The sequence below is a fragment of the Misgurnus anguillicaudatus genome, chromosome 9, assembly GCF_027580225.2.
Source record: "Misgurnus anguillicaudatus chromosome 9, ASM2758022v2, whole genome shotgun sequence".
Classification (NCBI taxonomy): Eukaryota; Metazoa; Chordata; class Actinopteri; order Cypriniformes; family Cobitidae; genus Misgurnus; species Misgurnus anguillicaudatus.
In genome coordinates, this window is record NC_073345.2 from 9,281,830 (window position 1) to 9,425,703 (window position 143,874).

Sequence of the window (143,874 nt, forward strand, 5' to 3'; positions counted from 1 at the left end):
AACTGCAGTCTTTTTTCTTGCAAAAAATGATTAAATTACATTTTCATTTTAAAATTCCGTTTCATCAAATGTTTGAAAACCAATCCGACCAACTTGAGTTGTTCAAAGTAAAACCTTTTTAACAATTTGAACAATAAAAATTAAATTAAATCTGTATTAGCAGCGGGACAAAAGTAACATGTTACTTTCATCCCGACAGGAACTCCTAGCATTATTTTACTTTTTATTTTGAAAAACTCTGAGAAGTCAAACTTCAGGATGTGTTAAAGCACTAAATAACCTGTAGATTGATCAGTATTGTAACACATGAAACTAGAAACTAAACACGTTTTCAAAAAAATGACCACTTTAGGAATTTACTTATCATGGTTGAAAATTTTGGCTATCATGGCTTTCTGGACCTACACGTGCAAAACACAAAATAACGTGATATTTGTCAGCTCTATCAAGGGTTGCATGCAAAAGATGCTGTCATAGTTTGGAATGCAGATGTAATCAGATGCTCGGAGAAAATCACTTTGTTACTTTCGTCCTGCGTTACTTTCGCCCCGGTTCTCCCACTACCTTATGTTTTTAAATGTCACATTACTACAGTAATGTAAGGGTTCTGTCTTTTCTTGGCATGTTCATGTCTTTTATTTTAAAGTTCTATGTTTCACGTTCATGTCTTTTATTTTAAAAATGTTTACTGTCATGTTTCGTGTCTTGTTCTGATTGGCTCCTTTGTATTATGTGTCATGTTCCCACTGGTCCCCCCTCATGCTGCAGATAAAAAGCATTTTAGGCCCCCCTGCTGCCTTGGAGGAGGGTGCCCTACATTGGGACTGGATTTGGGTGGGTTAACAAAAACAAATGCCCAGTTTCATCAGATAAGGCCGCTTGGACAACTGACAGACATCTTTTATGCCTGACCTCAGTGGTCCTTTATGGTATTCAAATGAGATCCTCACATTCAATAAGGGTGGGCCACATTCTGTGTGCTCCTTTTGACATCCACATCCAACTACGGTTCTGCGTCAGAAAAGCACCAAACTCCTCCTTATCTGAAAAGTTATATATTTTTTTACAAACCCCATGTTCTGAGCCATAGCCTGCGTGCTAGATATTGCACTTCCTACACCTTCACTTCAAGGGACCTTCATCTGCGTGTTTCAGATTGTTAAGGACCTTTTGCACCGGCTCCAGGACCGCATCTGCACGTTCCAGATTGCTAGGAACTTCTCGGTGCTCCAGGAGATGACCTGTGGCAAACGGGCCATTACCGAACTGCTCATTTGATTGCAGAGAACATTAATATTACTTGCCAAACCTCTCTCTATAGAGACCTTGGCATTGGTGTATTTTGTCAGTAACCGTTTACCATAGATACTTCTCACTATTGCATAACTGATTTTCAATTGTTTAACAGAAAATTCTCAGTCACTTATATTTTCAATTCTTTGCACTTTTTAGTTTCCCTTTTTTATTCTTTTGTTGATTCATGATTCAGTTATCATGTAGAAGTGTTTTTTGTTCCTAATTCTTTTGTTAATTTTGTGTGTGGCATACTACCAGTTGGTGCCCATGTCAAAATCACTAAATTGCCATTGTCTGTTATTGAATGCATTTGCTGTCTTCATGTCATGCCACAGTGACTCTAGTTCATGTTTCTGTTTCCGTCATTGTCTTTCATGCCATGAATTATGTTTATTGGATCACATTAAACTTCACTATCTGCACATATCACTATCTCTGGCATACAGTTTGTAAAAGTGTAGGTAAAGTCTTTTCTTTTCCAGTAAATTAACGCACCTATGCATAATGAGGTTCCGGTCTCATCTTATGTTATGTCGTCAATATTTGACGACACTTGACCATTCGTCGGTGTGTGGCGCGGAGGGTATACCTTTCGCGTCGTTTTTTGACGAACTGGGGACTTCGGTGCTGTTGCGTCCGTTGCATTCTCTTCTCCTATTTTCTTGCCATTTTCGCGTCGGTTTAGGGTTAGATTTACATAATTACATCCCTACCCAAACCTAACTCTAACCCCAACGCCAGGTGACAACTGTTTCTAACCCCAACGCCAGGTGACAACTGTTTAATTTCGCGTACACTGTTTAATTTCGCGTACACTGTTTAATTTTGCGTAATCTAACCCTAAACCGACGCGAAAATGGTAAGAAAATAGGAGAAGGGAATGCAACGGACGTAATAGTATTGAAGTCCCCAGTTCGTCAAAAAATGACGCGAAAGGTATACCCTCCGCGTCACATATTGACGAATGGTCAAGTGTCGTCAAATATTGACGACATGGGGTGAGACTGTGTTAGTTTGGACAGACATGTTAAATGTAATCAATAATGTAACTTCTGTCTGAATTATGTGAACTTACAAATATCCTCTCATAATCTCGCATCACAGGGACATTGTGCTCAGAGTTTCACAGGTCATGGTTATGTATGGCTTTGTTCATCTATTTGATGCCATTTCGGTAAGACCATTCATTCGTTTACCACATAGAAGTCACAAATTGAATTTTTTTCTGTAAATTTGAGAGTTTCTAAAACCATTCAGTTTTTTTCCCTTTGCCTTTTTAATATTTGTTAATGTGTTTTGTCTGTAGGTTATAACAAGTGGAATTGTCAGAGGTGCTGGAAAGCAACTGATTGGTGCTCTGTGTAACATTGTTGGATATTATTTGATTGGATTACCAATAGGAGTCACCCTTATGTTTGGTGTCAACATGGGAATTATTGGTAAGACTGTGGCTTTCTAGTCATTTATTTCAACACAATACTGAAAGCTCAGTTACTGAGAGACATGCAGATCACCATTAATCCCTGCTTCATGAATTCTCTTATTCATTAGGTTTGTGGGTTGGGCTTTTTGTATGTGCTTTCCTGCAATCTTTGTTCTTCATCATCCTCATTTGGAAAATGGACTGGAAGAAAGCAACTCAAGAGGTGCACAATACTTCCTCATCCACATTATGATTTTGTCTTCGTAAAATAAATGTTGATACAAGTTTGTCTTGTAATTCTCAGGCTTTGGTCAGAGCAGGTGTACAAGATCCTGAAACCAAAAATGAATGTTACGCAATGAAAAGCAGGGGCTTCACAGAAGGTATCACCTGTCTGTTGCATATGATGACCCTGAGCTTATCTGAATTGTTTTTAAGTAAAAATAAGTTTGCAATTTATCTCTTTACAGAAGTATCACGGGTGCCACAGCCAACTGAAGGACATCAAGCGGATGCAAACACAGATCTGGAAGCTGTTAGTAAAGAAAGCGGATCAGTAGAGGTTGTTGCATTGGTCACAGTTGGAGAGGTCTTAACCACCAAACAGCTGGTGGTCTGTCGAGGACTTTCTGTTTTCTTTATGCTGCTAGCACTCATCGGAGGGATTGTGTTGAATAAGGTCCTGACTACATAAGTTATACTTTTTTTTATTAAATTTTAATTTTTTTAATAAACCCAATTTTAAATAAACCCATTTACTTGGTTCGTGTGATACTACAGCGAGGGATTCTCATCCTCCTGTTCATAAACACAGAGTCCTTACTGGCTGTCAAATCCAAGAGTGACTGGGTATTTGCTCTGTCTTAAAATGTTTTAAAAGACATCTTTATTGTGTCTCTTAACAGTTTAAAGTTGAACCCCAAGTGACAATGGTAAGAATGGGAAAAACAATTGAGTAATCATTCGTGAAACTGACACAGAAAGACTATAACACGGAAATTCGTGAGATCAGGTGTTCAAATTGAGGGGGTCTGGGGGGTCTCAGTCCCGGACCTCCTATAAGCCTTAAGGGACCCCCCATAAAGCACAAAAATATAAATTAGGGAGGTCCCCTGGTATTTATTACAATTAAAATACTACATGAATTTTAAATTCTCATGTTGCACTGTAACGAAGCAATACTGTCCGTTATTTGTCCCAATTTCGCAATAAACTAATTCAAATGAATTCAATCTGAAGTAAATAAACTCTTAAGTGCGCCTCATGCTGTATTCTGGAAGAATTGAAAGACGAGTTAATGTCTCTGTCTGTGTGTGGATTGTTTTTACCTCAGTGGTGGTAAGAATCTTTAGTAATCTTTAGGGTTAAGGGTTTTTTTTTTAAATTCTCAAACTATTATTTCATAACAGTGGCGAGGCTACACACTTAAATTGACAGCTGGTCTACCAAGTCAATAGAAACACAAAATATTTTATTGTGAAAGCAGACAAAATCGTGCATAAATTATAATAGATAGATATCTTTAATACTAATCGCTCAAATACGCATCATTCAGAAATAAATAACAATTTATAGAAAGTGTATCTTTTGCATGTGTTTTTTAAACCTTGCAAATGTTAACATGCAAGAAGATTTTAAACAATTTGAGCGCAAGATGTTAAAGTGAGCCGTTTTGTGTGCGCACAGACAATGACACACACACATACTCAAATGGACGCACACTGATAAGCAGACGAACGGAGCCGCGCGTTTCCTAAAGCATGCAAACACAAAATTATCTCGAAATACCACAATCTTAGGACCTATTCTGATAAAAACATTCAGTTATGTCTCAAAGTGAGTGCAAACAGATCAGAAAAAAATCAGATCTTTGTGTTGGTCTGAAAGTAGCAGTTCTTATCTGTTTATGTTTGTGTCATTTACATTAATTAAATAACAGAAAACTAAGGAAAGTCACTAATGTATCTTTAAAAATATTAATTTTATTTAATTTATACAATGAAGAAGAAAGTGTTATTATTCATTTGATTCATTATGTATCTAAATACTACTGTTAAGATCGTACTTTATTTTTAACTTTGTTCTTTTCTATTTTATATCTACCCAGTCTCACAAAGTTTCGTGATATAGTTTCTTAGATTGTTCTTATTTTATTTTCCCACCCTGATCCGAAAATGATTCGATCTATGACTAAAAAAAACTTAATGTAATCCTTTTAACCACTACTATATAGTAAAATTATGTAATTTGAGATTGAGGTTCACCCTATTTCACCCCTATTCTGTGTAAAATTTCTGGGCTTGCCAGTGTTTCACACTAATTTGAGAGGTAAAAATGTTTAGGGTTTGAGTTAAGGGTAATTTAAGGTTTCTTTGATTAAAACCAGGATCAGAGGATTGGTGATCCAGGCCGATCACATCCTACTTTGTGAAATCACAGTGACCCAATACACTGAAAAAAATGGACTTAGTGGGTCTTTGAATTTAAATAAAATAAACATGTATATGCAACACAAAATATTTATATTCCTTGTGTAAACATAATTTAATTGATTAGGATTAAAATGTTTTGTTTGAATGTAAAATGAACACATTATTCTCACATTGATTAAAATTGATTGAATTGAATACTTAAAGCAATAAAATTGGGTTTGCACACAAAACGGCACCTCCTGAGCAGCAGGGGCAGTATAGCTCAATGAAAAGGACATCGATTGCCATAAAAGAAGAATAAAGATCGTTTGTTTTGGGCGCCAAAACGAAGACTCAGCTGCAGTCAGTCAGTCAGAAGAACTCTCTCAGACGGACACCACGTTATTAAAGTAAGTTCTATTATTTATTTATGTTCGCTTCATACGTGATATATCTTCACAAGATAGACTATTTTTGTTTACAATATGTAGCCATTGCAATGACTTGTAGTAAATATTAGTTTGGAGGAGGTTGGTGGAGTAAGTTAACAGTCAGTCAAGCTCATAAAGAAAAACACAGCGTTTTAAAAATGTCAGCTGTTTAACGTTATTTCACGTTTGGTAGTTTTATCCGAGTTGAAAACTGTCAGCTTTGAGTTGACTTTTGAGGCACTTTTTACTCAGCTGTTCTATGGAAACGTATCAGGACAAATAAAACGCTAACCAAAAGTTATTCTGTCCAGAGTAACGTTATCCATGTAAGTAATTTACCAGATGATATCAATTGACTAAATTAATAATGACATTGCGTATGAAACAAACGGTCTGCTTAATCAGATGAACAGACCCGCGTCAGTTATTCGTGACTTCGCTACGCCACGAGCAACACTTGATTCTGTTAGAAAAAGCTTTTTTAAATGTCTCGCGTGACGTCTTAGCCTGGGTGCCAGCCGATCTTAGCCCCGCCCACCACGATTTGAAATACGGGGAAGATCGGTCTGGGGATTCACCGTTGAGGAGCTACTATGAGAATACCAAAACAGGCCGACGAATCAAATTGTGAGGGCAGGCTTTATACGATGATTGACAGATAAACGACAGTAACGTAATGAACCACGTCACCAAAGAGCGCGTGTGTTGAATGGCTGCCGCTGTAGAGTTCAGATGTGTGGATTCTGACATTGAGTCTGTTCTAAAATATATCGACAGAGCATAGATTTTAAAAGAGGAACAGAGAAACGCGAGCAGGGCATTTGTTGATGTTTTTGCCGTCCTTCCTATGGGATTTGGCAAAGGTTGGTCGCAACTGAAATGGGCAACCTTATCATGGCGATGCAACTCTGCGTGCACGACGAGATGGATATAATTAGCGGTCGTTGCCAGCTTCTTTTCGGAAGCCCGGAGTCGTGGTTGCTGAATAAGTGGAGGGACATGCTAGGCTCCAATATTTTCAAGCCAACGTAGGGTATCGTCGTGGATGAAGTTCACCTAACGTACAAATGGTAAGAGATAGTCATACTCTATGACTTAGTAAATACTTCATGTTGTGATATAAACGAAATGTTGTAAACATAGTAGGTGTTGATGTACGTTCGCTAACTCAGACTTAGTATAATCACAATGTTAGTGTCATTGTAGCGAAATAACTAGCAGTTCGGTCAGGCTGCAAAGACAAATTTTTCGGTTGAGACACGCCTCATAATTATAGCTCAATGGAGCGGTATCAGACTCAAATTCTGACTAGAATTGAGTATGACAACGTCAGGCTAGTGACGTCTGGTATATTAACTGAAAAAAAATCGCTTTGAAGTGCCACACCTTAAAGCTGACATTTTCAGAAGAGAACCTTGTTGTTTTAAGATCTAATTCTGTCCAAAATTGCGTCCTATGACAGATATAATACTTATTTCATTATTGCTCTATGTGTGACCTTCATCATTTGAGGTTATGTTTGATTTCACCTCTGAATATTTCCTCTTATAGGTCCATCATCCTTGCACACACTCAAAAGCATTGGTAAGTCATTTCTTTCACTTTTGTACTGCTGTTAGGAGCTATATCTTATTTTTGTAACTAATATACAATTATTATTCTTTTACTCGCAGTACTCAAATATACAATGGTTGGTTAATTTGTTTTCAGATAAATGCTGAATTTAAAAGAATCACTACTGTCTTATGTTCCTGTGTCACCTGGACCTCCAATCCAAAAACCTGACGAAACTCTTCTATCAGAAAGGATGACAGCTAGCAAAAAGACTTCAAACAATTAATGATCAAATGACAGAAGTAAGTAATATAGATTCATAGACATAAAATTGTGTAAACATTGTTGGAAGTACAGAACGTTTAGTATGTTTTAGTTACAACATCTTTTGGCACACGGGTCATTAAAACACCTGGGAAAATTTAAAGGGGTAGTTCACCCAAAAATAAAAATTCTCATCACTTACTCCCTATCATGTTGTTACAAACCTGTATAAATGTTTTTGTTCTGATGAACACTAAGGAAGATATTTTGAGGAATGTTTGTAACCAAACCAATCATAAGCCCCATTCACTTCCATAGTGGGGAAAAATAGTACTATTGAAGTGAATGGGGCTCATGAACAGTTTGGTTGCAAACATTTCTCAAAATAAATATCTTCCTTCATGTTTATCAGAACAAAGACATTTATACAACAGGTCTGTAACAACACGAGAGTGAGAAAATGAGAGAATTCACTTTTGCTGTGATTGTCAGGTATGGTAGCACACACTCGAAACGTGGCCTCTTTATTTAACTCATTCCAGTGTAGTGAACACTAGGGATACTCCGATCAGGATTTTTGCAGCCGATACGATCACCGATTTGTAATCTTCGTGATCGGCCGATACCGATTCTGATTTTTTTAAAGCTGATATGCAAGCTCTTTGATGACTGTAACTGTTACATTTTTTCTAGATAAAATAATACCACGGATGTTGCCTTTGTTATATTACTTGCAGTAATTAGGTATATTATTGTTTTAATAGTGACTCAAATAAATAAGCACAACAAATATTTATTCTGCATAGAGAAATTTAATATGGCTTTAAAAAGGCTCATGTCTCCTAAAAGTACTGAAAATAAAACACTTCACAGACTTTACTGTATTAATTAAATATACACGCATTCGTATGAAGTATAAAAGTTCTTTAGTCAAGAGCAGAGAGTGATTTTATTGAGAGATGAATAGGTTACTGCAGCTTTAACTTCTTCCACCCTGAAGCTATTTTGGGGATTTTCGCCTGGATTTGGCCTACCCAATTTCAAAAGCTTCCCATACCCACATGCAGAGGTTTACATACAAATGTTTGGTATCATTTTACAGGAAACCCTTTGAAATTACATAAAACAGTGTTGAAAGTGCTAAACATGGTTGTATGTGATGTCAGTCCTCTAATAAACACAAAAATAAATAGGCGCTTTTTGATGTTTTTTTTCTAAAGTTTTTATTTAAAAGTGTATAACTCTGGCCCTGAGTGCCTCAGCTCCCTGCAGACAGTTTTGTTTGATTCCAGCAATTGCCAGCTTACAGAGGAAAAAAGATTTTTTTCTCTATCATAATCTATGCAAAAGTTATTTTACTCAAACTGATGGGAGGAATAATACCATTTTTGTATACAATTTCTGCCTAAAAACATTTGAAGTGCTCCCATAACCATATACAGTGGAATAAATGCAATTGCTTTATATCATTTTAAAGAAAACCCTTTGAAGTTACATAAAAAGCTGCTGTTTGTGACAAATAGTGTTATTTATGTTGTTTTTCATATGATAAAACACCAAATTTTCTTTTTATATGTTGTAAATACTGCCTCTGATAGTGTATAACTCTGGTTCTGGGTGCTCTAGCAGACTGCAGACAGTTCTGGTTGTTACCAGCAGCAGACAGTAAACACCCAAAAAAAGAATGATCTCTTTAGCATGTCGCATTCAAAAGTTATTTTCATTTTACTGAAGTGTCCGAAAATACATTTTTCATATAAATATTAATTTTTTGTTTTGGACATATAATAAATAACAAGGGATTATTCATGCACACAACCTAAGAAAATGCTGTGAATGGACTCATTTTTTAGAGTAGGACCTAAGAGAAAAGATGGTGTATCATTTGTGGCTATATGTGCTATCTGAGGCAGTCCACACTCAATTTTCCCATATGTTTACAAAAGACGATTTTTTACCTTATTATTCATTCAACTATTGTTGGATATGTGTTAATAATAGAACAAAAATAACGCTGTAGCCTTATTCCTGAGAATGAGAGCTTTCATTTGATATAAGACTTGCCCATGTTTGTCATACTTGAAAAATATGAAATATGTGAATATTAAATCATATAAAAAATTATGGGGGGGGTGATAGTGTAAATTAAGTGTAAATAACTTTCTTACAGTAAAAGATTTCTCAAAGTGATGCATATCTGGAGAAAGTAGAGAGTCTAAGCTTTCAAACAGTATCTCTTATGTGTTACTGGGGTCCATTATGGACCATTAAAGATTAAAAGAATATTTTATTTGAGTCAAAATACGAAATTTTGTACCCGGGACTGGGTCCTCAGGGTTTAAGAGGTTAAGACGTGAGAGAGAGAGATCGCTCTGTTCATGTGCACTGATGACAGGCTGCTGCTGTGTGTGGGCGGCGGCTGAACGCAGAAAAGCAGCTGTGAGGAAAATAAAAGTTTAAACGCTCAAAACTTTAAAATGCATGCAAATAAGAAACTTTTGGCATGAGGATGCAATTGTCCGTGATAGATATGTGTTGTATACGCTGTTTGATGGGGATGTGAAGACGCCTCGCGCTGTTGACCGGAGCACGTCCTCATAGAAAATACGCATATCTCTGTAAAGGCAAAGAGAGACATACAAATCTGCACGCCGCACATGAGCAAAGGGTTGTAAAAATGCTCGTGCTACGTAAAAAAATGTCTTTAATTGCAGCCACATTCAGAATCCTTTTGATGACAAAAGTAAACAGAAAGATCGGTTTACGAGATCGGCAGATTTAGCGAGCACCGATCGAGTCATTTAATGCCATTATCGGCCGATCGATCGGAGCATCCCTTGTGAACACACACACACACACACACACCCAGTGGACAGTGCAGCTGCCTTGCTTTGTAACCCATGTATTTGTTACCAATTGTAACATGCTGTGGCAATGCACATGGGTCTGTATACTTACATTTATATTTGTTTGCATTGTACTAATTTCCAATGACACTTTTATTGTAACAGTAATCTTTTTTCTGTTTCTTTAACTACATTTGTTTGTTTTGTACAGGGCATGGATGAAGTCAGCATCAGTGAGGTCATTTGAAGACACCAATGTTGGGATTTTTGCTCTCAAACAACATGCTTCTTGTGATGAAGAAGAGGATCTTTGTATAGTCCTGGAAGCCATGAAGGTGTTGCAACATCGTGTTTGAGCTGATGTATGCCTTAAACCTGAGCTATCCTGATCTCCGCTTTATTTTTGAGGAAATCCAAACTGCATTGAGAGTAACTTTAACAAACAGTTTCTTTCAGTGAAAGGATCAGAAAGACTGTGCTGCTCATTTTTGAATTTTTTATCTGTTTTAAGTGTTTTCTATTATTAATACATTAACAGTTTGCTGCTCAGAGTCGATTTTGGAAATGGTTGTTGTATTTTGTTTTTGTTGAATCTTTGATTTAACAGTTTATAAATGCTGTAGCTCTGACTTTCTGAAGGAGTGATATTTTCCAGTTTGTAAATCCATTTTATAAATAATAGTACTTACTGTTTTGCATGTCTCTTTGGAATGCAGTGTTTGTGCTTTAGCACTTCTAAATCTACTGTGATAGTTACTATTTTAAACATTTGGGTCAGTTTCACAGATGGGGCTTTTCATAGTCCCAGACTTTTGCAATGCCATATATCAGTGCCATTGTTTTGTCCAAAGATGTACTCCAGTGTTGTTTTTATAAGGTAGGTTTGTTTGTAAACTTTATTTTATTAAAAATATCCTAATATAACTAGGGCCTAGTCATGGCTTAATCTACAACCTGTTTGGGAAATTGCCCCTTTATGTATGTACTGCATGTGCTGATTGTTGTAATAGTTATTGACTGTTATTGAATTAATGTGTAGTGATTTAAATGAATTGATGATCTGAAAGCAGTGGTTTGCCTCAATATCACTAAACATTTGTACAAAACTCTTTGCTTTTTATGCCAATGCAAATGTATTTTGTATTTAAAAAAAAATAAATAACATTTGGATAATTATGGATGATTATTCTGGTGCCAGAGACATAATGAAATTGCTTTAGAGTTACATAATCCCATAATATAAGCATTAAAAAAGCATGTTGGAATTAGAGATGAAAATCTAGTCCCCTTACATAATAAAATTACTTAAACATTACAAAATAAATGTGTTATAATAAAGAGAAATAGCACTTTGAGTCAACATATTTCTATTAGACTACTTAAAGTAATTAAAGTGTTTTGGTCTAACACATAAAAATTAATTTGAGAAAATTATTTTGGTTTCAAACAATCGGATCATGTGGGACCGATGTACACATTAAAATTACGTAAATTGAAAGGATTTTTTTTTTCAGTGTAATGGGGGGGGGGGGGGGTGGAGCTTGGGTGTGGGTAGGGCTTAGCTAAATAACATAATGGCGCAATGACGTGCACTTGCTAGCCTGTTCCATTTACGTGTTCTCCGAATGCTAAAGAGGAGCCTCGCCTAGCCTCTGAAGGAAGTGACTTGGAAGAACCAGACCTGCAAAGGAAGTATCCTTGACATTGAGAAACACCTCATCTTCCCGCTGTCTCCATGACTTCACCCAAACCCTTTTCTTTTTTCCCCTTGAATTTTCTATGAAAATCATTCCAAACATTATCATTGAAATTTCTTCCTGCATATAATCCGCCATACTTATTCTGAAGTCTCGCAAGATTTTGCGAGATTTAATGTCTTGCTGCATCCTCCCCGTTCTGTGATGGTTCCCTATTTAAGGGGCAAAATTGGTCCATAGTTTCCATGCTAGACTTGCAGCAAAACCTAGGCTAACTCCAGAACAGATTTCCAAATTGTTTCGTTTGCCCTTTATAGGTAATTTTCAGTAATTTATGTCAGTAAATAAAGGTAACCACATTTATGCACTTTAATGTTGTTCTCTTTCAGTTTCTTTATTTGGGTAACGTTTTAAATGGTTATTTTACTGTATTTATATTTAATTTGATTAATTAAATTAATTTAAATTAGGTTTTTTTTTACTTCTCACAACACATTTTAAATCAAAACAACTTTACAGCAAATACATGTTTCATGTTATAATCAGCAAGTTTATCAGTCAGGGTTTCAAAGTAATGTGCATATGGGAATAATATAGGCTACAGCTGTAAAATAATACACTATATGTGGTTAGTTAACAACTAACTAACAGCAACATTGAATTGGTTTTATGAGTGCACTGACGGAGGGCCCCTCACAAAGGTTTACTTAGGACCACCCAGCATCTAGGACAGGTGTTGTGTCGAAGTCTGTTCCCCCTATGTTCCCCCTATTTTTCCCTTCAGTGTAGTGTTTTTATGGCGTTTTTATCACGTTATAGGTTTTATTATTTATATATTTAAAGTTTTAATGGCTACTGAGATGTATATGTGTGCATTTCTGTAATGTATCTGTATTGTTCTTAATGGTAAGTCAATTATTTTTACAGTATGAATCATATTATATGTATAATATTTATTTAATTATGTATGCAAACATTACATTTTTAAAACAACCAGTAAAGGAAAAAAGAAAAAGACAGGCTATATTTTAAAGGAAATACCCTAATAGAAAACTGTCAAATGTATGAAATATTTAATAAATTGTATTATAAAATACATGATATTATGCCTTTTTAGTATGACCAATTCAAATCTTTAATCTTTCTAAATGTAACGTGATGAAAACGCTATAAAAGCACTACACTAAAGGGAAACATAGGGGGAACTGAGTTCGACACAACACCGGCACTGCGCCTAGTCTATTTTTGACGTGCGCTGCGTTGAATGTGATGACGCGGTTCTACTGCTGCTCTTCTGATCCGCTTCTCGTGTGAGAATTGGCACCGCGTAGATTAGAAGATGAAACAAAGTCACATCGGAGCCGTAACACACCACAAACGCTTGCGGTGTATTTCAGGCGTAAGCTTTCGGACGCAGCAGAAAAGTGCTGTGACCGCGGCTTTACAGACGCTCCCTTAATTATTAAATGGCCATCAGCTGCTATCAGGTGGAGCGGCATTTACTGCAGGTGGTTTATCGTGCAGCCCTAAAATGCAGAGACTTCCTATTTACAAGTGCTAAACAACTGACAAAAATCATTAGACAAGTATCTTCCCTTAAAATCTACTGAAACTTTCTGTAATTGACCTTAAAGGTACTTTTTAAGGTTTATTCCCTTTATAGTTCATTTGAAAGGTATTCGCCGGGTACTGCCATCAATCAAAATATAAAATGGCTGGTGTAAACACAGTAACTGTGGGAAATGAAGAGTCAAGAGAAATGAATGTGGAGTCAAAGTGGACTTCAAATATATGTGATTACTGCAGAGAGAAACTGCGTAGACTTTTACCAGTGAATCATAAAGAAGAGATTGTAGAGCTGTTGAAACTGACTGGACCTGTGGTAAGTCTTTTTCAAGTATGTTAAATCTGTGTTTTATTAACACCACTGTTTAATTAAACCACTAAATTGAATACAATTTGAACATTAGTTCTAATAAATGTGAGTGTTTAGATCAACATCATACCAGGGCTGTGCAATTAATCGTTTTTTTAAAACTTTTTGATGCACACAAAGAAAAGCCCGCACATTTGCTTGCTAAAAAAGTACCAAAATATCTTCGCAAGCAACAACCTATTGCGATCAGTTTCTATTGTAGTGCTGGGCATAGATTAATCTAGATTTATCTCATACAAAATAAAAGTATTTTTTTTGCATAACATTTGAGTTTGTGCTGTGTGTAATTGTATATATAAATACACACACATTCATGTATGTATTTAAGAAACGTTTACATGTGTGTGTGTATATATATAATTAAATATACATAACATTTACACAGAGCACAAACTCATGTTATGTTATGCTTTTGCGCCCACATATCAAGATAATGTCTAGAAGAATTGACCTCCAAGGAAAATTTCAAATCATCAACAAAATTATTTAGAATTGACAAATTCACGAACCTCATTGTGATCTCCCAAAAACAAAACATGTCATCAACGTTCCTTTGCCATTTAATGATACTTGAACATAGTTTTTTTTTCAGATTTAAATATGACAATGTTCAAAAAAGCCAATAAGCAAGTTTGCATAATTGGGGGCAAAATCGAATCCATTTCCGTACCACTTGTCTGAAGAAAAAAATCTTTATCAAAATGGAAATTATTACATTTCAAAATATATGATGCCATATCAATCAGAAACTCTGTGGTAGGCTACATCGCCCCGTGCAGGGGAGAATAAGTTTGAGTAAACTTTGACTAGGATATTCAACCCTGTGTTTTTGCATTTTATTAAAAGGAAAGTACATCAGGATGATATAGGGTTATTAGGCATTTTCTTATAAATCCTTGAGATTTGTAATTGTGAGAGAGTTTCGTGCTGGTATTTGGTCGTATCTTGAACTACAATACAGTATCCTCTATCTGCTGGCTTTATAATAATTTTCGGATCATTCATTAATTCAATCAAAGCTTTTTGTTCATTCAATGATTGACTGTTGAGACATATTTTGCTAGAAGAGTAAGGGGCCAGTCACACCAACCGCGCTTTAAACGCTTCGAAACGCAAGGCGCGACGCACTGCCTTTTTAAAAAAAGAGCAGTGCAACGCGGATTTTCATATTGCTAAGCAACCACCGAGTCAGCTGTCTTGTCAATCAAATATTGAAGCGTGCGCTCTTTTGCTGTTAACTGTCATATTAGCAGAAACTTTAAAAAGAGGACGCTTGCTCTGACCTTGTTTGAGGGTGAGAGGTGCACAAACACGCAGGAGAGAGTGAGCGAGTGGTGTCCGGTTCTTCAAAGCAACTGTAAACTTCCCTCACCTCAACGTAAGGCCCGCCTCTCCCCTCATTCGATTGGACAATGGAAAGACAAGAATGACGTCGGGCGCTTCTCCGCTCTCCTTCAAAAACGCGTGCGCGGCAGGCGGCAAAAAACCGCAAGGCGCTCAGCGCGCATAAACAGCGCGCAAACGCGCCCTGCCCATAGAATATCATTCAAAAAAGGCGCATGCAACTGCCATAAACGCTTTTGGTGTGACTGGCCCCTAAGGGGTCATTCTTGTCTTTCCATTGTCCAATCGAATGAGGGGAGAGGCGGGCCTCTTTTTAAAGTTTCTGCTAATATGACAGTTAACAGCAAAAGAGCGCTCACGCTTCAATATTTGATTGACAAGACAGCTGACTCGGTGGTTGCTTAGCAATATGAAAAGCCGCGTCGCACTGCTCTTTTTTTTAAAAAGGCAGTGCGTCGCGCCTTGCGTTTGCAAGCGTTTAAAGCGCTTTTGGTGTGACTGGTCCCTAAGTATTCATGACATATTGTTCAAGCAACTGACAAAAGGAGTGAATAGTATGATTGGACACATGTAAGTACTCTTGAGTCTAAAAGGTGTAGGCTACTAGATGAACCAGACACAGATTTTGGAAAAAGTATCGTAATTTCATCTGCCGAAAATATTTCAATAAGTCAGCCTTTAGACCAAAATAATTAACACCACTTGTTGAATTGATAATTCTTTAAACAAAACTCCAATTTGATCATCAGACAGTTCTTTTTTAGAAATATTAATTACTCCCTCTAAGAAGCTCCGAGTCCTCGGTCGTTGAACCACTTCGGCATTTCTTTTTCTGTGTGTTCTGCGTAATCAATAATAAAACAACAACAACAACAACAACAAGATAATCGAGGTAAAACAATTGTGATTTAAAATATAAATTTCGTGCTACTGGACCGATGTGTTTGTATAAGGCACTTCGAAGGCACTATACTGCTTTGACATGTGTAGCATATATTGCAACACTTACTTAAAGGGGACATATTATGAGATTTTTTTAAAGATGTAAACTAAGTCTTAATCTAGGTCTGAGCAAAAGTGTGCCGTTTTGGGTGTGTCATTTAAAATGCAAATGAGCGGATGAAGTGCAAACACTGATCACAATGATGGTGGTTTGTTGCAATTGAAACTCAATTGTGCTGTCAATTATTTTTTCTCTCTCTCTTTCTCTTTGCACTAAATGGTTGTGCTGTGGTTGGATAGTGCAGATAAAGGGGGCGGTATTACCTTATTCTGACATCACAATAGGAGCCAAATTACAATGACCTATTTTTTCACATGCTTGCAGAAAATGGTTTACCAAAACTAAGTTACTGGGTTGATCTTTTTCACATTTTCTAGGTTGATGCACTGGGGAACCCAATTATAGCACTTAAACATGGAAAAAGTCAGATTTTCATAATTTGTCCCCTTTAATAAAAAAGTTAAATAGATGCATGTTTTCAAAGTCACTGAGTATAGTGTTAAGTAATCGTGATATTTTTTTCTCAAAATGACTGTGATTATGATTTTTCTCATAATCGACGAGCAGCCCTACATCATAGGCTGTAACGAGGCTGGAAGTGTTACCTTATAATTATGTTTTTCCTCTTTGTGTTTAGTTTCTATCTCAGGTGATGATCTTTCTTATCGGTTTCGTCAGTACTGTGTTCTGTGGACACTTGGGGAAAACTGAACTGGCTGGTGTTGCTCTTGCCACTGCTGTAAGTTTGTGTCTCTGTACTGGATATACATAAATATCCAACACCAGTTTGCACTTGCAACTATCTTTTTCTCACAGGTTATTAATGTGACTGGGATCTCTATTGGTTCTGGTTTGGCTTCTGCGTGTGATACACTCATCTCACAGGTATGAGAGAGAATATTGAGTTACTGTTTTATGTTAATGCTGTTTCTTCTCATGGATGTCAAGGTGCAGATGTTAAGGATGTCTCTTCTTTCATTGCAGACGTTTGGCAGTAATAATCTAAAGCGGGTTGGTGTGATACTACAGAGAGGGATCCTCATCCTTCTGTTGGCCTGTTTTCCCTGCTGGGCTCTGTTCATAAATACAGAGCCGATACTACTGGCTGTCAAACAGAGTCCAAGAGTGGCCAGGTACAGTATGTTATGTTAAAGAAAGAGTTGTCATTCAATAAAGCAATAAACCCCGAGAAACAGTGGGTTACCAGTGCATTTTATAACAGCTAAGGGGCGTTGTTAGGCACGACGCGAAGCTGTAACCCCACTGCTTTGCGGGGGTTTATTGCGTTCATAAAACGGTTACATCATATGCATAGCAGGGTTTCACAAAATAAAACAAAAATAAGTTGTAATTATATTAGTACAAATATTACTCTTCCGCCAAACAAAGTAGTTCCTCAGAAACAAGTGTGGCTGCAACAAAGCGCAGTTCCCAACCAACATAGACGCAGCAAAGACACAAAGAAAATATGATTTAAGACTGTGGTGTTTATTTGCATAAATCAACATTCATCTATTGTATACATTATCATTTATATCGTGCAGCTGTTGAAGTGATGATCAAATATGCTTGGAAGCATGCTTAACGCTTTCCACGTCAGCGTTTTTTTTTTAAGTTACCACCCAGTTTTAGTTTAATGCCTTACAGAAAAATTATCTTCTTTAAATAAACATAAAATATCAAATGAAAGAACAGTCCATCCGCTTTTGTGGTGTAATTAAGAAGTTCCAAGAGACTGTTTATTGTAGAGCACTTTTATTTTGAAGGTGCGCCTTTTATTTTGAAAATGAGATTTCTTGTTGATGAGATCATTTCCTGTTGTGCTGGAGTTACGGCCATGTTAAAGAAGCACATGTTGTAGTTACTGCCATCTCTATCCATCCTTCTTTTTGTTCAGTCCTGGGGTATCGTCAGTGAGTATATTTAATTTAATAACTTAAGACCTAATTTAGGAGCAATATATTATTTGTTTGTGCTGAATTTATTTATGTGTTTACTCACCTGTATCTTAATGAAGACATATTGAAAGTGTAACCTGTAAAGGGGAAAAATACATTATTTATTAATTAATGGTAATACACAAAATACTTACCTTTATTTTGTTATGTGTTTGTTATTTCAGTTTTACCTTTTCTTCATTAAAAGCACCTGCCAAGTACAACACATTGCCTGTTCATTGGAGGAAAAACTTTTGAAGGAATGAGTTTAGCTTGCTGTTTCATGTTAGTTGAGAACAGTATAGTAAAATGACGTCCTCTGAGAAGAAGATGGTTTCAGAGAAGGAACCTCTGTCTCAAGTTTCAATGAATGAGACCCCAAAAACACAAGACAATACAAAGATTGCTGATGCAAAATCACACTCGTCATCTAGTGCACGTCGATCTTTACGCTCTCAAAGATCCATAGTCAACGTGGCAGCTGCTACAGCACGGGCAGAGGCTGAGGCAGCGAAAGCCAGAGCCTCTTTCATCAGAAAGGAAATGAAGATCAAAATCGAAAAGGCTCGTCTAGAAGCAGAATTAGATGCGCTTAAGCAAGAAGCAGAAGCTGCAATTGCAAAGGCCATTGCTATGGAAAATGCTGCCAGCGAATTAAGCTCTCACGGGAGCCGGCAGGACTTTGAGTCTTTACCATCGCAAAGTCCACAAGACAAAGTGAGTGAATATGTGGCAAGGCATTCACAAAAAGATGATTCTAACCCAGATGAGCCGTTTTATATAAACCAACAGGGGCCATCCGCCTTATTAACATTGGATGAAGAGCGCGGCTCCCTTTGCCATGCATTTGAGTCTCTCAGTCATAAACCTCAACACCCTTATGGAGATTGTGAGATGCCAAAACACTCGTCCCCACATCAGGCACATCTCCATCACTCTGAATCATATCAGCCTGACGGCTACCAACATACTCCTAAATTACATAGCCAGCAGCGTTCCAGTCAGCACTTTCAAAGCTTACATCAAGAAATCAAAGTAGAAGGAAGGCAACAAGTTAATACTTCAGATAAAAAAACAGCAGAAAATGTTCAGCCACTATGCTCCTAATCCCTCTCCTGGCCAGGGTTTAAATAGCAACACATCAGACTTAGCTAAGTTCTTAATAAGAAGCCAGCTAGTTTCAGGGGGTTTGACCAAATTTGATGATCAGCCAGGAAACTTCCTTGGCTGGAAGTCAACATTTACAAGTGTTGTGAAAGGACTTGAACTTTCTGCTCACGAACAAATTGACCTTCTCATAAAATGGCTAGGTCCCGAATCGAGTCATCAAGCTCGCAGGATGAAAGCTGCCAATGTCCGCCAACCATTGGTGGGTCTGAACCTCATTTGGGAAAGACTGGATGAACTTTATGGTGCTCCAGAAGCCATAGAGAAGGCTTTGTTTGCAAAACTGGACAACTTCCCAAGAGTAGGCAACCGTGATAACTACAGACTTCGAGAACTTGCGGATTTACTGTGCGAACTTGAAGCTGCGAAGGAAGATGGTTATCTCCAAGGGTTAGCCTATCTGGACACGGCGAGAGGAGTAAGTCCCATCGTAGAAAAACTACCCTTTCATTTACAGGATAAATGGATGACATTTGGATCAAAATATAAGGAAGATCACAAGGTACATTTCCCTAAGGAGACAAGCCAGGGCAAGAAATGATCCAAGTTTTTATGTGACCAATACAGTTGCACCCGCTCTGAAAAAGGAGAGAATGGGGAATCTCAATTACAAGAATCGTGTGTCTGTACATAAGACAAGTGTGGAAAACAGGGAAACAACTATGGATAGGGAGGGGAACCAAACCGAAGATGTGAACACATTATGTCCCATACATAAAAAACCGCACGCGCTTAAGAAGTGCAAGAGCTTTCGAGCTATGCTCTTGGATGAAAGAAAGAAATTCCTCAGGGATAAGGGAGTGTGTTTTCGCTGCTGTGCTTCAGTCTCCCACCAGGCCAAGGATTGTGGTGCTCCAATCAAATGCGCAGAGTGCGGAAGTGAACGTCATGTGGCTGCACTGCACTTTGGTCCTGCTCCAAGAGGGTCAAAGGAGCTAACCTCTTACAAGGATCAAAAGGGTTTCAAAGAGCAGAGCCCTTCCGAGGTTCATGGCGGGGAGTCAGTCACCACACCGAATGATGAACAAATCCTAGTGGCCAAACGAATGTGTACACAAGTTTGTGGTAAGGACTTCAAAGGAAAGTCGTGCTCAAAAATATGTCTGGTTAATGTCTATCCTCAAGGTCATCCAGAGGAGAGTAAAAGGATGTACGTGATTTTAGATGATCAGAGTAACGTCTCGTTGGCCAAGACAGAATTCTTTGACACCTTTCAGATACAGGGACCACGAATACCATACATCCTGACTACATGTGCGGGAGTTGTCAAGGTGACTGGTAGAAGAGCTCATGGTTACATGGTTGAACCACTCACAGAAGAGCTAAGTATCGCCCTTCCAACTCTAATAGAGTGTAATAATGTGCCAAACAGCCGAACAGAAATCCCAACCCCAGAAGCAGCTTACCAACACAGCCACATGCGAGCTATGGCTAACCAAATACCTGCTCTAGATGACACAGCAGACATTTTGCTCCTGTTAGGAAGGGACATTCTCCAGGTCCACAAGGTGCGTCGGCAGTATAATGGCCCAGACGACGCTCCATTTGCCCAGAAGCACGATCTTGGGTGGGTCATTGTCGGTGACGTCTGCCTGGGTGGAGCCCACACCCCTACAGAAGTAAATACATTTAAAACATGTATCATGGACAATGGCCGTCCCAGTTATATGCGTCCTTGTGAGAACCTTGTCAAAATTAAGGAGGATTTCAGCCAGACCCTTCAGCAGAACAGTTCTCTATCTTGGCCTCATTCTCTAGATCAACAAGAGGACCTCCTTGGTGCAACAGTCTTCCAAAGGACTGAAAGGGACAATCAGTTAGCACCTTCAATCGATGATTTGACCTTTCTACAGCTAATGGATAAGGGGTTTGTTAGGGATGAAAGCGGCAGCTGGGTGGCACCCTTGCCCTTTCGAAACCCAAGGAAGCAGCTCCCTAACAATAGACAGCAGGCACACCAACGGTTTATGTCATTGCAGCGAGCTTTCCAGAAGAGACCCAGCATGAAGGAAGACTTCCTGGAGTTCATGCAAGGGATCTTGGATAGCAACTATGCAGAGTTGGCACCACCATTAGAGGGAAGGGAGGTGTGGTACCTTCCCATTTTTGGAGTCTACCACCCGCACAAGCCCGGTAAAATCAGGGTTGTTTTTGACTCAAGTGCTCGCTTTGAGGGTGTTTCACTCAATGAGGTCCTGCTTCAGGGGCCCAATCTCAACAACGGTCTTCTGGGAGTTCTTCTTAGGTTCAGGAAGGAACCTGTTGCCATAACTGCTGACGTTAGGCAAATGTTTTATTGCTTTCTGGTCCAGGAAGAGCATCGAGATGTTCTGCGCTTTCTGTGGTTTAAGGACAACAACCCTGAAAGTGAAGTGGTGGAATACCGGATGAGGGTCCACGTGTTTGGAAACTCCCCATCACCTGCTGTGGCATCTTATGGGTTGAGGAGCTGTAGCTCGACTGTTACATGTGGCACAAAGCCTCCGCAAACCAGCACATGACGCAGAATGTGTTGGATGGCATTACTGCAAGAAAGGCATTACAAGTGCTGAATTAATCAAGGCGGAACACATCATCATAAAGAGTGTGCAGTGTGAAGTTTACGCAGAAGAGATGACATGCCTTGAAAGGAAACAAGATTTACCTGGGAATAGTCCTCTAAAGAAGTTGCATCCTGTGAGGGACAAAGAGGGTCTGCTACGTGTAGGAGGACGCATCATCCATACAAACCTGACGGCAGATGAGACTCATCCCATCCTTATCCCTGGCAAGCATCATCTTGCTGTGTCACTTATTCGCCATCACCATGAACATGTCAAACACCAGGGAAGGCACTTCACAGAAGGGGCTGTGCGTGGAAGTGGCCTATGGATAGTGGGAGCAAAACGAGCCATCAGCAGCCTTATCTACAAATGTGTGACATGCAGAAAATTGCGTGGCAGGTTGGAACAGCAGCAGATGGCGGACCTCCCCCCAGAGCGCCTGCAGCAAGAGCCTCCATTTACCTATGTATGCCTGGATGTATTTGGGCCTTGGGAAGTCATGGCACGCCGGACCAGAGGTGGAAGTGCCAACAGCAAAAGGTGGGCGATATTGTTCACTTGTATGTCCACAAGAGCTGTCCATGTGGAGGTGATTGAGTCAACGTCTGCTTCAAGTTGCATAAACGCTCTCCGCAGGTTTTTCTCGATCAGGGGACCAGCAAAGCAGATTAGATCAGACCGCGGGACGAATATTGTTGGTGCTACAATTGAATTGAAGCTTGCCACAGACGCTCAAGAGGACAGTGTCAATGCATATCTACTCAGTCAAAAATGCACATGGGTCTTTAACCCCCCGCATGCATCTAAAATGGGAGGCAGTTGGGAGCGAATGATAGGAACAGCACGGCGTATCCTGGATTCAATGCTGCTTCAAGAAGGGAGGTCAAAGATTACCCATGAAGTCCTGTGTACATTGATGGCAGAGGTAATGGCCATAATTAACTCCAGGCCATTGATACCAGTCTCCTCAGACCCGGAAGCGCCTCTGATACTTACTCCAGCAATGCTGCTTACACAGAAGATTGGGACTCCACCAATTCCTCCTGGGAACTTCACGGATACCAATCTATTGAAATGTGAATGGAAGAAAGTTCAGGCGTTGGCAGACACGTTCTGGGCAAGATGGAGGCTGGAGTACTTGAATACACTTCAGAGCAGACAAAAGTGGCATACCAAGAAGCCAAATCTCAAGGATGGAGACATAGTGCTAATAAAGGACAAACAAGCAAGAAGACATGAATGGTCAATGGGAGTAATAGCAAAGGCCTTTCAGAGTAACGATGGGCTAGTTAGGAAGGTGGAAGTAAAGATGACCTCCCACCATCCCCCCAGGACTTATCTGAGACCGATCTCTGAGGTCGTTCTTCTTTTGGAGTCAGAGGTTGTTTAGAATTAAGTATATATGGCATTCTACAGATGCCAGGCGGGGAGTGTGGTGTAATTAAGAAGTTCCAAGAGACTGTTTATTGTAGAGCACTTTTATTTTGAAGGTGCGCCTTTTATTTTGAAAATGAGATTTCTTGTTGATGAGATCATTTCCTGTTGTGCTGGAGTTACGGCCATGTTAAAGAAGCACATGTTGTAGTTACTGCCATCTCTATCCATCCTTCTTTTTGTTCAGTCCTGGGGTATCGTCAGTGAGTATATTTAATTTAATAACTTAAGACCTAATTTAGGAGCAATATATTATTTGTTTGTGCTGAATTTATTTATGTGTTTACTCACCTGTATCTTAATGAAGACATATTGAAAGTGTAACCTGTAAAGGGGAAAAATACATTATTTATTAATTAATGGTAATACACAAAATACTTACCTTTATTTTGTTATGTGTTTGTTATTTCAGTTTTACCTTTTCCTCATTAAAAGCACCTGCCAAGTACAAGACATTGCCTGTTCATTGGAGGAAAAACTTTTGAAGGAATGAGTTTAGCTTGCTGTTTCATGTTAGTTGAAAACAGTATAGCTTTTCAAAAACAATTAAAAAAAACGTTTCATCCAACCTTCATTTGTTCTCTTATCAGTTATCACCTCTCAAATTTTCAGCTAAAAGCGGAGATAATTCCATTTTTGTGAAGAACTCAGTAAGAGATCAGATTCAATGTTGTTGTGTCGAGTGAATGCGTCAGTGTTTAAGTTGGGTAAGATTGCCATCTAGTGGATAATAGCGGAAATATCAAATAGACAAAACAACTCTGAGAACGTTTTCTCTTTATTGACGAAATGACTCAACAATATTTATTGACATTTATCTGGATATTGCCATAATTGTGCAAAGGTAGAAAAATTAAAATATGATTAAAGACTGTGATGTTTATTTTCATAAATCAGTACGCAGCAACAGTGGCGCAGTGATACTTGTGATCACGGCTTAGAACGCGTTTCAACCAATCAGAATGAAGAACCAGAACGAGCCGTTTTATAATCACCATTAATCATCTTGATGCTTTACAGGTCTGACTTACTTTCTCTGTTAAACACACAAAAATGAAATGTGTGCACTGCTTCTATACAATAGAAGCAAATTGGACTCAAAAAAAGACTTGAAAAGTAAAGCAGTCAGGCCAAAACACCATTTTGTTAAGTATTATCTTGACTGGCATTTTACTACAGTGTATTTAACATGAAGTCATACCGTTTTAAATTGTGATGGTCATTTGGATTTACTGTCAGTGTCACTGATTTTTTGTTAACTGGTTGTCTTCTCTCTATTTCTCTCTCAACAGTCTGTCACAACGCTATGTAAATATATTCATACCAGCTCTGCCTGTGAGTTTCTTAACATTTTCAGCTAATTGTATCAAAAACAATTTCCATAATTATTCAACTTCCTTGTCTGTACACCAAAAACAAACTATAAGCTTGAACAATCCTTTAAATTTGCAATATGATCAATTTTAATAGCAACCTCCTTTTTTAAATGTTGTAAAAAATGGTAGAGAAAACCTCTATATTTTTAAGGTAAAATGCAAATTAAAATGTTATTTTGTTAATTTCTCCAGGCCTCATTTATGTATCAGTTGCAGGCAAGGTATCTTCAGAATCAGGTAATCCTCCTTGTTAAATATTTTTCTAGTTTTTTTTATTCAAATAAGTTTTGAGGAATTATGTTTTTTGTTTAGGGTATTATTTGGCCTCAGGTGATCACAGGAGCAGTTGGGAATGTCATCAACGTTTTAATAAATTAAATTATCATTCATCTGCTTGATCTTGGTGTAGCGTAAGCAGCTGTTCAATACATTTTCAAATACTGGAGAAAGAGTTTTTATTATCTCTTATTTCTTCAATATCTTCATGACTATTCGCAGAGGATCTGCTGCAGCCAACACAATATCCCAGTATACATTAGCTGTGTTCCTACACATCTACATCCGCTGGAGAGGTCTGCATAAAGCCACGTGGGATGGTGAGCAGTCATGTGTACAAATTTTTTATGTTATGAAGTCTGTAGGCCAGGGGTCTCCAACCTTTTTGTGAGCAAGTTCCACAAAAAAGTAGCCCTCCAGATTCAACTTTTTGTTTTACGAATTTATTTTACTTTGTTGATATGTTTCACCATTATTTTAAATGTTAACATGCATAAAAGAACCCAAGCTAATATAAAAGATATGTAATAATTAAATTATAAAATTGAGGCTATATGAACTAATATAATGTGCTTTGGCAGGCAGCTCACTGACTCTGTGCAGGTATGGGCACTATGGCCCTGTCCCAATATTCACACTAAACCCTAAGGTCGAAGTGGACACTTGTTGAAAGTGCACTTAGCAGAGTAAGTGTGCAAGGGCCCGAAGCTGTGAAGAGCAGAACTGGGACAGTTTTGCACACGTCACAATCTACGTCACTTCTGTCGTGATCTGGGGCTATATTCACGAAAACATTCTTAAAACAAAAATAAAAAAGTTCTTTAGATAAATAAGAAGTTCCTAAGTGCAATTCTCGAACACTTCTTAATATTCTCAAATATTTACATAAGAACATCTTAAATGTTTGTCTTAAGAATAAAATGACAAGCTTTGAAATGAATTATTCTACCCTGCTCATGAGGTTATCCGTCCATTCATCTTTTTTATCACCTTAATCATTAACGCGATATACTAAAAAAATGAGTGATGTGTTAAGACTATAGAAGATGTTATTTGCTGTTGCAACAGAGACCAGCTAGTTTATGAAGGCGGTGCAGTGAGTAAATATCATTCCCTAATCTCCCAATAGGCCCATTATGCGGGTGCTTCACTCTACGTACCCGGTTCTGTCTCCCGCACACATGCGTTCGCATGACAGAGATGGACGCAGAGGGTGCTGAAGTGTGCCCGGGCTTTCGGAGCGTTCATCTCACATGGCGGATCGAATGCCGGCTTGACTCACACTCAGAGCATTTTCGAGCTGTAGTAATTTCACAAGTAATGTATTGTAAAGTCAAATGTTAGCTAATATTATCACTACTACTTATGTGTTTCATGACATATTACTGAAGTAAGCAATTAAACTCAATTATTTTAGGAGTATGAAATTCCTCATTAAACTAATCTTTGTGAAATAAACATTTTAAATGTTTTCCTTAGTTCTGAGTTTTCCCGTGCTGACCCTAGCAACCGTTTTGCTCCCTCATTGGTTAGCTGTTCGAAACCTCATGACACTACAAGCATTCTGGGTAATAGCCTATAGCAAAGTGCGGTCTGATGCGAACTTGCGAAAGGGAATTAAGTGCACTTATGATCATCCCTGGAGAACACCATTAGATAATCGTGACACCCTACGGTCTTGTACCCTTTGGCGAGAACGCACATTGAGGGGCACAAGGGCGGAAGTGCGGATATTGGGACAGGGCCTATGTTTGAGACCACTGCTGTAGACTATAGCCTTACTGTGCGTTCACATCAGCGTGTGAAATTCAAGACATTCACACGTAAATTTGCGTCATGGGAGGGGCTTATATAGCTCAAACTGAGTGAACTTATCTGGTGGGAACGCACCATTAAATAGATACAATAGAGTTGGATAGTGTTTTACACAGTTTTGTTTCATGTCTCCCACACATTTTTAGGTTGGTCTCGTGACTGTCTGCAAGAATGGGGGGCTTTCTTTCGCCTGGCCCTTCCCAGCATGATCATGCTTTGTGTGAAGTGGTGGTCCTATGAGATTGGTGGATTCCTGGCAGGTTTGAAAAGTATTTCTTTTGGATTTATATATTTATATTGATATTAATTTGAGTTTTCTGTAGGACTTATCAGTGAGGCTGAGCTGGGAGCCCAGTCTGTTGTCTATGAATTGGCCTGCATCATATACATGGTAAAACTACCAATGTTATTTTCCTAACCCTCTAAGTGTGTTTATGGGCCATTGACCATAAACTTAAACCAGAGAAGAGGTTTAGACTGTGCTTTAATTGCCTATCCCTAAACATTTAGCAAAATCTGATGGTGCTTCCCCTGTTGTGAAATGTGCATAGCTTCGTGCCCCCCCAAAGAAAATGTATAACATAAAACAATTTCTTACTTAAAATTTTAATTAAACAAAACCTATTAAATAATTCAATGTACTGCTATTGCTTAGTAGCCTTATTTTAAGGTTGAATTGCAAAGAATTTATGATAAATTTATGTATTTTATAAAATGTTAAACACTTACCCCCACCCCCACCCCCCCACCTACAGCACAATCTCGGCAACCACTGGGCTAATTTAAACCACTCTTTAACATTGATAAAGATAATGCAATTTTTCATATGAGCCACTAAAATCAAATGGAATCATCTAGTAATTTAAATTTTCATCATTGAGTAACTTGCTGTCTACCTTGAGGTTCCTCTGGGGTTTGCAGTGGCCACCAATGTGAGAGTTGGAAATGCACTCGGAGCTGGAAACACAGAAAAAGCCAAACTTTCAGCCAAAGTCTCATTAGTCTGTGGATGTATGTGGTAATGTCATTATATTCAGAGTTGGTGCTGATCAAGTGTTTGTATACACCAAACAGAATCTATAATCAATATGGTATTAAAAACATTTATGTTCTAATCTGTAGTACTTGTTTCCTGTGTGATTGCGACTGTCATTGGAGCTACCAGTAATATTATAGGATACATCTTTAGCACAGACAGGTAAGGACACCAAAAGATCTACACTCTACTAAAGGTGGTTCACTGTTTCCTAGTCATGGTTCCCTAGGATTGAAAGCCCCTATACTGTGATTATTTAGCACTATTTTCTTTTATACTATAGAGCAGGGGTTTTATGATGGCAAAGACTCCGAAAAATAATACAACTTATATGAGGAACCCCCATCCTAAATTACTGTGTATATATATAAAGATTTTTTATTTAAAACATGTACTGTGTAATATGTCCTTAAAGCAACGCTATGTAGTTTCCATGTAAAAATTACTTACAGCTCCCCCATGTGGTTGAAAAGCGCAACAGTGCCAGGCAGGGGGAGGGGCGGGGCTGTGTGCTCTACCCTCCACCGCCACTTTCAGAGTGTGCTTGTAGCAGCTAGGAGGCTGCTCAGGTTGCAGCAACAGTACAATTTGTCCAGTTAAAAGTTGTTCAGAGGTGGAAAAAGTACTAAAATATTGTACTCAAGTAAAAGTAAAGTTACTTGTCTAAAAATCTACTCCAGTAAAAGTAAAAAGTAAGTCATTTTAACTTTACTCAGAGTAAAAGTTACTTTTTTTTTTACAGCGGGGAGAGGTGGAGGATTCTAGTATAGTTAAGAAACGACAAGGGAATATAAATCTCAAACTAGTTGTTTTTAATTGTAGGAACATCTTTACAATTAAAGTGCAATAACAAAAAGTTAATAAAATAAAATGCTTTTTTAAAGTAAGAAACATTTATGGAATTGTTTAATGATTTTTACATGTGAGTTATGCACTTTTGAAGGTTGTCAGCAGCTTGTAAATACAATCACTATAGTAATATAAGGTTGTAATTGATGTATTGCTGGTAACATACATTATTTTATTAAACTATATATCTAGTTTAAATGAGCATATAATGAGATGAGTGCCATGTCTATATACATTTGACACGTTTATTATCTTCTTACTTCCCTGACCTGGGTACCTGATGACATTTATTCTTCTCTCTCTCTCTCTCTCTCTCTCTCTCTGCAATGTCTAATGACCTGCGCATTCTCGAAGACGTTTTGAAGTTGTGTTTGACTTGACGCGAAACTGCTAGACCTCGGAAGATAATGCGCATGGTATTAAAAACGCGTCGTGCAATTTCGTACTTAAGAGCATGAATCCTACCTTTCATAGAAATGAAACACTCACTTCGCGTCAGTGGAAAGTGGTCGCTTAAATATGACCAGGGGTTTCTTTCATACGATTTGAACTGAGGCGGGTCTGCATTAGCGCGCGCCTGTCTCGTCCGTCTCCATGGTTCTTTTTGCGCGTTCCACGGGCCCCGACCATTTACATCCGTTTCGCGTCTTTATCACTTTGCTTTTTAAAATATTTTTTTACTCAGTAACGGATATGATTTAAAATGTAGCGAAGTACAATACTTTAAATAAAACATACTTAAAGGCGGAGTCCACGATGTTTGAAAAACCCGTTGGAAAAGGAGACGGGCCGACTACCAAAACACACTTTTAGCCAATTAAATCAAATCAAATGCTGAGTTGCGTATGTGTGGGGCGGGTCTATCAACAGAAAGGCCAGATTCTATTGGGGTAGGGGCGTGTTTGTTTGGGTGATTTCAAATATCAACATTGGCTTTCAAACATCGTGGACTCCGCCTTTAAGTAAAAGTAAAAGTACAGATTTTAAAAACTACTCAAAAAAGTAAAAATACACAAAAAAACTACTTAATTACAGTAACGTGAGTAAATGTAATTCGTTACTTTCCACCTCTGAAGTTGTTCTATCATTGAAATAATTTTAGAGACATTATTTAAAGGTAAAAAACTACATAGTGTTGCTTTAACCAGGCAGGATTTCAAAGGTAAAGCTGATAATCAGGATTTTGTATAAATGACATGTAAACTAAATACTGTCTTGATTTATGACCTTATGTTTTTAAATAATGTCACATTGCTACAGTAAACATCTGGTGATCTGAGAGGTAACATCTGGGAGGGAACAAGATGTTGTGTTGATGACAACAGTAGGGCTGTGCTCTTGAGAACCAATCCAGTCTGACATGTGTATATAAAATGCCATTTGAAGTTGTGCGGGTGGTATTTGCATGCCAGTCTCCACCCATGCTTGCATGTGTAGGGGGAGACGCTGTTGCACCGTTCATTTTCTTGTATCTGAGGAGGATATGGCTCATGTCAGCGGAGTGGGGCAGGGTTGTGGCACGGAGGAGACAACTTCTTGTTCCCTCCATCAGGGAACCGTGGTTACAGTCGTAACCGAGATGTTCCCTTTATGTTGTCCACTCAACATTGTGTTGATGATGACAGTACAGGTCCTTATTTGAAGCACCACAGCCTTGCTCCCCGTTTTAACGTTCATGAAGCGGGCACAGGCAAGTCAACGTGCCAATGCTAAATGACATCACAACCTTCCAATAATGTGTAGGGGGTCTTCGTCCGAGGAGGAAGAGCATACCCCTAACCAGTAACACCAGCGGGGTGTTTATAGCAAATAAAATTGGCCCAACCCCAGGGTACTGATAGAATACTGGTAATTGCCAGGTTTTTCCATAAGAAAAAGAAGGCACTACGGAAACCATACCTTCCCCCAAAAAATCATATGAAAATAGGCAATGGTCTAACTGTCTGGGGAAAAAATGACCAAAAATTTTTTAGATCTCACAACAGGGAGAAGCACTGCAGCAAACATACCACTGGGGGATCACTTTCCCAAATTGGAGAGTGGAGAAAAAGACTGGACATAGTCACAGTATTGGCATAGTATGGATGAGAGAGGATGAGACACCTGGCCAGCCATCGGACTTTACTTTATACTTTATTAGTCCCATCGCTGGGAAATTTGTCTTGAACAACGTGCAAGTCAGTACATACCTTATAATAGAGCATGCATTAAAAACACTAAACATTGTTTTCTTTGGAGAACACCAGCTGACACTTGCATGGTTTTACAATCTCTGGGGCGGTTTCCAGTACAGGTATTAGACTAGTCCTAGACTAAAATAAATGTAAGAGCTGTCCAAACTGAAAACCACTTGCATAGACACATCTTAAAATACATCAGTGGCCTTTTTTTACTCAAAGTGCACACAAGTAATGTTTTAGTAAGGCATGTTTGTTAAAACTAATTACATTTCCTATTTAAACTAAGGCCTATTCCTGTGTTAAGCTAGTCGCTGTCTGGGAAACCACCCCTCTGTGTGTAGCCAAAGTATTAGGCGTCGCCCAACCCGCAGCTCTACAGATGTCTGTTAGGGTGGCGCCTTGTGCCAGGGCCCAGGAGGAGGCGATGCCTCTGGTGGAGTGAGCCTTCAGGGACAGACCGAAAGGGAAAGCAAACCGTAGAAAGGGTCTGTGTCGAGGGAGGATAGAGATTTAAAAGTACGTGTTGATGGCCACGAAGCAATCCTGGTAACAAACCTCAGCCGGGATGCATCTCTGAGTTAACATTCTAAATGGCATGCAATGAATGTATTTGTTCAACGCACGCAAGTCCAAGATGGGACGCAGCCCCCTTCCCTTCTTCGGCACTATAAAGTATGGGCTGTAAAAGCCCAAAGACAACATGGGGGGCATCTGTTTTGCATAGAAAGACGGATCATTCGCAATAGCCAACGCAAAGGGCTGGGCAGTGACAACCATGCTTGCCAAACACCGTGCAAGAGGCATGAGAGGAACAATTTGTTTTGTAGTGCCTGGGGGTCGTGGCCAGAGCATGGAATGAGGGGGGAAGGCATGCGTTCCCCACCACAGCTCGACTTACCTGAGAAGGCGTCACCAGAGGAGAAAGACAAAGCCGTCGACCATCGGGTGTTTGAGTCGTGCTGTGCCTGAAAGAGAAGAGAAATATTGCCCAGGGAGGACAAATGGAAATGTTCTTTTATTGACCATGTGGGCAACGGGACCTGGCTGGGGGCATGGCAGGAATGGATCAGACAGCAGGAGGTCACCCTCTGATGCTGCAAAAGATAACTTATTCTCTGCTCTGCCTGGAACAGTGACCGTGAGCCTGCACAAGGGCAAAAACGCCACATCCTGCTCTGAGCAGACAGGGGGAAATGTGTAGGGTGGGGGGCAAACGGGTTGCAGGTATTTAGCTGGTAACGAATCACTCAAACTGGTTGCCATATCACCCGCACTGCTCACCAAATTGACAGACGCTGAACAAACAGCTGACCCGCCAGCATGGGAATCAGTTGCAGTGGCTGCTGGCTTCACAAGAAAAGATGACAGCCATGACCCCTTTGTTTAAATAGACATGTTCTCGCAATGAGGACATGTCCCCTTCACAAACGCTGCCTCGTCACGCTGGCGTCCCAGACAGCCAAGACCGCAATCGTGCCCGACAGCAGGAGAGAGAAACCTGCCACTTCCAAGGGTACAATGATGTTCACTCTGTAAAGCCCGGAATACACTGCACGATTTTTGTCCTCTTATAAGATCATTACCTTATCACACTGTGCGACATGTATCGTTTAAACTCGGGTACGAGAGGCATGTAGACTGTACGATGATGACACGGAAGCTTCGCACCCGCATGCGCTCGTGGTAAACAAATACCGGCGCGCTGGTCGTAGCAGCAAACAAACTGTGCGGTGATCATGCCGAATTTCTGACACTGTCAGAAAACTATCGTAGGCTATCTTGGACTTAAGATCGGGAAAACGGCCGTCTTTGAACCTCTCTCACTGTACGACATAGGACCACCGATGGAGAGCCACAATCACAGAAATTGCGACGATAGTTTCACGATGGCAATCTTTCGTCTGGGACAGCCAATAATCGTGCAGTGTATCCCGGGCTTAAGGAAACTTGCCCTTTTACAAAACTCTGACCTACTGCTGAAGTGCCCAGGGTATGGTGTTATGGAAACCGTATAAAAGATTCATTTTTTAACTGTAGAGATGAGATCAGACCAGCAAGCTCCAAAGAACAAGAGTGAATGAAGGTGCAACCCCATCTCCTTTTATACACCTGGGGAGGGGAGACTGGCATGCAAATACGATTTTTACAATTTCATTGGCATTTTATACATGTATAAGATTGGATTTGCTCTTAAGAGCACACCCCTATTGTCGTCATTGACACAACATCGAGTGGAGGACAGAAAGGTAAAAAGAATTTAACTTCTGTCTGCATTATGTGCACTTACAAAAATATCATCTCTCATCTTAGGGACATTGTGCTCAGAGTTTCACAGGTCATGGTCATGTATGGCTTTGTTCATCTATTCGATGCCATTTCAGTAAGATCATCAATGTTCTGTTTACCACATATAAAACTCACAAAAGTATTTTCTGGAATATTTGAGAAGTTTCTAAAACCCTTCATGTTTCTCCCTTACTCTTTTTGATATTTGTTAATGTGTTTTGCTTGTAGGTTATAAGCAGTGGGATTTTGTGTGGTGCTGGAAAGCAACTGATTGGTGCTCTGTGTAACATTGTTGGATATTATTTGATTGGATTACCAATAGGAGTCTCCCTTATGTTTGCTGTCAACATGGGAATTATTGGTAAGACTGTGGCTTGCTTGACATTTATTTCAATATTGAAAGCTCTGTAACTGAGAGACATGCAGATCATCATTAATCCCTGCTTCATGAATTCTCTTATTCTTAAGGTCTGTGGGATGGGTTTTTTGTTTGTGCTTTCCTGCAATCTTTGTTCTTCATCATCCTCATTTGGAAAATGGACTGGAAGAAAGCAACTCAAGAGGTGCATCATACTTCCTCATACAGGTCATGATTTTGCGTTAGCAAATGTGATCTGTGCTGGCAAAATGTCAATTTTGGTCAAAATTGTAACTACATTAAACCCTCGTTTAGCGATCCCTAGGTTCCAAATAGTCATTAAACATCTAAAATTATCTTTATTTGTAAGTTTTTGAGAGGTGTACCGTCCTAAATGCTTAACCTGTAGATGTGTGTCCAACCACATGCGTGTCTGACATTTTGGTTTCGGTCTTAAAACATGCAGGATTGCGAAAATAAAGTGCAGCACTTACTTAATATTTAAAGTGTAATTGAGAGAGAAAAAGTTCAGCACCTGATTGATGTTAAGAGTTATTAAGAGCCATAAGGTTTGTGCACACCAAAGCATTAACACCAGCGTTTGTTTTCAGAGCTGAGCGCCAAGAGTTGTAAAACGTTTAACTTTGGGTGAAACGCTCAGCTCGTCAATGTCACTTCTCAACTCTGCCATCCAATCACAGTGAAGGAGAGGCAGGACAGATATCACAGCAACCAACCGGTGCATTGTTCAATGACTGATAATTAAAGCAGAGATTTCATAGCAACCAAAGCGTTCCGCTGAAAAAACGCCTTTGTGTGCACACCCCCTTAAGACATGAAAATGATCTTCCTCGTGCTGACTGACAGTTTTAAAAATCTGTTTTAACAAGAATTCATACAGATATAGACTATTGTCTTAAGTCAGTGGTTCTCAACTCCATGTTTCAAACATTTTGGCAGGAACCTGATGAGTGGAATTAGGTGCTTTCTATAAGACGACATATAAAACATTCTGGAAGGGGGGTGATGACTGGAGTTGAGAACCACTGTCTTAATTGAATGTAACATTGACTGTTGGGGTAAAATATCTAATGTGTAACCAGTGGTGGCTGGTGACTGCTCTTCCGAGGGGCGCAAATTCAAGATGTGTTCGGAGTGTCGTGTGTTGCTTTTTTATGTGTGTTTGTTGTGTAATGTGAACCAGTGCATCATGTGTCTTGTCAAAATATGTGGCTGCTGCACATGCGTTTAACCGTTTATGATAAAAGAGACGCTAAAAGTAAAAGAGGTTTATTTAGGGTTGGAGTTAAACTCTGCAGGACTGCACCTCTCCAGAACCGACATTTGCCACCCCAGCTATAGATATCGTTTTTGACTTTGTGTGTGCCAAATCTATTAGTTTTACCAGCAATTTAAGGTATGGATGCCTGATTTTGTTTTTAAACCTTCAAAAAGCGTTGACTTTGCTGACTCTATCAACTTCAAACAGGTGTAGGTCTGTAATTTTTGTCATTCCAACAAATCATACATCAAGTTTTATAGAGAATGTCAAAATATCATTTTTGTATAATTAAATTGTATGACTTGGAAATATGCTCATTCCGATTCATTTTGCCAGCACGGGTCACAAATGTTCTTACAATTTTATCTTGTGATTCTCAGGCTTTGGTCAGAGCAGGTGTACAAGATCCTGAAACCAAAAATAAATCTTACACAATAAAAAGCAGGGGCTTCACAAAAGGTATCACCTGTATATTACTGATGATGGTCTGTCGTCTGTGTTGTTTTTAAGTAAAAAGTTTGAATTTGGTCTCTTTACAGAAGTATCACAGGTGCCACAGCGCACTGAAGGATGTCCATCAGATTCAAACACAGATCTGGAAGCTGTTAGTAAAGAGAGAGGATCAATAGAGGTTGTTGCATTGGTCACAGTTGGAGAGGTCTTAACCACCAAACAGCTGGTGGTCCGTCGAGGACTTTCTGTTTTCTTTATGCTGCTTATACTCGCCGGAGGAATTGTGTTTAATAAGGTCCTGAATGCATAAAGGATGCGGGGCTTTTATTAGTATTATTACTATAAGCAACAACCCAGCAGGTTAAAATACATTTATCTGGGTTGGTGTGATACTACAGAGAGGGATTCTCATTCTCCTGTTGGCCTGTTTCCCCAGCTGGGGAAAATAGATCTATCATCCAAACCACGAGATACTGAGTCCAAGAGTGACTAGGTATCTGCTTTGTCTTAAATGTTTAAAAGACATTATCTTTATTATGGCTATTAGCAGTTCTCAACACTAAATGTAATAATAGAAGTTTAAAGTTGAATGTGTGTCTGTCTCTCTCTGTCTCCCACAGTCTGTCACAGCTCTATGTACAAATGTTCATACCTGCTTTACCTGCTGTGGGTGTCACATTAAACCTTTTCAACAAAATGTTAGAATAGTGTTAATGAGACAAAAGAGCTGAACCCCCATGTCTCCACGGTGTTTTGATACAGAGATATAGCTCTTGCAACGGTTGAATTGCAATTCACCAATGATTATACTCAAGTGGGTATAACAGCTAACCACTAGGTGGTGCTATGACAAAATCGTGCATGTAATTCAGGTCATGACTGTGTTATATCTAGCTAGTTTCATGACTATACACTTTAGTTTTGCAAAGAAACAGTTGTATGATCATAGGGCTTACTTGATGTCAAAGGTGTTGTTCAATTATGAGGCCAACTAGTGGGGCAGGCATACAACTTTTTTTGTTGCCTCATATCTGGTGAAAATGGGTATAACCATTGATGTCTAAGAAACACACAAAAAAGAATGTACATTTTCATTTTTTTTGCAATGTTCGGCCATTTCTGATGGAAATTTTAACATAACACCAATAATTTTGTTCAAAAGCTAATGTAATGTTCTTCCCATGGTGGTTTTGAGTCGATCAGAATATCTTGTTATTAATGAAGCCATTGAGTCCCAACCACTTGGAAGAATTATAGCATTAGGCTTCATTAACATCTGCATGGAAAACACATGACGTGCCGCATCTAATGCTGCGTTCACACCAGCCGCGGTAGAGGCGTCAAGCACGAGTAATTTCAATGTTAAGTCAATGTGAAGATGCGTTGACACGCGTCTGGAGGTCTGGAAATCGGTAGATGCGATTTCACCTCTTTCATGCGAATGGCACGAATTGCGTTGCCGCGGGAAACATGCGAGTTGAAAAATTTGAACTTTGGTTAACGCGGCGCGTTTTTCTGCCAATCAGGAGCTTGCTCTAGTAGTGATGTGATTACAGGAAGTGAGCGGAGTCGCAAAAGCCCCTCCCATGAAGCGAATTTCCGTGCGAATGTCTCGATGACTATAATTTCATGAGCGCAAAGCGAGTTAACAAAAAATGTTCAAGCAGCAAACTAGATGCGGTAGACGCGAATTTGACATCTCAAACATGGCTAGTGGGAACCTACGGTAAGCGCTCACCTGTTAACACGAGTTTCGTTTCAACGCGGTTGTTGTTGTTTTTTGAGTGCGCTTGCCGCACGTCTAGATAAAATCTATTTTATGCAAAACTCATCTCAGTTTATTGGATAAAAGTAAGTTTCGTATGAATATGATGTTTTTCAAGTTAAACTAAATGTTGAAAATCCATATATATTTTTTGACACAAGTTAGGCCTACCTAATACGTTATTTGACAATATAAATTATCTAAATACTAATATTATGATAAAGATTTTATTTTTTCACCTGCTTTCCTTGCATACTTGATAAATCTTGCTTGTGTATTGTATATCAGTGGTTTCCAAGCTTTTTCGACCAACAGGTAATCTCAAGACACACCATTTATAGAGAAAATAGAAATATAGGAAAAAACTCAAACACAACTGTTCCCTTTTAATAGTTTTTGAATAAGTTTAACTGACTAATAATAAAATACATTATGGTAGGGCTGCATGGCAAAAATCATAATTGTCTAGACTACTGTATTTGCTTTGAATTGTAAATTATATATTTGAAAAATACAATGAATTGCAAGGCTTCAGAGAACAGTGCACTATTGCATACTTGCATACTACTGAGGATTTAATGATATTATTTATAGTCTGTCATGAACTAAAGTGGGCCGGTCTAAGGCATCAAACTCCATGGCTGAAAATGAATCCCACTCCAGCCCTGTGGTAGGTACCGGTCGTAGAGGCACGGTACCCAACCCTATTTTGGACACTGTATGAGTTTAGGGTTTGTATCTCTGCTTTAACTGTGCAAAATCTTCACGAGGGGAGAATATCTGACAAGTCAGAAATTCATCCGACCGTCCAATTGCCGGTAGGGTGAGGTAATTCGCATTTTGTTTCCTCATGTACACTGCACGACAAACAACACGCGATAAAACTGAAATTCGCCCCCGACTAAAAAAGTTGCACGTCTCAGAAATGGCTCAAATTTGGACTGTAAATCGCGGTGTATGGCCAGCTTTAGTAAGACATATAAAATGTGCAGAACATTAACTGATGCTTTGGGCTCAGGAGTGCAAATGAACAAATGGAGGTTGCAAAACCAATTCCTGTTATTCCTCAGCTCTATGATACATTTAATGAATTGGAATGAACACACCTTTCAGAGCAGTGTGACATAGTTTCCCCAAAAGCTAAAGACCAGACAAACCTGAATGTTCACTGGATGTATTTGGGTGTTGAGTGAGGGGGTGTTGAGGTCTCTTCTATGAAACCTGATCTAGAAATGCACTTAGGGCTGCGCAAAATAAACTGCATATGATTGGTATGCTCATCTCGTCAGTAACCCCATTTCTTGATTAGTATAAATGGCAATCACCTGCTTTTAGATGGAGCGGCATTTGCCACACATGTATCCATCTTGCAACCCTAAAATTCAGTGACGACTTATATATAAGTGCAGAAAGCAGGTTTATTATTTTATAGTTCATTTGAAAGGTATTCACTGGGTACTGGCACCAATAATAATATAAAATGGATGGTGTAAACACAGTAACTGTGGGAAATGAAGAGTCAAGAGAAATGAATGTGGAGTCAAAGTGGAGTTCAAAGATATGTGATTACTACAGAAGAAAACTTTGTAGACTTTTACCAGTGAATCATAAAGAAGAGATTGTAGAGCTGCTGAAACTGACTGGACCTGTGGTAAGTCTCCTTCAAATAGTTATGAATGTTAGATTTGTGTTTTATTAACACAACTGTTTAATCAAACCAATAAATTGAGTACAATTTGAACAATAGTTTTCTAATAAATGTAAGTGTTCAGTTCAAATCAACATCATAGAAGGGCTGTGCGATTCATCCTTTTTTATATTTTTATTTTACATTTTTGATTCAAACAATAAAAAAACCAAGATATTCGAGTTAAAACAATTATTATGCGATTAAAATATAAATTGTTTGCTGCTGGACCAATGTGTTTGTAAGACACTTCAAAGGCACCACTGCTTTGACACGTGTAGCCTATTGGAACACTTTCTTAATAAAAAGTTAAATAAATGCATGTTATCAAAGTCACTTAGTAAATGTGTTAAATAATCATGATAACGAGTGTACCAAAATAATCGTGATTATAATTTTGCCCATAATCGAACAGCCCTGCATCATAGGCTGTGTTGCGTTATAATGATGTTTTTTCTCTTTGTGTATAGTTAATATCTCAGCTGATGGTCTTTCTGATCAGTTTCATCAGTACTGTGTTCTGTGGACACTTGGGGAAAACTGAACTCGCTGCTGTTGCTCTTGCTATTGCTGTGAGTTCAAGTTTATGTATATCCAGTACAGAGACACACATATTTACCAAAACACCAGTTTGCATTTGCAACTATCTTTTTTCACAGGTTATTAATGTGACTGGGATCTCTATTGGTTCTGGTTTAGCATCTGCGTGTGATACACTGATCTCACAGGTATGAGAGAGAATATTGAGTTACTGTTTTATGTTAATGCTGTTTCTTCTCGCATAGATGTGAAGGTGCAGTTGTAATTGATCTCTCTTTTCTCATTGCAGACGTTTGGCAGTACACTGTAAAATGTAATAAGTTGAGTTTACTTAAAAAAGTGAGGAAACTGATTGCCTCATAATTTTAAGTAAGTTAGTGTATTGCTTTTAAGTTGGCAAAACTTTATATTATTTGTAGCCTAAACTTATTCAACAAGTACACTCTAAAAAATGCTGGGTTGTTTCTGTAAACACATTGTTGGGTTGTTTATGCTGGGTCAAAATTCTGGGTTGTTTGGAGTACTTTAAACACACTGTTGGGTTGCTCATGCTGGGTCAAATGAAATGTAGTGGGTAATTTACAAATGAACACATGGTTGGGTAAATTTGACCCAGCAAATGGTTTATTTTCCTTTCATTGGCTGGCCGTTTCTCAAGGCAGCCTTCACAATGTTCAAAATATTATCATTTAAATATTACCAAATGTAGTTTTAAGAGTTTTTTAGGCGACAATGTATGTGTGTAAAGTTCAAAACTTCGATCGGTTTTTGAAGATAGCGTATATTTAAAAATGTGCTCCAACGATGTCGAAGCTTCGAGATTCAGGCAATCACTGGGCGCTCTGCGCTGATGTACCCGCCCAACACAGCCTCACCTCGGCACGTCATTCTGGAAATCACCGCTGGCTGTAATGTCTCTGTAGTGTTTAGAACGGCGGATTTATTTCATTTCGGGTCTCATAAATCTATTATTTGTTCCTTGCCAAGTCCGAATTAAGTTACGTTACTGTAAGGATGCAAGTTCTGCCATTTTTTGTCGAACTTTCTGGAGGACTTCATTTCCTCTGAAGCGAGGTGCACGCCACTCAAAGCGGGCAGTATTTTATGGTAAGTTCATGTCAATTTTTATATTATAAATGTTGTAGTTGTGGTAGGGGCAAGCTCATTGCTATTTTCATTCGCTTTTCCACAGATATGGGGGTAACGTTATTGTATGTAGGCTATGTTTGATAAAGTGCGTTTCATATTTAATCCAGAACGAGGATCGTAAGTGGTTTCGGAAGCGCGTTGTCACAGTAACACAATTTCAGCGTAGTAGTGCGCTTAGCTATGTGGTGTGAACTAAGGTAATTTATTTTTTATATAAATTGCTTGTTATCAGACATAATCTACTCTCAGTTGACTATTTTGTCAATAATTATATGCGAAGTCTACCGGAAGTTTAAAAGTAGTTCGGATCACAAAAGCCTGTTTATGGCCGTTTCTGCCTGCAGCCTTCGGAGGCCGCATTTGTTAGTGTTTGGAGTCGTATTTGTAAGCTGCATACGTCATTATGACTGTCTTATTATAAAGTTGACTATTATTAACTGTAAACTGTTGTAATATGCTTATGACTTGCGAACGTAATGCTCAGTTAACTTAAATAAACAAGGCTTGATGACGTATACAGCCTGCATATGGGACCTCCGCAGGCTGCAACCTTCGGATTGAGAAACGGCATGTATGTTGTTGCTGAAACGAAACCATCCCGTTAGCACACTTGTAATTCCGGTCCGGAGGTAAACATAATATTCACTACAGTTGTGTGCGGAAAGTATGTTGGCACATCTTATAGTTGTCAGAGGAAGCGATGGGGGCACGTTTAATGACAGTGTCTTCTGTTTCTGTCAAAGCCAGGATCATTTTGAAAAACAAACACCTGGTTGGGTTATTTTGACCCAGCAATTGGTTTATTAATTGCCGCACTTTCTGGATTCTTCGCTTCTGACTGGATCACGCTACTCGGACCAGGCGGTATTTCATGGTGAGTTAATGTGAATTTTTACTTATTTTTGTAAGAAGTTGTCGTAGGACAAAGCATATTTCATTGTTCAGAATACATGCTTTGATGTGGGGGAGTGGGGTTAATGTTTTTTATTCTGTGCCAACAGTTGTTATGAGAAACATGCCTCATCGTTAAGTCGTAGTCGAGCTATATCTGCATTCTTTTGAAATATTCAGTAAGTTATACGTTGTAAATTAATCACTAAAATCGTATTCATCTATGAATAATTTAAAATTCGAAAGGGGGATTCGTGTTTCATATTAAATCTAGACGGAGCGCTGTAAATTACCCCTTGCCGTCACACGTTAAATCCTGAGGTAAATTAACAGTCAGAAATATACACTGACGTTCATGTTCACCATAGTTTTGTTTTGTATTTAGTTACAAGGCGAAAACACGTTTCGTATTAAATCCACAAGTATAGCTACTTATTTTAAATCGGGCGGGAAACTAGGCTCAATAATAGTGAGTTGTGTGTGGAAAGTATTAGGGGAGTTTGATTGACAGGTGCCTGACCAATCATAACACTGATATTATTTGCCCCCGTTGCAATTCGCCATTTTGGCCGACAATCAAACCACAAAGTAGAGTTACACCGACTGCACGCTGAAGTATGTGATTTTAAAGGGACACTCCACTTCAACCAAAAATTCAACCTAAATGGGCGTGGACGCTGTGAGAAGAAAGGTGATGAGTGGGCAGGGCAACTGATATAGTGTAACAAATATTAAGATTAACTAGGAATAGCAGTAGGCCTATTACAAAAATAATTAAACTGAATATAATATTTTATTTAAACAAAGGTCAAGTAAAACTGTTATAGTTGAAATAAGAGCGTGTTTGAAGATAAGGAAAAGTCCTCAGGACATATCAAAGTCAACCTGCCTCCCGAAGCTTTCCTGAGCAAATTCAGTTGATGGTGAGTCTAGCCCTGACAGCATCGCTGGGAAAATCATCCAACGTATTTACAGAGTGTGCGTAATGGCGCAGTCACATTTACTTTACTATACAGAACCGTATCCATGTGTGATCCTGAGCCCACTACTACAGCCCGTGACGTTTATGCAATATGGAGTTTAAACCCGGAAGACAAAAATATCACAAAAAAAGCTAAAAATTAACTAGTTTTGACCTAATGTTCAAAATTAACAGATACTAACATTGTCTTCTATGATGTGCAACACAACTAACTCTTTAAACATCTAAAAAAGTGTTGGTTAGTGTTTCATGATGCTTTAAACATTTGATTCTTACCGTTTTGAAATCGATTCAGACGATCTCCGAGTCTGGCGCTACCACTTTTAGCATAGCTTGGCACAATTCATTGAATCTGATTAAACCATTTAGCATCGCGCTCAAAAATAAAAATAAGCAGAGTTTAAATATTTTTCCTATTTAAATACTTGACTCGTCTCTAGTTACATCGTGTACTAAGACTGACGGAAAATTTAAAGTTGCTATTTTCTAGGCAGATGGCTAGGAACTATACTCTCATTCTGGAGTAATATTCAAAGAATTTGCTGCCGTAACATGGCTGCATGTTTGCAATGATATAACGCAGTGCCCGAAAATAGTCCCCTGCTATTGAAAGATACTATAGGGACTATTTTCGGCTGCTGTGTAATATCATTGCGCCTCCTGCAGCCACGTTACGGCAACAAAGTCCTTGATTATTACGCCAGTATGAGAGTATAGTTCCTATCCTATTCAATGGATTATGCTAAGCTAAAAGTGGTAGCGCCGGAGACCGGCTGCTGAATTCCAAAACATTAAGAATCGAATGTTTAACTCCAGGGGAGCTGGGAAATTAGCATATTTTCAAAAAAAGTGGAGTGTCGCTTTAAATATTCTTTCTTGATTTTTGTTCAATCCACCAACAGAGTTCAGTAGAATCCACTGAATTGACCCCAACAGATCATATCACCATGACAGTGGAACTTTTTTCAGCCTTTGTAAGTATCGACTTTATTTGTATTGGATATTAACTGAATAAAATTTCAGTTCTAATGGACCTAAAAAGACATTGATGATTGTTCTGTTTTTATAGGCAGTTTGTCAGATTTTGGAAAGCACCCCTGAGAGGAAATCCGTATTAAACCGTTAAAGTGCAAGCAATTACCAACAAGCAGAGGAGGCTACTTGTGAGACTCCTTGCATCCCATCTGCTGGAAACCAATGGTGAAACCTGAGTAAGCTACATTTAAATAAGCCTGCAAACATATAGTAGCAAGCAAATGCTTAGAAAACATAAATGACCATTCTCTTTTTTTATAGCGAGTCTTATAGGGGCGTACACACCAAACGCAAATTCAAAGATTTGCGCAAGTAAATTACATACAAAGTCAATGCAAGACACAAACTTGCGCTGGGTGATGCAAATGACGCGAATAGGGCGGTGTGATTGCCGCAAACAAGTGCTATTTGTTTCAAACTTATCTGCCACAATATATTCAACTCAAGTGGAAAATGCGCAGGACACAAAGTTAAATCTTGTAAGTAATCGTGAGTAAAGAGCTAGGAGCGCAATGCTTCAACTGTGGTGTGTACGCAACATTAGTGTTTGAACATGAAAATACCAACATTATTTTTAAGTAAATTCTAAGTAAGATCACACAGGCTTCTGCAATAGCTTACCATATTGCATAAGTTCTTCATCAACTGCTGTTGTCTACATAACAGGCCATCATCAGACACTAAGAAGGCATGTGACAAGGCATTGGTGTATGAATTTCCTTGCCTGAAGGATATACAGGTAAAACTGAAACTTAATATTTACGCTTACACTTTTGGCACGGTTTTTGCGCTGAAATACTGCCAAAAGCATTGCAGGTCTGCAAACAGTGCCGTGCAATCAAACACAGTTTCATGAGCGGCAAATACGAATTAATCACGCATAATCTGTTTCTTTTTGTAAAATAAACCAGTTTTAAGTTTTATGTGTAAGTGACTTGTTGCGTACAGAGGGCAAAACAGTTTTCTCAAAAAACTAGGGGTAGGAATCGATTGGACCCTCATGAATCAATTCAGAATCGATTCTTAGGATCCTGTTTCGATTCAGAATCGATCCTTGACATACTAATTTGCATATCTGTGACGTCATTCCATCACATTTGCTCTCAAAGCCAGGTTAATGTTTGTGCTTTTGCTACTAGTCTCTGAACTGTCATATATGTTTATAAGAATGAAATTATTTATCCCTTAGTTGCATTAAAGTACAGTATATGTCCTGTTTCTTATGTAAGACATTAAAACCAGTAAAAATAGTAATTAAACGTGACATATTAATTCTATATGTTAACAGGCATTAACTTCCACGAACTGAGTTACGTTAGGCGTCTAATCATCATCATTATTCACAGTGATTGGCAGTATTACTGTATTTATATAATGCAGCGCACCCCGCGACTGAATAACAAACTATGTGCATATTTTTATGTTGGCCACGCTTCAGACAAGCCTTCCCGTCAAGCTTTGACCCTTTCGCCCCGTGTGAATGCACCTTTATTGTTTCTCTTTTCTTTGTTATTTACAGCAAACCATTTAAATGTTATTGAAACACTGTATTTGCTCAAAATTATTTAGCTGCTAAAGGGGAAACAGCACTGAAGATGCCAACTCTGCTAGCTCCATCCATTTACAGGGGAGGAGGAGAAGTCTTCAGACCTACCACTGTGGAGGCCCAGAGGTCCTTTATTGACATGCAACCTGTAAGTTTTTGCTTTAGTGTTTCTACTTTGAAAAGGGTGAATGTTAGGGCTGTAACAATAAATCACGTGTCCTTTTAAAAAGACCTGTCTAAAATCGATTCTGAATCGCAAGGCTGCGATTCTGTGTTTCATGTGCAGCTTGTGCGTGTACTATGGGGTTTTGGTCAGTAGGAAGTCCTCATCAATCTAAAATCATTTTGAGTCGGAGTCGTATATAACGTGCATTACAAAATTATTCAAAATATTCTTTATTATCATGAAAATACCTGAAACAATCTGAAGAACGGTGATATTCTTTAGACATTTCCTGGAATAGGGTTTGTAATGCTACTTCTTCTTTGGCACAATTGGAGTTTCTGCATGAGAGCGCCCTCTGGCTTTGGATGTGGCGGCATTTTACCGTAATTCATTCAAATTCATTCATTAAGAAATCGCGCATTTGCACGATTTATCGTTACAGTCCGTGGATGTTTGTAGTTATTGATATGTTTCGCATAATAGCCTGTAGGGGTGGCACGGTTCACAAAACCCTCGGTTCGGTTCGTATCACGGTTTTATGGTCACGGTTCTCGGTTCTGTACGGTTCTTGTTGTTTTTTTTTTTCTTTTAATTTTTTAACACTCCAGAAATGTATTATCTTATTAATGTATTAATTATCCATAATTTAGAATGCAGTATTAAAAAAGTTATATCATTTAATCATGCACAAACTGAATTTGACTTAGCACATTATTGGGACCATCTCTGAGGAAAGCCAGGTGAGATTTTTATACAGCAAGAGGGAAGACATAGATGATTTCAACATGCTTTTCATTTATTTGGCAAAAAAATAGAATGTGTATTGCCATCTACATGAACTTATGTGCCTTTTTAGCACACAAAGATAACTTGCATTTATAAAAATGCCTACTTCAGTGTAGCTCTAAGATTTATCACCGAGAGGCTGCTTAAATACTGCAGAGTATATGTGGACGAGAGAGAAACATAAGTTTTACACCTGTAATATTTAAATCTGTCTCTTTTGTCCACTTTTGACCAATTCTGTCCTGATTACTTTGAGGGGCAATTTATGAAATAAGATCGCGCAACTTTCAAAAGCTAGCAAAATGAAACGCGGAAATCAGCCGCTTTCGTTTTATCAATGATAACGAAATCATTATCAATGTGGCTGTTCGAACACATTCAGCCCATAGACTGCAGTTCTATCTATTGTTTTATTTCCGCTGTCATCATAGGTAACATGAAATAAAAACTGTTTCCACACACCAAACTTATACGATGCTGGCGCATCCTCCAACCCCGGGCAGACTTCCTTAGTTCCCACTTGCCATTTCTAAACGTAACATGACCTGCAGCACTCACTCTCCACACCAGTCACCTCTTCTTTCGCGCGATTCGCGAAAGGGAAACGTGCTATCTGAGGTCACATACAGAGCCGAGGCTACATACATTTCGCATGCCATGAACCGTCGAACCCTGCGGCGCACACACGCTCCGAACCGAGACAAGCGAACCGAACAGTTCAGATTTTTTTCATGAACCGTGCCACCCCTAAAATGATAATAAATCCATGATTTACTCACCCTCAAGCCATCCAAGATGCATATATCTATTTATCGGATGATCACATTTTTATTTTTTATTTTTAGAAAATGTTCTAGCTTTGAGGGTGTACGCACTTTGCAGTCTTTGCTGATGCTCTGTGCCTCCGCATTTGTCTTACGTCACAAATAAAAGTGCGTAGACTACGCTAATACTCTCTCCTGAATGCAGAGGCGTGGTGTTACCAGAAGCTATATATCTTAGTTTGTAAAGTTTTAAATATGGATATTTCTATCACAAAACCGCATGGATTACCCTCAGAAGGCCTTTGTTTATCCTCATGGAGCCGGATGGATTACTTTTGTAAAGGATGGATGCACAATCTTTATGCTTGAGGTGTTTTAACTAAAATCTTTTAATTGTCTTCTAATTATAGTTTCACTGTAATATTAAGATAATATTACATGTATTGTGATTATATTAATAATCCATAATATCATAATATGAGCAGTGAAATATACTACTTAAAGGGATACTTCACCGATTTAGCATTCAGCTTTGTATCTGTAGAAACCCGGCAGTATTACTGAATGACCATGTTTCCCTCCATCATTTCCCCCTGAGAGGAGAGATATCTGCATTTTGGTTCTGCAAAAAAGTCCTCCGATGATGCAAAAATCGTCATATTACATCATCGGAGGACTTTTTTGCAGAACCAAAATGCAGATATCTCTCCTCTCAGGGGGAAATGAGGGAGGGAAACATGGTCATTCAGTAATACTGCCGGGTTTCTACAGATACAAAGCTGAATGCTAAATCGGTGAAGTATCCCTTTAATTACTAGAACTATTTTAATAAAAAAGTTTGAATGAATGTTTGCAGTTATTTTATTTGTATTTTTTGATACTTTCACAAAAATGCTTGACTTAAATCATCACTAAGTTGTGGTGTGTACTCAACAGGTGGGGACCAACATGGTGGAATATCTGCAAAATCAGAGATGTTGCACGTTTTGTGACTTGGGGACGAGCCAAGAAGGACCTGCCAGACCTTTGCCATTGTTGGAGGCAATGCCTCTGAGACAAACTCTTTGGTGAAGGATGTTGATAAGTTTTTTTTTGTCTTTGATTTTAACTACACAAAGCAATAGGTGTGTTCGACTTCATGCAGCGCTGCGCAGACCGATTGGCAGGTGACTTGAAGCAGTGCATTTTGGTTAGTACTTTTGTCCGACTTCAGCTGGCGCTGCAGGCACGTGACTGTGTCATATGGTTTTTAAGTACCGCGAGAGCGTTTCGAGAGTAGCCAGCTGGCTCAGCCGGTGCAGCTTCTCCAGAGCGGCTGCCCGGAGTTGTGATGACGTAACAGCTTTACTTGATTGGTCGCTTCATTGATGACAACGATCACGTGCGTTTCAAGTTTAATCCAACCTTTAGTTTCACTAATAAACATTATAAATTCATGTTTTAAAACAGGAAAAAAACACTTTAATATCCTAAAATATGTTATATTGTGTCGTGTAATAAAATAAAAATGAAAATAACAAACTCTATTGGTATTTTAATAATATAGGCTTGTTTCCCGTTATTTTCGGGTATACAGTTTAAGCAGCAATTAAAATATTCGATATAAAATGTTTCTGGTTGCAACTTTTTATCAAAAGGTTTGTTTTTATCAAATTCAGCATCTAATTCACTTAATTTGCGATTATAAACAAGGAAACACGGCGCACACGTCACTACGGCAAGCAGCAGGTGTCCGGCTTGACGGCTCCGTCTTCAGTTCCTCCCTCGACTGCAAGCGGCAAACCTCGTCGATCGGTCTGCGCAGCGCCGGATGATCTCGAACACACCTATTGTCTTCCCACCTGGGAGTTTCACCAGGATGCCATTTATCAGATTGATGGACATGAGTCCTCCTCTGTTAACATTTTGAGGACAACATTTAATCACTAATAATTAACTATTTCAGTGCTATGTTTGAAAGATTCGCCCACAATGCAATGCCAACAGGAGTTTACTTACAGGCTGTGAGGTCAAGTGGGAGGAATTATGATAATTTCGGTCTTGTCTACGTCACCAATCCCAGGAAGTAAACTGTTGCCTACAATCTGTGTTTGTTGTAGTCCAAGAAAAGAGATCACTCGCATTATCGTTTACTTTGGGGTTTGTACCTTTTGCATATCGTTAACATGAATTAATACACAATTACACACCAAAGGAAATGTAAAAATGTGAATCGGACCATAGCTGCTCTTTAAAAAAAAAATTTGTTTCAGGGCTTCTTGTTTTTAATAACATTTTGATGAATGAAAATGTAAAGTAAATGAATTGCTAATCATCATAGTTTAAATATTAAGAGTTATAAAGTCCGTGGGGATTGTTTGATGTCATAATGGGGTTGTAACTTTTGTATTATACAAATATACAAAAATGTAATTAAAACATTGTATTAAATGTAAAAAAAAATTAAATGCAATTTAAATCACATTAACAGGGGCCTCTCAGTTTTGTTTTACAGGGGGTATTTGTTACATTTATTTTATATCTAACAATTTGTCACATTGGAATTTTAAGGTTCAATCTGACATTTTTGTCAAAATTCAGTTATTCACATATTTTTAATCTGTAACAATTTATTTACATTATGTGAAGTTATGTACATTTTTGGGATGTTTTTTAGAAAACAAAAAGGTTCTTTCCAGTAAAACAAATGGAATGAGACAGCAAGAGTGTTAATTTTACCCACTGGTTGTGTCAAATTAAATAACCCAGCACTTGAGTAACATTTAACCCAGCAAGAGTGTTAATTGTACCCACTGGTTGGGTCAAATTAAATAACCCAGCACTTGAGTAACATTTAACCCAGCAAGAGTGTTAATTGTACCCAAATGGTTGGGTCAAATGAACAACCCAGAATTCTGGGTTAAATGGTCTAACCCAGCAGTTGGGTCAAGCCAACCCAGCGCGTGTTCTGTCCAATAGTGACCCAGCAGTTGGGTTATGGTTGGGTTGTTTTTTAACCCAGCAGTTTTTAGAGTGTAAGGTAGAGTATTGATTTTAAGTTGTCAAAACTTAACAGTACAAGTAGACTCAACTTATTAATCAAGTAAAGTTAAGTACTCTTTACTTGGAATCATTGGTTGAGATGGCTTCTTTTTATTGTTCACTTTGCTTGTAAAAATAAGGAAACTGATTGCCTTACATTTGTAAGTAAGCTGAACTAACAAAAATGAGTAAAGCCAAAAAGCAACAAAATGAGGTTAAAACATTTATTTTAAACATGTTAACAGTGTACAAAGTAAAACATTTACACACACACACACACACACACACACACACACACACACACACACACACACACACACACACACGCACACACACACACACACACACACACACACACACACACCCGAAAGGGGTTTGTGTTCAGTCACCCATCAATCTGGATACCCAAAATGCAACAATAGACCTAAGACAGTCTTGTTTCTGTTATTACAAACACAATGAACACACCTTGACAAACAAATTCAAAACTAGTTTTTTTTTAGTGACTGCAGTTTTGGTTTTGTATCCAGGTTGTCATGTGACTGATAAAAAAATCACAAATTGCATCAACAGACCTACAGTAACAATCTTGTTTCTGCCATCAGAAACACGCAAAATACAGCTTAACTAAAACATCAAAGTTTTGCAGCAATTAAAGTTGAGTTTTTCTGGAACTTGTATCCAGGTTGACGAAAAATAAAAACCCCAAAATGCAACAGATCTACAGTAACACGGACTTGTTTCACACAAAACACACTACTTCACATTAGTATGTTTTGTAGTGATGGCAGTTTTGACTTTAGTGATTTGTGCCCCAGGGAAAGAAAAACCCTGTGAATCAACTCAAAATAAGCTGTGAAGAGGTACTCCATATTTAAAACAACGATCAGTCCAAAAACTAAACACATGGCATGTGATACTTTCTCAAGTCCATCCATGGCTGTGACACCCTACCAAATAATTGCTGTAAACCATGTGGAGAAATGTCTGTCCTCCGGCACCAGACTGAGAATTCCTATTGATAGTTGAGGTGGGTCACCATCACAGTCCTAATAAGATAGAAACGCAATATTAATATACATTCTCATAATACAAATGCAAAGTGGATGTGTCATTTAAAAATTTAAACTGTTCAATGTGATGTTACTAGTTTTTGAAGTGACACTTAAATTTGTAACAGTGCTTCGGTTGGAATTGCCAATAATAATTTGGACCTTTCAGCAGAAGCTTCTTTCCTGGTGGTGCAAAAACATCATTGGAACATATTTAATTAATCATATCTTGTTAGAAAACTCTTCTATAGGTAAGGTATATTGTATAGGCAGCAGGTTGTTTTTCCAGAAATAATCCCCAACAGTTTGATCAGGACTCTGTGTCAAGCAGAGGGTCTTGTATCAAACTGAAGGGGCTTATTTCATGATAACAACCTGCTGTCTGTGCATTATCCCACTTGTTATGTGGCTATTTTACTCATAAGGTAAGCAACATTAAATATTTATTTTAACTATTTTATAAGCTTATTTTTAACAAATACAGGAAAACCTGTTTATTTTCAGTTTTAAGACAAGACGTTCAAATGTCACAAACACACTATTTGGTTTAATCATTTGTAACTATAACATCATATGTTATTAAAAGACATTTGATTTAATTTTGTGTATTATTAAACTGTACCTGTCAAATTTATTTCCAGCATACGGGTTACAGCGTGTTTAAGCGGTTCTAATCTGTTTTGAATACATCTGAATGTAGTCGAAAGTGGACAGCTCAAAACGGTTTACACACTGTTAACACCTGTATTAAGCTTTGTTCACTCATAATGCGATAAACCAAAACCCATAGTGTCATGTTGATGTATTTCGCTACTGTCAGGTATACATCTCAGACTGATCTTTGAATATTTGATGTTTTGCTTTCTTTATAATGAATTTGAATTGGTTATGTAATTGGCATAAAACCTTTACCTGGCAAATAAATTATGTTTTAATTTATTCACAGCATTTATCAGAAGTTATTGATTCTTTTAATTGACGGAATAACTCAATGGCGGGGAAAGAGTTCAAAACTACAATACAAATTTATCGCTAGAAATGCAACCAAAAGTGAAAATATTACTTTCAAATCAAATCAAATCAAATCAAATCAAAGTTTATTTATAGAGCACCTTTTTAAAACAGCAGGTGTTCACCAAAGTGCTGTACATACAGTATAAAATAAACAGAAAATTAAAAAGCATAAAATAAATATAAGATAAAAAATTAAAAACACAATAAAATAAAAATACAATAAAATATCCAATAAAGACAACAGTAATCAGTAATACACACTTTATTTACACTAAATGTGTGCTCAGTTGCTTTCTTGCCCACCATTTTATTTTATCGAACTCAACCAGGCTCAACCAATCCTGAGCATGCTCACGCATAGAATTGTGGGACAAAAGGATGTGCCTTGGTGCCTTTAATTATCTTCTATTTACACATTATTTCTTTAATAATGCTAATTAAATGCTAACACAAAAATTAGGACATCTCATATTGATTAAACGAGAAGAATACTAACCATGTTTGTTTTCAGGAAGTCTGTAGTGTCTTCCGCAAGAAGGATAGCAAGACCACGGAGAACTACCGTCCACCGAGCACTTGACATCAGTGATGTTCTGACGAATAATACATAAAACATTGGGATCAACAGTGAGAACAGATTACTTAAAAGTTAGCAAATGGACTTAAACTATTTAAAACAAACAAACAAAAATACTTACTATTAGATACTCTAAGAGCTTTTAAACTTTTCTCTCATTCAAAATCTTCAAAAACAATGTTTAGCAAGGGATGAGAACAATTCTTGCTTGAGGTTTTTGCTTGCGACTTGGTTGTACTCCACAGTAACGTTACTATATTAAAGAAGGATAACAAAAGAAACAACATATCAAGATTTAAAAAGTTTTGACATGCCCTAAATAAAATGTGTGTTAATTACCTGACTTTCCATGAAGGGTATGCGCTCTCTTCAAAGAAACAAGCTCCTGCTAAATAATAATAATATACAATTAACATAGTATATTGATTGATAGATACTAAAAAGCAATTGTAAAAACAACATTTTTAGCATTCACTCTATAAACTTAAAACTTTTTATACAGCACATCTCTTATTTAACATAACTTGGCATTTTAAGGTATGAAATTATTAATGTTTTTTCTCCAGAGGTGGGTAGAAACATGCTTACTGCATTACATTGACTTGAGTAACAATTTTGAAAGCACCATACTTTAAATGTGCTATTTTACCTTTTATAAGCAGTTCTAAGCATTTTCATGTAGTTTATTATTATAAACCACACCAACACGAATTATAAACTCACCACTTAAGTATGGAAAGAAATCAGACTCAATATTATTAACAAATACATGCACAGTTATCTGTGAACTGGATGCATGTTACAAATGTATTTTACTATCCACGAACAAATGTCTTTAGATTTGAATATGTGAAATTCAGAATTTGAATGAACGTGTATCGATTTGTACAAATGTTCAAATACACATGTTTTATTGTGTATTCAAATATCATAATTTGCGCGTGCAAAAAGGGAGATGTGCATTTGTGGATCAGGTGACACGCGTGCATTAATCCCGCTCTGTTCATTTGTATATTGAGACTTTCATTTCGCCGTTTAAAGCATTTTATGAGCCAAATACAAACAACTATCAATGAATGAACTAAAAAGATGTCTTTGATTTTGTGTCTGCGAATTTTAATATTTACGTGAATGTGCATCGATTTGTACAAACAGAGACATATTTGTAAATTCAGTTGCCATCTTTCGTATCATTATTTCACAATTTGTGCACGCAAAAAAGAGGATGCGCATTTGTGGATCAGGCGACGCGCGTGCACCAATCCTGTTCTGTTCATACGAGTCTTGAGACTTAAGTTGCGTGGTTTGCATTGAAAGATCCACGAGCACAGATGTGCTATGAAAACAGTCACCACTAGGTGTCAGTCTAACAGGGTTTCACACATGGCGGTGAATTCTGTTTTCTGTGTTTCCCTTTAGTCTGGTGTTTTTATAGCATTACGTTTATTATCTATATATATTAAATGTTTTAATGGCTTGGCTACTGAGATGTGTTTGTGTGTGCATGTATGTAATGTATCTTTATTGTCCTTTAATGGTAAGTCAATTATTTTTACAGTATAATTCACTTCATTTTAAAGAGTGGTGCTTTCATGTATTAAACTATACCATTTGTTGAATATTTCATAATTTTCCTATTTTCTGTTATTTATTTTTGCCTTGTGTATATATAGCCTACGCGTTTGTTCCACAATCATTGTGCCACATGCATAAACATTAATATGCCCCAGCCTGTTTACACATAAATAACACTTCACATCATGGGCCTGTGCCATACCCATGTATCTACTAAAAATGTCCACATAATAATTACCAAAACAATTTTATTAAAACAGGCCACAAATAATACCAAAATAGAAAACTGGGGAAAGTATGAAGTATTTGGTAAACTGTATTGTATAATACGTTAAATTGTTTTTTTTTTTGTATAGACCATTCAAATCTTTAGTCTTTGTAAATATATGGGAACGTGCCGTGGTGGAGGCGCTGCACTGGGGGGAAGGGAGCAGACTTTGGCGGAGCACCGGAAATCAGTTGCTTTGCTTAGGAATGCTGGTATCCCCAACGCCAAACAATGTATAATCTGATATAGGAGTCTAAATTTAATTAAGATCCTAAATCAGATTATACGTTATTTAAGGTTATGTGAATAATAGCCTATATTTAAGCACTTATAGAATATTGTATTAACAAAGTACTTATACACACTTTGAAGTGCTGAACTGCTGATCGGTTCATAAATTATGAACGAAAACATGATTTATAAACGTACATAATTAGTATGATATAAATTGTAAAAAGTCTGTTGCCTGTTGTTAAAAGCGCTCCTCAGGCTTCGTCTTTGGGTCGTCAGAGGGATTACTCGCCCGAATATTAACATTTACTAAATTTCCCATCGGCCCGTACCTGAGACTGATTGCGCGCGTCGCCTGTTCTTCATTTGGTGGACTTTATTTATTTCATTTAGATCTTCATTTAGATCTCACCAAACCTGTTCGGTGCGAAGTCTTGCTTTGCCATACGTTGCTGAGCGTTTCTTTGCCTATCTTTACTTGGATTTATATATCCCGACTGTTTATTGGATTAGTATAATCTAATAAAAATGTAATGTACTGTCACCCAGATCAGGAAAGGCAGTAAGGATCCTGATCTGAGTGACAGTACATTACACACACGGTAACGTTTTTTTATTAAGCTCCTAAATCAAATTACTGATTAAATTACAAATAATGTCACTGAACTAGTTTTGTAGCGGTGTCGGACTTTCCCTTGCGGTGATTTTGCGTGGCGCTGTATGCAATTTTACGGCCTTTATTTACTAAAAATATAATTTAAATCCAGAACAACGAGGTACACTAGAAGTTGGGTGCTATGCCTTAACCCTTATGAGAAGAAACATCATCAACACAAGCTACTACAGCTACATTTAAACAAAAATACATAAATAAATTAAAGAACATGGTTTAGGCTTGTTAAGTGCAAATTTTCAGAGCATCGGTATACAGAACACTGCGCTGTAAATGTACAAAACGAATGCAATACACAAGCACTGTATATTAAATTAGGCCATTTTCAATAATATATTAGTATTCTCATGAAATGCGTACAAATAACACGCAGTTTGATTATCGTGCAATGGGTTGGCAATACATAGGCTACATAAAATTACAATTTTGAGTGAACATGTTACGCAAGTCCTTCCCGTTCCCTCACGGCTCATCTATTCGTGTTTTTTAATAATTGGTTTCTCATTTGCCTCCCACCACTGTCTCTTGGGTTTGGGGTTAGAGTAAGTTTTTGTAAAATAAAATGATATCCAAACCCAATCGGCAATGGTTTAAAAAACAGACAAAAAAACAACGACACCAAACGATGCGCCATTTAAGTGAGCGGGAAGGACTGGCATATGCACGCAAGATGGAATTTGGCGTAGGCTATGTATTGCACGATAATCACACTGATTGCTATTCATACGCATTTGATGATAATAGGTTGATTAGATAAATTAATGTTTATCTATAAAGTATGAAAACGAATGAATCAGTATTTTGGCTAAATTAAGATGGATCATTTCAAGATCATTTTCAGTCATTTAGATTTTGTCATCATTTCAGAACAAGCTTATTCTATCTATAACAACTTACATTATATCATGTGTGTTTCTTGAATATATGTTGAAAATATATATAAAAAAGTACAAAATAAAATCGTTCAGCTTATGGGGAGTGAACAAAAAGACGTTAAAGTCTCTCCGCAAGGACGTGCTGAAACTGTCGAGTCGACAGATGATCATCATGCTTAAAATGTTTCACCCAGAAATTAATAATGAAAACTTGAATATCTAAATGCCCAGGTAAGAGTCAAGTGTTCAGTCAGTTCACTATAAAGAAAAAAGCCAACGACATTGGCTGCAGCTTCCTCATCCACGGGCGGATGTTGCAGATACACAAAGAAAAAACTATAAAGGTTTAAATGCTGGTAAAAAACGTCAATTATATTATGGCATTTTATATTTGTGTTGATCAGTTAAAGTTATTTTAATCTTTAATACTGCATCTGCAGACAATCTGCAGACGACGCTATCATTCTATTATCTCAGTTTCACTTTCTCACGCATTCACTGTAGCCAGGCCCGGATTAACACAGTGAAGTGCCCCCCCCAATATATTTTATTTATTTATTTATTATTTTAAACTAGTCATTCAGGGCTCCAGACTAACGTTTTTGTTATTAGGAGCAATGTAGCCACTGACTTAAAATTTTAGGAGCGCTAGCAGAAAATTTAGGGCACACCTTAAATAAGCCTACAATGCAATATTTTGACATTTTCCCAAAATAACTGCATTACTGAAAAATACTAAATAGACTTAACTATGCAGTTGCTGCACATGTCATCATTATGCACAATTAATGAAACTTTCAGAATAGGAAGTTATGAATCAAAGATTCATACAACCCCCTTAACTAGGCATAAGATAGGCTACATATAGGCTACAATAAGTTATATCTAGATAGCATACTTTAATGAGATGAGTGGCAGGGCAGCAGTTTACATGCTTGTATCCTTTACACGTTTCTCATCTTTTATCTAGTTTTCCTTGGGCACTGGTGTAGACCTTTTTTCTCGTCTATAATGTTTTTAGTGTTAATGTAGGCTAAAAGTTGTCCGGCTCTCTTTATCTCTCATCGCTGTAATGTTTAACTGGCGCGGTTCTGAGTGCGATGTGTTAACTTTACCAGGGCTGCGTAGATCCATCGGTAAAATCAACCGAGCGCATGGTGACATAAAACGATATACGCGATTACGCGTCATGCAATTGAGCGGTTAAAACCCGATCGTGCATTCCGTAGTGCCCGCACATGCTCGAGTACTTGTAAAAACGTTTTGGCCGCAGTCTGGAGACCTTGGTGACCCCCTATTGCCTGAGGCACTCGCCCAATATTGACAATCCAGCCCTGGCTGTAGCCTGTGATTTAACGAAATGACCTCTTACCAATTTATTTGGCCTTCATTATACATGTATGATGTGAAAAACAAGAAGGTCATAGCTAGTTTCATTAATTCAATGTAAAAAGCGCCGTGGTTGCATTCATGCGGTTGGCTTGTCAGTGCGGTAATACAGGATTGCGTTAATTAGTAGGTCCCAAGCAACTGATTTCAGGTGTTCTGTCAAAGTCTGTTCCCTTCCCTTTAGTGTAGCGTTTTTATCACGGTATGTTTTTATATATTTATAAAGACTAAAGATTTGAATGGTTTATACTAAAAAAAACCCAATAATTTAATGTATTCTATAATACAGTTTATTAAATATTTCATACTTTCCCCAGTTTTCTATTGTGGTATTTTTATAACCTGTTTTAATAAAATTGTTTTAACAATCACTATGTGGACATTCTCAATAAATACATAAATATAGCACAAACCCATGATGCGAAGTGCTATTTACACAGAAACAGGCTGGGTCATATTAATTTGTATGCATGTAACAAAATAATTGTAGAACAAACTCGTAGGCTATATATATAAGGTAAAAAGAAATAATAGAAAATAGGTAAATTATGAAATATTTTAATAAATGGTATAGTTTAATACATGAAAGTATTACTTTTTAAAATGTTTTAAATTGTAAAAATAATTGACTTACCATTAAAGGACAATAAAGATACATTACATACATGCACACAAACACATCTCAGTAGCCAAGCCATTAAAACATTTAATATATATAGATAATAAACGTAATGCTATAAAAACACCAGACTAAAGGGAAACACAGAAAACAGAATTCACCGCCATGTGTGAAACTCCGTTAGACTGACACCTAGTGTTGACTGTTTTCATAGCACATCTGTGCTCGTGGATCTTTCAATGCAAACCACGCAACTTAAGTCTCAAAACTCGTATGAACAGAACAGGATTAATGCACGCGCGTCGCCTGATCCACAAATGCGCATCCTCTTTTTGCGTGCACAAATTGTGAAATAATGATACGAAATATGGCAACTGAATTCACAAATATGTCTCTGTTTGTACAAATCGATGCACATTCACGTAAATATTAAAATTCGCAGACACAAAATCAAAGACATCTTTTTAGTTCATTCATTGATAGTTGTTTGTATTTGGCTCATAAAATGCTTTAAACGGCGAAATGAAAGTCTCAATATACAAATGAACAGAACGGGATTAATGCACGCGTGTCACCTGATCCACAAATGCACATCTCCCTTTTTGCACGCGCAAATTATGATATTTGAATACACAACAAAACATGTGTATTTGCACATCTGCACAAATCGATACACGTTCATTCAAATTCTGAATTTCACATATTCAAATCTAAAGACATTTGTTCGTGGATAGTAAATACATTTGTAACATGCATCCAGTTCACAGATAACTGTGCATGTATTTGTTAATAATATTGAGTCTGATTTCTTTCCATACTTAAGCAGTTTTTCCATTGCATACTTTTACTTTTACTCAAGCAGTTATTACTATAAGGCTTAACTTTAACTAACTTTTTATATAATTAAATTTTTACTCAATCTACCTCTGCATATTAGTTACTTATGTCTGTTGAACGAAAATGTTTATCTTTAAACATACATGATTAGCAGATGTTGGATTGCTAATTGTGATCAAATAGCATGCATCAGTTTTATTATTACCGACAAAATATTACTGTTTACAAACTGTGATTGTAATATTGCGATAAAAATGTAGCAATATAAAAATAAAAATGATATATAAGCACAAACTTACCTCCTCATGCTCTCATCCGACCATGTGCTGTTGTCGTCTTCTTCAGTTAACCACTCAGTTAAGCCACCACTTACTCCTTGGGAGCATTACTGCCACCTACTGTGCAGTCATCCTTTTTGAAAATACTTGAAATTTTAAGTTGAGCTAAATTAATCTTTTAAGTTTAATCAAGTTGACTTGAGTTTGCATAGAAAAAAGTTGAGATTACTTAGTTAAACTAAGTAAGGTTAACAAACTTAATTAAATAAGTTAAGTTTACTTAATCTTTTTAGTAAGCTCAGCTATTACATTTTACAGTGTAATAATCTAAAGCGGGTTGGTGTGATACTACAGAGAGGGATTCTCATCCTTCTTTTGGCCTGTTTCCCCTGCTGGGCTCTGTTCATAAATACAGAGTCAATACTACTGGCTGTCAAACAAAGTCCAAGAGTGGCCAGGTACAGTACAGTATGTCATGTTAAAGAAAGAGTTGTCATTCAATCACCATTAATCATCCTGATTACAGATGTTACAGATCTGACTTACTTTTCTCTGTTAAACATACATAAAGTATGTGTGAATTAGACTGAAACAAAGACTTGAAGGATAATGCAGTCAGGCCAAAACAGAAATATCATTTTTTTTAATACAAAGAGTCATATGTGTCTGGTCTTTGCTATCCCATAAAACCAAAAGATTTGACAAGCCATCAGATTTTGAGTTATTAAAGGTGCAGTGTGTAAATTTTAGGGGCATCTAGTGGTGAGGTTGTGAATTGCAACCAACGGCTCAGTCCACTGCTCACCTCTTGCTTTTGAAACGCATAGAGAAGCTACGGTAGCCGCCATCACAAACATGTCATCGTTGGAGACAATTTAGTAAAAAGTTTTTCTGTTAAGGGCTTCTGTAGAAACATGGCTGCACAAAATGGCGGCCTCCATATAAGGGGACCCTCGGTGTATGTAGATAAAACGTCTCATTCTAAGGCAATAAACACATAATGGTTCATTATACTAAGGTCCTTATACACCCCTGATAATATAGTTTTGTATATTATTTTGCATTTCTGTCAAGAGATCCTTCTAAAAATTACACACTGCACCTTTAAATAGAGAAATGCAGGCGAGACAATGTGAGCCAGATTTTTGTTTTTGGTCAAGAAGTGTTTTATTAAATATAGAACATATGCTTAATTTGAATTTGGCCGAGGTGGACACTGGACAGTAGTATTCCTTTAAGTAAATTTTTCAAGTATTCCTATTTTATCCGTATTTTTAAACATAGTACTTTCTTACTTTTACTTAAATAACGTTAAAGGAATATTCCATTTTCTTAAAAGAAAAATCCAGATATTTACTCACCACCATGTCATCCAAAATGTTGATGTCTTTCTTTGTTCAGTCGATAAGAAATTATGTTTTTTGAGGAAAACATTGCAAGATTTTTCTTATTTTAATGGACTTTAATAGACACCAACACTTAACACTTAACTCAACACGTAACAGTTTTTTTCAACAGAGTTTCAAAGGACTAAACGATCCCAAACAAGGCATAAGTGTCTTATCTAGCGAAACGATTGTCATTTTTGACAAGAAAAATAAAAAATATGCTCTTTTAAACTACAACTTTTCGTCTAGGTCCGGTCCAGCGCGACCTAATGTAAATGCGTAGTGATGTAGGGAGGTCACATGTTACATATATAAAACACACATTTACGGACCATTGTAAACAATAAACTGACACAAAGACATTAATTAGTATCAGTTGACATACAACAACGTAGGAACGGTCCTCTTTCAACACACTTGTTAACACTGGGGCAGAGTTTCGCGTTCGTCTTCTGTGACCTCTTGATGTCATGACGTATTGCGTGGGGTCACGCTGGCACATCACGACTGGATCTAGACGAGAAGTTGTTGTTTAGAGGTGTATATTTGTTGTTTTTCTTGTCAAAAGTGACACCCGTTTTGCTAGATAAGACCCTTGTGCCTCGTTTGGGGTCGTTTGTAGTCATTTGAAACTCCGTTGAAAAAAACTGTTAAGTGTTGAGTTAACCTCTTGAACCCTGAGGACCCTGTCCCGGGGCCAAAATTATTTATTTATCCGTATTTATCGTATTAATATAAAATATTCTTTTAATCTTTAATGGTCCGACATGGACCCCAGTAACACACATGAGATACTGAGTCTCTACTTTCTGCAGATATGCATCACTTTGACATATCTTTTACTGTAAGAAAGTTATTTACACTTAATTTACACTATCCCCCCCCCATATTTTTTGATATCATTTAATATTCACATATTTCATATTTTTTCAAATATGACAAACATGGGCAAGTCTTATATCAAATGAAAGCTCTCATTCTCAGGAATAAGGCTACCGCGTTATTTTTGTTCTATTATCAACACATATCCAACAATCGTTGAATGAATAATAAGGTAAAAAATGGTCTTTTGTAAATTTATGTGAAATTTGAGCGTGAGCTGCCTCAGATAGCACAGATAGCCACAAATGATACACCATCTTTTATCTTAGGGCCTACTCTAAACCAGGGCTGGACTGGGATAAAAAATTGGCCCTGGCATTTTGGCCCAGACCGGCCCACTACATAGGATCACAAATCTTTGTGCAACCTTGACTATAACTCCATATAATGATTAAGTAGAAAAGTATAAGAGCTGACACGTGACATTACAAAAATGTAAGCGCTGTAAAAGGCTTTGCAGGTTTTAAAAATAATAGTATAAGCCAGTGAGTGCACAATGTTGTGCACCTTATGATAACACAAATGTTACAATGACAAGCCACAAGCCCCATTACAGTGTGTGCAGAAAATTTTGATCACTTTTTTTCTGAACACCTTTTACCAATTCCAAAACACAGTAATTTTAATAACCAACATTAATTTTGTATATATATTTTCCTTTCATCCTATTTTATATGGAGGACCACAGAAGTCATGCAAAATGTAATAAAGAACTTCAATATTTAATAACTACCTGGACAATAAAAATAGCAATTAATACATTTGTTTAAAAATTCATTTATTAATCTATAAATAAATAGACAAAGTTACAAAAAAAATCATTATGTAACATTTTATTAGGCAATAAAAAGTGAGATTATAAAAATAATGTAGAAATGAAATATTAATACATTAATAAATAGTTCAAATTAATATAACAATTTACAAAAACAACACAAAACACTCAACAAGTTCATCATTCCAAATTGCACCCACAAATCCTCTATCAAATAACGAAATTTCAAAATGTATTTCAAAAAGCGATCCCAAAAGAGAAATAAATAACTGGATTTATAAATTGAACTACAAATACAGGTTTAAATTCGGCATTTAAAAGGGCATTTCCGTTTAACATTTCTGTTTTCATTTTCCCGATGGTTCTCCTTATTCTTTTCGCTACTCGATTTGCTTTTCGTTTTAGTCTCTCTATTTAGCTTTTCCGTGACTCTTTGGGTACTTGCAAATGGTCAAATGAGAAATGCAAATTAGCTATGACCAGGTGGATGTAACAAGCTCGCTGATTGGTTAGAGGAATTGGCTAGCGTAGTCCTTGAATTCTGGCGCCAGAAAGATCGATGTAAGTTAGTCGTGTTACGTTAATCGATCTCTCTCAAAATGTCTAACGTTAACACCGAAATATCAAAAATTTTAAGAGACATTGCTAGTGAAATGGAGCGCCGATCCACAGACGGTGTTGCACAAGGATCATCAACTTCAACACCCACCTTGTCAAGACACCCTGTTGATGGTAACGTTAAGTTTATGCTAGCCACCATACGATACACAAGCATGGGGTTTTCAAATTGCGGTTTAAGATGAGTTTAAAATGTGTATTGCGGGTCTTGCATGACAGGTTTAGAATACCTGCTTTACATGTGCAGGACATGTGCACGTTAACTCCCGCATGTGCGACCTGCAAATTCTAACATTAATTGTTATTTCATGTTGAAAGACTCGTTTAGATTGCGAGCCCACACGTGTGCAGCGGCGGATTTAGAGACACCCCTGTCTGTCGGTCCGTCTATCTGTCTGTCGGTCCGTCTATCGATCTGTCCGTCCGTCTATCCGTCTGTCTGTCTGTCTGTCTGTCTGTCTGTCTGTCTATCTATCTATCTATCTATCTTTTATTAGTTTGATAAAATATTGTGTGTATATATATATATATATTAGTTTAATAAAGTAATGTATTTTACCAGCAACAAATCAATTGCAACCTAACTATAGTGATTGTATTTACAAGTTGCTGAGCGAAGATAATTGATTGCGTTGTTAAGTAGTATTACATTTTGTTGGATTATATGTCTTTCATGTCTGTAGATATAACTAAATTAATGTTTTGGAGAGATGACTACCATGGTGGAATGCCAAAGTCTATTTTCCATCACAGTTTCTAAAGATCTAAGAACCATGCTATCAATTTAGATGAATATCAATAAAGACTTATTTTGTTTTTCAGCTGAAGTTTGCAGAATTTTTGCACCATATGCTGGCAGGACTTCAGGTAGCCACTGTACAACTGCAAAACGTCGATCAAGCTACACAAGATCCTACTTTTGTTTGGACAGCATTGATCAAATCATGGTACCAACAAAAGTAGAAAAAGAAAAACTATATGCAGCTGGCCTTGGGGAGAAAAAACTTACTTTTTTTGGTATGTTGTTAAAGGATGTAATGTTGATAGTCTCAGTGATTACTGAATATTCAAATTTTAACAATCAAACAAAATTTTAAAGTGTTTATTTCTTCTTTTATTTTACAGGTGATGAAAACAGTGCAGAGGAATTCAAATGTCACATTTTGACAGCTTACCCAAAACTGAATAGCTGTGGTGGCTTTGAGCTTTTAAGATTGTCTGGTATGACCAGGAGCAAAAAACTTTCTGTGATGCCTTGCCCGAACACAGGGTATACCATCAAATCTATCAAGGACCACAACAAGAGTGCCATAATCTATATACGTCCAATGCAAAAGGACATTGATACAACTCCTGTAAGTTCTAATGACACTGCTGATATTTTGTACACCGAAGTAGTACTGGTTATAGTATTGCTATGATTGTTAAAGTGATTAAAGTACTAGTATTATCTGAACAATAGGTGGAACCAGAGTCAGTTGTGTCTGGGCCCAAGGAAAGATGTCTGATTTGTGAAGAAGATATTTTTTTCTGTGAACTCAAAGATCATGTCAAAAGCTGCAGGTATGCACAGGACCCCCACATGTGCAGTTTAAAATCTTGTACTATTATCAGTGTACAATCATTTCATTTGCGTTATGTTGTCGGCATAAGCAAAGTCTGTCTTGGGAAAATTCAGATATAATCTTAATTTTCTGTTGTATTTCTGTTCTTGTATTTTCTTTTAACCCTTTATTTTAAATATATTTATCAGTTGAGATGGTCAGCCGAATGATAATTATATGATTAGTCATAGTTTCTTACATAATCTTAACATTTAGAAAGAAATGCAGTTATTTTACTGTGCCTGTTATTAATCTACATGGATTACCTATGTTTGACTCTGGATATTCATTCAAGGTCTGCAAGTGAGATCAGTAAAGCATCAACAAGCAATTATCCTTCAGATGGTCAGGAATTTCCCAACACTACTGATCGAGCTGAAGTGGACATAGATCAATCATCCACAGATTCTGAAATAGTACAGTTTATTGATTTAACAGAAGGCGAGCCAATGCAGGTAAACAGCATTACACTTTACAGATTAGGATTAGCTCATGAAATTTGTCACAAAAACATCATGTGCTTTTTCCTGGGAAACATAATTTTTATTAAGTTATATTTTGAATTCTAAAAGTGATACTACACTTTTGCTTCCACTGACACAAGAGTCACATTACTCAATGTTTCTCAAATTCTGTTTAATAAAATGTCCATCTGTTTATTACTGTCAGGAGTCCTTAGATGAATGGCGATCCTTACGTTGTCAGCAGGATCAAGAGTACCAGGAGTCTTTGCTTGCAGATCAAGAAAAGGTATGTCATACAAATTTTATGTGGGTTTAAGTGAGGACATTATTATGTTTCTTCTTTTTTTTATATGACACCTCTTCACCAAGTTAGTACCAGCACGTTTTTATTGTTGTTTGATTATACACTTCATTGCATAATCTGGATAATGGAAATAATTGTCTTGATTTTGTTTTACATGTTTGTCAAAGCATAATATGCAGAAGCATTCTTTGGAAAATGAAGAAAGACGTAGAAAGGTATGATCTGTTGTAAATTATGTATATGTTCTCAAAATATTTTTAATGCTCAACTGTATTTCAGACTCTGAAGTGTGGTCTACATTGTCAGTAAACTGAATATGGTTGGAACTTTGGACAAGACAATTGAAGATATCACATTAGTTGCTACAGACATGTTTTATGTTTTCTTTTTTTTACATTTTAGACTTAATCGAGATTATGGTAGCAAGGTCAACATATAATTGCAAATTTAGCAGCTCTCATCTATTTTTATTTTTTATTACAATTCTATTTTTATAGGCTATACATGAGAGACAGTTGAGAATGGCTGATGTTCCTGAGCCAGCTGATGGTGTTCCACTCAGATTTAAGTACCCCAGTGGCATTACAAGAACAAGAAAATTTGTTCTGTCTGAATCCATTCAGGTTTGTCCACTACTTTCTGATTGTGATTACATGGATTGCGGTATTACTGTGCAGTGTTTTTAGGTTTTAAAAATTTGTATTAAATAGATTTCCTTTTACATTTGTTATGTAGATATTATTTGATTTTGTCGGAGAAGATGATGATGCTACAGAGTATTTTCACATTCAAGATGCTCTGTCAGTAACAACTCTTAAAAGCAACATGACTGGAACACTTTTGGGGAACAATATCAATGGTTCAAGAACACTTTACATCCACTGGATTCAAATTGATGATTTGGAGGTGAGAGCCATGATTTGCAGCCTAGAAAAAAGTCAACAAACTAATGTTAATGGTAATATTGATTAGTATTTCTTTAAGTTAATATCAATACACAAATAAGTAATGGGTGTGATTTGCAATAGTACTTGCTGGTAGTAATTTTATTAGCTGCTCTCACATAATACCTAAACAAGCATCTATTACTGTCATTTTTTCGATCATTTTTAGAGAATAGTTAACTGTACTCTTAGACATTATGCCCGACTCACCTTAATAATTATGTAGTACCGTATTGTCCCAAATATAAGATGACCCCCACCCCCCTTTAAAGTGTACCTTTTTGAAAAAGGCTTTTTTTAATACCAACTCGTCTTTTTCTTATGAAAATGCTTTCATTTGAAATACTTTTTATAAGTCCAAGGGGACCAGTGTGGTTCCCAACATTTATTAAACCCTTTTAATGGAATATAGTTCCATTTATCACATGCAGTTTATCTGGATTTAATAACAATTAGCCTAGGCTGTCGATCTCATTGAGAAAAAAAACACATTGCCTAATAATATTTTATTAACAGTAGAAGACTGCCTTATTGTAAACAGAGTTTATCAAGAAGCTTCAGTCCAGGTGAACTTGTTTGTGTATTTGGCACCACTTACTGCATTTTTGCAGGTGTACAGTATGATAGATATTTAATTGTCTATAGCAGGGGTTCCCAACTCAAGTCATTGGGGTCCCCTCTCCCAGAAGTTTTAGATGTTTCTTTATATAAAACACCTGATTCCACTACTCAGGCTCTTTATAGAATGTTTGAAACGTTTCCTTAATTAATACACTAAGGTCGCAGTCATATCATACCAAACCGAGCCTGATTCTCCCTACTCCCCCAAAAGCACGCACTCACACTGTGACTGTACTTTGACAGATCCGAGCCCAGGCACGCTATCGTCATTAGGATGTGATTGTTTTGAAGAAAAGCGCTCTTAACAATAGAACCCATCGTGATGTCAAGTCTGTCTTTGTTTTTTTATTCTGGGGGGTTTGGTGCGCGATGACACACTGCCATCTCACATGCCATATTGTTTAATTGATCAGTCACGTATGCAGCTTAGACATTCATGTAACCCTGCTGCTTACATCAGAAGGTTTTTACAAAGGCAAATAAAGCTGAGTGGTCGTGCAATTGACATCTCTCCTTTTGAACAACGCTGGCGCGATTTGTGATCACACTGCGCGTTCTGCGCCTGAGCCCAAGTGAACCGTGCTCTAGCCCAGTGTTGCCCAATCCTGGTCCTCGAGGGCCCCCTTCCAGAAAGTTTTAGATGCCTTCTTATTTAACACACCTGATTTAACTAATCAGCTTGTTAGGGAGACATGTTTACCATTTTGGAAGGAGGCTGATAAGTTGAATCAGGTGTTTTAAATAAGGAGACATCTAAAACATTCTGGGAGGAGGGCCTCGTGGACCAGGAATGGGAAGCACTGTGCCCACCTCTGCAAGCTGGCCAGGGCGCGATGATCACACTTGTCAAACGAACCAAGATTTGGGGGTCAAACATGCTCCACAGTTTGGTTGGAATAATGTGAGTGCGCCCTAACAAGCTGATGAACTAAATCTGGTGTTTAATATATGGAGACATCTTAAAGGCGCTCTAAGGGAATCTGTGTGAAGTTACTTTTTGTTGATGTTTGAACTGTTTTCAAACAAACGGAGCATAGCTAACCCCCCCTTCCGTGCTTTCATGAACGTGCCCAACCCCCACCCCCAAATCCTTCTTGTCGTTTATTGGCTGGAACACTTAATAATCGTTTCTGGTGGTAGGTTTGGCCACTTTGTTTTTATTGCAGTTTGTGGAGCCTGGGCTGTCTACAGAGATCGCGTTTTTTTTTTACAGTTTGATCAGCGGACACCCAGCAAGCAGATAGTGAGGAGATGTTTGCTGTATGTAACAAAAAATTGTTATGGTCTAAAACGCGTGAATTTGCTTAGAGCACCTTTAAATACTCTGGGAAGGGTGCCATGTAGGACTGGATTGGGAAACACTAGTCTAAAGCTAGAATGTAAGATGCCATTGTTTATTGAAAGGCATTTCCAAAATAAAAAGTTGTCTTATATTCGGGACAATATGGTAGTTAATTCTACCAGAGTAAATAACTTTATACCAACATAAGCTTACTCGAATAATGTAATGTAACTTTCGGTTTTGGAAAATTAGGTACGCCAATACTCTTGTTTTTAATTTATTGCAGTTTGTCCCAGCACTTGATTCCAACAATCAAGCTGAATCTCCCAGTGTCAGCAACCAGTTCTTTCCAATGCCAGCAACTTCTTTTTCTTTGCCATCATCACCTACTTTTTTACCAGAGACGGACAGCTCATTCTTTCATGAAGGGTATGTTGTTTTGCAAATGTTTTTAGTAACATATCTTTTAAAGATTATTCCTCCGTTATAATATCCCCTGTTTTTTGTCTTGACACACAGTGTAAATAAAACTTATTTAAAGGAACCGTATGTAAGAAATGTATATTAATTAATCATAATATGGCCCTGATATGTCACCAGACATTAAGAAATCATTTTCATTTCAAATACTTATATCACTCACAACAGTGGTCTGGCCAGGATATTGTCATTTAAAAAGTGGAGTTGCAGCCCTCAACTGATGTTTATGTTGTCATTTTGTATATTGGCCACCAGTTGTGTGATTGCAGTACCAGTTTTGGCCACAAGTTTTGTGATTGCAATACCAGTTTTGGCCACAATCCTACATACTGTTCCTTTAAAATAAAACTTCTACATGGTGGTATTAACTGATGTTAAATAAACTGGTCCTCATTAAACTCTGTTGAAATATGATTTTCCATTAACTAAAGCTAACCTTGGACTTTTCATGAGATTTGCTGACAGTTGCAAATAGCAGTCATTTTACCTCTTGTTTTTTTCATTACTGTACAGGACTGACCTTAAAACCATCTTGAACAGACTTGGGGAAAAGATTGATCACACTTCGTGCCCGGCCAGCAATCACATAAACATATACAGGGACTACACTGGCAACGTCCATAACATACTAAAGAGTACAGTTCAGGCCTTTAAGCGGCGAAAGTTTAATCCTGAGGCCAGATTGGATGTCATTTTTGTTGACAGTGAACAAATATCCGAAGGTTCAGTAGATGGTGGTGGACCCACTCGGGAGTATTTAAGATTGCTTATGAAAGCCATTCATCAGTCCAGCATATTTGAAGGACCAGAGACAGATAAGACGCTGGCTCTCGATAGTCAAGGTATGTTCTACATCAGTGGTGACCAACCCTGTTCCTGGAGATCTACCCTCCTGCATATTTTAGTTCCAACCCAGCTTCAACACACCTGACTCTAATTTTTAGGGAGCCCTAAATGCCTGATTGCCAGGTTCAGGTGTGTTTGATTGGGGTTGGAGCTGAACTCTGCAGGACAGTAGATCTCCAGGAACGGATTTGACACCACTGATCTACATTGTGTATTATCTTCATGTGATTATATTGTTGTTGAACAGTAAAGTTCTTTTGCAGGTAAGGAAAACCTAATACAAAATTGACATACCACCCTAAAGGTGGTTTAAAGGTCCTGTTTTTCCTGTGTTTTTGAAGCTTTGACTGTGTTTATGTTGCACAATATAACGTGTTCATGTTTCATGTATGTAAAAATGCAGTATTTTTCACACAGTTACTCATCTCTATTAGGTGTGGGTGATAAATCGCCTGCGATTCTCATGTGTATCTCATCAGTAAAGCCGGTTTCATGATTGGTAGTAAATCACCATCACTTGCTTTCAGATGGAGCAGCATTTACTACACTGAGCTGTATTTCACAGAGAAGCTCAGCAAAATCGTGTTCTCTGTGTAGTAAATGCCGCTCCATCTGAAAGCAGGTGATGGTGATTTACTACCAATCATGAAACCGGCTTTACTGATGAGATGCGCATAAGGGCCTTTTTACACCTGGTCACTTCATGTGTTTTCTCTGATCGGATAGCTATCTGATTTGTTAAAACTGTTCCATTTACATTTGGCCACATAAATGCCTTTGGCAAAACGGATATGAATCCGATCTTTTACCTCCTCCCATAATGCAAATACACTCTTTATTACTCCGCCTTAAAAAAACTTAAGATGACGTTTATGCAAAAATAGGCGGCACTTACTGTATGTTGTACTGTATGTTGTACTGTATGTTGGGCAGGGGACGCGCGTCTCCTTGCTCGGCATGAGCTGAAGCACGCAGTACAGCGCAGCAGTAGAATGACAGCGCGGTGATTTCATGTACAGGTCCATGACGGGAAAAGCATTAACAAAACTCTCTCTTAACGTTTATTTCTTTGTTTAATATCATTTGAGTTTGTCATTAGACTCTTGTAAAGCTTCTATGAAGCTTTTTTACCTGCTGTCATCACCCCATAAGGCAATAAAGCGCTCTTCCAGCTTACTTGCAAGTGACGTGCTTACGTTTGGGAGGAGTAAAGCGCTGACGTATGTGGTTTCATCAACCAGATGCATTTACACTTCTCTAGTTTCGTCTGAAATGCGTCCCAGACCACCTCCTGAAGTGGTTTGAGCGATCGGATTTAAATCCGTCTCGAAAACGTTTCAGAGGGCATTTACACCTGGTCTTTTTACGATCAGATAGCTATCCGATCAGAGAAAACGCATGAAGTGACCAGGTGTAAAAAGCCCCTAAGAATCGCAGGCGATTTATAGACCACCCCTAATCTCTACACCCTTGTTTTCACTGTCCTAAAAACGGGCTGATGTCTTCCTTGTTCTATGAATTCCCTCCTTCAGAAATGCGTATTGAGTTCTGATTGTGTAGCTGGTTTAGTGTGTGATTCAGCAGCAGCTTAGTTTAGCTGGTAACTGGCATAGTCCTGAGGGCAGAGGTTAATCAAAAACTCTTATATTGACGTCATTCACTTATATTGGGAAGTAGAGGGCTGAATTCCAAACCAGCCGTTCTCTGTAGTCCTTGAAAAGCGAATTCTGTTAAATAAAATGTATCGCTTGTCATTGAACTTTGAGCTCTATAATTTTGCAGGTATTATTTATGTTTTAAAAATGCGATCACGAAAAACATGATTTTTAAATTGTTTAAAAAAATGTAACAAAATGCCATTAACACAGTCCTATACGTAGGAGTAGATATTTACTGGGAAGATTCCTTGTATTTCTCAGCACATTAAGCATTGAATGTTTTGTCATGAAAATAAACATTATTTTTTTCACAGCCTTAGAAGGAAAACTATACACACAGATAGCACGGATGATATCTGTGTGTGCAATACATGGAGGTGTGGCACCAAATTTCTTCTCGGAGAGGTTGTTTAATCAGGTGTGTGATAAACCCACTGCCCGTGCAACATTGGATGAAGTGAGTGATGTCACATTCAAAGAAAAACTACTAAAAGTGAGTCTTGCTCTGTCAGTAATAATTTATACGAATTCATGCAACATTTAAAACAGTGATTGTAATGTTTTTAGATTAAAGAAGCAAGAACTGTTGAAGATGCAAAAGCTGCAATAGAGGAGGCAGAGGACAGCCTGGCTATTGTTGGGTCTTGCAGAATCATCACAACACTGAAGCAGAGGGATGCCCTTGTGCAATCTGCTGTCAATTTCTTTGTTGAGGGCAGATTAAATGTTGCATTGCAACAGTAAGTAGTTGTTTAACACACACACATTAATTGAATTACTGCTATGTGCTCAAATATATCATTCGGTACATTTTGTGGAAACAAATCATTAAGGCCTTAAAGTCAATTACCTATGTGTAGATGGTAATTTGGGAATTTTTTGAATGGCTTTTTATGCAGGTTTGTGGAGGGCTTCACCACACTTGGACTCCTCAAAGAGATGAGAGCACACCCAGATCTGTTCCATAGCATGTTTGTGAAGGATGTGAGGCCTTTGAAGGCTAGCGACCTCTCAACACTTTTCCAAGTCAGCTTTTCAGCATCAGGGACACACAAAAGAGAGCTAGAAAACCAGACCGTATGCTACTGGCGAGACTGGCTAATTGATGTTGAAGGTACAATAATTTAAGTCTGTTTTGTTGCATGCAATATGAATTTTTTTTCTTTGCTTTGTACAGCTGCTGTGAACTTTTGTGCCAAATGTTTAGTCTTATCCCTAAAATACAATACAAACCTTTCTACACTTAAAAATGACTTTAAGATGTATTGTGAAAACTTAAAATGTAGTTCACAGACTGTTATTGGAATGTGTAACTATCAAGTGCCCTACATTAAGTATAAAACACCTTGTTCAAGTTACATAAACATTATTGTTGGGTATTTAAAATAAACTAAGACTTTTTTTTAGAAGGAGAATGTGCGCCACTAACTTTGGAGAATGTGCTCGAGTTCGCATCTGGGGCTTCCACGATACCTCCCTGCGGTTTTTTCCCTCAGCCCACAATTGAAGTCTTTCCAGAAGAACTTGGCAAAATATTTCCTGAAGCAAATACGTGTGTCCTTGTTCTAAAATTACCGGTTCACAAAGACTATGATTCTTTTAAAGCACAAATGTGCAATGCTGTGCTTTGGGCACCAACATTTTGATTAGTTTAAAAATGTACCAGGTTCATTGTGCACTTTATTTATAGCTCATTTTAGAAGTTTTATAGTGCACTATTCAACATGTTAAAATTAAGCTTTTAAATCAGAACTGAGTTTTGTTGAATTTAAGCTTTTAAATAAGTTTTGAGACAAAAACATGTTGTTAGGGTCCTAGCACCTCAGTGCTCAGGCCCTATTGTTTTATTGTTATTACAACAGACCACTCTTATAAACAGTGGTTCTCTGATAGCAAAGATAATCAATTTAATGTTAAAGGGATAGTTCACCCAAAAATGAAAATTGTGTCACTTACTCGCTCTCAAATATGTATACATTTCTTTGTTCTGATAAACAGGAAGGAAGATATTTTGTGAAATGTTTGTAACCAAACCATTTGTGAACCCCATTCACTTCAATAGTAGAAAAAAGGTTCCACAAACATTTCTCAAAATATCCTCCCCTGTGTTCACCAGAACAAAAATGTGTACAGCTTTGTAACAACATGAGGGCGAGTAAATAACACAACCCCCACCCTTGGGCAAACCATCCCCCAAACACCAAATTAATTGTCTTTGCTATTTGATACATCAGTTATATATACAGTCAATGTTCATCCGTTCTTTAATGATCCAGCATTTCTCGAAGAATCCGTACAGTCTCAATGTACACTGGTAGCATCTCTGCCAATGGTACAGTTGGATTTGGCAGTGTGGAAAGTTCTACCACAGACAGGGCTCTGGGAAGGTGTAGCTCAGGAATTTGAACTGAAGGTCGTTGTGGGCCTCTCCACCATCTGTTGTCATCATCTGTCTGTAATTTATTTTTGTTTATCAGGTGTAACAGTCAGATACATTATATGCAAGACTGGTTCCATATTGATTAAATACCTGAGAAATGTGTAGTGTGTGTCTATCTCTTTCTTTGCTTGACCACAGCTGAAGAGGGGACTGGTTTCTTGCAGATCTTAAGGAATGGTTGTTCCATGCTCTCTGAAATTGTTGCAGATGTGACTGGATGTGTGGCATGTAACATCTATGTAAAGCATAGAGGTCTGTCTCCTTGTCTGGATTAAGCCACCCCTCAGCTTCCAGACGAAGGAAATTGCTGCAGAATAGATCAAGGACATTTTCAAAAACATCTCTCCATAGTCGCTCGATCCTAAAAAAAAATAAGATCAAGTGTCAGTTGTTACATATAACAACACTTTAAAAGTTAAAATTAACAGTTAATTTTATTTTATATTTACATGCAATGTAATAGATAAATCCAGTCACTGTGTTAAATTAAATTTTCTAATCAAAACAAATGTTAGAAGCTACAGTATAGGTAGTAGGTTAAATGGTCTTAAGGCTTTGTTTACTTTGGGAAAGGGCATTAGAACAAGTAATAAAATGTCAGTATTTTATTAATAGTTCCTGGACTAACAACTATTTACAAGTATCACTATTACAGCCATTTGGTCTATTTACAGTTGTCCAAGTAATTTATTAATATCTAAACTCACACAATTGTTTACATCAAATAAAAGCTATAACTGTGCTAATTCATAATGTAATTTAAAAGCTGAATTTAGTTCAAATTAGGTCGATGCATTGCTTGTAACTAACAAGAAATGGTTAAAAATGAGACGGTAATACAAATTTTAAAACTAAGCAGATACTTAATTGGAGTATCAATCACCTTTGATTGTGTACACTTCTTCCTGCAATGTGACTGTTCCTGTTGATTCCACAATTAGTCACCATGAAGCGTGCCACCAGAACGTTTTCCCCTCCCTTATCTGATCTGACTCTTGAGGGGACGCCATACTGCTCCACAGCTGACAGGAAACTTTCCAGAACAGTTTGGGCTCTGTTGTTTGTTGCTGCAGTCAGGTAAACAATGAGCCGTGAAAACCCATCAACACCACCATGCACAACTATTCTCCATCTGCAAATATTAAGAGAGAATGTATATAAGCCACTCTGCACAGCAGCTCTAACAGACACACACTGTCGTGAATTTTTTCAGGAGAATCCGAGACGGTTGAGATGTAAAATTCTCTTCAAAGTATTTTATTAAAGAATTGTGTTCGACAGCTTGAAACAATACTGGTCATAGGGTGTACACCTGGTAAAATGATAATGACCCCGTTCTGAGTTTTTCAGTATATTATATAGTGGTCCAGTAGCCCTGCCTTTCTTTCACTCTGTACTATATCAATGCTCAGCAGACTCCTGCCTTTAGGCCCCTTAGCTCCTTCTCATAACAACTTAGTGATGCTGTGGCTTTATCTCTGTACCCTTCAAGACATACATCAATCCTCACACTGGTGGTAAAAACAGTGTCTTTGTTCTCTAACACATCATACAACCATTTTGCTATCCTTACCATGGACACCCTCATCTCCTCCAGGCCCAGCTGTGGAACAACACATTTATATGCAAGCAACAGAGAGACAACTTAAAACTTAATTCATGTAGACCTTAACCAAAAAACACATTAAAAGCATACCATATAAAACATTTATACTAATCTGTAAGATAAAACACTCAAAATTTCTCTACCATAACACACACAAACACAATGAAAACAAGATCATAAACTCGCTGTGCATCCACTGCATACAAATTCTACTAGTGTTAAGGCCAATTCACACTGCACAGACAAATGCCAACAGACACCAACAGACAAGTTGGCAGTTGGATTTAGAATTTTATGAAAACTAACTGTCATGTTCACACTGCACCAACAGACACAGACAAACTGAGTCAGACAGATTGAAGTCTAAGTTTGTAAAAATGGATGATCCTGTAACCACTATCAAAATGTTACTGTTACTAATGTCTTTGCGTGTCATTCTTCGCTTGAAAAGACGGCAAGTTAAACGAAAGAGGCTTTGGGTAAAGCCATGGTTGCTGCGACGGGACAGACAGGGTGCCTACTCGAATTTATGTAGAGAACTGCAGTCGGAAGATTTACAAAGCTTTCATAATTTTGCTCGGGTGGTCCCTAATCAATTTAAACATCTACTTCAGCTGGTGACACCAATAATTCAAAGGCAAAATACTAATTTCAGAGAGTCCATTTCACCAGGTGAACGCCTAATGATAACTCTTCGCTTCTTAGCAACAGGTAAGTTGTAATAGTTTATATTTCATCTTCCAGCAGTTTAAGTAATTTCAAGTGTTGATAGATACAGTAGGTTAATTATACAAGATATAGATTGAAATGTTCAATGTTGTAATTCTAAACATTTTTTTATTATTCACAGGGGAATCATTTCGTAGCCTCCACTACGCTTTTCGCATCGGATGCTCAACTTTAAGCGAGCTTATTCCTGAAACATGTAGAGCTATCTATCAGGTTCTCAAAGAAAAGCATCTTAAGGTAGGCATTCTAATCCTGAGCACTTTTTATTTAATATGTCAGTATATAATTACCTTATTGCAAAAGGTATCCAATTTTTTGTATTTAACTGAAGAAAGCAAATCGTTATGGGAGGGGCAGTGGTGCTGAACAAAGCCAATGTGGTTTTGACTCTTGTTTCTGCCTTTGAGGTCTTTGCAACAGTGATTATTAAACACATTATTTGTTTCAAAGGTTGTTAAAACGAAGTTTATATAGTTTTATAACAGTGATTATAGATTTAAGTAGGTTGTTTGCACGCTGAAGGAATTCGGTGTTCATGGAGAGTTAGATGCTGATCATGTGTATATTATTCTCTATTGGACTTCAGTAACATAGCTTTCCAAATTTTCAAGCTTTTCAAATTTTATTGTTAAATACTTGCTGGAAATACTTTTTTGCCTCACGTGAAGATATCATGAATCACCCCACTAATCGGAATCATGGTGAAAAACATAATGTTGCAAAGCATGCTGGGATCCACCATAGTATAAAACTCATGACTCCCATCATGCATTGCAACATAAATTATGTCACCCTTGTTGCGATTAATGGGGTGATTCATGATATATGCACGTGAGGCACAATATAAACTTTCCACAAGTATTTTTAACAATAAAATTTGAAAAGCTCTAATTTAAAACCAATAGAGAATATATATTTGATCAACATTTTATTTTCCATGAATACTGATTGTTTGACTGTGTAAACAATTTACTTAAATCTACAATCTCTGTTAAAAAAACTTTATAAACTTTGCTTTAACAACCTTTACAACAAATAATGTGTTCAGTAAACACTGTTGCAAAGACATCAAAAGGAAAATAAGAGTCAAACTGCCCTACTAAAGGAACCACTGATCACCATAATGGTGACCAAACAATTTCAAAGTAGACAAAAGTCAGTCTGGTTTGTAATAAGAGAGATGTCTTTTCAGTTGATTTTATCTAAGGCAGGGACTGGAAGTTTTAGATGTAGTTCGGCTCATTATCATCAGGTGTCTTTAATAATCAAATAATCACTCAAATGATTGCTAAAGTATATAATTAACTCTAACACTGCTTCGGTGTTACTTTTAACACCCTGCTGGTGGTACCCATATAAACACCGAGCCGGTGTTAATTTAACACCGAGGATTTTGCTGTGACATGTATTATCACGTAGGGTCTACTCTAGTTTTGTTAGCTATTTTGACAATAATGGCTGTATGTGAAGTTATTTTCAGAGGACAGTAAATCTACACTGTTACAAGCAGCACATTGACTACTCTTAAATATATCCACATTGCATTTCTATAGTATTGTCCCTTAAGAAGATATACTAAAATGGTTGCTGAAATGTGAATGGGTGTACTCATTTTCGTGAGATATTGTATATAGTTTAATAACAGGGTCAGTGTAACCTTTACAAAATTTACCTTGGTATTACTGCAAATAAAACCAAAAAGTAGTGTAGTGAAACATGGTAACCACAAAGCAATCATAATTTTGTTACAGAAGAAAATATTTAACAATAGTCTGTATTATAAGTCTGTCATTATACAAATCGCAGTCAAAACGCAAAAAACCCACATGGCTATACTATAGATCTTTTTAAACCATGGTTTATTTAGTATCCTAAGGGTAAACATTGAAAAGAGATTAATGCAATAACTGCTTGTATAATTGAATTGAATTGAATTGCTTGTTGTTCACTACATCGAGAGCTGCTTATTAAGACTTGATAAAGAAAGAAATGTGCTTCCTTTTTCAAATGCTGTTATCAAACGGTAGATTCTAATAAAATATTATAACAGTTTCTGTACAGGCTTGGGAGGAAACAAAAAACATTTTTGGGAATGAGACAAGAATAAAAACAATAATTTGAATTGAAGTGATTCTTTATTGAATTGCATCAATCAATTATTATTTTACATTCTTACACTAAACCTAAAATAAAACAATGGAACAGGATAAACTTGGAAAATACATACATGTGTAACTATTGGCAAATACAATCAAATCAAAATATACAGAACAAACAAATTAAGACCTGAACCTGCACCCATAAAAAAATTAATTAAGATGCAATTTAGTCGTGTATTACAGTGGATGTAAATATGTAGGTGCATACTGGCTTGAGGAAGGACGAGGGGAAAACAGTATCTGATGAATTTGAAATTGTATATATTGTAGGTGGTGTGGATCGTCAATTGCTCTTAACTGTTGCTCCATAAACTGACAAAAGGCATGTATGCTGTCATTCTTGGGTGGCTGCAGATTGTGTTGGTGATTCTCTGTCAGCACTTTTAGAGTTTCATTTATTGCCCCAAGAATGACAAGGTCTTGAGCCTGAGCAGGGTCAGGTTGTCTTTTACGGCGCTTTTTTTGTAGTCCACTAGGTGGGATGGCTTCCTCTTCTTCTTCCTCCTCCTCTTCCTTGTCTTGTTCTTCATCTTCTTTATCCTCTACTCTATCCTCACCTCTGTCTTCACTTTCACCCTCCTCAGTTGAAGTAGTTGAAGAGTCCTGTAAAATATTTTTTTAAATGATTAATTCGTGGTTTATTTACAAATGTACTATTCTCTTTTCCAGTGCCCTACAACAGCAGATGAGTGGATAAAAGTGTCTGAAGGATTCCAAACCACTGCAAAATTTCCCAATTGCCTAGGGGCTTTGGATGGCAAACACATACGGATTAAACCGCCACCTCAATGCGGAGCACAGTTCTTCAATTATAAACACTTTAATTCAATTGTTATGATGGCTTTGGTTGACAGCAATTATAGATTTCTTTATGTTGATGTAGGGTGTAATGGAAGGGTGTCTGATGGTGGAGTTTTCAGAGGGACAACACTACAAGAGTCTTTAGAGCAGAGAACTGCAAACATTCCCCAATCCACCCCATTGCCAGGGACAGACATTCCAATGCCTTTTTTTGTTGTGGCAGATGAAGCTTTTCCTCTGAAACCTTACTTAATGAAGCCTTTTGCCAGGAGGGGGCTTTCAAGAGAGCAAAGAGTCTTCAACTACCGGCTATCCCGTGCCCGCCGTATTGTTGAAAACACCTTTGGCATCTTTGCTAACAGATTTAGGGTTTTTTTAACCACGATTAACCTACAACCAAATGTTGTGGAAGATATTGTTCTTGCATCTTGTGCCCTTCACAACTATTTACGTGACGAATGTGTCGACGCTTATATGTGTGAAATACCTGATCAGGATGGGCAAGAAACATGGAGGCAAGATCCTACCATGCCACAGGCAGCACTGCCAAGGTCCACAAATGCAAGTAATGAAGCCAAATTAAACAGAGAAAGGCTGATGGAGTACTTTAATTCAGAGGCAGGAGCTGTTCCTTGGCAATGGGATAGAATATAGTGGCACAATTTCTGTGTCAATCAATACCCAGATAATGTATATAAGTTAAAATTATAGTGAACAAATGATAACAGTAAAAAAATAGATTCAGACTATACATTCTTTATGGTTCTTTTAAAACTTTTTTTATAGAGGTTGAGGTGACCTATCAATGGCAATGAGCTAAACTGCTGTACATATTTCTCAGTCCCCATATCCAATTAAACATACTGTACTGTACTGTATTGAATAAACTTACATTGTGAACATCAAGGTTTGATGTCGAGGGTCTCTTTCTCATGTGCAGCTCTAAAAACTTAAGTCTCCTCAGGAACCACTCCTGCCTTGGAGTATGATTACCGCCGCTTCCAGATGGAGGGGATTTTAGGTATCTGTTATACTGTGTCCTCATATTTTCTATTTTCTTCTTTACCTCAGCTTCTGTGACACCAAAACAATGACAAATGAAGATCATATAGTAATGTGGAGTAAATGCCAATAACTGCATTATACACAAGTCAACATTTGAAGTTAATCAAAACCTTTCATAAAAGTAGTAATACCATAAACATTTTTAAAACTTTTTTGATCCACTTCAAATGTTAACTAGTATATTTGTTTGGCACATAAAGCCTATATTACTGTACAAGCAGTGCTGTATGCTAACTTGCACACATCATAGGGAGGTTACAAGTTTTGTAGCGCAGGTCAGCACAACTGTAGCACAAGTATAAAACATGTTGCATCTTTGAAAACAACTACAAGTTTTGCAGTTTATTAATATACAAATACACTGTAATATACACAAGTAGTAAATAACTATAGGTTAAATAGCTAACTGGTTTAGTTAAATTGTCAACAGTAACACGACTTTTACAACAAAACATAGTTTAATCATGTGTAGCAAGTTTAAATTCAGAAATAAGCGAGCTACAAAATTTCAACAATATTTAATGTTACTTTGTAGCTTTTTCAGTGCAAGCCCGTTTACCAAACAACTTTGTAACTATTTGCTTACTGAAACGAAACTGAGAACTATATCTACATATGAGTAATCATATTAACAACGTTGTCAGGCAAGTTTATTGTATTCGTAATTGTGTATATTAAAGTTGTTTTAAAGTATTGAGGTAAAACATAGAGATACTAACCTGAAACCCCAAGCGCTGTAGCGATCGATCGAAACGCATTCCCTCTTGCGTTGCGGTTGGTGTAAATGGCCACACCCACTGCATACAGCTCTGGTCTCTCTTCCCAAAGATCCACTAACTCCTCTTCTTTCTGATTTGTCCAGAAACCTGCCATTTTTACTTTAACCTTGCCACACTCAGCCCCTTTTACTACCCGTCTTTTCAATGGACTTGCCTCGTCGTCATGGCAACGTTTCGCAGATACGTCAGAGTTTGTTTGCGTTTGTTGGAAAAGTATACCACACTGCTCAGACAGTCCACGACGCTACAAACTCCGATTGAACATGTTCAGTCGGGTGAAAACAGACTCCGACCAACACCAACAGACACAGACAGGGGTATCACACTGGTCCAACAAACACCGACAGACGCGTCTGTCGGCGTCTGTCGGCATTTGTCTGCGCAATGTGAATTAGCCTTTAAAGTGTAAACTGGATTACTAATCAGCTCTTAACAACAAATACAAAAAGGGGTAAGACAATTTCTCCAAGAAAATATAATGATCTGAGTGAGACCATTATCAACATAATTCCCCCACCAAACAACCCCCATTATCTGACAATTGTGAACAGAAGTTTAGAGCATCGGATTTGGCCTACCTTATAAGCTTATGATTCCCGTCAACATGCCACAGGCTATTGGGAGCTGGTACAGAGTACACTCTTCGTCTAACGGTGCGTAGTGAGAGCCTACGCATCAGAACTCCTTCAGCGTCTACTCGCCTTAACGATGCCAGTACACGGCTCCCTAAAATAGAGTAATTGCATAATTAACACATGATCTTGTAAGACATGAATTGTTACATTTAATAAAAGCAATAAGCTCTTTTACAACAGCCTAAAACAAGACTCAACCAGTATGAGCCCCGGAACTTAACCGTTTGATAATAAACAAATGTCTGCCCACAATTTTCATAAGGCAAGTATTTTGGTTGAAAGTATTATTCTGTTTAAAGTGTTCAATAACAGTGTACAAATAAATCAAGTTCTTACGTTTGACAAAAAGTTGCTTTGACCTCAAGTGACCTAGTATCATCTTGTAGCCAGCGCTGGGGAAATTGCGATGAATGTCAGACACGATCACGTCTAACTCAGCGTCACTAACACTTTTGTTCAAGTCCACTCGTCTGTGTACACAAAAAGTAAAGCTATTAAAAACAACTTTATATCGTTATGTGTCTGTATGTCATCATCCATAGCAGCTATCTTACCTTAACCCCCATCGTGTAATCCTGCGATTAAGTGTTTTCAAAGACACACCAAAACGTTTTGCCATTTCACTGCGAGGGATGCCAAGTGAGATTTGCATATGTAGTTGGTCTTGTGGTATGTCAATACTGGGCTGAAACTCTGAGACATTACCAATGCGAATTAAACGCTCCACTTCATTAAACTTAGTCCATACCGTGTCCTCAACATGCCGACTGGATGCTTCCAGGTTTCTTCTAAGATTAAGCAATGTCGTCAACGCATAGTCATAGTTCACTAGATCATTCATGTTACTCTCCACATAGTTAGCCAAAGAAATTACAGCATTTATAGTGTTGGTCCACGTTTCCTCCATTTTAAGTTACCGTCTTTCTCAGGTCCTCATCCGAGATCAATCTACGCATGACGTACAATCAGAGCCAATCAGCGAGCTTGTTACATCCACCTGGCCATAGTTAATTTGCATTTCTCATTTGACCATTTGCAAGGACCCAAAGAGTCACGGAAAAGCTAAATAGAGAGACTAAAACGAAAAGCAAATCGAGTAGCGAAAAGAATAAGGAGAACCATCGGGAAAATGAAAACAGAAATGTTAAACGGAAATGCCCTTTTAAATGCCTAATTTAAACCTGTATTTGTAGTTCAATTTATAAATCCAGTTATTTATTTCTTTTTTTTAAATCGCTTTTTGAAATACATTTTGAAATTCCATTATTTAATTAAGAATTTGTAAATGCAATTTAAAATGATGAACTTATTGAGTGTTTTATGTTGTTTTTGTAAATTGTTATATTAATTTGAACTATTTATTAATGTATTAATATTTCATTTCTACATTGTTTTTGTGGTCTCACTTTTTGTTGCCTAATGGAATGTTGCATAATGTTTTTTTGTGTGGCTTTCTCTATTTATTTATAGATTAATAAATGAATTTTTAAACAAATGTATTAATTGCTATTTTTATTGTCCAGGTAGTTATTAAATATTGAAGTTCTTTATTACATTTTGCATGACTCTTGTGGTCCTCCATAATTTTATGCCCTTGCTGCCCGAATCAGGATTTCTTGTATAATGGTCATATCTCAGTTTTGCAATTTCCATGCATGGCATCTTTCTTATGGACATCAAATAATGAATGACCAGTGTGTGTTAAACATTTTTGGCCCATTTTAAATGTAAAAGAAAATGTGCCTAATAATTCTGCACACTTGAATATAAGGTGCTTTTTTCTCCAGTCAGCCATCATTAACAATAATACTTATAAATGCTTTATTTACAAAAATAATGGTAGTTATTCAAATTAATTTGGTTTGGAATTAGTAAAATATGTTTGATAAAAACTGTGATCAAAAGTTTGATGTAATAATTCTGCCCACACTGTATTTTATTGCAGTGTAATCACTGTCATGTTGCAAACAGGCATTGATCTATCATTTGTGTTTTTGACTGTGTTTTATTAAGAGGATATCTAACAACAGTGTTTTAAAAGCAGTTCTGCTTACCGCATGTCAACCCGCTTCTCAGTCGTCTCTTATTTTGACAGACGCACACTGACGCTGCATGCTTCATAAAATGCCCTAAAAGTTGTTATTGGGCTAGCCAAATGTCAAATCAAAAAGAACCAATGGGCTGCTGATTAGGTGTCTCCTGGGCCGGTCTTTTCGGAAAAAAAACATCTAACATTAACTTTTTTGGAAAATGCAGTACATTGCCGCCGCGCCTTTTAGCGCCATTAATGAATTATATTAAAACAAAGAAAAAAAGCTCGGGCTGCGTTGCGTGATTAACGAGTGTTATGGGCTGGTCAGACAAAAATAGTGCGAGATGTATGATACGTCTGTACGATACTCGCTCTCTGTTTTTTGTGTGTGTCAGATCATCACCGAAGGGGAGGGGTGGAGCTTGTTAAAAGATGATTGGGCCAGCCAAGTGTCAGTATGGAAAATGAACCAATGGGCCGCAGTCCATGCTTTTTGAGGACGGTCGTTGGCCAATTAAAAAAATATATATCATATTATATTCACTGGCCCCAGTGGCGGATTTAGCAAATTGGGGGCCCTAGGCGAAGGTATTTTTTACTCCAAAATGAAGATGGAAAGCAGAGGTCACACAAAGTGCAGCACTACACAAACCAATAGAGAATAAGTCAATGGGGCAAAAACAGCCACGAACAGTAAATGAGGGAGAATTTAAATCTGATGCTGCACAAAAACTAGCAATGCATCAAAGCCAATGTTGTTACTAATCTTTCACATACCCAAGACTGTGATAAAAGGTTTTAAAAAATCCAGTCTACAATCACTTTATATTAAAACTATGTTTTCGTTTCATCAACTGCGCTGAAATATCAAAGAAAGCTTTTACATAAGTTACACACAAAAAACACTGTGCAGCATCGTTAATTACAACACAAGCACCGGACTTCGCGTCATTTTAAGCCCGTCATTTCTCCCGAAAACGAAAGCAGAGGCTCTCGCCTGCAGTCTCCATAGACCACCCCTCAAAACAATCAGGGCAGAAGCGGTCGAAAGTGGACAAAAGAGACGGATTTAGAGAGGTGATATGCACCTGAGCTGTGATAGACAGGCGGGGGAGCAGGCAACAACAGGAAGAGTGACTGAATGCGCCGCAGACGTAATCACCTGCACATTATATTAATATAATTGTATTTAAATTTCACAGTACTTCACCACAAAATAATTTTTATCAATGTAGGGCTATTACTAGCCGGTTGACTTACCAAAGCCCCATTTTCGTGTTTATATTTGTCTTTACGTCTCTGTTCGTGGACTTTCCCAGACCAGGCCCCGTGTCACTTTGTGTTTATCTTTCGCGCCGCAGCGCAAGTATGCTCCCGCAGCGCGCACCGTTATGGACTAGTCCATTTCATTGTGAAAGAAGGGGGTGTAAGTGTTTAGTGACAGAACATGAACTGGACATTTTAACTACTATTTCAAAGTTTCAACGTATTTCTTAAGAATATTAATACAATTTACAATGCTTTTGAAGTGTTCGTGATGATAAGGGTTTTATTTATTTATGTAGGCTATTTATTAGGTTGGTTGGGCGGCTGCCCCCCCCCCCCCAATTTGACCGCTGGTGGGGGGCCCCAGGCGGCCGCATACCTATGCCTCTATGGTAAGACCGCCTCTGACCGGCCCCCAAGGACGTCGGCCCACCGGGCATTTGCCCGGTATGCCAGATTACCAGTCCAGCCCTGCTCTAAACAATGAGTCCATTCACAGCATTTTCTTTGGTTGTGTGCATGAATAATCCCTTGCTATTTATTATATGCAAAAAATTAATATTTATATGAAAAATGTATTTTCGCACCCTTCAGTAAAATAAGAATAACTTTTGAAAGCGACATGCTAAAGAGATCATTCTTTTTTTGGGTGTTTACTGTCTGCTGCTGCTAACAACCAGAACTGTCTGCAGTCTGCTAGAGCACACAGAACCAGAGTTATACACTATCAAAGACAGTGTTTACAACATAAAATTTGGTGTTTTATCATATGAAAAACAACATAAATAACAATTTGTCACAAACAGCAGCTTTTTCTGTAACTTCAAAGGGTTTTCTTTAAAATGATATAAAGAAATTGTATTTATTCCACTCTGTGGTTATGGGAGCACTTCAAATGTTTTAGGCAGAAATCGTATACAAAAAGGGTATTAGTCCTCCCTTCAGTTGGAGTAAAATAACTTTTGGACAGATTATGATAGAGAAAAAAATCCTTTTTCCTCTGTAAGCTGACAATTGCTGGAATCAAACAAACTTTAGAAAAAAACCATCAAAAAGCGCCTATTTATTTTTGTGTTTATTAGAGGACTGACATCACATACAACCATGTTTAGCACTTTCAACAGTGTTTTATGTAATTTCGAAGGGTTTCCTGTAAAATGATACCAAACTTTTGTATGTAAACCTCTGCATGTGGGTATGGGAAGCTTTTGAAATTGGGTAGGCCAAATCCAGGCGAAAATCCCCAAAATAGCTTCAGGGTGTAAGAATATTAAATGTTGGGCTCTATTAAAGTCCATTAAAATGAGAAAAATCCTGCAATGTTTTCCTCAAAAACATAATTTCTTCTCGACTGAAAAAAGAAAGACATCAACATTTTGGATGACGTGGTGGTGAATGAATTGTCTGGATTTTTCTTTTAAGAAAATGGACTATTCCTTTAAGTAGGCCTATAAGTTTTACTTTTCGTAAAAGTACGAAAGCATACAGTTTTCGTGCAGTTAGGTATTAAATAAATTTTAATTTGCAATATAAATGAATAAAAGGAACATGATTCTTTGCTTTAGTGTTAAGTCTTGGGGAAACGTTTACTTCACTACATGCTAAAGTACAGATGCTTGTAACTAAAATACTTAAAACCAGCCACACCACAAGATAATCGGGCTGAATTTGGGTCGATTTTTTTTTTTCCCCTTACGACAATCCTAGATAAAGTCCCGATCATCCTCATGATTGAACCGATAATCTTATTAGATTTTCCTGTGGTGTGCCATGTGTTGAGCATCTGAATCTGCTAAGAAGCATGTCAGGGCCGCTCGCATCACGGCACTTGTTGTGTTGGGGAAATCCTGAGGACAAACGCGCGCACACACACTGTATGTTGTCACGTGAAATGAAATGTTACCCAATCAGAAAGCGAGCGGATGAAATATGAAACAATAACAACTACATTGGGCAGCAGGCACAGTCACAAGTGAGATGGACATTAGAGATGTAAAGAAGCAGTCCATTGTATTAATTTCTTTTGTAATCATCTGAGGCTCGCATTGTTTGTGAAGTTAATCTGATGGTGCGTGGTGTGCTGTGTTCTCTAACATTTGGAAAATCTGATAAGATTTTAAAACTTTTGGTGTGGCTCTAGCTTTAGTACTGTCCACCTCTGTAATTTGAACATCCATGGCAGGACTCCCAGGTGCATGACATAATTTAGGCTCCAACCATTTGTTACCAAGTATTATCTCTATCAGCTTGACTGACATATTTCAACCACAGTGTGTTTTCTCTCTCTCTCTCTCTCTCTCTCTCTCTCTCTCTCTCTCTCTCTCTCTCTCTCTCTCTCAACAGTCTGTCGCAACGCTATGTAAATATATTCATACCAGCTCTGCCTGTGAGTGCAAGACCCTTTCTTAACATTTTCAGCTCTCAAGCAGGGGCGTAGCCAGTAATGGGCCAGGGCGGCACTGGCCCGCCCACATAACTCCCTGGCCCGCCCAGGCAAGTTTAATCAAAATACATTTTTTGTTTATTTTTATTATTGAAATGTATTTAAGAAAATATATTAATATAATCCGGATTTATTGTTGACCGGTGTGTGTATAAAATAAAATGGAGTTGTTAAAGCAAGTTGTAGGAAGCCTCCGGAACGTAATTGGGGTTCTAGGGGTTCTGACAGGTAGACTCTGTGGGGAGCGACGGGCTCTGGCAGCCAGCCAGCTAACTTTGCTAACTGCTTTTTTAGCTAATATTAAAATTGCCACAATGGCTAAAGTTTCTTTAATGTGTTATTTAAAAAAGCAAGAGTTGAGGAAGACGATACGCCACTGCCTCCATCTACCGAGTCCTACCAGCCCAGTTCTTCAGACTCATCAACCCACAAGGCGGCTAGTCAGGCGCGCTGGTGGCGCCGGTTGCCGCTTGCTTCCTGGCGGCAGTTCCAGTGCGCTCTCCCGGTCAGCCTGACACAGGTTGACCCGCTGATCTAACGGCAATTGATGAACCACTTACAACCCAATTGAATCCACGAGTACTACTCGCCTCAAAAACCTGTGCATTTTGTTTTTTGAAAAATAACTCTGTGACTCTTTGGACTCTTTGAACAACAAAAGGTAAGCCTGTTGTTTAACTAATTTCCTTAATTTTTGCTCGGGAAGTGATTTAACTAAGTGGTGTGTTGTGTATAGATGTATGCCTTATATGCTAAGTTACATTGTTTAATTTAAACGAGTTGCTATTTTTTGGTAGCCTGGTAATACCATCCTCTGCTATTTTGCTTCGCTTCATAGACAGAGTCTGGCTGGGCATAATTGACAATCGTTTTCCTTCTCGTGGGAGGGGCTTGTCTGAAGTTTAAAATCATTGGTCTAAACGTAAGCCAATCACACATAACATTTGGATGCGTTATGCGCCGGCTCAGCCGCATCGAATCTCTGCTGTAATACACGTATGATGTGAAAACAAACCCATCGAGCGAAATACCGGAGTTAACATGGCTATGAACGACTTTTGCAGATTATGTAAAGTAAATCGGGCCAGAGCTAGTTGAACACTATCCTTACGGTGTGTTTCCACTCACGTCTAACGGGAGGAACGCCCCTCTCTCCTCTCAAACTCTTTCACCAGACAACCATAATAACCACATGTAAATAAAATCTTCCTACCTTATTTTCTGGTTAATCAGGAATGTCACCAAAGAATGCTTGCCCACGCGTCCTCCACCATTAACTGTGAACCATATAATTCCCTTCCATGATTTCTCGATCGTTGTGCACGTCAAGCTGTGCTGCACACAGTTTCTCGCTGACGATCGGTAAAGTTGATAAATTAAACTTTTCCAAAAACTTGTCGGGAGTAAGGCAACAACATAATCTCCATTCAAAATGTTTAACAAACACTTTTCTTGTTCGGGTTTAAGTTGGCAAGTGCCGGTTCTCCACAACAGAGCAAATAGCTTTCTGTGTCTCCATGTCCACTTCAAACTACAACCGTGATTCGGCGCTTAGCGTCTACGTCACGGCTCTCAGCCCGCCCTCTGTTCGTTGATTTGTCGGTCGTCTCGATGCCGGAGGAAAACGGTTTGAATGGGAGGTATCTCACACTGAGTACAGAAGCGTAATGAAATTTAGCGGAAGTACGAAGTCTGACGTAGTCAGGCAAATTTTTTGGCACAAAAGCTTAATTTCCACCAGGCTGATTGCACTGTATATGGTTGATTTAATATAAATTAGGCAGTGTGTTGTTATTTATTTCAAACCGTGCTCTGCTGAGAGTTTTCATTATTTCAATTTTCTGTTACTTTTAGCCTACTTTATTTCAGGTGAACTGTTTTTGCACTACTGACTAGCCTAAATAAGACTGCCTGGCCTGGTTTGTCCAGCCTTTATTGAGCTATGTGTTGGTTGAACATGTTTAGACAGTGTTTTATTATTGCCTTCACCGAAAATTGCAAAGGAAAGATGTCACTGTTTTTGCAGATTGTCTATTCTTTTTTCTACTCTAAGGTTTAATTATTATTTAAGTCATTTTATTCTAGGATAAACTATTGGCCCACTCACTTTTGCCCCGGCCCGCCCAAAATACAATTTCTGCCTACGCCCCTGCTCTCAAGTATATAAAAAAATGGTCAAAAGCAAATTCATTATTCAACTTTTTATTCAACAAAAAACCTAAGGTTTTAACAATCCTTTAAATTTTGTAAAAAAAAAAAAAACATTAAAAGCAATATGTTTGTTTTTTGTGCTTCTATTATAAAAGATCATTAAAGAATTTGCCATTTTAAAATGTCATTTTGTTTATTTCTTCAGGCCTCGTTTATGTATCAGTTGCAGGCAAGGTATCTTCAGAATCAGGTTAACTTCCTTGTTAAATATTTGTCAAATTTTTTGTTAATTCAAATAAGTTTTGAGGAATTATGTTTGTCTATATTTTTGTTTAGGGTATTATTTGGCCTCAGGTGATCACGGGAGCAGTTGGGAATGTCCTCAACGCTCTCATAAATTACGTCTTTCTTTATCAGCTTGATCTTGGTGTAACGTAAGCGGCTGTTCAATTCATCTTCAGATACTGGAGTTTTTATTTACTGTATCTCTCATTTCTTCAATATCTTTGACTGTGTTCACAGAGGATCTGCTGCAGCAAACACAATATCACAGTATTCATTAGCTGTGTTTCTATACGTTTACATCCGCTGGAGAGGTCTGCATAAAGCCACGTGGGATGGTGAGCAGTCATGTGTTGGATTTTTTTGAAGTTATGAAACCTGTAGACTATAGTCTCAAACAGAGGATAGATATAATTGAGTTGGATGACGTTTTACACAATTTTGTCCATTTCACCTACACATCCTTAGGTTGGTCTCGTGACTGTCTGCAGGAATGGGGGGCTTTTGTTCGCCTGGCCCTTCCCAGCATGCTCATGCTTTGTGTGGAGTGGTGGACCTATGAGATTGGTGGATTCCTGGCAGGTTGGCAAATTGTTTGGATTTATTATTTGTTTTTATTATTTGATATTAATTTGAGTTTTCTGTAGGACTTATCAGTGAGGCTGAGCTGGGAGCCCAGTCTATTGTCTATGCATTGGCCACCTTCATATTCATGGTAAAATTACCAATGTTATTTTCCTAACCCTCTCTAATGCAAGATGACACTTTTTTTAGTTTTTAATTGTGTTTTATGGGTCATGCATGGACCATTTACTAAAACCAGAGAGAAGGCTTAAGGCTGTGCTTCAGTTGCCTAACCCTTAACATTTTTGTAAAATCTGATTTGGGCTACACAGTTCTTCTCAAATGTATCAGCACGTCCCCCCATGACATAAAACAATCTCAAACTTAAAATGAGTTGAATTAAACAAAACATATTAAATGATACAATGTAGTGCTGCTGGTTGGTAGCCTTATTTTTAGGTTTAATTACGCAATGTATGATAAATTGATGTATTTTATAACACTGGGGCCCCACCACCTGGCCCGTCCCACAGTTTGAGAACCACTGGGATAAACTGATCCACTCTTTAACATTGTAACAGGGTAATGCAATTTTTCATGTGTTCCACTAAAAATCTAATTAAGTCATCCAGACATTTTCATCATTGAGTAACTTGCTGTCTACCTTCAGTTTCCTTCGGGGTTTGCAGTGGCTGCCAATGTGAGAGTTGGAAATGCACTCGGAGCTGGAAACACAGATCGAGCCAAACTTTCAGCCAAAGTCTCATTAGTCTGTGGATGTATGTGGTAATGTCATTTATAGTCAGAACTGATCCTGAACAAGTGTTTGGATGGCAACCCAACACCAAACATAGCCTGTTTAATATTGTTTATAATATTTAGAAAATGCTGGGTCTTTTTCAATCCAGTGTTCGGTCACAAAGAGCGCAGCCCGTTGCTTTCTAATTTAAACTATGTTCTGTTGTTTCGCCCAAAATGCTGGGTTGTTTTAACCCATTTTTTTGGGGGGGGGGGTTAACTCCTTTTGGACCAAACGCTGGGTTAAAATAAAAATGTTGGGTTCTTTTTGAGTGAGCATTGTAAATATAAAAACAATAATTATAAAATAATGTTTGAATGTTTTCCAATACCATATTGATTACATTTGTGTTTTAATCTTTTAATAGTACTTGTTTCCTGTGTGATTGCTGCTGGCATTGGAGCTACCAGTAATATTATAGGATACATATTTAGCACAGACAGGTAAGGACACCAAGAGATCTAACTTGCACTCTACAAAAAAATTATCTACAAAAATGGGGCTGAAAGTCTCGTAATCATGGTTCCCTAGGATTCTAAGCCAAAACCATCGATCACACCAAAAGCGTTTATGGCAGTTGCAGGCGCCCTTTTTGAATGATATTCTATGGGCAATGAGGGTATGCGTGCTGTTTATGCGCACCGAACAACTTGCGTTTTTTGCCGCCAGTCACAGCACACATTTTTTGAAGGAGCGCTGAGAGTGGAAAGGCACCCGACGTTATTCGCATCTTTACATTGTCCAATCGAATAAGGGGACAGGCGGGCCTGAGGGAAGTTTACAGTTGCTTTGAAGAACTGGACTCCACTCGCTCACTGTCTCCTGCGTGTTTGTGCACCTCTCATCCTCAAACAAGGTCAGAGCAAGCTTCCTCTTAAAGTTTCTGCTAATATGACAGTTAGCAACAAAAGAGCACTCACGCTTCAATATTTGATTGACAAGACAACTGACTCGGTGGTTGCCCAGTCTTGCGTAGCCAGACCTTCAATACTGAAGGTCTGGTGTTTTTTGCTGCTTTTTCTGGACAAAGCCCGCCCACGAGCTGTTTGACCGAAATGTCAAACAACCAATCACAGTTTGTTTCGTCTAGTGTCACGTTTCGGACTCCCCACAATAACGAGCCGGCTGGCAACAAGTCAGTTATTGAAATAACCAGCCGCAACCGAATTGTATCTAAATAAACAACATTACTCACCATAGAACAACGTTGTGCACTTCATCAACAGCCACACCAATGAGACGCTCCCGTTAAACGTCTGTTTGAAACATATCTCTCCACTTTTTAACACCTACAAACAATTCAGGAGAACCAAACTTTCCGACTCCACTAACTCTTGGACGTCTTTTAGAGAGTCTATGCTGCGAACTTAGCATATTTTTGAGAATCCAATGTTTAGCTGATCATGATAACTGGTCATTATTATCCACATGAACACGACTGATTCCCTTCCTCAATGGAACGTCAGAGCTTTGTTTTCCAGGGACCGAAACTAATCGCGACACTCGCGTCTCCTGGAAATCCGGTTTATTTCAACCAATCAAAGACTACTTTGACATTCTCACAGGGCTTCCAGAAAAGTGTACGAAAAACATCAGATGTTTAGCCAACAGTCTGTGGGCGTGACGTCTGAGGCTGAGACTAGTGGTTGCCTAGCAATACAAAAAGCCGCGTTGCACTGCTCTTTAAAAAAAGCAGTGCGTTGCGTCTTGTGTTTCCAAGCATTTAAAACGCGTTTGGTGTGATTAGCCCCTTACGCTGATTATTTCGCTCGTTTTCTTATTTTATTCTAAGTATACTATAGAGCAAGGCTTTTATAAAGGCAAGGACCACCAAAAGTAATAGGGACTTTAAGCAACACCCTCTGGTGGAACGGCAACGGCTTTCTGGCGTTGAATTGCACATGCGCGAAATTAACTACTTTGCGACGTTTTACTGTAACGGTCTACTACGGGAGAACAGCTGATTTGCCGGAGTCGCTACAACGTGAGAGATTACATAAATAAATGTTTTACGGCATATGACATTGTAATTGCATCGGTTTATGATTTTACCACTAGTCTTTTATATAATGTGTTAAATGTTTTAAATTTAAGCTAATTATAAAGATTTTTTACATTTGTATAAAGATATGTCTGTTGTTAGCAACAACACCTCAGGCAGCAAAAAAAAAAAAAAAAAAAAAACCTAGTAAAAACTCCTCTTCTGACAAAAGATTGTAGTTTAATGCCAAAAGCAATTCTTCTCTTGCTTTTTTAAATGATATTTATCTCAATAAATGAATTAATGCCGCGTTGCGCTGTCCTGTTTACGGTTGCTTAGTGATTTTTACGTTCTTGGCTATGGCAGTGTGACAGCATACTTCTGGTCGCCGTTCCATTTGCAGCTGTTGCTTAAAGTCCCTAGTGAAACTTATGAGGAACTATCATCCTAAAGGACTATATATATCCATTTTATTTTATTAAAGAAAAAACAAAACTCTGTTAAATAAATAGTAATTTTAATATTATATACAGCTATATTTGATAATCTTTGCTTTATCTTCTACATTTGACATTTCTGGGGACCCCTTAAGGCTTAAAACCTTCTGGGGGTCCCCGAACCCCAGTTTAAATAAAATAAAAAGGCATTTTGTCTTTATGTCCTTAAACTCCTTGTCAGCATTATTTCAAAGGGACAGCAGGTAAAAAGGTTTTTGTTAAATGACATGTAAAGTCTTGATAGATTACCTTGTTTAAAATGATGTCAGATTACTACAGTAAACAATAATTTAACGTTTGTCTGCACTATTATAAACATATCCTTATCATTTCTCATCACAGGGACATTGTGCTCAGGGTTTCACAGGTCATGGTTATGTATGGCTTTGTTCATCTATTTGATGCCATTTCGGTAAGATCATTCATTATTCTGTTTACAACATATAGAAGTCTGTGTGTTCTTGAATATTTGAGACGTTTCTAAGACCATTCAGGGTTTTCCAGGTCTTTCTGATATTTGTTAATGTGTTTTGTTTGTAGGCTATAACAAGTGGAATTGTCAGAGGTGCTGGAAAGCAACTGATTGGTGCTCTGTGTAACATTGTTGGATATTATTTGATTGAATTACCAATAGGAGTCACCCTAATGTTTGCAGTCAACATGGGAATTATTGGTAAGACTGTGGCTTTCTAAACATTTATTTCAACACAATACTGAAAGCTCTACTGAGAGACATGCAGATCACCATTAATCCCTGCTTCATGAATTCTCTTGTTTGTTAGGTCTGTGGGTTGGGCTTTTTGTATCCGTTTTCCTGCAATCTTTGTTCTTCATCATCCTCATTTGGAAAATGGACTGGAAGAAAGCAACTCAAGAGGTGCACAATACGTCCTCATCCACATCATAAGCTTGTATCAACAATTATTTTACAAAATCATCTTGTGATTCTCAGGCTTTGGTCAGAGCAGGTGTACAAGATCCTGAAACCAAAAATGAGTGTTACGCTATGGAAAACAAGGGATTCGCAGAAGGTATCACCATATGTCAGATGATGACCCTGAGCTGTCATCTATGTTTTTATTTAAATAAAAATAAGTTTGAATTTGGTCTCTTACAGAAGTATCACAGGTGCCACAGTGCACTGACGGACGTCCAGCAGATGCAAACACAGATATGGAAGCTGTTAGTAAAGCAGAAAGAGTATCATTAGAGGTTGTTGCATTGGTCACAGTTGGAGAGGTCTCAACCACCAAACAGCTGGTGGTCCGTCGAGGACTTTCTGTTTTCTTTATGCTGCTTACACTCGCCGGAGGAATTGTGTTGAATAAGGTCCTGATTGCATAAATGAATATACCAAATGAAAGAACAGACCCTCTGCTTTCAAACAAACAAAAAAAAAACGTTTCATCCTACCTTCAGTAGTTCTTTTGTAATCAGCTTTTGAATATGGGTAGGTTTCTGCAAAAACACCACATTTTGAGCAAAAAGCAAAGATAATTCCATTTTTGTGACGGACTTTTCATAGAGATCCCATTCAGAGCGATCTTTAAAACAGACACGGACATTCAGCAGCTTGCCATAGGGCAATACTTCCGGTTTTAAAAAGTTGCGGAAGGCCACCTAGTGGATAATAGCGGTATTGCGGAAAGACGGAAATACTCGTCATTGGCGGGGAAGCGTTTTCTCTTGATTGACGAGATATCCGTCAATGGCAGGGAAAGAGTTAATGGGTATAGCCTACTGGGTCAAGCCAACATTTCGTCAAAAGGGACAAACCAGTTAAATTAACCCAGAAAATTTTTATATTTGACCAGCAATGTTTTAAAACAACCCAGCATGTTACAAATCTGTCTTAAATGTTTAAAAGCTATTATCTTTATTATGGCTCTTAGCAGTTCTTAACACTAAATTTAAACAGTTTAAAGTTTAACATGTGTGTCTCTCTCTGTCCCCCAACAGTCCGTCACAGCTATAAAAATATTCATGCCTGCTTTACCTGTGGGTGTCACATTTAACCTTTCATTGCATCTCTTATTACTGTTATCCCTAATAATTAAAATACAATCTGACACTTTAGGGGCCAGTCACACCAAAAGCGCTTTAAACGCTTGCAAACGCAAGGCGCGACGCACTGCCTTTTTTAAAAAAGAGCAGTGCGACGCGGCTTTTCATATTGCTAAGCAACCACCGAGTCAGCTGTCTTGTCAATCAAATATTGAAGCGTGAGCGCTCTTTGCTGTTAACTGTCATATTAGCAGAAACTTTAAAAAGATGACGCTTGCTCTGACCTTGTTTGAGGGTGAGAGGTGCACAAACACGCAGGAGAGAGTGAGCGAGTGGTGTCCGGTTCTTCAAAGCAACTGTAAACTTCCCTCACCACAACATAAGGCCCGCCTCTCCCCTCATTCGATTGGACAAGGGAAAGACACGAATGACGCCGGGCGCTTCTCCGCTCTCAGCGCTCCTTCAAAAACGCGCGCGCGGCAGGCGGCAAAAAAACGCAAGGTGCTCGGCGCGCATAAACAGCGCACAAACGCGCCCTGCCCATAGAATATCATTCAAAAAAGGCGCCTGCAACTGCCATAAATGCTTTTGGTGTGACTGGCCCCTTAGTGGACATCAAGATTTGCGACTATTGCAATTATGTTTATTAAAAGTGCACTCAGTTGGTTCATTTCATTTGCAGCTTAAATATGTATCACACATCATGATGTTTGTAGTTCATGTTCATAATCTGGAGTCACTTATCATTAAAGTGATCGCTACCTGCTTTAAAAACATTTAGGTCAATTTTAGAATATTCATCTCCTTAGCCAAGAAAGCTATATCCTAATTTCTATAGTCTGGCTATTCAAATCTTAAAATGAAGGGCCGAGCACTACAGAGTTTAGCTCCGACCCTAATCAAACTTAAAGGCGGAGTCCACGATGTTTGAAAAAAGCGTTGGAAAAGGAGACGGGCCGACTACCAAAACACACTTATAGCCAATCAAATCAAATAAAATACCGGGTTGCGTATGTGTGGGGCGGTCTATCAACAGAAGGTCCAGATTCTATTGGGGTAGGGGCGTGTTTGTTTAGGTGATTTCAAATATCAACATTGGCTTTCAAACATCATGGACTCCGCCTTTAACCACCTGTGATTTTCTAGTGATCATGAAAACCTTGATTCGGTTGCTCAGGTGTGTTTGATCATTGTTGGAGCTGAACTCTGCAGTGCTCAGCCCTCCAGGGTAAGATTTGAATAGCCCTGATCTATAGTGTCTTAAGCCCGGTATATACTGCACGATCATTGGCTGTCCCAGACGAAAGATTGCCATCGTTTGATTGTGGCTCTCCATCGGTGGTCCTATGTCGTACAGTGAGAGAGGTTCAAAGACGCCATTTTCCTGGCCTACGATAGTTTTCTGGCAGTGTCAGAAATTCGGCATGATCACCGCACAGTGTGTTTGCTGCTACGACCTGTGCACCGGTATTTGTTTACCATGAGCGCATGTTGGTGACGTTGCGCAACGTGTGACGCTGCCGCCGAAGCTTCCGTGTCATCATCGTACCGTCTACATGCCTGTCCTACCCGAGTTTAAACGATCCATGTCGTACAGTGTGATAAGGTAATGATCTTATAAGAGGACAAAAATCGTGCAGTGTATTCCGGGCTTTACTTAGAGTAACTAAACCCTAAACCAATTTTTTTTAGTTAATAATCTGTAAGAATGGGGCTTTATTAGTGCTGTTCATTGATTTTAGTAAGTTTTTTGACATTTGGATATAAATTGTTACAATACTACAATATATGGTGTAAAAAAGTCTGAGTGCTGCCCTCTTCAGGTTGAACGGTGGCTACTGCAGTTGAATTTTCCTATTGAATGTTGGGTCCAAAAAATGCCTCGTGAAGTAAGCAGGTTCAAGCTCACCACGCCCTTGTTACGATCTCACCACATACTTAGTTCGTCCCCTCTACCTCCGTTGGGATCGGCCCACTTTTCTTGCATTTTTCAAATATTGCCAGTGGGTGGGGTCAGGCTCTGACAAGAGGTTTAGTTACTCTTTAAAATTCGCTGGATGAGTGTTGACCAGACACCCAAGACATATGTGAGATTCAAGATTTTCTCATTATTTATTTGATCCACATACTTGTGATCACAATACATTATAAGTACTTTACTTTGAGCTAATGTTTGTTTACTTTAATTGGGATAGTGGGGAATGTTTAAAATGTTAATAATATAATTTATTATCATAATCCCCTACTTCAAATTCGCTACGGTTATATATCACCAGCTACAGACCAGACAAACCTAACTGTTTACTGGATGTATTTGGTTGCTGGCTAAGGGGGTGTTGGTGTCTCTTTAAGGAAACCTGATCTGAAAATGCAGTGACTTCTATTTACAAGTGCAGCAGGCAGGCAGCAAACAACTCACTGACAAACACCATTAGATACCACGTATATCCCCTTAAAATCTTAATTCTGTAACTGACCTTTGGTATTTTTATTTAGGTTTCTTTACTTTTATAGTTGATTTGAAAGGTATTCACTGGGTACAGGCATCAATAAAAATATAAAATGGGCGGTGTAAACACAGTAACTCTTGGAAATGGAGAGTCAAGAGAAATGAATGTGGAGTCAAAGTGGAGTTCACAGATATGTTATGACTACAGAAGGAAACTGCGTAGACTTTTACCAGTGAATTATAAAGAAGAGATTGTAGAGCTGCTGAAACTGTCTGGACCTGTGGTAAGTCTTCAAATAGTTATTAATGTTAGATTTGTGTTTTATAGACACCACTGTTTAATCAAACTAATACATTGAACACATTTTGAACAATATTTTCTAATAAATGTGAGTGTTCAGTTCAAATCAACATCAAAGAGACATATGGCAAAGATCCACTGTAGGTAAATATTACGTTATGATGTTTTTCCTCTTTGTGTATATAGTTTCTATCTCAGCTGATGGTCTTTCTGATCAGTTTCGTCAGTACTGTGTTCTGTGGACACTTGGGGAAAACTGAACTAGCTGCTGTTGCTCTTGCCACTGCTGTAAGATTGTGTCTCTGTACTGGATATACATAAATATTCATCACCAGTTTGCACTTGCAAGTTGAAACTACCATTTTCACAGGTTATTAATGTGACTGGCCTCTCTGTTGGTTCTGGTTTGGCATCTGCGTGTGATACACTCATCTCACAGGTATGAGAGAGGATATTGAGTAAATTCTCATCAATGTTTTAGTGTAAAGTAGTTTTCGTGTAAAGGTGGAGTTGTAATGGATCTCTCTTCTTTCATTGCAGACGTTTGGCAGTAATAATCTGAAGCGGGTTGGTGTGATACTTCAGAGAGGGATTCTCATCCTCCTGTTGGCCTGTTTCCCCTGCTGGGCTCTGTTCATAAATACAGAGTCAATACTACTGGCTGTCAAACAAAGTCCAAGAGTGGCCAGGTACAGTTATGTTAAAGAAAGAGTTGTCATTCAATCACCATTACTCATCCTGATGCTGTTACAGATCTGACTTGCGTAAGGGAAACCACCCATCGGCCCAATGGTGGAAACCAATCTGCCTTACCTCTTTACTCAATATTGCGTTTGTTCATTCAGTTAACAATGTCGTATCTGTCCACACTGGCTGTTCCGGAAACAAACTTGACCGTACCAGAGGTTATGGCTAAACCAATTTAACCATGCCGCTCCCGCGATCTCTTGCTGAAGGGTCCTCGTGTAGCCCATGCAATCACTTATTTACAGCTTAATAAAACGCTCAACAATAATCAGGGGGTTCAGGTCAGCGTCATCTGGCCGAATATAGTTAAAAAATACGATTATATAACAACTTAATTAAAGCAGAGACAATGATCAGAGGTTATGACTACCACCCTAATACAGTAACCCACATATAACAGTGGCGGCTGGTGACTTCTTTGTTTGAATTGCATGATGCGAAGTTTGTCACAACATGTATGTAGCTTGTCATATGTGTGGTTCGTAATTTCAAAATAAGTGTTCTGCGCTTTGAGAGATTGAGTGTGCATCACGTGCATGTCAAAATAAGTGCCTGTTGCAGACGCGTCTAAAGGGTTTATGATAAAAAAACACTTGCGTAATCTCGCATAATCTCATGAGTTATCAGAGTTTACTGTTAAGGAAGTGTCTAGCGTGTATTTTGGGAACGTGAGCGTCTCTTTTATAATAACGGTTTTGAAGCGTGTGCAGCGGGCACTTATTTTGATAAAACACATGATGCACACAGAATCTCTCCACACGCAGGACACACATTTTGGAAAAGGGAACCACACACGTGACAATCCGAACACTTATTTTAATTAGCGCATCCTCGGATGAGCAGTCACGAGCCGCCCCTGACATATAAATACGATTACATAACAACTTAGTTAGAGGTATAACTTAATTAGCATGAACTTAACCCTGATTGTAAATTTGTGTTAACAAAGGATATATTTAAGCAATATCGCTCGAGTAGGAGTGTGATATAGCTCTATATCATCACGGCTGTGATTAGGCCAGAGGCACGAGGCCGCAGGCCGAGTGCTGGAGGCAATCACAGCCGTGATGATATAGAGCTATATCACACGACTCCGAGAGCGATATTGCTTTTATACAACAGTTCGACGGCACACGTTTGAAAAAGGAAAACTAGAAAACAACAACGAAGTAATTTTAAAAGCCTCTTTGTTTGAGAACTACTTCTTCCGCCACGGATTTGAGGGCGGCCAGAATGACATGTAACACTTTCGGCTGCTTTGAATCTCATATTAACTCAATGGACGGATTCGCCGTTTTTAAATATTACAATTTATTGTTCACAAAATGTAGTTTTAAGATTAGTTCTGTCGAGAATATATATGTATTATTTAAATCTACAGTCGATTAGTAAAGATAGCACCTTTCTGAACGTTTGCTTAGTGAGATTCGGTACGAATGAGAACCAAAGCATGAGCGGACGTCAGTGTTCACTCGCCCCACTGACCACCGCCCTCTCTGGGCTACATCTCTGACAGGGATTCCCTGGCTCTCATGTTGGCCTGATGGTCAAAAATTAGATCAAATCACCAGTATTTGGTGTCATGATGAAACTATTACTTGTTTTCTTATTCATATTTAGTGTCTTTTGTGTTGTTATTGTTTTGGCGCGAGGTAAAAGTTAATAAAACTATACTTATATAATGTTACTATTGGTTTCCCATTTACTCTTAACGCGATATGAGCACTCGGTTATTATTAGACTTCGTTCTTGTCAGTACTATATAAAACTTTTTAAAAAAAAATGTATAAGTGTCAGAGAGATGTCTTTGCATGCTGCTTATAAATATACCAGTGGCGATATCTCATAACATGTTTTAATAATCACGTCACGATTAAATAAATGATCAATGTCCACATTTAAAAGCTGCGGTGCTTACCTGCAGTTCCACTGTGTTTTCGAATTCTGATAAGAGATATAACTCCAGAAAAAAAAGTGTTTACATTCCTCTTTCCAAGTGTTAATCGTCCACACGATGTGACAAGACCCATTACCTCCCATTAAGTTTAACGTAACATCCAAGAGCGCTGATCTTTGACGGAATAATAACTTCCGAATGGGGATTCACAGACTGATTTATGAGCTAGTGAACTAATGAGACACACGGAGAGTGTTTAAAAACAGCACGTCTGTGTTTTTCCATTCAGAGATGAGCCTGTTTAGGACCTCCATTCACTAGGTGACGGAATGATACGAAAGGTGAAGCGGTTACTGTGCCATTATCAGTACAATATCGCATAGCTCTTTACCAATCAGATTCGAGAACCAGGAAGAACTGTTGTATAATGTGATTTACAATAGTCAATAATTCAGAGTAATGCAGTGTAAATCCAAACATAAGAATTTATTAGCCTGGTAAGGAGATCATAATTCACAGTCCAAATCAAATACAAAGACACAACATCATGGGGTTCATTTCTAAATATAGAGAACCCCCCTGAACCTTTTCCAAACTTTCCCTAATTTCTTTTTACGCTTTATTATTGAATTCTAGCCAGGGCCGGTTCTAGATATTTGAAGGCCCTGGGCAAAATTTATGTTGGAGGCCCCTCGCACCCCTCTCACAAACATACAGAGAAGTCTGCTTATAAATCGTTCTTGTGGAACTTTGATGTTATCTTCCTGCGGTTTGATCTCAACTTTGTCTATTGCTGTCAGTAGAGATTGGGTGACTAGTGCACATGGAGAGAGGCTTCCTTAACAGCTAAATCCAAGCTTGATGCCCTAGGCATTTGCCTACTCTGCCTATAGGTAGCGCCGGTCTTGATTCTAGCAGACTCTTCTGTCTTCACACAGTGGGGTGATTGTCTGGAGAAGTCAACTTTTGAGAAAGTTTTTAAATGATTCTGAAATTCAGTGTTTTTAAGAAAATGGTTGCCTCTGGATTCAGCCATTTGATGTCAGTATCCTCTTTTGAATATTAAAAAAAGTCATATGGGTTTGGTCTTTGCTATCCCATAAAACCAAAAGATCTGGCAAGCCATCACATTTTGAGTTATCAAATAAAAGAGAAAGATCTTTTGTTGAATTTTTGGACATGCATTGCAAGAGTCCCAGGTGAGTAGTATCATTAAGGGGCTGGACACACCAAAGCTTTTACACCCGCGGCCGGCGCATGTTTTCAATAGTTTCCAATGGAAGCTCTGCGTTTTTCAAATAAGCCGGCAGCTAGCGTTTTTTTTCCGCGCTGAAAACCGGCACCTGGCGTTTTTCCGCGCTGGGCACCGATAGTTGAAAATTTTTAAACTTTGGAATAAAAGCTCCGCTCGTCAATGTCAGTTCTCACGCGGCCGTCCAATCACAGTGGAGGTGGGGCGGGACAAGTATCACAGCAACCAACCGTCTCACAGCTGACGTATCAGAGCTACCAAAGCGCTTAGCTGAAGAAAGCTGGCACTCAGCTGAAAAACAGCTGGCATTCTGCGTTGTCCAGGCGTTTTCAGCCACGTTTAAAAGTTTTGGTGTACACAACCCCTAAGGCTCCACCCACTTGTTACCAAACTTCATCTCTATTAGCATTTTAACAGTTTTAATTTGTGATCGTAATTTGGATTTACTATCACTGATTTTTTTAACGGTGTGTGGTTCCCCTCTCTCTCTCTCTCTCTCTATTTTTTTTCTTTCTCAACAGTCTGTCACAACGCTATGTAAATATATTCATACCAGCTCTGCCTGTGAGTGCAAGACCCTTTCTTAACATTTTCTCCTGATTGTGTCAAAAATGTATCATTCATTAAAAGCCATGTGTTTGTTTACCTGCTTTCTTTAATGTTGTAAGAAATCATTAAAGAAATCTTGTTAAATAATTCCCTCTATATTTTTAAGGTAAAATGCAATTGAAAATTGTATTTTGTTAATTTCTCCAGGCCTCCTTTATGTATCAGTTGCAGGCAAGGTATCTTCAGAATCAGGTAATCCTCCTTAAAAAATATTTGTCTAGATTTTTCTTTATTCATATGAATTTTGAGGAATTATGTTTGTCTGTATTTTGTTTAGGGTATTATTTGGCCTCAGGTGATCACAGGAGCAGTTGTGAATGTCCTCAATGCTTTAATAAACTGCATCTTCCTTTATCAGCTTGATCTTGGTGTAATGTAAGCGTCTGTTCAATTCATCTTCAGGTACTGGAGACAGAGATTTAATTTACTGTATCTCTTATTTCTTCAATATCTTCATGACTGTGTTCACAGAGGATCTGCTGCAGCAAACACAATATCACAGTATTCATTAGCTGTGTTTCTATACATCTACATCCGCTGGACAGGTTTGCATAAAGCCACGTGGGATGGTGAGCAGTCGTGTGTTGGGTTTTTTATGTTATGAAACCTGTAGGATAGTCTTAAACAGAGGATAGATATAATAGAGTTGGAAAATGTTTTAATGTCTTCCACACATCTTTAGGTTGGTCTCGTGACTGTCTGCAGGAATGGGGGGCTTTTGTTCGCCTGGCCCTTCCTAGCATGCTCATGCTTTGTGCAGAGTGGTGGACTTATGAGATTGGTGGATTCCTGGCAGGTTTGCAAATTGTTTAGTTGGATTTATATTCTTTTTTTTCTTTTTTGATATTTATTTTTAAGATCTCTGTAGGACTTATCAGTGAGGCTGAGCTGGGAGCCCAGTCTGTTGTCTATGAATTGATCAGCGTCGCATACATGGTAAAACTACCAATGTTATTTCCATCTCTAATGCAAGATGAAACTTTTGATGTCAAAGGTGCCAAAGAATGCATTGAAATAATCTGTTAAATTGTTCTTGGATATTTACATAGAAGGTATGTAATTTTATTAAGGGCAAAAATTATCCAGAAACATTTTATAATTTACAACCCTAGGATTTGTCCTTTGAATGAAATGGTCTATTTTTGCCCTATGGAAGGGTCATGAATAATAATGTTTAGCTCTGCTCTGATCTTTCTATGGCACCTTTAAGTGTGTTTTATGGATCATGCTTGGACCATTTATTAATTCCAGAGAGGAGGTTGTTAAAAATGTGCTTCAATTGTCATACCCTAAACGTTTGTAAAATCTGATTTGGGCTAAGCTGAGAAATTTTCATTGAGTAACTTGCTGTCTACCTTCAGTTTCCTCTGGGGTTTGCAGTGGCCGCCTGTGTGAGAGTTGGAAATGCACTCGGAGCTGGAAACACAGAAAACGCCAAACTTTCAGCCAAAGTCTCATTAGTCTGTGGATGTATGTGGTAATGTCATTACTGTATATTCAGAACTGAAGCTGAACAAGTGTTTGGATAGCATCCCAACACCAAACTTAACCTGTTAAATCAAGTTAATAAATTAATAATATAAAAATAAAAACAATAATCATAGAATAATAACGTTTAAATGTTTTTTCAACATTATTGATTTAATTTTTATGTTTTAATCTGTAGTTCTTGTTTCCTGTGTGATTGCGACTGTTATTGGAGCTACTAGCAACATTATTGGATACATCTTTACCACAGACAGGTAAGGACTCCAACAACAGAGATGTATACACTTTTAAAAATGTTACTAATAGCACTAAAAGTGGTTCACACTGAGCCCATATGATTACGATGATTATTTAGCACCATTTTCCTCTTTTATACTGACTATAGAGCAGGAATCCCCATCCTAAAATATATCCTTTTTTTATTAATAAACATTTAAACCAGGGGTCTCCAACTTTTTTGTGAGCAAGGGCTACCACAATTGATAAAACAATCTGGAGGGCTACTTTTGGATATAGTCTACATGAAACTTTTTTTATTTACTTGTTAATTTTATTTGATTTTTCTTGTTGATATGTTTCATCATTGTTAAAAATGTTAAAATAAACCAAGCTAATATAAAACTTATATTAATAAATAATAAAATCGAGGTTATTAGTTCTGTTGTATAGGACTTGATGTTGATATCCCTTAATGCATACTTGAGGCACCAATGAGACTCCGTAGGATGGTCACTTGAGTGACCCTCTGCCACACTACTCCTCAGCCCTTCCATCTCCTGATGTTGCTCTTTTCGCGTAACTCAGCGCATAAACCCTTGACATGACCTAACCTCAATTTCTAACGCCACAGTCTCACCACAACTCAACCATACACGCCAACCCGTTTGACTAAGGGCGCACTCACACTATCCAAACCAAACTGCGCTCGGGCGCATTTGACCCTCAAAGCCTGGTTTGTTTGACAAGTGTGATCGCTCTGTTCCATGCCCGGGCGCGGATTGGTTAATCGCACCTTGGTCGGGTTGCAGAGGTGGGCCGGAGCGCGGTTCACTTGGGCTCAGGCGTGGAAGGCTGTGGTGTGAGCGCAATCGCGCCTGAGCGCGATTCAAAAGGTGAAAACGTCAGTTGCGCGACCACTCACCTTCACCTGCCGCCGTAAAAACCTTTTGATGCGTGCAGCGGAGTTACGTGAATGTCCGAGTTGCGCACGTGACAGATCAACTAAGCAATATGATGACATGTGAGGGGGCTGTCTGTAATCGCGCATGACTCCGAATAAAAAACACAGACTTATCATTACGGTGGGTTCCAGTGTTAAGAGAGCGCTTTACTTCCTGCTTTTTTCAAAACAATCGCATCTTAATGACGAAAGCGCGCCCGGACTCGGATCGATAAAGTACAATGTGAATGCATGCACCTGGGGGAGTAGGGAGGGGTGACAATTGCGCTGGGGCATGGTTTGGTTTGGTTTGGATAATGTGAGTGTGCCCTAAGGCCAGAAGCCCCACTATCGTCGTTAATGCAGGTTCAGTTGCAAACGGTGGCAAACTATCTGCCGCAATTACCCAGCAACACCGGTCAATTGTTGATATCCCTTAATACTTACCTGAGGCATCGTTGAGACTCCGTGGGATGGTCAATTGAGTGATGGCACCCTTTGGGTTGTCAAGTGGGCGCCCTCCTTCTTGTGTGTTTAGCTGATAGGCCCACGACACCTACAGAGGGTGAATCCCAGCGTCCCAGGTTCACTCCCTAAGTGCCATCAACTCACTTGAAGACCCAGGCAGAGTCTTTTCTCTTCACCCACAGCCACTGGCTTCCTTTTTCTGCAGCCGCTAAGAGATCTTTGACTGCCTGCCGGTAGGCCGATCCTCGCACTCCCATCTCCCTGAGTAGCCTGGATGTTGAGGTGACTATGAACCCTCTGCAACCTACTTCCACTGGGCGTACCTTCACATTCCAGCCTTGTTGTTGCGCATCGGTTGCAAGTTCAGCGTACCTCAGCCTTTTCCGTTCATAGGCCTCCTCCACTGCACCCTCCCAGGGCACGGTGAGCTCAATGATGTAGACAAGCTTAAGTGAGGATGACCACAAAACAAGGTCTGCTCACAGGTTGGTGGCTGCAATTTCAGCTGGGAGCAGAGTTTCTTGTTCAAGTCTGCCAACAGCTTCCAGTCCCGTGCTCTGCCCAGCTGAGCAGAGTCTGATCTTATGGTGGTGAAGTTGGCTTGACCCTTACCCTCCTGAACAAATGGTGTTGGCTGCCACTGGAATAATGCAAGACACCTCAGCACCTGATTGTGCCACCAGGTGTAACAGCCTTGGGTAAGCTGTACTAGCATCCCACTAAGATGTGCTTCAATGTTGCTAGACTTGAACATAGAGGGCACACGGGGTCCTCGGCATACCATTGGCTTAGGTTTGCGAGAGAAGGCAGGACATCGTAGGCAGCCCTGACGGTAAAGCTTGGCCTGAATGCCTCCAATTAGAATGTGTTTTGGCGGACTCCGTACGGACTCCCACAGACACCATGTTGAAGAACACTATTCTTAAACTCATGCATGGGGGACCCTGGACCCCACTTTAGAAACCCCTACTACAGAAAACACTTTAACCAAAAATGTAAGTAAAAAAATCAATGTTTAGGTGTTACCAATTGAAGTAAAAAAATGTACATTAATCCAATTCACAACTTTACAGTGTACAGCAGGTAAACAAAGATTGTATAAGTGACATGTAAAGTAAATACTGTCTGGAATTTTTACCTTAAAATGATGCCAGATTACTTCAGTAAACAATATTTTAACTTCTGTCTGCATTATGTGCACTTACAAACATATCCTTATATCATTTCTCATCACAGGGACATTGTGCTCAGAGTTTCACAGGTCATGGTTATGTATGGCTTTGTTCATCTATTTGATGCCATTTCGGTAACTAAGATCATTCATTATTCTGTTTACAACATATAGAAGTATCTTCTGTTTTTTTATATTTGAGACGTTTCTAAAACCATTCAGGTTTTCCAGGTCTTTCTGATATTTGTTAATGTGTTTTGTTTGTAGGCTATAACAAGTGGAATTGTCAGAGGTGCTGGAAAGCAACTGATTGGGGCTCTGTGTAACATTATTGGATATTATTTGATTGGATTACCAATAGGAGTCACCCTTATGTTTGCTGTCAACATGGGAATTATTGGTAAGACTGTGGCTTGCTAGTCATTTATTTCAACACAATACTGAAAGCTCAGTTACTGAGAGACATGCAGATCACCATTAATCCCTGCCTTCTCTTATTCATTAGGTTTGTGGGTTGGGTTTTTTGTTTGTGTTTTCCTGCAATCTTTGTTCTTCATCATCCTCATTTGGAAAATGGACTGGAAGAAAGCAACTCAAGAGGTGCACAATACTTCCTCATCCACATTATGATTTTGTCAATAAATGTTGATACAAGTTTATCTTGTGATTCTCAGGCTTTGGTCAGAGCAGGTGTACAAGATCCTGAAACCAAAAATGAATGTTATGCTATGGAAAACCAGGGCTTCACAGAAGGTAGGCTATCACATGTATATTGCAGATGATGACCGTGAGCTGTCATCTATGTTGTTTTTAAATAAAAATAAATTTGAATTTGGTCTCTTTACAGAAGAAATATCACAGGTGCCACAGCACAGTGAAGGACGTCAAGAAGATATAAACACAGACCTAGAAGCAGAAGGAGGATCAATAGAGGTTGTTGCATTGGTCACAGTTGGAGAGGTCTTAAACACCAAACAGCTGGTGGTCCGTCGAGGACTTTCTGTTTTCTTTATGTTGCTTATACTCTCCGGAGGGATTGCGTCGAATAAAGTCCTTACTGACTTGCTCAGATGAGCATAAAAATTAGTTTTCATTCTCGTGCCAAAATATGTTTATTGCAACGTGCCACACTACTGTGGCTATAATACGATTTTATTTCTTATCCAGCAATATCCCTTCATTATACACTTTAATTCCATGTAAAATTATAGGGTGACATCAGCAAACACAACACTGATACAAAAGCAGTAACTTTAAATTCTAACTAACTAATAAGCAGAGGGCCAACATTAAAGAACATAATGCTTCCAAATTGCAAACAGTCTACTAGTGACCCCTAGCGGTCGCTATATGACAGTATCGTCTACTTGCATTTACTACACCAGTGGTTCTGGTGCCAGCGGGCGCAGTTTTATAACACTTTAAAAATATATGAATTCATCATAAATGTGTAATTTAACCTCAGATAAATACAGCTACAGCACTACATTGTATAATATTAACCCTTAAGAGTTCCTAGGGACATTTTGTGCCATTTTGATTTTGATTTTTAAACCATCTTGACTGTGATGATTGAATATTGCCCAAACTTGCCAAAGGTTAATCATTTTTGATACATTTTAGAATATTGGTTTCAGTTTTTTAAATTAGCTTAAAATGGCTAAGCTACGCAAAAACCGACTAATGTGTTCCTAAGGACAAAAAATGCCCCATTGAAAACCATTATAACTACCATTTTTGACCCCCCATTTATCTTAACATGAACTAATACATACCTTTATGTCAATATATCATTTTAAACTACTGGCCTTGAAGTTTTAATTTTTATACTTGTCCACCAGGTGGCGCTACTTTTTACCATTTCATGCATTCATCAAAATGTCAAATTTTTTGCTGTTTTCTGCGGACCGCATAGCTGCTGAAAAGATAAACCTTTAATGTTGAAAATTGGTGTGTGTGTAAAAAAAGTGTGTCTGAGTGGTAAGGGGGTGGGTTGATGTCGGGGTGGGGTCGGTGATTAGTGGGGCAGGGGGGCATATTCAACATATCCAAATTCTTCTCTCTTTGAAAGGCACATTCTGCGTTATAAACTAATTCAGTAATAAAAACGATGAGAGGCCAGAACCGAAACAAAATCAATCTTCATTTTGTTTCTCGCTCATGTTGTTTATGCAAATACACTGCTATAAGTATGAACAGTATAGCAGAAGTAGTGAAAATGGCAAGGCATTACAGCACACATAAGGCTCCTAAAATAATCATGCACTTCAAGAGCGAGGATGGCTCCTCATCTTCCTCCGAGGATTCTGAGGTCGACACAGAGGCCTCAGAGGTAGAAGTAGACCAGCTGGAGTCTAATTCATTAGAGAGATCTTCAGAAGACTTGTCACAAGGTGAGAGCGGAGAGGAGATGGATGAAGTGGCGGCAGGATGGACGTCAAAAATTGAAAAATCTTCTGGTCTCCCACAAACATGGAGACGCTCCGCTACTTCCCAGCAGCCAGAGATTTGATCCCAGGGCTCACACACTATGCCACTGCCCGAATCAGTCCTGATTTCAAGCTGATGCTGATGCATGAAATCCTGCAGCATATTGGGGCCATGACAAACCTACATGGGAGACAGTCACAGACTGGAGAGATCTTGAGACAGAGAAACTGCAGGCTTATGTGGGGCTGCTCATTCTGACCGGTGTTTACAGATAAAAAATTAATTAGCTCTCAGTCTCTGGAGTGAGAAATCAGGACAGGTCACTATTTGGGCTACGATGTCCCACAAAAGGTTTTACGACATCAGCCGAACTGTGGTTCGATTAATGTTAACATATTGGCATTTAAAGGGTTAAAATTTCCACAAATTTAATTAATATTTGACATGTATGTTTCAGGAAGAAGTAGTGTTAAAAGATTTAATAGTTTAAAGTGAAAAAAAATATTGATGTATGATATTTTTACAGCAGGTTTTGAGAAGGTGTCATTTTGGTGTCATTTTGTGGCCTTAGGATCACAAGTGTGAGTTTTGTATAAAATCTGAACCTGTTCAAAAAATAACAATGCATCAAAATCAATGTTGCTACCAATCTTTGACCCATCCCAGGGTATAATAATAATAATAATCACATGGTGGTTCAAATGTGTTTTTTGGAAAATATTTAGTTTTTTTGTTTTTTCTGTTAAAAAAAACATGGGCTAATATAAACAAACAGGCATATAAAGGGTTAAAATTTTCACAAATTATATTAATATTTGATATGGATGTTTCAGGCAGAAGTAGTTCTAAAAGATAGCATCGTTTAAAATGAAAGAAAATATTGACGTATGATATTTTTAGTGCAGTTTTGGGAAGGTGTCATTTTGTGGCCTTAGGAACACTTAAGGAAGTTTTTTATAAAATCTGACCCTGTTCAAAAAATAACAATGCATGAAAATCAATGTTGCTACCAATCTTTGACCCATCTCAGGGTATAATAATAATAATAATCACATGGTGGTTCAAATGTGTTTTTTGGAAAATATTTAGTTTTTTTGTTTTTTCTGTTAAAAAAAACCCAAACATGGGCTAATGTAAACAAACAGGCATATAAAGGGTTAAAATTTTCACAAATTATATTAATATTTGATATGTATGTTTCAGGCAGAAGTAGTTCTAAAAGACTGCATCGTTTAAAATGAAAGAAAATATTCACGTATGATATTTTTAGAGCAGTTTTTGGGAAGGTGTCATTTTGTGGCCTTAGGAACACTTAAGGAAGTTTTTTATAAAATCTGACCCTGTTCAAAAAATAACAATGCATGAAAATCAATGTTGCTACCAATCTTTGACCCATCTCAGGGTATAATAATAATCACATGGTGGTTCAAATGTGTTTTTTGGAAAATATTTAGTTTTTTTGTTTTTTCTGTTAAAAAAAACATGGGCTAATATAAACAAACAGGCATATAAAGGGTTAAAATTTTCACAAATTATATTAATATTTGATATGTATGTTTCAGGCAGAAGTAGTTCTAAAAGATAGCATAGTTTAAAATGAAAGAAAATATTGACGTATGATATTTTTAGAGCAGTTTTGGGAAGGTGTCATTTTGTGGCCTTAGGAACACTTAAGGAAGTTTTTTAAAGGAACTCTTGAGGGTTAAGCAACACTATGTAGTTTCCATGTAAAAATGACTTACAGCTCCCCCATGTGGTTGAAAAGCGCAACAGTGCCTGGTATCAGACACTTTTCTGCAGGCAGGGGGAGGGGCGGGGCTGTGTGCTCTACCCTCCACCGCCACTTTCAGAGTGTGCTTGTAGCAGCTAGGATGCTGCTCAGGTTGCAGCAACAGTACAATTTGTCCAGTTAAAAGTTGTTCTATCACTGAAATAATTTTAGAGAGATTATTTAAAGGTAAAAAACTACATAGTGTTGCTTTAATGTTTTTTTATTCAAATGATGAGTTTGAGATTGTTTTATGCAATACATTTTCTTTGGGGAGGGAGGGGGTGAAAAGGGATGCACTCTACACAAGAGGGTCGCACCCTAAAATGTTTGAGAACCACTACACTACACAGTCATTCACATTAGCATTTCAAAATACAAACGATCAGTGACAGCAAATAGCAATTCAACAAATTAATAAACATGCTTGTCTCCCAAAAATGTGTGATATTTGTAGTCTCCAACTCTCTTACTACATTATTATTGTCTGTATAGGGTATAGACGGTTTCATCGGACGCACGTGCGCTGACGCGATACATGACTCTGGATCCGAACTTTACTTTACTTACTACTGTTTAGTTTTTTTAATGGTCTGACTTGTTGCTAAACTGATCTCTTGAACAAATGCTTCGTTGAAAGTAACAAATGTTTTGGTTTGCTAGGTAATCTGTTATATAAATAAACTACTTTTAAAGGACTTTGTTGTTATTTTTTCTCAGCGGAGTTTACTGAAAGTTACGTGCGGACCACGACAGCCGACTGTTTATGTTGTTACTGCTGAAACCGTCTACAGGCCTGGATTGGAGAATACCCGGTGTGCCGGCGGTCTGATTATTGTGTTGTCGTGCCACCTCATTGAAGGTTGTTTCCCTATGGCTGCCAGCACTCACAATATTACCCAGCCCCACTCGCGTAATTTGCGGGTTGGAGATTTCCCCGACGCTTTATGCCCAAGTTGATTGTTTCCTGAATCCAGACCACTTGAAAGAATTCTTGCTTTTTGATCCATTTACATTTAGACACATGGAAAATTCAAGCTCCGCTTTCTGCTGCAGAGCGCTCGTCTGTGAAAACGTGTTTTGTTTCAGACGCGTCTATTTTTGTTCGCTTGATACTGTACAATGAATCATCAACACTCTTAGAACGAATGTGTTAAAAACAACACATTAGTTCTGATTATGGGACGACACACTAAATGTTTTGTCCCAGAATCCACCCATCACTGTGTTATTATTGAAACAACACATTTTGTGTTACTTTATAACACAAAATGACACTAAGGGGCGGTTTCCCGGATAGGGATTAGACTAGTCCTAGACTTAAACACTTTTAAGAGCTCCTCAATTATTTCCTAATTAAACTAAGGCCTAGTCCTGGATTAAGCTAATCCTGGTCTGGGAAACTGCCCCATAATGTGTTAAAATTACACATAATGTGTTAAAAACTTAACACACAAAGATGTGTAAAAAATGTACACATCCTTTCTAAGAGTGAATATCGTCTATTGCAAGAGTACCAAAAATCTATTTGATGCAAAATGGATTAAAGTAAGAATAAGATGTTGTCTCAAGTAAAACAACATTTTGAAAGTCTATTAGGTTTAAATTTTTGTTCTTTTTTTGACACACATTATTTGGCAATATATACATGATCTAAGAACATAAGAGAAGGATTTTTATTTTTCCATCTGTTTCCATCTGTCTCCTGCATACTTGATCAATCTTGCTTGTGTTTTGTATCAGGGGTTTTCAAAGTTCCAAAACTTTTTCAAAATTTTTAAAAAATAGAAATATAGGGGGAAACACAAACACATTTGTTCCCTTTCAGTAGTTTTTAAATAAGTTTAACTGAATAATATAAAAACAGCCACCTTATGGCTGCACGATTATGGCTAAATCATAATTGTTTAGGCTACTGAATTTGCACTGAATTGGAAATGACATATTTGAAAAATACAATGAATCGCAAGGCTGCAGAGAACAGTGCACTATTGCAGACTTATATAGGCTACTGGGGATTTTATTATATTATTATAATATAGTTAGTTGTGAAGAAAAGTGGGCCGTCTAAGTCATGAAACTCCAGGTCTGAAAATGAGTCTCACTCCGGCCCTAGTGATATCAGGTGTAAAATGCTTCATCTTGTAAGTATAGATTGCTGTAATGATAGTTGGTTTCTAGTTTAAGGTATTCTTGGCTTTAGGTCATCACACAAGCAGCTGTGAATGGACACGTGCCTTTTAAACACTGTTAAAAGCATTATACGTGTTTATAATACGCTCTAAACATGATCAACACCATTTACTGTATTTATGTTGATCATTTATTTATGGATACTTTATTTAATGTTTATCTATTTCATTTAGTTATTTACTTTGTGTTCAGCGAGTCGCAGCCTTGGAAGTCAAATAACATTTTAATTTTATCTCTTGGACACGTTTTTAATATTTGACCAAACAGTTCAATGTGTGACACTTTAAGATGATGTGGGTTGAAATCAATCGCCATTTGCTGAGTCACCATGATCAGATTCTTCTTGTGAGATTAAATTTTCCCATAAAATGCAGAGTTCTGTTCCTTCTTGTGATATAAATGGTAATGTTTTTACTTTAACATATAAAAATTATAGAATTATAAATTATAAAAAATTATAAGATACAGCAAATCATCACTAGTCAAGATTTAAAACACTGACTGTTTAAATACATAAACATTTCAGGCAGCAAGAAATTTACAGTGTATAAAAAACACCCCATAAGAATCATGATGGTTGGATATTGTTTTTCCACATTTGCCCTTTACAGCCATATTTTTTATGTAAATAAATAAACTGGACTGCTATTTTTTGACATGAATCACTATAATTCTGTATAAGTAATTTACATTATTAACGACAAAGGACAAAGCAAAAACTTGACTCCTGTGTAGCCAATTAAACAATTCAACTATATCTCATGGCAATAAGTAACTGGTATTTAATGAGGAGGCTAATTTGTATTAATCCGTACGATCATTTTTGTAAGATTTGCTGTTTTCCCTGTGACGTTGGTATTAGGGGCTATAGGTGGGGTTTCGTTAATGTTTTTATGACAATCATGAACGATTAACTTCGTGCGAATTTATACAAATTCTACAGCCAACTCGTAAAATACGTATGAATTCTCGTGAGATTGGCTGTCTTTATAATATCACGAAAAATATTTATCTAACGTAGCTTAAATGTTTCTTACAGGGTGTATATTTTGTGAAAGGGTCACTCGCTAAAGGTTTATCATATGTGGGGGTCCCTGCCTCATAAAGTGTGAAAACCCTGACAACAATATGCTCTCTTATTTCCATTTTGTTTAAAAATGTGCAGTCACAGCTATTTTTTATTTTAGTGTCTAACCTTCATTCATCCACATCACAGTGTACAAGTAGTAAATGAGCACAGTATCAAATAAATAAAGATTTTATACAGTACATAAAAAGTAGCCTACAACGAGTGTGTTTTTTAGGCTACCTTACAAAAAGTAGCCATTGTTTTACTACTGTTTAACAATCGTTTATTATTAAATAATCGTTTTAAGTTACCAAAACCCATAATGTATTACATATGCTGTAACAAAGTGTTCATGTAGAGTAAAGGTTTGTCTATTGAGGGACGGGGTGCTCGTTACAGAGCCAAATGGGAGGAGCTAGAGCTTCAGCACCCCCTCGCTGGATCTAGAGCAGGGCTTGAAGCGTGAGTTCAACCGTAATGGAAGGAAATGTGCGCAAGAAGCTATTCATCCTAAGGAGAAAATACAAGCTGACATAAATACAAAGTTTTAACAGTTTTTAGAAACACACACATGTTGTTATTAAGTTTTTACTTATTTAGTTAATGCATTAGCTAACAAATCAATAGTACAGCATTTACTAATCTTAGTTCATGTTAATTTTAGCATTTACATTTATTAAATCAAGCGTTTTAACTTTTAACATTAGTTAATGCATGAACTAACATAAATAACTATATTGACATCAACTAACATTAACAAGAATCAATACATGCTGAAAAACAATATTGTTTATTGTTTGTTAATGCATTTACTAATGTTACTAATACAGTTACTAATACCTTATTGTATTACCAAATCATCTGATTAATTTATGATATAAATTAATATAATAATAATAATAACAATATTTTTTTATTCTTATTCTTATTGTACGTAAATGTGAAAGCATGTACTCTGTACTCCATGGTGCACTCATCATCGCTATGTGCAATATAAGAATTCCAATAATAATGTAATTATAATGAAGTGCTGCTAAACAAATTCATGAAACAGAAAAGGTAAATACACACATAAACAAGTCAAGCAATATATAAATATTCCCTCTACATACATCGGTTTCTGGTGTTAGGGTGATCTTCATGACATCTGACAAAGGTGGGGTGACTTTTATGTCATCTGGATTTGTTAGTTCCTGGGCGAGTAGTTGTGGGACTTGACTGTGGAAAAAGACAAACAGAATGTTTTTATGCATGCGTTGCTTCATTTGTATATATTGTCTGCATACTGGAAATGCATAGTAAAAGTATAGTTAACAAACAATACCACTTTGTCAGAGGAGTCTGAATTAACTGAGCACCATCACTTTATGATTATATGTCAGATGGTAAAATATAGCAACTGAATATTTTTTTCATAAGTGTTCTCATAGTCCTTTTTTAATTGAATTGAGGCAAACTTACCATAATCAAATGGCTATGAGAGCATAACATAAAGTGCATACTAAAAAAAACAGAACAATATTAAAAAGCTGTGTTTAGCATACAGACACAGGTGTACAGCAAATATAAGACCACTTACCATATGAATACCCCACAATCAATTTCTCAATTCAAAACAAATCAATTCCGATTTGCAGGTTTTCTAAAGTAATACAACAATAACAAATATTTATTATTTATGGGCAGTCGCATGTAAATAAAGACATAATGCTACTGAAGCTGGGGGTGGTACTGTTGATGCTGAGTTGGAGGTGGTGATGTGATGCTGGGGATGGAGGTATTGATGCTGATTCTGGGAATATGGTGGTGATATTGATGCTGGGAATGAAGGTGGTGATGCTGATAATAGAGGCCGTCCAGATGCTGAATTTCAATACACATTTAAAAATGTGTAATAAGGCTATAACATCTGATTACTGTTGATGTACAGTAGCGGCAGTGAAAGTGTGGTGATTGCCTGCATTTGAGACCACTCTTGATGATGATAAAATCTAAAACATAAAAAGAATAAATTAGCATAATTGTCTTGTTTACATGCATGGCATATAAAGAGGTTTTGTGATGAATCGCCTTGCTTAAGAGCACAAAAACATTAAGATCTTTAAAAATAATAATAATTTTAACACACTCCCACCAGTGTGGGTGAAGGTTTTGTTCTTGTATAAGCAGAACACATGTAGTTCTACTAAATAAAGCCCTAATTGAAAATTATTAGCCTTTTTATTTTTTATTATTAACTTTTACAATTACTCAAACTAAGTAACTTAACACAGAAAAACTATAACAAAAGTTTTTGAAATTCAGACTTTTCAAAGGTTTCACAACACAAGAAAGTATTAAATGAAGAAAATTTGTATAATCCTATGAAGAAATGGTGACTATGACAAGCAAAAACAGAAAGGTTCAACAAACATGATGTTTAATTAAAATAATTCACACATACCCTTTTTGTTGAATCATGTATTAGCTACATGATTTTGGGTCTCGTACACTAATTGGTTATTATACAACAATTTACAGTAGGCAAACTAATATTTTTGCAGCACACTGTGCATCTCTCAATAAACATTAGACAGCAGGGGATCCTGTCCTCACAAAAGTATGTTTACAAAATCACTAGGTACCAAATAATTTCAACTTATCGTTTCAGTATAGACCCGATATAGCGCGTAGCCCAGCCTAAATACATTTTAATTTGGTTACTTTTTTTGGCAAAATAATTTCTGAGATGTATGGTATTTCATCATGTAAGCAAAGTTAACAGCGATTACAATATATTTCGTTTCATTTCTTTAAAGTGTTTTATGCACCGTCTACTTCATACAGGTACAGTTAGTTACAGTTAGTTTAACCGGACTGCGTCTGCGCAAGTGATGCTGCCCCGCACACTAGATCCAGCTAGGGGGAGCTAGAGCTCCAGCTCCTCCCTTTTTGCTTTGCAGCGAGCATCATTTGGGGAGACTCGTGCGTTGTCTGTCACTGTCTCTTTAATGAAATCTGACCAGTGTGACTTTATGTAGTGAACTTGTAAAGTCCGGCAGCAGCAGTTGACACGAGCGCAGTGTCTATTAATGAACATCAACTCTGTAGTGGACATTCAGGACATTTAAGTTTTATATAAGCAGATGTAGTCATTTAACTTAAAGTTTACTAAAAAGTTTCACTGCAATTTATAAGACACAGCGATAATGGACGTTATCAAACCAGAAACTCAGATGAATGGAGAATCAAAACAAGAGAAATGTGATGATGCTCAGTCAACATGTTCACACAGTGTATGTGGAGGAGGATGTGGAAGGAAAATCCGAAGTCTGTTACCGGTGCATTATAAAGAAGAGATTGTGCATTTGCTTAAACTGGCTGGACCAGTGGTAAGAATGAACATACCTATACCTAAACGTTTACATCTGAACTGAGTGTATTTCGTGTGCGTTTAAAGTGAGTAACAGTGCATTCAGTCAATACATCAGTTTGTGTGTTTCATGGGAATCGACTCCACAACCTTCACTGCTAATTTAATGCTCTGTCAGTTAAGCTGCAACGCCTCGGACCCGCAACTAAATACAAACATGATGAGTAGATAAACAAATAATTATTTCAGCACTGCATTAAAATTAAAATATATTTTTTTATATTTGTAAAGTTCTCTGAGCTTTTCTGACTTCGTAATGCAGAAATGTTGTAATTAAATGTAAAAATCATTCTTAAATAATCTGTTTTGTTACAATATTTTCAATATTTTACCCAAACATGTGTTGAAACAACCCAGCATTTTATGTACAGATGACAAACACTACTGTTAGTTTAGAATCATTACTTATTCTTTATTATTTATATTTCAGAATGTATTTCATTGAATAACTCAAATGAAACTTTGGGAATTATGTTGTGAATAAGGAACATTCAAAATTAATACAATTATATTTAATATTTTAGCATTTAAATGTAGTCACAATTTGCCTAAAATTTGTAAAAATGCATCATTTAGCATTTTTACGGTTAGCTTCTTGAGGTATCATCCTGACAAGCTTTATGAACAATATTGAATATCTTTTAGAATATAAATATTGAACATTCATATCTATTATCTTCATCATTCAGTCCAACTCATGCTTCAGTTTTTAATATATATTTTTGTTTGAAATTTTTATTAAACATTTTGTTTAATTTAAAATGTGCTCCTTTTAAAATGTTAATTTAACATTTAAATGAAAGAAATTAATGTGTTGGCCCAATAATATTTTTGTCTACAAATTATTTAAAAATATGGCTTCAGAGTAAAAGTTTTTTAAGATCGTGAGAAATATTTCAGTGAACTGACCACTTTTGACCAGAGTTAAATTTCTATTGTCTATTTCTACTGTACATTGAATGCTGTAAGTGTCTCATATGTGTTACTATGTTGATGATTTCCTCTTTGTGTATAGTTAATATCTCAGCTGATGATCTTTCTGATCAGTTTCATCAGTACTGTGTTCTGTGGACACTTGGGGAAAACTGAACTCGCTGGTGTTTCTCTTGCTATTGCTGTGAGTTCCTCAAGTTTGTGTCTCTGTACTGGATCCATAAGTATTCACTATATCACCAATTTACATTTCCAAATATCTTAATTTTCTTACAGGTTATTAATGTGACTGGGATCTCTGTTGGTTGTGGTTTGGCGTCTGCGTGTGATACACTCATCTCACAGGTATGAGAGAGAATATAGAGTAAGTAAATTATATGTTAATGCTGTTTCTTCTCATCGATGTTTTTAGTCTAATGTAGTTTCGTGTGAAGATAAAGGTGCCAGTTGTAATAGATCTCACTTCTCTCATTGCAGACGTTTGGCAGTAATAATCTAAAGCGGGTTGGTGTGATACTACAGAGAGGGATTCTTATCCTTCTTTTGGCCTGTTTCCCCTGCTGGGCTCTGCTTATAAATACAGAGCCGATACTACTGGCTGTCAAACAAAGTCCAAGAGTGGCCAGGTACAGTACAGTTTGTCATGTTAAAGCTTAGTACATCAGATCATAAGGCGATCATAAGGAACACAAGGACAGGGTTAATACGTTGTAACATTTAGAATTTAAAACTAAATTTTTTACCTGTTCTGTACTTATTTGTCACATCTCACTAAATATAACACACAGCTGCTTTAAACATGATGATGTCATATCATTTTGACATGTGATAATCACATGCTATCAGTTTTGTTAAAGTTTCTTTGGCTGTGTGTGATTTTCTCTCTTTCTTTCTTTCTTTCTCTCTCTCTCTCTCTCTCTCTGTATCTGTCCATTCAACAGTTTGTCACAACTCTATGTAAAAATATTTATGCCTGCACTGCCTGTAAGTATCACAAACCTTTGTATTAAAGTCCAATATTAAATGTGTTCTCAATATGTTACACCACAGAAAATATTGTTATTAACCACCCAGACAAATTTGAATGATTTAAACCACCAAGTAAATAAAATAAGAAAAATGTGCAGGATTCACTGCTGTCAAACACTGGGGGGCGGGTCCGCTCCAGCGCTGAAACCACGCCCACTCGAGGGAAAGCTGCCATCTCTTTTAACTTTTAAATACCGCTACAGCCCGAATCAGAATGGATGCTCTTGATTATTTTAACCCTACACTCACATTAGCTACAAAAGTTAGCGGCGCCGAGCGACATGCACTCGCTTGATGGGCGTTCCTTGGCTAGTATCTAAAAGCGGTATCAAAAGTAACTTCAGAGGTATTGTTAAGTTACAAAAACAATGTTTTTAAGTATTTATTTCTTGATAAAAGTAACAAAATATATGAGATAAATGCCAAACTTATCATACAGAAATACGCATTTTCCGCCATCTTGAATCATTTGCATCGACTCGAGCCACTGAGCTACGTCACGCTGCCCCTTCACTCCGATTGGCAGTCGCTTTGTCGCATCGCTCAGCATTTGCATAAAATAGCCTTCTTGTCTATTTTGGCCCCACCTACAGCTCGTCGCTTGTCGCTGGCAAAATTTTGGCCACTCCCATTGAAAATGAATGGTAGCCTGTCGCTCTGTTTCTTGTAGCTAATGTGACTGGGGGTAAAGGGCGATTTATAGTCGTGCGTAGGTCCTACGGCGTAGCAGCGACGGCGTAGGTTCCGCGTCGGTTTTCATTTATACTTGTGCGTCGCCGTCCGCGTCGACGTGCAAACACACGCGAAACCGCTGGTTGGCAGTAATCACGCGTGTAACCACAGTAGCAGCAGAAGTCGTCACAGAAGAAGAAGCTAAGCAAGTAAACCCACAAACGAAGAAGAAATAGCAACTTGTTGTGTATAATTTGAGAAGACCAGCAATGATGGAAGTAAATAAACAGCGACTTATGTTTCAGTTTGAGTTAAATCACTCCTCAACTTGGCTCATCTTTGTTTTCACCGTCTCAAACGGAAATACCTATGACGCAGTTTTTTTACCTGACGGGAGGGGTTCTGGTGGACCAATCACAGCGCTTACGGTCCGCGTAGAGCCGACGCGCTGTTAGAAATTTTGTGAGGTGCGCGTCAGGCTACGCAGAGCTACGCACAGGCTACGGATAGCCTACGCCGTAGCTACGCCGTAGGACCTACGCACGACTATAAATCGCCCTTAAGGGTGTGGCCATGCTTGGTGGCTCCAGTGCATCATCGAGCCACCGTTTAGCCCCGCCCAAATAATTCCAAACACAGAAATGTGGAAAAACTGTTCACAGTCTTTGTAACGTGTTTTTGCAATACATTTTTAACATTTATAATGTGTTAGAAACAATTCTCTTAAATGACTTTACACAGCTTAACTCTTTATTTAAACGTCTCGTTAGATTTGTTGTCACTGCAAATACCAAGCTGATATTTACATTAGAATATTAAAAACCATCATAGCATGAAAACATTATCTCAAACATTGGCAGTGAACAGCAGCTCCTCATTTTGTATAGCACTTTATGTATTGCCTCCTTAAAGGTCCCGTTCTTTCTGTGTTTTTGAAGCTATGATTGTGTTTACAGTGCGCAATATAACATGTGTTCATGTTTCATGTGTAAAAAACGCAGCATTTTTCACACATTTTACTTATCTCTATAGCACTGTTTTCACTGTCCTTAAAAAAACCGGGCTGATGTCTTCCTTGTTCTATGAAGTCCCTCCTTCACGTAAAGAGTTCTGATTGTGTAGTTTGTTTAGTGTGTTGTGATTTGATAGCAGCTTAGCTTGCCATTAGCTTAGCTGGTGACTGACGTATTCCTGTGGGCGGAGTTTAGTCAAAAACTGTTCTAGTGACGTCATTAAAGCAGGAAGTAGAGGGCTGTAGTCCAAACCGCCCGTTCGCTGTATAGGCCTTGAAAGGCGAATTCTGTTAAAGAAAATATAATATATCGTCTGGCAGTGAACTTTGAGCTTCATCATTTTACAGGTATTATTTATGCTATTATAGCAACATAACACACTAACTAGGGTTTAAAAAATGGGATCAGAAAGAATGTGACCTTTAAGATTAATCACTTTAATGTTTTCCTCTGTTTTGTATAAGTGGCTTTAAATTAAAACTATCTGCTAAATGCTTAAATGTAGAAATGTAATTTCGTTTTACATGTTTTTGTTATTGTCTACAGGCTGCCTTTATGTACCAGGTGCAGGGCAGATATCTTCAAAATCAGGTAATGGCTTCTATGCTGGAAATGTTTCCTCCGTCTGTCATTTATTTTTTCTTGTGCATAATTTTCTGTCATATAAAGATTTTATTTTGTTTTGTTTAGGGTATTATTTGGCCTCAGGTGATCACTGGAGCAGCTGGGAATGTCCTCAATGCTTTAATAAACTACATCTTCCTTCATCTGCTTGGTCTTGGTGTAGCGTAAGAAATCTTGTCTTAGATAAACTCTACTTTATAGACTGTTTCTAAGATTTTATTCTCATATACCGGTATATTTTTATATAATTTGTCATTGTCTTCTGTGTTCACAGAGGATCTGCTGCAGCAAACACAATATCCCAGTATTCATTAGCTGTGTTTCTATATGTCTACATCCGCTGGAGAGGTCTGCATAAAGCCACGTGGGATGGTGAGGTTCTATCCGTCTGTTTGTCAAGTCATCCTCTCTATTTTTGACTGGGGTGACGTTTAGCGGACTTTGCATCTGAGCTCCATATATATTAACATCCTGTTTATTTTGTCACATGCTGTACCTACTGTTTTACTTACAGTAGACACTTGCAGTTACATAAGAAGATATGTAACAGTTTTATGTCTTGGTGCAAAGTTTCTTCTTTTGTAATATTTGACCAGCAAACGGTAACTTTGTAGCATAATGTAAGAGAGTTTACCCTTTAAGGTCCGGATGATTTCATAGCATTTATGCATTGTTTCTAGTTTATTAAAGGTATTGTTTACCCAAAAATGAAAATTTTTGATTGGCATGATTTACTGTAATGCCATCTATAGACCCTTTTTTCTTTAACCGAAGAAAAAAAACAGGGTTATATTACATAATATCCTGGCATTTGAATTTTTTTAACAAAGTCCATCCATCATCAAAAAGTAAAAAGTGCATTAATATATGAGGAGCTCAGACGCAAAGTCCGCTAAACGTCACCTAAGTCAAAAATGAGATGATTAAGCAATATTGATCGAGTAGGTGTGATAGAGCTAAATAACACAACTCCGAGAGCAATTATTGCTTTTATACAACAGTTTGACGACTTAGAAAACAACAATGGGGTATTAAAAAGGCTCTTTGTTGGGGACCTACTTTCTTCTGCCACGGATTTAAAGGCCAGAATGACAGGTTACCTTTTGGCCATTTGTTTTTAATGTCATAATAACTCAATAGACAGAATAGCTGTTTCTTAATATTACATTTTCTTGGTTCTTGTAGTTTTATATGGAGCCCCTAAGGGGAAATGGAGCAAAAATTAAATAAAGTTTAGTTTCGCGATAGTCTCACGTGATCACGCAATAGTTTTACGTGAGCATGCAAAACTAAACTTTTAAAAAAAATTCTGCACATGAAGGTTTCGCGTGAGCACATGAAACTAAACTTAAATTTTTTACTCCAATGTCACCTTAGGGGCTCGGTAGTTTTAAGATTAGTTCTTGCGAGAATATATATGTATAATATTTAAATCTGCAGTTGATTTGTGAAGATTTGTGAAGATAAACATTTGCTTCAAAAGATTCGTACATGAGATCCAGACACACCAGCGGGCGTCAGCGGCCTCAACCTGCTAACGAGAGCCTGATTTTGGGCACGGAAATGGCATTTTTGCATCCTTTTAAGGGAAGGAGAGATGCGTAAACAGACGTTCCAGATAAAGAGAAAATTATTTTTTTCATTGCTTTATTCGCCAAGTATATTTTAATCGTCCACACGATGTGACATTATTGCGCTACCCCCCCAAAAGTTTACATCCAAGAGCTCTGATCTTCGAAAGGATTAGGGCATAGGGATATCACTTTCAATTGGGATTCACAGACTGATTCATGAGCTAGGGAACTTTTTGAGACACACGGAATGTGTTTATAAACAGTGTTTGAGCATGTGGATGTGTGTGACCATCCGCTCTGGTGGCAGCTTTTTCTAATTAAAGTTATGTGAGCGAATGGCCTACGTGTTTAAAGAAGCCTCACTCACTAATTCTAAAATGACCAGTAGGTAGCGGAAGGATACCAACGGTAAAGCGGTTCCTGTTATCAGTAGAATATCTCACGGCTGGGCTCTTAGCCAATCAAATTCGAGAACCAGAAAGAAGTGTTGTATAAATATATTTACCAAATATATTTACCAAAAGTTATGTGAGCGAATGGCCTACGTGTTTAAAGAAGCCTCACTCACTAATTCTAAAATGACCAGTAGGTAGCGGAAGGATACCAACGGTAAAGCGGTTCCTGTTATCAGTAGAATATCTCACGGCTGGGCTCTTAGCCAATCAAATTCGAGAACCAGAAAGAAGTGTTGTATAAATATATTTACCAAATATATTTACCAAAAGTTATGTGAGCGAATGGCCTACGTGTTTAAAGAAGCCTCACTCACTAATTCTAAAATGACCAGTAGGTAGCGGAAGGATACCAACGGTAAAGCGGTTCCTGTTATCAGTAGAATATCTCACGGCTGGGCTCTTAGCCAATCAAATTCGAGAACCAGAAAGAAGTGTTGTATAAATATATTTACCAAATGCTCTCTGCACGCATTAGACACTCAAATTTGTTTTACTTTTAAAGATTATAGGGTAATTTTTTTTTTTTTTTGGGGTGAACAACTCCTTTAATTCACCTCGGTTACTACATGTCCCTACTGAAAAATCCAGCTAAGACCAGCATAGGCTGGTGGCTGGTTTTAGCTGGTTTTAGCTGGTTTAAGGTGGTTTACGCTGGTCCTCCCAGCCTGACAAAGCTGGTCATGCTGGTGGGCCAGCTGGTATTCCAGCATGACCAGCTAAGTCCAGCTAGACCAGCTTAAAATGCGACCAAAACACACCTAGACCAGCTTGCTACACCAGCAAAACCAGCTTCCTACACCAGCAAAACCAGCTAAAACCAAGCTGGGGACCAGCTAAAACCAGCTCACCAGCTTATGCTGGTCTTAGCTGGATTTTTCAGTAGGGGTAAAATATGCACCTCAGTTAAGCACAAAAGTAATCAATTGATATATGATACATAAATATGATTTGTTTTATCATGTTATATTTGTTGCAATGCTCATTTAAAAAACAAATTTGAAGAAGCACAAACAGTCCTGATGGATCTTTACTCCATCTATGTCCATCTGTCTCCCACACATCTTTAGGTTGGTCTCGTGACTGTCTGCAGGAATGGGGGGCTTTCGTTCGCCTGGCCCTTCCCAGCATGCTCATGCTTTGTGTGGAGTGGTGGACCTATGAGATCGGTGGATTCCTGTCAGGTTTGTAAATTAATAATGCATTTATGTTTTTTTAATTTTGCTCTGTCACACTTTGTGAATATAGTCTCCCTAATTTTATCACCGTAGGACTCATCAGTGAGGCTGAGCTGGGAGCTCAGTCTATTATCTATCAGGTGTCTACTATTGCATATATGGTAGGTTTACAAATGTTTTTCCTGAAATGCAAGGTTAATGGGTTTAAGCTGTAAGAAAAATGAAACTACACCTGTAGTGGTTTCACCGTCTCAACGGCACCAGCTGTTTGCTGGTCAATGGGTCAACATAACAACACTACGATTACATGAAAGAAAAACTGAAATTGGAGACTTATTGAAAATAAAAGGTGTAACATTTCTGTTGATCCACGTTCATCCAAGACTTCCCACATTCATCTTCCTGCTGGATTATTATTGTTTCAAAGGCACATAGGCTATTGCATTTCATTAGCAAACAGTATTTTCTGACTGGTTGGTTAAAGAGACTGGGTTTGTGAGAGCGACCAAACCATACAGACTACATTACCCACAATTAAATGTACAAATCATATGAAATTAACGTGTGTGCAAATTCGTTTTCAAAATAATTTTTACTGTAAATGTTTTTTTAAAGCTGTAAATACAATAATGTACATAATTTCTATTACAGGTTAGTGTTTTTGCTAGCCGACAACAGCCTACAGTAAATCTATCCTTTTAGATTTAAATTAACCACAGAAATTATCAAAATACATGCAATGTTATCATCCAAAAGTAAATCGTTTAATTGTGAATTGAATGCTTGAAACCAATATCATTGTTTTGTTTTTGTAATTCAATAGACATGTTTTGTGTCCTGACTTTTCAGTTTCCTCTGGGGTTTGCAGTGGCCGCCAGTGTGAGAGTTGGAAATGCACTCGGGGCTGGAAACACAGATCGAGCCAAACTATCTGCCAAAGTCTCTTTGGGCTGTGGATGTATGTATAAAAACAAGAATTGTGCATTACAGTACATGAACATTTTTGAAATATAACAAAAAATTCAGTATTAAGCAATGACTACTAATAACTAATACTCAATAGTAATGCACAGGATAGAGGTTCCTAATTGTTTTGGCGTCTGTGTTCTTTATTCTTCTAGTACTTGTTTCCTGTGTAGTTTCAGCCATAATTGGATCATCCAAAAACATTATTGCATACATCTTCACCACAGAAGAGTGAGTAGAGATATGTTCAATATTAACCCTTATGAATCCCTTATGAAGATACTTTTCTTTTTTAAAAAGTTCCCTTCATCTCAGTGGAATAAGATGTTGTGACTTTTCTAGATTATCTGTCAATATTAAAAAAACTGGGCTTGATTCGGTCGTATCAGATGTGTAAAATAACAAGGCTCTTGGGGGTCAAATAGAACCAAATTGAAAATGAATGTGAAATGCAATTTTTTTTTATTTGTTAAAAAAAATCAATGGATCCAGAATAAATAAGAAACTTCAACACAGAAACGATGGCTGGGTACTAGAGCACAAATGCAATATAGAAAAGACATGCTCAATCACACACACACACATACACACACAGACAGACAGACAAACACACTTACAGGCTGTTTACACTTGGCATTAACATGCGTTTTTAGTTAATGCCAGGTGTAAACAGTGTTCAAAACATTTTGAGCTCGTCCACTCGACCACTTTCAACCACATTCAGAGGTAGTCGAAAACCCTTGGATCGGATTGCTTTTGTAGTGTAAACGCACATGTGGTTGAATGTGTTCGAACAGCCACATGCGACCGCCTTCTCTCCGCCCATTTCTCTAATCTGAGGTACTAAACACAATGGTTTACATGTTTTCTGACTTCTGGCATGAACACATGGTGAACAGCGCTATTTTTAGCCTTTCATTGATAAAACTAAAGCGGCTGATCTCCGTAGTTTCATTTTGCAAGCGTGTGAAAGTTGCCCAATCCTATTTCATCAATTGTGCTGAAAATTCAGAGAAAGCTCTAACATATGCATGTACAAAACACTGTGCAGCATGTTTACTTGCTAAACAAGCAGCGGACTCCGACATAATATTAGTTCACGTCCATATAAACTCATCATTGCTCCCGCTTGTGTTTAAATGACAACCGAGAGACTCGCCCACAGTCTCGACAGACCACCCCCTCACAGTATTCAGGACAGAAGTGGTCAAAAGTGGACAAAAGAGATGGATATAAATACCAGGTGTAAACGTGATGTGTCTCTCTCGTTCACTTCTAATCCGATTGACGAAAACACATCTTAATACCAATAAACAGCCCCACTGCATTTCAAAATGCATCAAAAACTACAAAAAATCTACTATTTGAAATAATATTTATTTTAATGTCCTTTCTAATGTTTATATATACATAAATTCACAAAATGTATCACTAAAGTAGTTATGTGAGGAGTTGGCCACATCCAGTGAAATGAATGGCCCTATGGCCCTCTGCTGGTCAAAATGATCTATTTCCTAAACTGTTCTTGTATGTTTTTTCTAACCAGCAGATGGCTGAATTCAACAAATAACAATTAATATCAATATCTAAAAACAATTTAAATCAAATTTAGATCATAATCTATGTTATTTTTTCATATAAATGTGAAATTTACATGCAAGTTATTGGTGTAGTTGTGGAATTTAGTGGTAAACAGGTACAAAAGTACTTCATATCTCCTAAAACACAGCATTAATGTATAGATGGGAAGTAAACAAAGTCATTTTCAGACCTTTAATTTAAACAGGAAAATCAGGGCTTGTAAGGGTTAAACTGTAGTGATTTTTAAAGTCCCACTGTGGGAAAATCCGGCTGTTATTGTTGTTTATATGTCTATGTGGTGTTTTAATACAAGCCATGTGCAAATTCATCATTCAACACCAATGCTCCTTTAAACTCATCATTCCCGCGCCTTAAAATCCCTTTGGTTTCCTACATCACAAACATTTAACCAGTTGAACGCATGGATCAGTAGTAGGCTATTATGTTTGACTGCTTCATAGACTAAAATGATCACAGCACTGCTTGCTCTGTTTACACATGCAGGGTGAGTGCTGTAACCTGTTAACTTCAACGCTAAAAGATTAGTACTGCAAACGTGCAGTGTGAAATCGAACAGTTATGTGTCTGAAATTGACGAATGTAGAATCTACTTACATATATATATATATATATATATGGTTCGAGGTGGTGCAAAAGAGTAGAAGCGGGGACTATTTACATATTTATATTTATGTTTTTTACAAAGCTTTAATTCTCTGTGATTAACTGTGCTTTAAATATGACAGTGTTCAGCAGAGCAAACAAAGCGCTAACATTAGCCGTTAGCTATCAGTTGATTCAGGGCTTTTGAAAAACATTTGTGGCTTGATTATGATGCTCAAAGATGAGTTTTAATGAATAAAATTATTGTCTGCAGGGAGAATTTATTAAGCCTTATGCAAGCCTTATGACACGTGTGACAGTGCTTATATAATGGAACTAGCAAACAACTGATCCATGGATACTTACATAATTTTGCTTACATGGAGGTCTTCTTGTTGTGTAATGATTTAACAAATCATTTATCTACAGTATGTGCTCCGTCTTCAAGTGTTCATTACCAATGAGGTTACAGTCAGTAAAATGTGTACAGTATTTATAAAATAGTTAAACGTATTCCAGGACTTTGTTCCCTTTTTTTACCGATGCAGTCAATGCAGTACATTAAAAGATGGAGTAGAAACCTAAACCAACTAGGAAACCCAAAGGGACTCTGTATGAATGTTATGGAGATTAAATACACATCCTCATGTATAACCTCAGTTTTAAGGTGTGTTACAATATGAGAAATTAAATTGTGAGATGATCTGTTCCCATCATTTGTTATGTCAATACAGAAGAGCTCACAAATTTTCTCTATTTCACAGGGACATTGTACAGAGAGTTTCACAGGTCATGATTATATACGGCTTCTTCCATCTATTTGATGCAACTGCGGTGAGCCTGTTTTTTTTCTTAAATTATCCTTTGTCTTGTTTTTCTGATTGGTCAGGATAATTTAAAAGCCAGTATGTGACCCTTTCTGTAAAATCCAGGTTAAAGTCTCATAAGCCTCTTTCACACAGTAATTCCAGTAAATTACCATGAATTTACCAGAATGAATTTACCAGTAAATACAAAAATGTGCTGTTCACACACGCTGTTCAAAACATTATTTAAACATTAAATATAAAATGAATGTTGTAACAATTTTTCAACATGTGTTAGAAAGAAAATTTTTAATCCTTTCTATGACATTTTATATTTTTATTTTTAGCACTTTTATCTCTAAAAGTCTGATTTTACATTGCTCCTCTACAACATTGCTTCTTCCCTCTTCTGCCTCAGTTTCTCTACCATCCTTCTGGATATGTCAGGTTCATTACAAAAATAGACAATTTTGTTTTAGCATGTTATACCATTCCCTACTGAAAAATCCAGCTAAGACCAGCATAAGCTGGTGAGCTGGTTTTAGCTGGTCTCAAAACTAGGTTTTAGCTTGGTTTTAGCAGGTATTGCTGGTGTAGTAAGCTGGTCTAGCTGTGTTTTGGTCACTTCTTAAGCTGGTCTAGCTGGACTTAAAAAGTGACCAAAACACAGCTAGACCAGCTTAAAAAGTGACCAAAACACAGCTAGACCAGCTTAAAAAGTGACCAAAACACAGCTAGACCAGCTTGCTACACCAGCAATGCCAGCAAAAACCAAGCTGGGAGACCAGCTAAAACCCGCTCACCAGCTTAAGCTGGATTTTACAGTAGGGTTGCCTGGAATTGTCGATCTTAAGGTTTCTTAAAAACTTTGCGTTGCGCGGCATAATCCTCACAGATATTGGGTGTCTGTGATTTTTCCTGTCGTCAAGGAAAAAGCTGGCAACACGACATATAGGGACGGTTAGGGATACAACAGGGATTAGACTAGTCCTAGACTAAAATAAATGTAAGAGCTGTCCAAACTGAAAACAACTTGCACTGACATATCTTAAAATACATCAGTGCCTTTGTTTTGCCTCAAAATGCACACAAGTAATGCTTTAAGCAAGGCATGTTTGTTAAATATTTCCTAATGAAACTAAGGTCTAGTTCTGACTTAAGATAATCCCTGTCCGAGAAACCATCCCATAAAGTTGATCCTGATTGGTCCTCTTCTGTGCATTCAAAGTGCTGATTAGCTCACATAGATAGAACCTTATAGAGCCACGTTAGAGTTCGATTTTGTAGATAGAACCTTTTTGTTTTTTTAATAAAATGTCCCAAAATGTACATAACTTTAAAAAAACATCACATAATGTAAATAAGTTGTCACAGAGTAAGAATATGTGAATAACTCAATTTTGACAAAAATGTCAGATAGAACCTTATAATTCCAAGGGGACGATAACTAATAACTAGGGGTGTAAGGATTTACATATTCCACTCACAATTGTTGAATCTTGCCTATAGTCTACTGATAGTCCAATCATCTATGTTTATGTGCATGGATTGGGAGGGCGGCCAGATAAGATATGGGTACCTTTTATTTTCTTTCAAAAGCAGCACACAGAAACAACTTTCGGATAAAGTGACCAAATCTGCATTTCAAGTGATGAACAAAGACAAAACTGACAATGCATTTTTATCTTCTTTTTTTTTTAAATTAAAGTCAATGTGTATAAACATTCGTAAAATGATTCCCCTTATATAATTTTAAAGTCAACAAAAATATAAAAATGTGATTGTGCCTGGGAAGCCCTGACAATTCAGCAATCTTAATTAGACTTAAAATTAGATCAGAATTTACCTTTATAATAAAAAAGTATAATAACTATAATTCTTACATATTTTAAATCAAAATTATTTCTATTTAAAATCAACTTAAAAAAATTGAGTAAGTTTCTCACCAAACTGTAATTAAGATTTACAGATTTAATTACGGTTTTTAATAAGCAGTAGAACCTCTTACGTGACGACAAATACCCCAGAATCTCCTCAAATATCCTGGTAAGTGTTAAGTTTAAGAATATTTACTAGGGGTGCACGGTTCAGAAAATTTCACGATTCGATTCGATTCCGATTTTTAGGCTCGAGATTCGATTCAAAATCGATTTTCGATTCAAAAACGATTCTCGATTTTAAAAAATGATTCACAGTATGTAAATGTAGTTTACTTTTTCCTATGTGACTGATTGTAGTAGATATACAATTTTAAAGAAAAGAAACACAACAAATTAAATGTAGTTTGATATTACTTTATGTCTTTATGCTGAAACTGCATGCGAGCTTTAGCGCGGTAGCGCTCACGGTCATTCTTCGATCGACTCAGGTTTTATACATAATATTAATCAGACTTTGGACCCGAAGTAATTTAACTATGACTGACCCGGACCCGACTGACCATTTCAAATACAAACCCGGAACCATACGGGCCGCGGGTGCTCCGTCAAGTTCTCTAATGTTAAAACTCTGCTCAAGTTCAGAAACATGAAGGATAGGATTAGGGATGCACCGAATCCAGGATTCGGATTCGGCCGAATACTGGGCTTTTTGACGGGGTTCGGGTTCGGCCGAATCCTAGATTTTTTTTCCACCGAACCGAACCCTAGGCTTGCGCTACGCTGGTCGACGTCATGCGGCCGTTGATTACACACATCGGGTGCTGACGTGGAGATGAGCTTTTTCTTTCGGTGAGCCTTAGGGGCTGGACACACCAAAACTTTTAAACACGGCTGCAAACGCCTTGAGGACGCCAAATGCCAGCTGTTATTCAGCCGAGCGCTTGGTCGCAGTGATGCTTCAGCTGTGAGCCGGTTGGTTGCTGTGGTAATGTCCCGCCCCTCCTCCACTGTAATTGGACGGCCGTGTGAAGACTGTGACATTGACGAGCGGAGCTTCTAACTCAAAGGCTGAATCCCAAACCGCCTACTTCCATACTATATAGTACGCAAAGTAGCGCTTTTTACATACTATATAGTATGGAAGTAGGCGGTCTGGGATTAAGCCATAGTATATAGTTTTCAGCGCGGAGCTGCTTGCTTATTGGAAAAACGAGCGTGTCGCAACGCATCGCTTTTATTATGCATAGGCTTATAGTAATTGTCAAAATTGTTTTCCAACTTGTCATCCTGGCGCAATGTACAGTTAAAATTAAATAAAATGAAAAATACACTGCTGTGGACGTTGTTTACTTCATTAATGTGCCTTACTGTGTTAATGGAATAAGGATGCGAGTAGGATTCGGTATTCGGTTTCGGATTCGGCCGAATCTTAAACGGTGGATTCGGGATTCGGCCGAACCTAAAAAATCTGGATTCGGTGCATCCCTAGATAGGATACAATGTGACACGAGCTTGTTCGCGTCGCATCCCAATTCATTGAGAAACAAACAGCACGTGAACGCATACCGAACTCATCATGTCGCACACAAAATGTCATTATTAAAGCGTGTCATCATCACGTAAAAACAAAAAAGACAAAATTTGATGCCAGATATACTTGGGCACTTGTTAATATAACTGGACAGCGCTGCAGCAGCAATGTGTGGGAAAGACTGTGACAAGAGTGTGCGGGCGTCAGTGTGAATACGAGGCAGCGCCATTTATGGGAATACTGAGATAAACTCATTTCAGGACAATAGTAACACGGCATTACAAAAAAAAATTATGAATCGATTTTTGGAATTCTATGAATCGATTGTGAATCGGCAAAGCTTGAATCGCGATTCAAATGGGAATCGATTTTTTTGCACACCTCTAATATTTACACTACCAAAATGTACTTTTTATTGAGTGTGTCTTTGTGTAAACATCTTAGTGTATTTATCTTAATACTTTTGGAGCCATACTGTCATGTTAATTGGTTAAATTAACAGCTGTCTGTGCACATACTACTAGAATCATTGTGACTTGTTTTATTTTACGTTTTTATTCAGGTCACCAAAGTGTTAATACAGCTGTGCTATTTGAAATGTGTGTAAAATAATACATTTTTGATCATTGTATTACGGCACGTGTGTGTGTGTGTGTGTGTGTGTGTGTGTGTGTGTGTACCTGGTAATTGTCACGTTGTTTATTCCATCTGCACCATCAGTCATGATGATGAATAAAACATTTGACTGTTAATGACTGTTAAACTGCACTTAGATATAGTTACCGTATGACACAAATGTGAGTACACCCCTCACATTTCAGCAAATATTTTACTATATCTTCTCAAGGGACAATTCTATAGAAATGAAATTTCGATATATTTTAGAATAGTCAATGTGCTGCTTGTATAGCAGTATAGATTTGCTATCCTCTAAAAATAACTTAAAGCAACACTATGTCGTTTTTTACCTTTAAATAATGTCTCTAAAATTATTTTAGTGATAGAACAACTTTTAACTGGACAAATTGTACTGTTGCTGCAACCTGAGCAACCTCCTAGCTGCTACAAGCACACTCTTAAAGTGGCGGTAAAGGGTAGAGCACACAGCCCCGCCCCTCCCCCTGCCTGCAGAAGAGTGTCTGATACCAGGCACTCTTGCGCTTTTCAACCACATGGGGGAGCTGTAAGTCATTTTTACATGGAGACTACATAGTGTTGCTTTAACATACAGCCATTAATGTCAAAATAGGTGGCAACAAAAGTGAGTAAACCCTAAGTGATAAAAAGTATTCAAATAAATACACTTTAAGATGTTTACACAATGCCACAGCTAATAATTCATTAACAAACTACATATAACAAATGTATTACTTACCAGGATATTTGAGGAGTTTCTGAGGTGTTTGTCATCCCGCAAGAGGCTCTGCTGATGATTTAAAACCGTTGGCTGAATTTACTCAAGAAAATACGATGTAAAAATGTTCCAACAAAAAAATTTAGTAGATCCTAGTAAAAGTTTTTACAGTGTGGACGTGTAGCCCTGTCACAGGGGTTGTTGGATTTACTCACGCACGTTAAAAATATTTATTGAAAGCTACTTTTTTGCATAATATTTGCACAGTATTATCATAGGCTGTATTATTGTATATTTTGGGAAAGCTATGTGAAATCAGATAATGTTCACCCTTACACAGCCAAAATTGAATGATTCTCACAACTGCATTGGTAGTCGAGTCAGGCTTATCGAAGCATCAAATCTTTGACTATTGGGGTCATACCTATAACAAACATAACAGATTTTTTTTACTTTTGTACTGCCATTTTTGTACTTAGTATCTTTGTCTTTATTTCACCCTTTATACCCAATCACTGAATATCGTACGCATAAACTACTGGGTACATTCACTAGTATGTCCATAGTAACTGCATAGAAACAGGACTTTTAAAACAATTTTACATACACTGTAAAACTTCTTTGCTGTAGTAAGTTGTAAGTCAACTTTCAACTTACTATTGTTTTTCTTGACAAGGGATGGGTTGCTACAACTTATACAATGTAGTTGACATATTTCAACTATATTCTATGGGTTTTAGCAACTGGTCTCTTTTTAATATATATATATATCTTGATAATGCTGTTTTTGTATGCAGGGCATAACAGGTGGAATTGTCAGAGGAGCAGGAAAGCAACTTATTGGTGCTATGTGTAACATTGTTGGATATTATTTCATTGGATTTCCAATAGGAGTCACCTTGATGTTTGCTGTCAGCATGGGCATTTTCGGTAAAGAAGAATGTCCTGTAATTTAACTGTTAAATTACAGTAAGACACTAAGCTCCTCCATTAATACCCTGCTGTCGTCTTCTCTCTCTAGGTTTGTGGGTTGGGTTTTTTGTTTGTGTTTTCCTGCAAGCTTTGTTCTTCGTCATCCTCATTTGCAAACTAGACTGGAAGAAAGCAACTCAAGATGTGGGTCAAACTTTCTCATCAACATCATGATTTTGTGCTATGATTGAGTATATGATGACACGAGTTTGTCTTGTGATTCTCAGGCTTTGATCAGAGCAGGTGTACGAGATCCTGATACCAAAGATGAATGTTATGCGATGGAAAACAAGGGCTGCACTGAAGGTATCATCTCTCTGTGGCATATCATGAACCTGAGCTATCATCTGTATTGCTTTCTTTTGAGCAACGCCAACATCTTTTGTTTATCTTTTCATAGATGTTTCACAGGGGGCACAGAACATTGCTGAAGGTCAGACAGACCTGGAAGGCTTTCATAAGGAAGGAGAAATAGCTGCGGCTGGTACCATAGTCACGGTTGGAGAGGTCTTGACCACCAAACAGCTAGTAGTCCGTCGAGGACTTGCAGTTTTCTCTATGCTGGCTATACTTGCTGGAGGGATTGTGTTGAATGAAGTGCTTACTGGTTTTCTCAGATCAGTATAATCAGAGGTTAAGAATCCTCACGTTGAAGTATTCATACCAAAGATTTTAGAGCATTTAATAACGACAATATCTGTCTCAGATTATTTTGTGGTAATAGATATTGTGGAGATGATGTGAAGCTATTTTGCCAGTATTTATTCAGCAAGTTTCTGATGTATTAACCAAACCAAAACGCTCACTTCTGGCGTGAAAATAGTAGTTGATATAAAAGCAGAAATGGTTTAGATAGAATGTAGAAACAGCCACTGTATGCTTAGCCATTGGGACAGTTATACGCACAATTTAACTACAGCTATTCAGGCCAATGAGAGAAACTTGATAAGTCATTACAGTATTTGCATTTCTTTTTGAAACTAAATTTAATTTGAATATAGCCATACGTTCTGCCTAATTTGTCTATGATATACCATAAAATACTATTTTGTTTAAACAATCTATAAATATTTTTACTAGTCACTGTTGCATGGTCCAGAAGAAAAAAAATGTTTTAACTTCCGATGGCACACATGCAATCCAAAAGTCTTGTTAGTAGGATTACTATGTAGTCATTTATATAGTCATTCTTATTGTGAACTCGACAGCAATAATGTGTTGCCACACAAACTGAGTTACAACACTTTTGGCTTTATAGTTGTACTTTTAGTGGTTAATTTCTACTGATGTATTCAAAGTCATTGACTTTCTATTCAACTGACCAATCTACATCTTTCTCATTTGTTTTTACATTGTAATATAAAAAATATATTTTGTGGTATAGTCACGAATAATTCGATTTATTTATTTGTGTTCATGTTTACAATTTCCCTCTTTTCTTCATGTAAATAACCATGACTTTCTTTTTTGTGTCACTCTGCACACATTTCTATATATTGATTTCCGTGTCCACGAGTATGACTTTCTTTTTCGTGTTTTACTGTTACATTTCAAACATCCTAACCAAACACAACAGACAATTACTCTAACATTTCACACATCCAGTGCTTTAAGTGGGCCGGTACGCGCTGGTACTCAGTACCGCCACTTCCAAATATAGCTCTTGAGCGTACCACCACCTCATTGTGCGCCCAGAATGTGTTTTCAGCGTACCGGAACACTCATTTGCACATCCGTTTAAATCAGAGATTTAATTTAATCCTTTGGCTGCGCTGCTGCTTTTCAGAGCGCCCTTCACAATGCACGCTTCCTAATTCATCCCAGCAAGAGCAAAGACCACATTACCCATACACCCTTGAGTTTTACAAGTTAAAAGCGCTTGCGTCGCTTTTGCTGCTGTCATAGACATGGTCTTGGTGTCATTTTAAAGTTTTTTTCAATCTCTTTCTATCTGAACAACTAGTTTTAGCATTTAACCATGTTGAAAATTTTACTCACATACCTACATTTTATTTATGTTTACTAGCTCTTTCTACAGTAGCTCTTTCTAAGGGTATTTTTTTAAAATCCTTTTGCACATTTTATTTATGTTCAGTAGCTTTTTCGAGCTCAAGCAAATCCACAAACTAATAAAAATATGTATTATTTTTTACAAGGTCGTCTGTTGACTGCTGAATATAAAACCCCTTTAATATAGCTGTTGGTACCGGGAGGAGTCGAGTCAGCACAAAAAAGAAAAAAAATGGAGTACCGGCACCTCTTTTGGGCCACTTAAACCACTGCACACATCGTGACTCAAAACCCAATCTTACCCCATCTTACCCCAAGCGACAATGGTTTAAAAATAGAAAAAAATTGAAAGCACAATACATAAAATGAAATGAAAAAGAAAGTCAATTTATAGAAATTGAAAAAGAAAGTTCATCTCATTTGCAGGAAGAAAAGAGGAAAATCGTGTTTATGAACACAAATAAATCTAATATTTTGTGACTATGCAGTACCATGAAATGCTGTGAGATGGGTTGTATATTACAGTATGTTTCTGAAACAAGTTACTACAAGCAACCATCTCATATTTTTGGGTAGGTAAGTAGATTTTTTGTCACATTTGCACCTGCTAAGAGTTACTTTTTGATACTGAATGTATGTGAATGACAGTCATTTACACCCAGTGTCTTTATTTACAGCAAAGAATGCTGAAAAGACAAAAGTTACAGGTCAAAGAGGGGAAAGTTAGCCATAAATATATTGCAGTATACATCTGTATATTTAAATTACTGTTGTAAAATGTTCTTTGTTAAGAAAATGTGAAATAGATGAGGCAGCAAAATATGTACCTGAAAGACACTAAAGTCCGGTGAATGATTTACAGTGAGTATGTGTGAATATGTGAAAACTCAGCTAAAGCCATTTTTGTGATTGACTGTTTTTTTTACATAAAATCGTCTGACATATTGTAAAAAAAAACATTTTGTGAAAATATTACCTTGACGTCTTTAAAGGAACAGTATGTAAGAAATGTAAAAAATGGCCCTGATATGTCACTAGACATTAAGAAATCATTTTCATTTCAAATACTTATATCACTGACAACAGTGGTCTGGCCAAGATATTGTCATTTAAAAAGTGATGTTTATGTTGTAATTTTGTGTACTGGCCACCAGTTGTGTGATTGCAGTACCAGTTTTAGCCACAAGTTTTGTGATTGCAATACCAGTTTTGGCCACAATCTTACATACTGTTCCTTTAATATTGACTGGGTAAGATCATGTCAAAGATTGAAATTAATGTGAAATCGTGATTAGATTATGAGACGTTAGAATGGATTTCAAAGACAGGGTCAAATGTAAGATTTTTCTGTATACTGCCTACTGTACACAGTAAGCAAAAAAATAAAAAAAAAAAAAAATGGCATATAGGAATGTTTTACTCAATGAAAATGAACATTAGGAAATAAAAAGGTAATATCTCTCTGGCATGTCTGGGCATTTATTGTAAGGAAAAAAAACATGTAAACATGCATGGCATTGATAATTTGGAAAAACTACATTTGTGGAAGTATATTATTGAAGTATACTGTAAATGGTTGTTTGAAGGTTTTTAATGGACATGAATGTTGTTTAATGCTATACTTTGATATGATGAATATGTTCACAACGAAATCTATGACCTTACATTCTGCACAATATAACCAGATGTATAAAAACTGCTTAATGAAAGATCTTTTAGGCGTGTGTGGGTCCCCCCAGAAAAACATTTGAGTAGATGCCATTTTCTTGAATGCTGGTGCCTTAAAATTAAACAATTGCTTTTATGGCCTAATAGTTGCTGTGCGCTATGCAGCAGGCAAACATAGCGAAACAAGTCAGGAATAAATGACGACAAGCCGTTTAATTATAAGAAAATATTTTCGAATAATTCAAAGGACCGGAGTCAATTATTCTGCAATACCATTAACATTGCTCTGGTTCCTATTTTTAAGACATTTGACAAGTTAGGTGTGCGGTTTACAGAAAAATAATCAACAATAATCTCTAGTGGAATGCATTTGACGGTGCTCTGACAAGTGAAAAAGTGAGTGTGTCCAATATCTTTGGTCTTAAAATGTGTGTGGGTCTTGACTAGTTGCTTTCGTCAACAAAAGTTAGACTAAATTTAGTCGTCAATGACACTTTTTCCCGTGACTAGACCAGACGCAACGAAAATGCTGGTCATGTGACGATGACTATAATAAAATGTATAATGCAATATTGTTGACGTATAAAAACGAGACTAAAAGCGGTTTACAAAATAAAAATTAAGCTAAAATGTCTCTTCATTTTCGTTGACCAAAACGAGATGAAACGAAATGAAATGTTACAACCTTATTTCGTCTTTTTAGCCATCCCAGCATCTCCGCGCCCCCGCCACTTGACTGCAGATGATCACGTGGGTTGTTGGCGCTGCGCTGATCAAAACGTAAAAGTACCGCAAGAGCGAGTAGAAAGCATGCGGAGCAGTCTGTTATCGTGATGCTTTGATATTATATGCCTCCATTTGCACATTAAGGGGCATTTCATACAGTGTACGCGGTAACCGTGAGTGTTTAGTTATTTTTCAGTAGGAGATGTGCGGAAAGCGGAGAAACCGGGGCGGTTACAGAGGCGCGGAGTTGGTCCACACGCCTTGCTCGTGCACCCAAAATTGTTTCCCTTTTACAGACACGACTCTTCATGGCATGCGCTGTTGAAGATAAACATATTTCCACTAAATGCTGCACAAAATGCTTTTACTACACAAGAAAATGTCATCAGTTTTCGTCGACTAAAACTAGACAAAAATAGTCATGGATAAGTCTGACTAAAATAGGACTAAAATGCCCAGACTTTTAGTCGACTAAAACTTGACTAGACTAAAAAGCGTATGAATGTGACTAAAACTAATAAAAACTAAAATAACAGCTTGACACAAAGACTAGACTAAAATTAAAACAGGCTGCTAAAAACAACACTAGTCTTGACCCACCCGGACCACATATAATGGTTCTCACGCCCATGCTGCATCCACACTAGCAGGCCCGGCGCCTGGGGCAAAAGGGGGCATTGCCCCCTCAGATCTGATTTGTGCCCCCTCTGTTTCATTTTTGTTTTCATGGTTACAAATAAAATGTTCAACCTTTTGAGTTAAATAATAATTTAAGCTTATCCCCATATGGGATTTAGAATGTTCAGTAACGTGACATTACTGCCAGATTCAAACGTCTTTCGCGTTGGTTGACGCTGAGCCAGAAGGACAAGCTCAGCGCTGTCATACTATATATCAACACTAGTGTTTTCAACCTCATAATGTTTATTTTAGATTTCAGAAATTTAAATACACATAAGCACTGGTAAAACAATAGCCTACATTTAGTTTGTAAAATACACACTGATGTCTGTGGAAGCAGCAATAAAAATCTATTCAAATAAGATAATAATTTGCTAATAATAAATAAAAAATAATTTTTCAAATAATAATAATTTGGCGACGTGTGTTATTCATATCAGACAAACACAGTGAAAGTAACTATAAAGTTTACTCTATTGTTATAATGATACCTGTTTGAAAGATGAGGACGCGCACCTGTCAATAAGCTATTACATAACAGAGCGAGGTCAGAGACGAACGTGCTCTTAAACAGGAATTAATATATGGAATGTGTGCATCTTTGAATAACTGTAAGAATACATTTCCTTTAAATTAATTTTGTCTTATAAAGTTTTAAGAGATAATAATGTTTCATTCACTTGCTTATTTAGACTTGCGGTTAAACGCATGTTTGGCGCATTTAGCCTACCTCAAAGTTTATTTCAGTAATATTGCTGTTTTTCCGGTAATACTAATAATACAATTTATATATCAATCCTGCTTCCTTGTCTGTTTATTAATTTTATTATGCTGTTATGTGGATATTTATTGCCATAGCTATGAGACGTGCATTGCCGTTATATGAATACTCTCGTCTAATAAAATCATATGCGGAATAATGTGTGCATCTTTGAATAACTGTAAGAATACAGTTCCTCTGAAAATAAAAATTTTTGTCACATTTTTGAAAATGAAATTTTTTGTCAAAGTTTTCAGAAATAATAATGTTGTGAGGATATGTATTCCCATATGAGACGTTTATTGCCGTTGAATACCCTACTCTCCTTTATAATATGGAAATCACATAGCAATGTGGTATACTGCAGTTACCCTGCTAATTTTAAAATTAGCGCTGCATTTAAAAATCTGTCATTCCAAAGCGAGATCTCAGTGTGCATTATTCATTGATGGTATAAAGTTAAGCCCCCTCAACAATTTCACATGTCCCCTCAGTCATTTCATCCTGCAGCCGGGCCTGCACACTAGACACTCAACATGCAAAATTTTTACACAAAAGATCACTGTCCAGCAACTGGATATGAAAAGTTTTTTATTCACAGATCATGGATTTAGATTTTTTTAGCTGCTTTTGCTATTATTGTACAAAATGGGGTTTGTGAGATACTGCTAGTTTTTCTGACATCTACAATTGTCACAGTGTGATGTACAGTATCATCATGTATTGGTCACCAAACTTGAGCTTTAAAACATGCTGAAGTGCAAAAACTTTTGCACAAGCTTGGGTCTGCCGCATTTGCATGCTTTTTTAATGGAAGTCAGCAGAACGTAAAGTCTGTCATCACAGCATAGGAATAAACACTCCTTAAGCTTAAAAATTAAACCCTAAACCTGATTGTGCATTATATTATATATTTAATTGGAATGTATCCCAACAAAAGTTACATTTAGATAAATGCTCTCCTCACTCCATAAATAGCTGCTAGTCTATAAACCAGACTTGCATCTGGCAGTAATTATGGAGTTCATATAAGATTCTTTTAAATAACAATGACAAATATTGTTTGATATTGCTGACTGATTCACTCCAAACTGATTTCTGCATTTGATGAATAAGCAGCATTATTGAAGCATTGTGGTTCCACTTTTGTTGATAAGGGGTTTTGGTAAAGTGCACCAACAGTGCAGTTACAGTGAGCTTACTGTAGTGTTGGGAGTGGAAAAATTCCTCCAGTCCATTGTTAGATTGCTGTGAGGTTGAAGGTAAGGCTCTGGAAGAGGACAGGCTATGTGGACAGTGACTCCTATTATCAGTATCAGGACAGCAGTAAGCAACGTCAGTCCTCTTCTCAACACCAGCTGGTTCATAGAGAGCAGGACTTTAGGTTTAGCTTCTCCGGTTTCACTTGCCATTACTGGTCCTCCACTTACAGCTTTATCCTGCTCTTGTGTGCTTACTTTAACATAGACGGCTGCTTCAGAGCTGTTACTTGATAGCTGGACCTAATGGAGCAAAACATAATTGAAATATTAAATAGGTTATCAAGCACAGGGAGTCTATTTAGACTTAAATGAATACTTCACCCAAATCTGAAAATTCTCTTACAATATACTCTCCAATTTGTGATGAAGTGCTTTAAGAGAATCATTATGAAGTACATCCAGACATTCATACTGTAATGTACCAGACATCTTGGACCACCCTCTGTAGTTTACATACAGACTAAATAGGTGCTATTTACATCACAATACACACTGCCCTCACACACCTAGAAGAATGTGGACTGCTATGATCAAGTGCTGTTTATAGATTATAACTCAGCATTTAACCCATTGATACCATCAAAGCTCACCAACAAGCTTTATGGTAACCAGCGTATCAATGCTTGACCATCAAAATGATGCACCAGGAATCTTAAGTCAAGGTATGCATTGTTGGCAATGGCGAGCAGATAGGGCACAACAACCCACAAGGCGTGTCGTTTCTGAGATTTAAAGGAACAGTATGTAGGATTGTGGCCAAAACTGGTATTGCAATCAAAAAACTTGTGGCTAAAACTGGTACTGCAACCACACAACTGGTGGCCAATACACAACATGACAACATAAACATCAGTTCAGGGCTGCAACTCCACTTTTTAAATGACAATATCCTGGCCGGACCACTGTTGTCAGTGATATAAGTATTTGAAATGAAAATTATTTCTTAATGTCTAGTGACATATCAGGGCCATTTTATGATTAATATATATAAATTTCTTACATACTGTTCCTTTAAGTTCCAAGACACAGTGGCGTTTCAGTTGTCCTCTATCAAATTCTGATAAATCGACAGCTTCACACCTTCTGAAACAAACACTCTACTAACCAAAAGCAGATCCTTGTGTGCTACACATAGTATACTGCACACATGCCATTATTTGGTTACCAGGTGTGCCCATTGCTTTATAGGCTGGGGGTGGTTATAATGTTATAGTCAGTGTTGGGAAGTTAATTTTAAAAGTAATGCATTACAATATTAAGTTACTCCCAAAAATTGTGTTATTTAGTTACTTTTCATGAAAAGTAATGCTTATGTTACTTTTGCGTTACTTTTTCTTGGCTGAGGCTTGATTTCTTTCAGGCCTTGCAGGTGTTTTTATGAAAAGTTCTGCTTTCAGAATCGCATATTTCATCACAAAAATGTCGAGCTCTGGCCTGCCATTTCAGTTTCTGACAGGCGTGTACGCATAGAGTGCATAATGTGACTACGTTCAGTTTAATTCAGTACATTTTTTTTTTTAATTAATTAAACAAAAAAAGTAGCTTGCATTACTTTTTAAAATGTGTACATTTAATGAATGCGTTACTTTACTTGTTACTTTAGAAAAGTAATATTATTTCATTATACAAGTTTCTTGTAATGCGTTATCCCCAACACTGGTTATAGTTCATTGGTGTATATATGAAAAATAATAAAATAAATAAAGCTTTAATTACTTTGTTTCCAGTTATGTCATCCCAGGGTTCAGGAATGCACGCAGAAGCTCCAGCGCTAGGTGTTTGCTCATCGCCCTGCCCTTCAGACACCACAGTATCAACCACAGACTGCCCGAGTGATGGCTTCTGTCGCATACACACCACCTTTGTATGTTTGCCTGCATGTTTCTGGGCCTACAGAAGTCATCAGTCAACACGTTATGTATGAGGGCAGATTGATCTCAAATATAATACATATGTAAAACATAATGTATACATATTCACATTCATAAAATCAGATTCGTGAATTCAAAATGCAGTTTATAAACACACAAGGAAAAGCACAAATATTTCCCCAAATGCTCATACAAATGTATCTCACACCTAAATACATTTAAAATGTTTTTACAAATATGTATATATCATGTTCTTAAATGAATTATCATCACACATTAATAAATGTTGTTGTTACATT

The 143,874-nt window shown here is 37.6% G+C and overlaps 8 protein-coding genes, 3 long non-coding RNA genes and 1 pseudogene across 19 annotated transcripts in view; 8 read left to right on the top strand and 4 right to left on the bottom strand.

Moving 5' to 3' along the window:
- Positions 1-3,473, top strand: part of LOC129423923 (multidrug and toxin extrusion protein 1) — a 17,351-nt gene extending 13,878 nt beyond the window's left edge. For both annotated transcript variants that reach the window (XM_073871106.1, XM_055180461.2), the window contains exons 13-17: positions 2,401-2,470; positions 2,603-2,735; positions 2,848-2,942; positions 3,024-3,102; positions 3,190-3,473. In XM_073871106.1, the coding sequence (XP_073727207.1) occupies positions 2,401-2,470; positions 2,603-2,735; positions 2,848-2,942; positions 3,024-3,102; positions 3,190-3,413 (601 nt within the window). In that variant the 3' untranslated portion in view covers positions 3,414-3,473. The remainder of the gene's footprint in view (positions 1-2,400; positions 2,471-2,602; positions 2,736-2,847; positions 2,943-3,023; positions 3,103-3,189) is intronic.
- A 1,696-nt stretch (positions 3,474-5,169) lies between these two features.
- Positions 5,170-11,301, top strand: LOC141366067 (uncharacterized). Its single transcript, XR_012371027.1, has 4 exons — positions 5,170-5,540; positions 7,113-7,145; positions 7,272-7,417; positions 10,437-11,301. It is a non-coding gene; the product is annotated as an uncharacterized lncRNA (long non-coding RNA).
- A 1,906-nt stretch (positions 11,302-13,207) lies between these two features.
- LOC129423921 (multidrug and toxin extrusion protein 1) lies at positions 13,208-35,787 on the top strand. The gene is given in 17 exon segments (XM_055180459.2): positions 13,208-13,804; positions 16,843-16,944; positions 17,022-17,090; positions 17,190-17,338; positions 24,579-24,621; positions 24,855-24,899; positions 24,975-25,072; positions 25,161-25,258; positions 26,900-27,013; positions 27,077-27,144; positions 27,656-27,764; positions 27,876-27,951; positions 33,129-33,198; positions 33,333-33,465; positions 33,573-33,667; positions 35,125-35,203; positions 35,284-35,787. Coding segments are annotated over 17 exon segments (1,743 nt in total). The 5' UTR covers positions 13,208-13,633; the 3' UTR covers positions 35,508-35,787.
- Positions 35,788-38,278: 2,491 nt separating this feature from the next.
- LOC141349279 (multidrug and toxin extrusion protein 1-like) lies at positions 38,279-108,053 on the top strand. 2 transcript variants are annotated; one of them, XM_073871105.1, is made up of 17 exons: positions 38,279-38,613; positions 39,120-39,221; positions 39,309-39,377; positions 98,307-98,455; positions 102,184-102,226; positions 102,419-102,463; positions 102,549-102,646; positions 102,743-102,840; positions 102,954-103,067; positions 103,140-103,207; positions 103,633-103,741; positions 103,938-104,013; positions 106,623-106,692; positions 106,825-106,957; positions 107,063-107,157; positions 107,232-107,310; positions 107,408-108,053. In XM_073871105.1, the coding sequence occupies exons 1-17, from the start codon at positions 38,443-38,445 to the stop codon at positions 107,629-107,631; spliced, it is 1,743 nt and encodes a 580-aa protein (XP_073727206.1). In that variant the 5' UTR covers positions 38,279-38,442; the 3' UTR covers positions 107,632-108,053. The 2 variants fall into 2 exon arrangements, with proteins under 2 accessions (XP_073727206.1, XP_073727205.1); XM_073871104.1 differs by lacking the exons at positions 38,279-38,613; positions 39,120-39,221; positions 39,309-39,377 and adding exons at positions 97,098-97,749; positions 97,953-98,054; positions 98,137-98,205.
- Positions 39,642-49,161, top strand: LOC129450353 (uncharacterized). 5 transcript variants are annotated; one of them, XR_012371030.1, is made up of 7 exons: positions 39,642-40,296; positions 41,082-41,212; positions 43,114-43,185; positions 43,281-43,422; positions 43,913-43,985; positions 44,816-44,940; positions 47,445-49,161. It is a non-coding gene; the product is annotated as an uncharacterized lncRNA (long non-coding RNA). The 5 variants fall into 5 exon arrangements; XR_012371032.1 differs by lacking the exon at positions 39,642-40,296 and adding an exon at positions 40,334-40,535; XR_012371031.1 differs by lacking the exon at positions 39,642-40,296 and adding an exon at positions 40,824-40,967.
- On the bottom strand, positions 49,846-59,240 carry LOC141366070 (uncharacterized). 2 transcript variants are annotated; one of them, XR_012371035.1, is made up of 4 exons: positions 58,939-59,240; positions 52,512-52,560; positions 52,092-52,425; positions 49,846-50,578 (listed from the first exon to the last, which is right to left on the bottom strand). It is a non-coding gene; the product is annotated as an uncharacterized lncRNA (long non-coding RNA). The 2 variants fall into 2 exon arrangements; XR_012371034.1 differs by lacking the exon at positions 58,939-59,240 and having other exon boundaries at positions 49,849-50,578; positions 52,512-52,897.
- On the top strand, positions 62,542-72,444 carry LOC129454814 (uncharacterized). Of its 2 annotated transcripts, XM_055219393.2 has the most exons (15): positions 62,544-62,694; positions 63,403-63,597; positions 63,706-63,935; positions 64,043-64,143; positions 64,480-64,639; positions 64,854-64,934; positions 65,120-65,167; positions 65,450-65,575; positions 65,688-65,858; positions 68,086-68,228; positions 68,793-69,121; positions 71,098-71,276; positions 71,351-71,523; positions 71,683-71,897; positions 72,191-72,444. In XM_055219393.2, the coding sequence occupies exons 1-15, from the start codon at positions 62,562-62,564 to the stop codon at positions 72,427-72,429; spliced, it is 2,523 nt and encodes an 840-aa protein (XP_055075368.2). In that variant the 5' UTR covers positions 62,544-62,561; the 3' UTR covers positions 72,430-72,444. The 2 variants fall into 2 exon arrangements, with proteins under 2 accessions (XP_055075369.2, XP_055075368.2); XM_055219394.2 differs by lacking the exon at positions 65,688-65,858 and having other exon boundaries at positions 62,542-62,694.
- LOC129454819 (uncharacterized) lies at positions 72,998-82,048 on the bottom strand. Its single transcript, XM_073871107.1, has 6 exons — positions 81,552-82,048; positions 81,334-81,467; positions 80,941-81,088; positions 74,107-74,355; positions 73,314-73,584; positions 72,998-73,236 (listed from the first exon to the last, which is right to left on the bottom strand). Exons 1-6 carry the CDS (start codon positions 81,902-81,904, stop codon positions 73,048-73,050), a joined length of 1,344 nt encoding a protein of 447 aa, XP_073727208.1. The 5' UTR covers positions 81,905-82,048; the 3' UTR covers positions 72,998-73,047.
- Positions 75,052-79,418, top strand: LOC129452899 (uncharacterized). The gene is made up of 3 exons (XM_055216988.2): positions 75,052-75,540; positions 75,680-75,795; positions 78,387-79,418. Exons 1-3 carry the CDS (start codon positions 75,207-75,209, stop codon positions 79,170-79,172), a joined length of 1,236 nt encoding a protein of 411 aa, XP_055072963.2. The 5' UTR covers positions 75,052-75,206; the 3' UTR covers positions 79,173-79,418.
- On the bottom strand, positions 77,675-80,765 carry LOC141366069 (uncharacterized). Its single transcript, XM_073871108.1, has 3 exons — positions 80,303-80,765; positions 79,411-79,592; positions 77,675-78,320 (listed from the first exon to the last, which is right to left on the bottom strand). The coding sequence occupies exons 1-3, from the start codon at positions 80,454-80,456 to the stop codon at positions 77,895-77,897; spliced, it is 762 nt and encodes a 253-aa protein (XP_073727209.1). The 5' UTR covers positions 80,457-80,765; the 3' UTR covers positions 77,675-77,894.
- An 8,884-nt stretch (positions 108,054-116,937) lies between the features above and the next one.
- slc47a2.1 (solute carrier family 47 member 2, tandem duplicate 1) lies at positions 116,938-138,696 on the top strand. The gene is made up of 17 exons (XM_055179532.2): positions 116,938-117,388; positions 118,445-118,546; positions 118,639-118,707; positions 118,840-118,988; positions 119,304-119,346; positions 121,623-121,667; positions 121,767-121,864; positions 121,975-122,072; positions 124,797-124,910; positions 124,998-125,065; positions 125,754-125,862; positions 126,026-126,101; positions 128,819-128,888; positions 134,423-134,555; positions 134,647-134,741; positions 134,825-134,903; positions 134,998-138,696. Exons 1-17 carry the CDS (start codon positions 117,206-117,208, stop codon positions 135,222-135,224), a joined length of 1,758 nt encoding a protein of 585 aa, XP_055035507.2. The 5' UTR covers positions 116,938-117,205; the 3' UTR covers positions 135,225-138,696.
- A 2,313-nt stretch (positions 138,697-141,009) lies between these two features.
- Positions 141,010-143,874, bottom strand: part of LOC129423918 (multidrug and toxin extrusion protein 1-like) — a 32,607-nt pseudogene continuing 29,742 nt past the window's right edge.

What these genes read in the sequence shown, in the direction of transcription:
- LOC141366069 (XM_073871108.1), bottom strand. Translation starts at nt 80,456, where the DNA reads ATGGCAGGTTTCTGGACAAATCAGAAAGAAGAGGAGTTAGTGGATCTT. An exon ending in TACAGCGCTTGGGGTTTCAG is followed by an intron (nt 79,593 to 80,302) that starts GTTAGTATCTCT and finishes TTGGTGTCACAG; the next exon opens with AAGCTGAGGTAAAGAAGAAA. An exon ending in CAAACCTTGATGTTCACAAT is followed by an intron (nt 78,321 to 79,410) that starts GTAAGTTTATTC and finishes AATATTTTACAG; the next exon opens with GACTCTTCAACTACTTCAAC.
- LOC129454819 (XM_073871107.1), bottom strand. Translation starts at nt 81,904, where the DNA reads ATGGAGGAAACGTGGACCAACACTATAAATGCTGTAATTTCTTTGGCT. An exon ending in AGAAGTGTACACAATCAAAG is followed by an intron (nt 73,585 to 74,106) that starts GTGATTGATACT and finishes ATTTTTTTTTAG; the next exon opens with GATCGAGCGACTATGGAGAG. An exon ending in ACACACTACACATTTCTCAG is followed by an intron (nt 73,237 to 73,313) that starts GTATTTAATCAA and finishes AATAAATTACAG; the next exon opens with ACAGATGATGACAACAGATG.
- LOC129452899 (XM_055216988.2), top strand. Translation starts at nt 75,207, where the DNA reads ATGGATGATCCTGTAACCACTATCAAAATGTTACTGTTACTAATGTCT. An exon ending in TCTTCGCTTCTTAGCAACAG is followed by an intron (nt 75,541 to 75,679) that starts GTAAGTTGTAAT and finishes TATTATTCACAG; the next exon opens with GGGAATCATTTCGTAGCCTC. An exon ending in TCAAAGAAAAGCATCTTAAG is followed by an intron (nt 75,796 to 78,386) that starts GTAGGCATTCTA and finishes TCTCTTTTCCAG; the next exon opens with TGCCCTACAACAGCAGATGA.
- slc47a2.1 (XM_055179532.2), top strand. Translation starts at nt 117,206, where the DNA reads ATGGACGTTATCAAACCAGAAACTCAGATGAATGGAGAATCAAAACAA. An exon ending in CTGCTTGGTCTTGGTGTAGC is followed by an intron (nt 121,865 to 121,974) that starts GTAAGAAATCTT and finishes CTGTGTTCACAG; the next exon opens with AGGATCTGCTGCAGCAAACA. An exon ending in TGTCAGCATGGGCATTTTCG is followed by an intron (nt 134,556 to 134,646) that starts GTAAAGAAGAAT and finishes TTCTCTCTCTAG; the next exon opens with GTTTGTGGGTTGGGTTTTTT.
- LOC129454814 (XM_055219393.2), top strand. Translation starts at nt 62,562, where the DNA reads ATGTCTAACGTTAACACCGAAATATCAAAAATTTTAAGAGACATTGCT. An exon ending in GTCAAGACACCCTGTTGATG is followed by an intron (nt 62,695 to 63,402) that starts GTAACGTTAAGT and finishes TTTGTTTTTCAG; the next exon opens with CTGAAGTTTGCAGAATTTTT. An exon ending in GAAAAAACTTACTTTTTTTG is followed by an intron (nt 63,598 to 63,705) that starts GTATGTTGTTAA and finishes TTTATTTTACAG; the next exon opens with GTGATGAAAACAGTGCAGAG.
- LOC141349279 (XM_073871105.1), top strand. Translation starts at nt 38,443, where the DNA reads ATGGATGGTGTAAACACAGTAACTGTGGGAAATGAAGAGTCAAGAGAA. An exon ending in GATTGGTGGATTCCTGGCAG is followed by an intron (nt 103,068 to 103,139) that starts GTTTGCAAATTG and finishes AGATCTCTGTAG; the next exon opens with GACTTATCAGTGAGGCTGAG. An exon ending in AGTCTCATTAGTCTGTGGAT is followed by an intron (nt 103,742 to 103,937) that starts GTATGTGGTAAT and finishes TTTAATCTGTAG; the next exon opens with TTCTTGTTTCCTGTGTGATT.